Here is a 144,179-nt window from a genome sequence, read left to right as displayed (position 1 = left end):
GAGCTTTTCTTTTATTGCATTGAAGTAATTTACTGTACAGGTCATCCATCGTCTGCATCAGCTCCCACTTTGTTATCTGAAACCATTTCACATTTGTATATGTCTGTATGGCTGGACAACTGATGTGAACAATTCTCTGTTCTACTGAAAAATCTGTGCTCGTGTGATACATCGTCTAGTGATGCTTCTGATTCTGATGAGAAATAGTTGTATCTTTTCCCTCTACTCAGTTCTACTGACTGTTTGTTTCTTCCCAATTCTTCCAATTCTATTGATCTCTTCTTTCTTTTGTTAGTGTCCATGTTAGGGAAGTTGTCTATCTTCACACCCTTCTGTGGCAATATTAGTGCTGGCATATTGATGTGCACCAGTGAGCAAACTCCTCCCCAGTTGGGTGGTAGATTCTCATGCGCCTCGGATCTGCACGCCCAATAGTGATCCATTAATACTGCTGTGCCAACCTTCATTGCTGGATACTTTTCTGTGTACCTACATTCTGTGTTGTCTCCAACCTTTACTGTACTGTCATTCTGGTAGCATAATGCTGTTTTATACAGTGGTATTATGGGCATTTGTCCAGCATCATTGTCCACCCAGGTCAGTAACTTGGTACTTGCATCCCATTCTTTCAGGCACTTGTTATTTTCACCTTGTACTGTGTTTAACGGAGCTTGTACTAGGTGTGTGCCTGGCTTTCTACTACTCCCTTTTACCATCCATCTGCTGTGAATACTTGACCATACACAAGCATCTGTGGTCTTTCCCAACATCCTGGTTCTCCTCCCATTTCCTTGACCCCTCTCTTTCGGGCAGGGTAATTGCTTCAGCGTTATTGTTTTTGTATCTCCTTTCTGTGGGCCATCAGTTATGTATTGTATAGCCTGGTCTAATTGTCAGTAATTGTTCATCATGTCAAGGGTCTTTATATAACTGTCTTCACAGGGAAACATTACCTTGGACATCCATCTCAATGTTGCTGCTTGCCCTTGGAATCTTCCTCGGGTTGAAACCATGGATAGGTACATAAGGCATGGTGCTCTTGCTGCTGGTATTTCAGTTGCTATAAAAGTTCTGGAGAGACTCAGGGCATAGGGAATTAATGAGCAGACATAATAGCTATCTCCAGTTGGGTCCTTGCCTACTTTGGTCATGAGCTTGTACCACATGTTGTTAGACACTTGAGCAGTGCTGGTGAGATATAGGTCCACCCCACACATGTCTGTATCAGCACTGCACTTACCTCTCCTTATGGTGCTTCCAGTGCTCCCCTGTCCACCTGACATGGTCGTTCCACCTGCTGAAGTTGAGGTGATGTTAGTAGAGGATACAGCAGTATTTGTGAAACAATTAAAGCAAAAACACCACTTGTAATAAGAGAGAAAACAAGATGTACATTTTTTAATAACCATCTCCATTACCTGTGCTTCTTGAATCCTGGTGCAGCTTCAAGATATCAGTTGCCCGCTTGAAATGCGCAAAAATTAGCGTTATAGGATTAGTATTGTAATAATTCAAGCCCCGTGTACCATGTAGCCAGCCATGGCAAAAATTAATAGTTGTTCCCACACAGCTTTCATTCTAGGGTTGCAGAGTACTGCAAGGACAGAGGGATTTCCTCTTTCTAGTTGTTGGTAAACCTGGGCCAGATATGTTATGAAGACACAGACATACACATTAGGGTGACGTCTGAGTTCTGTTGGATCTTCTGACAAATTGGACAAATTGGCCTTGGAATGTTTCAGGATGTGGATCAGTGGGAAGCATGGAATAAATGCAATAAAAACAGTTGCACTTTAACGATGAATGTGTGTGGAAAGAAAAATAATGAATAGACCGTGTGCCCTCACTCTGGATGTGTAGACAGTCTAATCCCTAAGTCTGCTGCCCGTGAGTAAGTTACCATTGGGTGTCCTCTGCTCGCCAGTACTGATTCCAGACTATTGTTTTGCTCTTCTTGTTAAGGATCATTGGCTCTGTCGATGTCAGTGCTAGGAGAGGCTGCTGCTTTCTATGGCTTGATGTTGCTGAGGTTGTTCCACCAAGTGTCTTGTCTTCTCAACTAATTTTACTGCTCTCTCAGTCACAAGTTCTACTACACGTGGGCCTGTAAACTATGTGGCATCCCACTTGCGGGAAAGGTTTCTCAGTAGAACCCTATCACCTGGATACAAGGGTGGCTGCTTAAGTAAATCCTCTTTGAGGTCAGCGCTGTTCTCTTTTCCGGCTTCAGACCTTTCCTGTTGTCTTTGAAGCTGGCGAAAAATAAAAGAGGTACTAGCAATCAAGGAAGTTGTATACTCATACATTTCCTCACCCAATACATCAGACACATTTTCAGCATCCTGTATTGCCCTAGTGGGAGGAGCCAGGGGAAGTCGTATGCACTGTCCTGTCACCACCTCATGTGGGGTTAAATGGTGGTCTGACATGGGTTTATTGTGCAGTGCGAACAAGGCTAGAGGAAGGCAATGTAGCCAGATTTTATTCAGGATCTTCTTAATTTTGGCACTAGCCTCCTTGAGCAAGCTGTTGAGGGGTTCACACACTCGGTTTGCTTGTGGGTGATAGGCACAGGAGAATTTGTAGTGGATTCCCAGCAAGGTTGTAATATGCTGCAACATCTCATTGGCCAAGTGAGGGCCGTTGTCAGACCGCATGACCTCACAAATGCCCCATCATGGGAATATCTCCCGGACCAGGAATTTCGCCGCTCTAAGGCTGTCAGGATGGGAACAGGGACCGGGTTTGATCCAACGGGAAAATGGACACACAACCACTATCATGTAGCGGTACCCTTGGCAAACTTGGATCATGTGGACATAGTCGACGTGCAGGTATTGGAATTGACCCACTGGGTGAGGTATGGCTCCTCTCACTACCCTTAAAGTATGACCTGCAGTATTTTGTTTACACACTAGGCAATTAGTCAAGATTTCAACTGTGTTGTTCTGCTACCATGGGGCGTCTGTTGGAGACACTGTACATCTCCTCCTTCGCCACAGCCCCTTTTCTTCCCTGGGTGCAGCTCCATGCAGCTCCATAATTTGTGTTACTGGTAATGTGTTATACCCCCTCTTATCATAGTTCTTGCATACTCGCCTGCGTGAGACGAGGCCTCAATTTCTAAAATGACCCTAAACTAGGCTGCACGCTTTGCTTCCACATCTGCTGCTTTGTTTCCCCTGGAGATGGGATCCTCCCCTTTTGTGTGTGCTTTGCACTTTACTATTGCTATTTGGTCTGAGAGATTTATGGCCTCTATCAATCTGCCCAACAGGAGTGCGTGCTTCACCGGTGACCCCTCAGCATCCCTGAAGCCCCTCCTTCTCCACTTGACAGCCCAGAATACACTGTGGGTGCCACGTAGGCAGAATCCGAGTAAATTGTCACTTCTGCTGTGCTCAAATGCCAATATTAAGGCCAATATTAAGGCCACTAATTCTGCTGCTTGTGTTGAGTAGTGTGACGGCAGGTGTACGCTCGTCACTACCTCGCTTGTCCCATCCTCTCTCAGTCTCATGACTGCTGCCCCTGTGTCTTTCCCCAGTTGTTTGGTCAATTGTTGAAGACCCATCAACATAGAGCACATCTCCCACTCAAGTGCATCCTCCTGTACCTTGCGAGTGTCACTGAATTTTTCTGCGGTTGCTGTGCAGTTGTGTGCATAGTCACCCTTTTGTAGAACGTCGGCGAGAAAAGTCATGGGGTTGACAAGTCTGCATCCCACTATCTTGAGAGCTGGGTTAGATAGTAACACCTCGTATGCTGGAGCTCTCTGTGTTGTCAATGTGCTCTTTGATCTTTCCAGTATTGCAACGAGAGCATGCTCCACGTAGAGAGTGGTGCTGCATCCCATGGTAATACTCGCCAATTTGTCTACTGCGAATGCGGCTGCAGCCAATGCCTGTATGCATGTACAGTGTCCTCTTATCACTGGTTCTAATTTTCCACTGTAATAGGCTAGAGGCTTGTGCCCCATGCTTGTCTCTGTGTCAGTACTGCAGGCATAACCACTCCATCATAGTGTGAGAATAGAAAGAATTCCTTTTGATAATCTGGGATTCTCCCCTCTTTATGCTTCCTTCAGTGTGCTCAGTAAGGGCCTAGTGTAGGTATTGTAATCGAATACCCATGCCCTGCAGTAATCCTAAAAACTGCTGCATCTCTCTGACTGTTGTGGGCTTTGCTGTCTTGAATATTGCCTCTGCCCTCTCTGGCGTCACTCTTCTACATTATGGGATATCATCAGTGCAATGTATAACACCTCTGTCCGGCAATATTGTAGCTTGGCTTTGTCTACCTTGTACCCCTTTTCTGCGAGTACTGTCAACATGTATACTGAGTAATTTCTACACTGTTCTTCTTTCCTGCTGCAAATTAATATGTCATATAAGTAGTGTAGGACCATGATCGCCATCTGTACGTTGCCTAAGTCCATTTGGAGTACCTTGTTGAATATGGAAGGTGATTCACAGTACCCTTGAGGAAGTCTTGTATGTTTCAGCTTCTTATTGCTAGATAGAAATGAAATTAAGTCCTGTGAGTCTGGGTGCAATGGTATAGAGAAGAATACAGTCTTCCAATCTATGATCGTGAAGTAGGCAGTTTCTGTTGGGATTCTACAGAAAATTGTCACGGATTCGGAACTAAAGGATATCTGCTTCTACAATATGGTTAAGAGGGAGCCAGTCCTGTATAAAATGCCATGACCCCCATGTCGCCTTTTTGACAGGGTACACAGCCGTGTTGCATGGTGATTCTGACATCACTATGATGCCCTGATTCACTAGTGCTGCATGCCGTGCCCATCATCTTCTTGAATCCTTGCCTACATTTTATGTTCCCTGCAACATTATGTGTTTCTTTGACCTCTGCACTAGTATTTCCCTCTCCCCTCTGCTTCTATGTTGCTTTTCACTGTTTTTCTCTGTTCTCTCCTCCTCACCCTTATCCCTTCCCCCTCTCTCCTCCCTCCCTTATTACTTTTTTCTTTGCACTTACTCTGTCAGCATCATTCTTGGACCTAGTATAATAGCAACAATTGTATGTCTCCCCCCTCCCATACTTGTTCTCCCCCCCTTCCAGCACTATCTGAAATGTCGTCAGGCCTAGTACGATAGTTGCTTGTTTTCTTCCTCTCCCTCCTTTTTCCTCCCACATCCCTCACCTCTTGTAATATTCCGGCTCTACCAGAAATGTCGTCAGTCCTAGTACGGTAGACAACTGTCTTTTTCCCATTTCATTCCTATCTGTGTTGTAGCTCTTACACTATCTGAAATGTTGCTAGGCCAAGTACAATAGTTATTTCACATTCTTGTTTTTCATGGCCTGTAAGAATGTCACAGTTTTTTCCCTTGTGCCCTCCCTTGACTTGAAACGCTTTGAAACACATTGTGTATAGGCGCTCTAAAAATAAACGATCATATCATATCAATGGTCTCATAGATAGCTTTGTCTGCCTCTCTCGAAAGTGGATATTTCTGAACTCATGGTAAAATTGATCCTGGTTTCACTGCTCCTATCCCCTTCGGAAGCCACCATGTAATAGGGACTGGTGGTCCACAAGATGCTTGGGACCTTTGCCAAGTCCTCCCCGAGAAAGGTTGCTGGTGCTTTCAGCACCATCACCATTCTCTGTGGTATCTCTCTGTGATGTATCCTCAACCAATATGTAATGCTTATTTCAAACACCATCTCGTGATCTGATCTGTTGTCTTTAATAGTTCTTCATCTGTGACTGTAGTCAGCCTGCACCCTTCTGTCACAGCGATCAATGCTTACTGTGGTCGCCCTGTATCATCTGTCCCATGCACTGCTATCCAGTCGTCCCTTACTATTACTTCCTCTAATTCTAGTGGCACTATTGTCCTTTCCTTCTCGTCTAATGGTATCTCTGGTCTGAATAAGTACTCATTTGGAAGGTGCCACATTTTCTCCTCGATCCCTGGGAGTCATGCTATTATTATCTCAGTCCCATACTGGAACAGCTCCTCGTCTACTTTGCACCCTTTGTCCACAATAAGCTTGATTGATTTTCCTCATGTTTAGAAAGTGTATCTCTTGTGTGGAACACATTTTCCACTGGTCAGTGAATGAAATGATCATGTTAAGTTTGCTCATGATGTCTCTTACCAGTATGTTTACATGTGTCTGTGAGGAGTAAAGTAGGGGCAAAGTCATGCTCCCCTATAGAAAGTGAAATATCTTCTATAAAGAAAACTCTTTCCGTTGTCCCAGAGAACACCTGACATACTATATTTCCGTTCATGGATGCAGGATTTAGTCACCACTGTGTCTACAAGAGAGGAAAATGTTTTGTCACTTATAATCATCCCTATATGTGGTACCTCCACAGGGTTGGGTGTAATGGATAGGATGGAACACATCAAGTCAGTCTGTGAGCTGTCCTATTGAGGGTATAATGACATTGTGTTTCCAAAGAATGGGTTGACCCCCACTGCAGTGACCCCCCGTTTTCTAATGGAGTCGTTATCATGGAGTCAGTAAATGCAACTTTCCTGTCATTTGGTTGTGTGCTGTTCTGCATCTATGGTATTTGCTGTACTGTGTATGCGTGCTGTGTTACCCTGCATCTGTGGCATCTGTGGTGCCTGTGAATACTGCTGCATAGGCGCGTGCATTTTTGGCGCCTGTGACATGGGCTGGTGTGTATGTCCGTATGCTTTCGGTGTCTATCATTCCTGTTGTGTTTTGTCCTGGGCATAGAATTTGTTCTGTTCCCCTTGATATGCTGGCTGGTATTGCATTCCCCCATTTTGCTGCGTCCCTCCCTGCTTCTGCATACCATTGAGATGTGTCCTATCTGTGCACACACCCAGCACTGGGGTGGTTCACCTCCTTGCCTCTAACCCCCCCAGAAAACCCTTCTGGGCCCTGCTGCTTTTGTTGCCCATTTCCACAAACCCCCCTGTAAATCCCTCTTGGTTCTGCTGCATTTGATGACCGTACCCGCATCCTCTTGGTGGCCCCCCTCTTCCTCAGAACCCATGCTGCACATCTCTGCCCCGTGAACCCACCTCCCACGTGTGGTGATGCGTGCTGTGTCTGTGGTGCCTCTTGCCCTCCCGGGCTTGTTAATACTGCCCTTCCATGGCGTACTTCTTCTGTACTAACTTCTCCACCTCCTGCTTTCTTTCCTCATGCTTTTTACTCGCATTCTCTTGCATTCATCTGCAGTAATGCACTGTCATGGGTTGTATTTCTGACCATGGTTCTGCCTCCATCCTCACCAACTTATTCAGTTGCCTTTGCACCTGTTCTGGAAGCCCCTAGCATAGTATATGATAGAATAATGCCACTGTTTTGTCCCACGGTTCTCGCATTTCAAGGCACAAGAGCTCTTGAATAGTCTGAATTTAGTGTAAGGGGTCTTCGTCGTTTCTCTCATTTTGTACCCCATAATCGCACTAATGTCTGATGTGTCTGAGTACTGTATCCACAGAGCTTGTCATATGGCCGCTCAGCAGTTAGCAAATGGCGCGCCAACATGTGCTGTGTTCTGGGTAGTTAATCCTGGGTACCCCCCCTATTCCATACATCATCAGCTACTTACCTGAGGACTGCCACTAATAGCCCCTTCATGCCTCCCACTGCTAATTAATGTCCTGCTATCATCCTATCCATCTCATATATCCATTTCCCCGCAACCGTGGTTAACAAGGGTAGCCTACACCTCAAGTTTTCTTTGTCTATGTGCTTCCATGGTATGTATTGAGGTCACCCCTTCCCTTTTCCAATAGGGAAACTTGTGAAAACCCGATCTCCCCATTCATCCCCTGCATCAGCCTGATTGGCCTATCTGATCTCTCTGCATCTTTAATGCCCTTAAGTCAATAGTCTAGGTTATTCGGCAGAACCTTTTACTTCTAGACCAAATGTTCCCTAACCACAGAAATACATCTACCTCTGCTCCTTTCCCTACTATGCTACACAATACTCAACACTACTAGACAACACTCAACAATACTTCAGAGGCACTCTTACCATCCCGCACCCACCATTACTTTCCTACTCCCTTTAGTTGCTGTGTAGCTGAGTCAGTACTTACATTCTGTGATTCACTGACACTGTTCGGCTACCGGCTCCCCCAAAGCTGCCACGCCAACATTCTGGTCTGCTGGACTCCTCACAGACCATGGGCAGGATATTTACAAAATGGTTCCTGATGGCCTTTGCACAGGGGTGCACTTCCCCGTCGGCTCACTTTCCGTGAGGCACCCCATAGCCCTCCAGGCGCTGCGGCGGATGAGGCGGTTTATGCCAAAACCATACCTCTGCTACCAACTTATTGGCTTAGTATGCCAGAAGTCTGGGGTTACTACGAGCGTACTCGTGCAGCTCCCAGGGCCCAACAACCCTTCCACAGTAAGAAACGGAGGACTCATCTAAGGGCAAGTTAGAACCGTTGTTTATTACAAACACCGACAGGGATCATACAGGACATTCAAAAATGACCAGAATCACCGCTCCCAAGCCTGTGTCGGGACAGTTTGTTATCTCCTTGCATCACAACATGGTCCCTTCCCCAAAAAACCTATTAGTCCTTTTGGTTGGGTGATCGGAGTGGTATCCCTCATGGAAAACCCGTATAGATCTTCTTTGATTGGACCTCACATGTCAGGTGGCTGGCCTGCCCCTTCCCCTAGAAACTATCCATTACATTGTTGCAGGGTCACAGGATTACCATTGGCCTTTACCCTCTGCCATCCACCCCTGGATTTATGTTCCTTGATTGACTGGAGCTGGTCTACCCAGGCCTGGGTCCCAGCTCTGTTCTCAGCGCTCTGTGCACCTCTTCAAAGTGATGAGAATGACTATGCGACTGTTAGCAGTACCACTTTTGCCTGTGAGAGTGTACTCAACATTGCAACATTGTTAACAAGTCCATGTTTCACTTCATGTCTGTGTTGCTAGTAACCGCTCGTCTTCCCACCGCGAGTGAATAACCATTTTCTAGCTCGGCTGCATCACATGGTTGAGGACCACGAAATTGAGCTCTTCTGGTCTGCAATTTATGAGGATTTATTCTGTTTTTCTGCAGATGGCCCCTTGTCATTTTTGGTTTGGAATGTGTTGCTTGTCCCTGACCTTGGCTGCAAGCCCTGGCCTGCTGTTCTGTGTAGACTGGTTCTGCTTCCCCTCATCTCTCATCCTGCGGCTTGTGGCCTTATGTGATATTTATTAGGCTTATACTATGATTTCTACATCTCTATACTGTGCTATGTTTCCCATAGGTATTTCATATTTGGTCCTTCCAGGCTCCTTATGTGATCCTGTAGTTACATAGTGTTAGTTGCCATAAGCATCTGCAAAGTTGCTCTGCATCTCTTCGTTCGCCTTTGGTTGCCAAGTGGGCTGGGAAATGTGCAATTGAATGGAGCACTATATGAATCGCTCCAGCGTTCAGTATGTGGAAAACAAATCACGTTTTTGAGTTTTAACTCTTAACATGAGCACTAAGCGGCCACTACCGGGAAGCCTGATCTGCTGTACTTGCACGTTGCCATCCTCACATACTTGTTTCAAGCATCTAAAACCAGTTTTGCAGGTTTAATAATTTAGCATATCACCCACAGAAATGAACTATGCCAGCGCTTCAAGGGTGCGAATAAAACTCACAGGTGGAGCGTTTCCTTGCAAAGTGCACGGTTATACAAGAGCCTCGAGTATGTGCATGTGTAAGGAGGAACAGCTTACTTCACAGCATTGCCCAGCCATACAAACTGTGCTTGGGTACACTCTGCATTGCCCAGCCATCGCAATACAAAATGTGCTTGGGTACTCTCCACATTGCCCGCCACCCCAATACAAACTGTGCTTGGGTACACTCTGCATTGCCAGGCATCACACTACAAACTGTGCCTGGGTACACTCTGCATTGCCATCCTCACAATACAGACTATGCTTGTGTACACTATGCAAGTACATGGGCATCTAATACCAGTGCCTGGCAAATGCCTAATACTTGTAAACAAGACAAAACTGTTGGCTTTGCCAAGTCTTCTGTTGGGTATGATATAATATGATATGATATGGTATTTGTAACGTGCCGATACACAAGTGTTTCAAGGCGTGATGAGGCGAGGGGGGTGGGGAACAAGGGGGGACAGACAACGATCCTACTAGGCCAAGTGTCATTCAGATCGCTCAAGTGCAAGGGTAGAAGGGAAAGGAAAAGTGCAAGGGGAAAGGGAGATGGGTAAGTGCAGTACAGGGTTAGTAGAATACAAGATAAATAATAAGGGCCAGCTAGTGGCAAGTGCAAGGTAAGTGCCCGGAGAATGGGCTGTAGGGATACAGAGACAGTCCCGCAGTGCAGGGGTTGCCAGGGAGGCAGTGCAGGGAAGAGTGAGCTGGGGCAAGGACCGAGATCAGTGACTCGGCCAGTTGCAGATTTAGTGCAAGTTCAGTGATTTTAGCAGGGGAGAGAAAGCGGAGGCAAAGAGGAAGGTTTTGAGGTTCTTCCGGAACCGGAGATGGTTCTCCTCATGTTTCAGGGAGGCAGGAAGGCTGTTCCAGAGGGAGGCCCCTGCTGCGGAGAGAGATCTACCCCCAACTCGATGCTTGGAGAAGCGGCTGACCCTGAGGGAGTTGGAGGCGGAGGAGCGAAGAGCTCGGGAAGGAAGATATTTAGGAAGAGAGAGTTGAAGGTATTTTGGCCCAAGGCCCCAGAAGGCCTTGTGGACAATGCAGAGGGTTTTGAACTTAATCCTCGCAGCCACTGGGAGCCAGTGTAACGATTTCAGTCCTGGAGAGATACGGTCCCTGGGCTTGAGGCCAAGGACAAGTCTCGCAGTTCTGTTCTGGATGAGTTGCAAAGGGCGGAGGGTAGAGGCAGGCAGATTTAGGTAGAGGCTCTTACAGTAGTCCAGCTTCGAGAGAACCAGGGCTCTAGAGACAGTGAGCTTCTGGGGGAAGGAGAGGAAAGGAAGGATACCTCTGAGGAGGTGTAGCTGGTAGTGTGACTTCTTAGAGACGTCAGAGATGTGAGGAGAGAAAGAGAGTGTGGAGTCGAAGATGACCCCGAGGTTTTTTGTCGTGCAGGTCGGAGCAGGAAGAGGGCCAAGAAAGGCCGGCCAGAGAGCTGCAGGGAAGGTGGGAGTGGGTGTGCCGATGAGTAGAATCTCAGTCTTACTGGCGTTAAGGCAGAGGTCGTTGGCGGCACACTATTCATGGATAGCAGAAAGGCAGTCAGAGATGAGGGAAGGGGAAGAGGAGGCGGAGGGTAGCCTGTAAATGAGCTGGGTATCATCCGCATAGCACTGAAAGTTGGGACAGAGAGCGGCGATGCGGTGGGCGAGAAGTGCCAGATACTGGTTGAACAGCCAGGGGGAGGGATTAGAACCCTGGGGGACACCACAGGTAGAGAAAAAGATGTCGGAGAGGAATGTACCCAGTTGGACCTGGGAGGGTCGATTGGAGCGGAAAGAGGTCAGCCATGCCAGAGCCTGACCAGTGATACCCAGGTTATCACGGAGATGGTTGAGCAGGATGGTGTGGTTGACAGTATCAAAGGCAGAAGAGAGATCGAGCAAAATGAGAACACATGGGGTGTTAGAGTCAAGGTTCGAGAGCAGGTCCTCACGGATGTTCAGGAGAGCAGTTTCCGTGCTTCTGGCAGCTCTGAAGCCAGAATGATGGTCATGAAGTCTACCAACAGATTCAGCATGGAGATTAAGCTGGGAGATGGCCAGTTTCTCCAGGAGCCTGCCCAGGAAGGGAGTGGTAGAGATTGGGCGATAGTTAGCCAGGCAGAAGGGGTCGGAAGCGGGTTTCTTAAGAAGGGGGTGCACAAGGGAGTGCTTGAGGGGGGATGGGAAGACTCCAGAGGCGAAGGAGTGATTGCAGAAGTCAGCCAGGGCAGGAGCCAGGGAGTCGATGTGGTCCTTGATGAATTTGGAGGAACAGGGGTGGACCTGTTTTGACGAGACTTTCATAGATCGGACTTGTCTCGAAACCTTGTCAGCAGAAAAAAGGGGAAAGGCAGAGAAGGAGGGAGGAGGGGTGACAACAGAAGGGCCAGAGGAAGAGCAGGGAATAGAGGGGGAGAGGTGAAAGGAGGAGAGTGAGGACAGGATGTCCTGAGTTTTTGAGATGAAGTGAGAGGCCAGTGCCGTGCAGAGGGCCTGGGAGGGGACAGGAGAGGTAGAGACTGCAGCAGGGTTGGCCAGCTCCTTGCAGATTTAAAGAGTTCAGCCGAGTTATTAGATGCCGCAGAGATGCAGGCTTGGATAAGGGCTCTCTTCTTGATGAGAACGGAGTGCCGATATTGCCTTTGGAGCAGGCGGCAGGCCAGTTTGTCAGAGGATGAACATGAAGCATGCCATTTCCTCTCAGCCACCCTGCACTTGCGTTTAAGGGTGACGAGATCCGAGTCATACCAAGAGTTACATTTGGCTTTGGGCTTCAGGCGGATTCTCATGACAGGGGCAAGGATATCAAGAGTATCAGATATAGCAGAGTGGAGAGTGGAGAGGGCTGTGTCAGGGTGGGAGTCAGCCGAAGGGAGAGAGGGAGGCGAGAAGATGGCAGCAAAAGCCTCCACTGACACGCGCTTCATGGGTCGGATGACCGAGAAGGAGGGTGGCAGTGATGAGGGTGGTTTTGCCCGTGGGGTAGGGTGGGTGAGGTGAGTGGATAAGAGAAAGTGATCACTCCAGGAGAGAGGAGTGGAGAGAGGGACAGAGAGGGAAAGGTCAGAAGATATCAGAGCATCAAGAGTGTGCCCTGCAGAATGAGTCGGCCCAGACAGGAGAATAGAGAGTGAGAGAGAGTTGCAGAGGTCCCGAAAGGGTAGCAGCAAGTTGTTCCATAGAATGGGTCAAATTAATATGATGGACCTTCCACCATGTCAAAGCTGTGAATTTGCACGTACACAGTATGCTGTCAATCATCAGTCTGAGATTTCTAAAAGGGTTATAGTTTTTGATATCTTGGTATATGTATTTAGTTCTTTTTTCCCCAGAATGCAGAGTGTATTCAAATACTAGCTTATATGAAGCCGTAGGCGCTGTTTATCCCCCAGCATCCTGACACCCGAGGCTCAGCATAAGAGCCAACAATGGCATTCAGGCAGGGCTCACAGGCAGACCCAGTTAGTCTCTAAATCACGAAGGACAGCGCCCTAACAGTGAACCAACGTGTTCTCCTGTTTATGTTCATTAGCAGGTACCACACAAGTTCGTAATACAGGCAGTAAATCATAAACTGGCCCACCACACGTGGTCTCTTGGAGCTCACTCTGACTCGTTTGACCGTCTCGTGTTACAGGCTTCAGGAATGCAAAGAGGGGAAAGGAGCCGAAATGAAGATTAATGGAACGTCTACCATAAATGTTCGGACATTTAAGTTAAAACGAGCGATTGAGAAGTCAGAATCATCAGGAATTAAACTAAATGCGAGAAAGCCACATTTCTCAGCGCTCTTTAATATATAGCAATGATCTTAGTAACACAAGTAATGTTTTATGAAACGGAACAAAAACAGTAAGCTGGCTGTCATTTCAACAGGGGTCCGAATGAAACAAGACTTACAAATCTCCTAAAAATGCACACTATACACAACATTTGTAAATGTGAAGATTTGATGAAATTAGGAGATGGAGGATAAAATACAGTCTATTACAGCTGGGCCATCTCCTGTGTTTTTACAGTTGCTTCTTGCACCCGGGCTGGAACGACACAGCCCAGATGTGTTTCATTTTAGGCAGGATATCTTAGCCTCTGGCACATGTGTTTTGTTAGTTCGCGTGCAACAGTAACCACGAGGAAAGGGGAAGGCCTGCGGGGAGTACACTTCACCAGCTCATGTAACCAAAACCTTGGTTTACCTTGGAGTAGAAAAACACACTAGGGTGGTAAGTGCTAGAGCCGTCACAAGACAAAAACACGTGTTTCTCAATGCAATCTGATGTGTAACATTCTATAGCAATCTAGAGAATTGGAAAATGTACATCCCCAAAAGCTTGAAGAATGTAATAGTCCTTCTGCTAGAGTTGTCCCTGGGAGAATTTATTCTGAAATGGAATCTCCCCCTGTGAAATAAATTCTCCCCATGACAAGACATTCATTTCCTCTCCTTTTGAACACTTCTCCATCTGGCATGTTTTAAAACTGAGTCTGTACTCTTCTTGGGAGGGTCTTGGAAAAGTCCAGTCAGGCGAGGGAAGGCTTGGACTGGCCTATAGGGCAATGCCCAAATTTAAAATACAAAATGCTAGCGTGGGCCCGTTTTTTGGTTCAAAGTGGGCCAGTTTGATAAGTTGCTTCACCATTCGGCTAGTAGTTTTGACTAGTGTTACTGAATAAATATTCTTTAAAATGCACAATTTGCATCACATTTTATCAAAAGCGTTACCCTTGGTAACTACTCAAACAGTCTGTCAGAAAAGGAATGAATTGCCATTTGAAACTGTGGGCCACTTTTTCATTGGTGCCCGAGACAATTGTATGCCCCACTCTGACCATGGATGGTAGTCTCTGTTTTGAAATTTTGTTGAGCCTTCACCTTTATGGTGAGAGACTCTGTAGCAGAATAAACTCTCCCCCTTGAAAGTGTAGACTCTCTAGCAGAATAATCTCTCTCTCCCTTGAAGGGTGGATTCTGTAGCAGAATATAACTCTTTGCCTTGATACAGATATTCTGATGCAGGGTCTCCCCTTCAAGGGGGAGAGTTTATTCTGATACAAAGTCTCCCTTTCAAGGGTGAGAGTTTATTCTAATTTCTAGTAGCACCGGAGGCCGGCGAGCTCGAAAATCCTTATGGCTGCAAACTCCTAGATTTAAAAAGGGTTTAACTGTGAATGGGTCATTTACCAGAGTCGTCGTAGAAAAGTGGAAATCGCTTCCCTCTGAGATTCAAGCAATTGCTGATTATTTGAAATTTCAGAAAGTGTTTGAGGCATGGCTTTGGAAATTGGTTTTTAACTATTTTATGTAGTTAAACACCACCTGGAATAATATTTATGAGCATGCTTTTTATATTTTGCAGTGAGAAATTTTAGTCAGTCTGAGTATGATTGTGTTTTAATGTGATGACTATTGTTTTTAATAATTGAATTTTAAATTACAGTTAATGTTTTCAAAATATGTACAGTGCTCTGACACATGTTTGTTTAAGTTCACACTTTATAAAAACGATAGATCCTATCAATCTAGATGGATATTAGGGAGTGAGATGAGGAAATAGGAAGGCTGGGGCAAGACCATGGATAGTTTTGAGCATGATGAGGAGTTTATACGTCATCCTTTGTTTCATAGAAAGCCAGCGAATTTGGTGATGGGCAGTATGGGTAGATGAAAAGTGAAGAAGGTTGAAAAGGGTGTGGACAGCGAAGATGATGACATTGTCTAGAGGTGAAAATGCATAGTTTTGTAAGGCATAGAGGAGACTGGCACAGTAGTCAGATCTTGTGGAATATGGAAGGGATACGTTGTTGAGCAGTATTGAACAGAAGAAGAGGACAGATTTTTCTGATATTGACGAGGCCGAGTCTGGCAGCATGGCAGATTTAGAAATGAAGAGCGAGAAGTTCTGGAGTAGGTCGAATATGACACTAAGGTTAAAGGCAGAGCAGAGTAGGAAAGGTGGCAAAGGCCCATATTACCAAGATCTTTTAGTTGTGTGACCACCAAATGGGATATTACCATGTTCCCCTGCCCATTGGACCTTGACAAATACCCACTGGCTACTGGTTGCAGGCATTTAATACAAATGTTTTTATTCTGGCCAGGGGTAGCAAGGGAAACAGCAGGGGTCGCAGCTGCGACCAGTAGCGACCCCCAAATGACGTGCCTGTTGAGAATGCAAGTCTGCACACCGTCCCCTGACTAATGGAGTGCCCTAGAGGTTTATTATGTCATCTCTTTTCCATCACTCTTTATTTAGAGCCACTCATAGAATTAGTCACCAAAGTGGATATCCTCATACACCAATATGCGTATTATGTGTCTCCTGTTGTTTTAACAACATAAATGACTTTGCAGTACTGTACTTTGTTACAATTACTTCAAATTACTTTGAATTTTGTAGATGTATTTAAGGGTTAAGGGTTAAAAGGGGGTTGAGGGTTTGGGTATGGGTGGTAGTTAATGGAGAATGGGGGAATGGGTGAACCCCCATAAAAAGTGTAAACAAATTCAAAGTAATTGCAACCAAGTGAATTACCACAAGGTAATTTACTTCGCTATAATAATGTAGAACCCAATTATGTAGGCAGAGGATCCGTATTGCCCACAGATAAGAGGACCTGACAACTCACCACCACATAAAGGCATGGGACAATTGATCCTGCCCATGGAGGTTGAATAACAGAAGGGACACAACACACGTGCCCGTTTAAGGTAACTCTTTATGATTACTATCATGATGATTTTTGAGCACACTACGAGATAGGAGATTTACATTTTTTCGGTACTCCCAATACGTAGACGTACATTGGGAAGAAGAGTACCCGACCATATGCATTCCCCTCTCTCTCACTTTCCCTAGGGGAACTTTGGATGGAGTGGAGATCCATTTCCTCTGTCCCACCCACGGCCGCTACTCCAGCATTTGTAGCTCTGAGCAGCCACGTGGAACTTACATTTAAATGGTGTACTGATTTGCAAGCAGCCTTTATGTTGAGAGGCAGGGCCCTACAGAGAAAACCTATAGGAGATCCGTGGTGAGTTAACATATTTATGATATACGTCCACCACGGAAGGCCAGAGGTAGCATTTTTATCCCTGACCTCCTCTCTGCCTTTGAAACGATTAGTTCACATCTTAAAAATAATTATCCTTTTTGTCTTCATCAATGTATGTAATTATTACTAGATGCCTTGAAATCTCCAGGAAGGAAACACACAATATTAAAAGGGGAATTTATGATTTATTTATTTTTGTCCTCTCGGTTTATCTATAGGGGTTGTGTCTTTTCGCCCTGAAGAAGGCGACATCACGAACAGCTATGAGTAACATTGGCTCGGTTGAAATTATTTTGTAATTGCTGCCGAAACGCCTTTTCTTGCAAGGGGGAATATACAGAACAATATTAGGGTTGACAAACTGGTACTCTTAGAGATGTGGCCAACGTTTACTTGATGGTTGCATTTGAATTTCACCCCCTGCAGCGTCGGCATCTGTTTCTCAGAATCTTTATTATAACACACATATGTCAATTTGCAATGTGGCATATTTCTTTCAGAATTTCTATTACAACATATACATGTCAACGTGAAATGAATATAGGTCAATGTAACATGTACCTTGATTTCTAGACTGACTTTGTGTGATTTATGTGGCACTATTTTTTCATAATATAGGCTTTGTATTACCATGAATATATGTTAACTTGATGTATGCACCTACTGTTTTTTGTTTACTTTGAGAACTAATCTAGTTTAGGAGCCAATGTATTCCCTCCTCCCTTCTTTTTGTGACAACACATCTTTGTTCAAGCAAACTTTGTTATTTGTGCAAGTGTATATATTTTTCCCAATACAACGTTTTGAACTCAATATGCAGCCCATCTATGTGTGTTTCTTTCCGGACAGTGCTATGGGCTATACACTTTGGGATTCAATCCACTAGTAATATTAAGGGTCCCCAGTCAAAAACATTTTTAATACAATTAATATGGGAAGAACCCTGTAGTAACAGTACTTCTTTCTTTTTTGTTTGAAGTTGTGCTTACACTGTCAACCAAAAATGTGTCTCAAGAGTTTCAGCACATAAATGGTTTCGCACTTTCTCAAGCTTAACAGATCTAAAACAGAATTCTTTCTGTTCACTTATTCCTCTCCATTTACTCTCATTAATTCCACGCTGGATCAGCTCTAACATACATGTAATCTGTGTATCTTTATCCTTCAGCTAAAGCATTGGTCTTTGCTTTAAATCATCCAACTCTGTCTTTGCAACATCCCTTTGAGTCTGAAATCAAATCAGCCAGTTTTCAGCTGCATCCCCTCAGACCTAATATTACTTTTTTTATATTGTTGTTTTTGTCTACTCGTTGACCCCTTTTTCACATCTTCATCAATCTCTGTTTGCTCCACTGAAGACAGTGCTTCATACTGCAGCTGGTCTGTTTTCACGAAATGGCATGCCAGACCTATCTTAAGACAACCCCACTAATTTCCCCTGCGTGCCATGACCTTCTTTACCATCTCCTGCCTTTCCCCTAAAGAATCCAATGTCAATAGTCTAAGCAATTTCCAGATCTCAGGGTGGGGAATCTCCTGAGGCTCGATGGGTCATGAGCATCTTCCACTCGAAGTACCACATTTCCTTAAATTATTAACTCACTCCCACTCGTTTTTGACATTCTTGTCTCCTGCTCGCAAACCCCATGTTAATCTGCATTTTATCCTCAAAATGTGCTGTTCAGGAAATCATTTAAACCTGTCAATGGTGTTTGCCTTTTTGGGTAGCTCCTGCAATCTGTATCCATTGTTGTACAAACCATTGTGTCTCTCTGAGTCAATTGTTGTATAGTTGTTTTACTGTAGCCATGTCACCTGTCAGTGCTTTGTTCACCTCTTAGAGAAAGTGCGCTATAATTAAATCAATAAAATAGATAGGTAGTTTACATGCAGTTTCTCAAAGAATGGAAACAGGACCTTCGACAAGAAATGCTTAACGAGGACATATCAGAAGAACTTCTAACAATGCGCCCTCAACATGCCAAAATCAAACTCTTAGATAACAACTGGATAAAAACTATACAAACAAAAACAACTACCAACAGAATCTGAAGTGTACGTCAGACATTAGGAAAATATATGAGTTACCCAAGTACCTCGCGCTGTTCCCAAATGCATCTATAAGTCTAATTTTTCCTCAGAATACGTCTGAACATGCTCCCTACAAGATCACATCTCTCCATTACTAAACAGATTCCCTCTAAGGACCAATATTGCTGTTTCTGCGCTGTGCAAGAAACAACTGACTCTGTTCCATCTTGTAATGGAATTCCCTTCCCTCTCTCCTCAACGGAAACAATTTGGTGCTTTCTTTGAATTTTCAGAGCAGTAAATGGACACAGAAAAAAAATGGTCCACCTTCTTGAGCGGACAAAATAACAAATACACCTACACAATAGCCCTATTTCTTCAAACAATCTCCGACCTTAACAAATGAAGTGATGAACACTTTCTTAACTTTCATCCTTTTGAAACATTCTTGTATAATGTAAACATTTATAAATAAACTACACCATTTAAAAGAAAAACAAAAAAAACATGCAGTTTTTCAAGCAGTGTAGTTCCTGACACAGTTAACCTTCAAGTAAAGATGTGTGTCATCTACATTCGAATGGATCTTGATGTCAAGCAATGTGAGAACGGTGTTACCATAGTAGTTCCATCAAAATGACCGTGGGGATGATGGATTCTTTTGGAACTCTGCAAGTTGTTGGTTGTTGTTGGGCTCTGTGTGATGCCAGCTGCAAAGGCTGGTGTTTGTTAGTGAAGTGTGAGGTGAACCTCATCAGGGCAATGTGGTCATGCCCTATGCATTTGCGAAGATGTTGATTGGTGACTTGTGGCAATGGTATCAATTATAGAAATGGGGGTAAGGCAGGCCATTGAGGCATGGAGCCTATATATCTCTTTTGGGCATTATGATTGATTTGGAGGGTGGCTGTCTCAGTGCTGCCCTTATAGCAGAAGCAGGATTGCTAATCACTCAGGAGGCCTTATACATTGATTTTCTCATGGATGCAGATGATTTTTTGTATAAAAGGTAGTTGTGTGATGAGCTTCTAGTCTAGTGAGCGTGGGTTTTTAAATAAGGGCAGGATTTAGCCACACTTCAGATGGTTGCCTAATGTGCCTTGTGAAGGAGAGTTGTGAGTACTGGCTCCCATATTTGAGAAGGGTTCCTGCCATTGTGGTAACTGATCATGTGCATTCTGTTTCTGAGGTACTTGATGATGTTGTTGAATGTGTCTGTGTATTGTGGTATGGTGATATCTGGTGGTTGGATTGGCATAGTATTTGCTGGCCTAATAGAGGGCTCATATCTCTGTTGAAGGGCTCTGCAATGGTCCCTGTGTAGATGATTCGTTCTTACAGCAGCCGAGTTGTCTTCCATATATTGTTTTCTCTACGTATTGTCTGTGAGTTTGTGTACAAAGGTAAAAAGGAGCTCAGTTTGTTGTGCCGTAGGTTTCTTTTTTTTTACCATCGCCAAATGGACATTCACATAGAAAAAGCTATCAAGTTTAAGGAACGGATTTACAAAGCATTTTTCAATGGGAATTTCTGATTTAAAAATGCTTTTGTAAATCAGGCCCTGCGTGTTAACGGTAAAATGCAAAATTGTAGGACTCAAAACACACACTCCCCTTCTGAAGGTAGATTGGAGCCTGTGGGTCCCTGTAGTTCTGAAGTTAGTAATGTATCTGGGTACGCACGTGACAGAAGGCAACAGCATGACCTGGACATGCATGCGTAATGGTAAGTGCTTCATGCATAATCACGCCATTTCATTTTACCCATCTTACTGCATGGCCAGGGATCTGGTTCTCGCCACTGATTCTTGCAACTTTTTACTTTTTTTATCTGAATCTAATATGGTGTTTCCATCAATAGGTTGAAAAAGTACTACAGCGGATTGTAGAAAATTCTGCACTTTTTAATCAGATCAAACAAATCCTAGGGCCAGAGAGGGCATCACTTGGCTTATTTTCGAACCTGATGTATTAGCATTGCACTCGTTTTGGTGCCAATTACTGGACATTTCTTTAAAGCCTGTGCAACCTCTTGAGCTCTGTGCAATTCATTTCACTTCACAACCAGCGTTATATTGTTTCAGGAACCCAGCCTAGGACCTTAATGGCAATAAAGCTAACAAACGCAGGCGCACGTATGGTCCACCGCATATTACCTATGTATACAGGGATGTCATGATGAGGAACCTCTCTGAAATGTGAAGTGTTGTATAAAATGATCCAGGGGGCCAGTCTTCTATGTCCTAAAAGGTGCATGTACAAACAGAAGGCATATTCCCATAGGTGTGTCCAGGGAGTGGGTTGGAGTGACACCTGCTACCCCTACAATCTGATTGGCTACCCCAGCTGCCACCCCATTCTCCAGATGTGTGTGTATGCGTACACGCTCGTAATTCATGCCACCCCTGCATAAGTCAGTGCCCTACTTGGACCACCCCAGTCAAAAGAGTCTGGATGCGCCATTGCACGATCGTGCACTGCCCTAGCGAGACAGAAGGTCTCTGCGATTGATGTGTGGTTGTGGCCATACATAGCAGGCCATACATGGTTTATAACAGTTGCCCCCTGTGACCTACTCTGGAATGCTGAAGACAATGTAGTCAGTGAAACAACTGCGCATGCATGTCTTAAACCTTTGCGAAATAGGATCTATGTATATCAGAACAGTCGCTGGTCATTTTGTGTTTTCTAAAGTTAGACAACATGAAGAGATTGTGTCTGTTGTCAAATGTTCTAATTTCAGTGATTGAAGTGAGCGGGAACGTTCGGGAGCAGTGTTTCACTACTTTTGTTTTCTGTTTACCATTCCTCTGCTTTTCATGGCCATGTTCACCATTCTATACAGAGGATTTGTCCATTCATGTCCTTGTGCAAGTGGGAAGTTTTAATAGGAGCCTTAGTTACTAGTCACTTAGACTATTGCAATGCTCTGGCCGCAACTCCTTGTGACATATTTCCCTATCCTTCTGCCTACCCTCTCCCCTCCGACTAGTGAAACCGCCTCAGATGCTTTGGAAGGTTTTGGCACTCTTCACTCTCTGCTGTACCATCGGACCCCTGCTTTCTTCTATGACCGAGAAGGCCTGCCAAGGCGCTTTGCCCCTTTGGAGTAGTGGGAACAACTACTCTCGGCTCCCCCTGCTTACCCACCGAACAAGCCCCTTTGGAAGTGTTCCTGGGCCATCCAGTGTACTTTCCAGCTCTACCTCAGGGTATCCTGCAGAACCGCTGCCATCTCAAGTGCAAACCCTAGACTTGGGACTACGCTTGCTTGGCATCCTGTGCATTACCTCACCAAATTTCGTAGTCTAGATCCTCTGGTTCCCAAATTAGGAGAGTCTGTAATGCTGCCCGCATCTGTGATTCCTACGTCACTACATGTTGGTGACGTTCGCTGTAGATCGGTTGCTCTTCTGCTCTCTTGGTCCCTGAAGCAAGCCCCACTGGAATTTTCTTCATACCTCCTTCAAAAGCTAAGAAAAGGCCACTGTGCCATCATGGACGATTGTTCTCCCTCACTGCCGCTGAGAGACGGAGCACAGCAGAACTTCAGGGCTCGGACCTACTAGCGACCTCGACTAAACTGACAAAGTTTGGTCCAGACTGTGCTGATGGTTGATGAGTACTTGCATCACTTACCTGTGGCCCCTTGGCACAACAAATCACTTTTACGCACAAATATCCCATAAAGGTATTCGATCTTGACTGGGTTAGCCTGCACTCCCTAGCTATTCTCGCCTTTTGAACACTGCTCTGATGCCAAGGGCAGAGCCTACTCAAATAGTGGGAACCAATTCTTCATCGCCTCAAGCCCCTTCCTGCCTTGATACAGCCCTCCCATGAAGATCCGCCTTTTGCTTCACTTGCGCGATTGTGCCATTTTACGAGCACAAGGCTTCCCTCTTCTTAGGGATGAACTCGAAAGTTAGGGAATGACTCTGAAGAATTGCCTAATGCTATTAATGTGTTAACTGAACCCTCTCCAGGTTGTGGCTGTGCTTTACCACTGTATTGCATTAGGAAACATAATCTATATATATTGTATAGTACAACGATTTTTGTCGGATGACTGTTTTCGCATTACTAAAGTTACTTGTGTCTATTGGTCTGGCCGACAATAAATGTATTGAAGCTCATTGTGGGCTTCTGATCACTCTCCCCCTCCTGAGACTTATGGACCGATTCATAGAATCCAGCGCAGAAGCAGTGCCAGCCAGGGTGCAAAGCAGCATCTGCGCGCCATGCGTATTCATGGATTTCCCGAGCCATTACCAGCTGTGGCACAGTGAACATCCAGCTGCGCCAGTAACACACCCGCGAAATAGCGTAGCCCGATCGCGCCATCCAAATTGCGTGAAAATGCCCTCACGCAGCCCATTCGTGACCATACCCCGCAGGCAGCCCAAACCACAAGGGATCCCCCCATCACCGGTGACCATGCCCGCAGGCAGCCCACACCGCAAGGGACCCCCCATCACCCATGACCATACCCGCAGGCAGCCCACATCACAAGGGAAACCTCCCATCGCCCGTGACCATACCCCGCAGGCAGCCCACCCATGACCATACCCCGCAGGCAGCCCACACCACAAGGGATCCCCCCATCACCTGTGATCATACCCTCCGGCAGCCCGCACCACAAGGGGCCCCCCATCACCTGTGACCATACCCGCAGGCAGCCCACACCACATGGGACCCCCCATCACCCATCACCACACCCGCAGGCAGCCCACACCAAATGGGACCCCCATCACCTGTGACAATACCTGCAGGCAGCCCACACCACAAGGGATCCTCCCATCACCCGTGACCATACCCCATCACCCGTGACCATACCCGCAGGCAGCCCACACCACAAAGGACCCCCCATCACCCGTGACCATAACCCGCAGGCAGCCCACCCGTGACCATACCCCGCAGGCAGCCCATACCACAAGTGACCCCCCCATCACCCATGACCATACCTGCAGGCAGCCCACAATACAAGGGATCCCCTCATCACCCGTGACCATACCCGCAGGCAGCCCACACCACAAGGGATCCCCCCATCACCTGTGACCATACATGCAGGCAGCCCACACCACATGGGATCCCCCATCACCCGTGACCATACCCTCAGGCAGCCCACACCACAAGGGACCCCCCATCACCCGTGACCATACCCTGCAGGCAGCCGACACCACAAGGGACCCCCATCACCCATGACCATACCCCACAAGCAGCCCACACCACAAGGGACGCGCCATCACACATGGCCATACCCCACAGGCAGCCCACACCACATGGGACCCTCCCATCTCCCCTGACCATACCCCACAGGCAGGCTCTGACTCATATCCCCCACCCCCACCAGTGATGGCAATCTGCAGGCAGGCCCCGACTCATGTCCCCTGACCCCCACCAGTGGCGGCAACTTTCAGGCAGGCCCCGACTCATGTCCCCCCACATCTATACACCATGCAATCATGTAGTAAATGTCCACCTAAATGCCACCAGACGCTGCCACCTCCCACAGTGCAACTCAACACCCATCCATTGGTCCTACTCCCCAGTAGATGCCCCCTGGCATGTGAATCACAAATGCACACATGCATGTTTGCAAACACATGACAGAAAAAAGTGGTCCATGTCCAATGATTGTCCTCCAATTGCAAACCAATATCCTAAAAAATACATGACTCCATGGTGAACAAAAATCCAAATAAATTAAAATATGTCCAACTATGTACAGGGCTGAAGGGACCATGATCCTTAAATCCAAATATACATCCTAAAAAACCCTAATAGAAAACTATTCACAAGATGTGGAGCAAAGTTCATGAACTCCAAATCATGAAAAAATAAAGGAAACCAACCACAAAATAACTATTTACAAAGGCAGCGGGCTAGTCCTACGACTCACCATTTCCCACAAGAGTTCCGGCCAGGGCATCATCGAACTCTGTGTCTATTTCCCGGAGGCAGGCCTGTGCTCTACCCTTGAGGGCTCGCAGGGACTCCTCTGTGCTCTGCTCAAACTCCCTGAAAATCTGCTCGAGGAACTCCGCCCGCCTCTCTGCCCGACGCAGGGTGTTCTCTGCTCTGGCATGGTGAGTCGTGCCCCCTCTGCCCGCTGCCGCTCTGCTCCGATTTTCTGGCCAACTTGCTGCAACAATGACCTTGCTGTAACTTTCCCCCACTGGACTCTTTCGTGACCTCTGCGACTCTCTCTCACTCTCTATTCTCCCGTCTGGGCCTACTCATTCTGCAGGGCACACTCTTGATGCTCTGATCTCTTCTGACCTTCCCCTCTCTGTCCCTCTCTCCACTCCTCTCTCCTGGAGTGATCACTTTCTCCTAACCTCCCACCTCACCCTCCCTACCCCACAGGCAAAGCCACCCCCATCATTGCCACCCACCTTCTCGGTCATCCGACCCATGAAGCGCGTGTCAGTTGAGGCTTTCGATGTCACCTTCTCGCCCCCCCCTCCCCCTTCGGCTGACTCCCACCCTGACACAGCCCTCTCCATGCTCCACTCTGCTATATCTGATACTCTTGATATCCTTGCCTCTGTCATGAGAATCCGCCTGAAGCCCAAAGCCAAATGTAACTCCTGGTATGACTCGGATCTCGTCACCCTAAAACGCAAGTGCAGGGTGGCTGAGAGGAAATGGCGTGCTTCATGTTCATCCTCTCATAAACTGGCCTGCCGCCTGCTCCAAAGGCAATACCGTCTCTCCGTTCTCACCAAAAAGAGAGCCCTTATCCAAGCCCGCATCTCTGCGGCATCCAACAACTCGGCTGAACTCTTTAAAATCTGCAAGGAGCTTGCCAACCCTGCTGCAGTCTCTACCTCTCCTGTCCCCTCCCAGGCCCTCTGCACTGCACTGGCCTCTCACTTCATCTCAAAAACTCAGGACCTCCTGTCCTCACTCTCCTCCTATCACCTCCCTCCCTCTCTTCCCGACTCTTCCTCTGGCCCTTCTGCAGCCACCCCTCCTCCCTCCTCTGCCTTTCCACTTTTTTCTGCTGACGAGGTTTCCAGACAAGTCCGATCTATGAAAGTCTCGTCTAAACAGGTTCACCCCTGTTCCTCCAAAACTATCAAGGACCACATCGACTCCCTGGCTCCTGCCCTGGCTGACTTTTGCAACCACTCCTTCGCCTCTGGAGTCTTCCCATCCCCCCTCAAGCACTCCCTTGTGCACCCTCTTCTTAAGAAACCCTCCTCCGACCCCTCCTGCCCGGCTAACTATCGCCCAATCTCCATCACTCCCTTCCTGGGCAAGCTCCTGGAGAAACTGGCCATCTCCCAGCTTAACCTCCATGCTGAAACTGTTGGTAGTCTCCATGACCATCAATCTGGCTTCAGAGCGGCCAGAAGCACGGAAACTGCTCTCCTGAACATCCGTGAGGACCTGCTCTTGAACCTTGACTCCAACACTCCATGTGTTCTCATTCTGCTCGATCTCTCTTCTGCCTTTGACACTGTCAAACATGCCATCCTGCTCAACTGTCTCCGTGATGACCTGGGAATCACTGGTCAGGCTCTGGCGTGGCTGACCTCTTTCCTTTCCAATCGACCCTCCCAGGTCCAACTTGGGTCCTTCCTCTCTGACATCTTTTTCTCCACCTGTGGTGTTCCCCAGGGATCTAATCTCTCTCCCTGGCTGTTCAACCAGTATCTGGCACTCCTTGCCCACCGAATCGCCGCTCTCTGCCCCTACTTTCAGTGCTATGCGGACGACACCCAGCTCATTTTCAGGCTACCCTCGGCCTCCTCCTTTCCTTCCCTCATCTCTGACTGTCTGTCTGCCATCCAGGAATGGTGTGCCGCCAATGACCTCTGCCTTAATGCTAGTAAGACTGAGATTCTACTCATCGGCGCACCCACTCCCACCTTCCCTGTAGCTCTCTGGCCATCCTCGCTTGGCCCTCCTCCTGCTCCTACCTGCAAGGCAAAAAACCTCGGGGTCATCTTCGACTCCACACTCTCCTTCTCTCCTCATATATCTGACGTCTCTAAGAAGTCACACTACCAGCTGCACCTCCTCAGAGGTATTCTTCCCTTCCTCTCCTTCCCCCAGAAGCTCACTGTCTCCCGAGCCCTGGTTCTCTCGAAGCTGGACTACTGTAACAGCCTCTATCTTAATCTGCCTGCCTCCACTCTCCGCCCCCTGCAACTCGACCAGAACAGAACTGCGAGACGTGTCCTTGGCCTCAAGCCCAGGGACCGTATCTCTCCAGGACTGAAATCTCTACACTGGCTCCCAGTGGCTGCGAGGATTAAGTTCAAAACCCTCTGCATTGTCCACAAGGCCTTCTGGGGCCTGGGGCCTAAATACCTTCAACTCGCTGTTCCTAAATATCTTCCTTCCCGAGCCCTTCGCTCATCCATCTCCAACTCCCTCAGGGTCAGCCGCTTCTCAAAGCAACGAGTCGGGGGTCGATCTCTCGCCATGGCAGGGGCCTCCCTCTGGAACAGCCTTCCTGCCTCCCTGAAACTTGAGGACAACCATCTCCGGTTCCGGAAGCACCTCAAAACCTTCCTCTTTGCTTCTGCTTTCTCTCTCCCTCTCACCTGCTAAAGTCTCGACTGAATCTGCACCGAATCTGCAACTGGGCCACTCTCACCGACCTCGGTCCTGGTCCCAGCCACTCTCCTCTTGCACTGCCTCCCTGGCAACCCCTGCACTGAGGGACTGTCTCTGTATCCCTACAGCCCCCCCTTTCCCAGCACTTGTCTGCACTTACCTTGCACTTGCCACCAGCTGGCCCTATTTATTTACTTATTCTACTTACTTGTACTGCACTTCCCCCCTCCCCTTCCCCTTGCACTTTTCCCTTCCCCCTACCCCTGCACTTGCGCGGTCTGAATGACACCTGACCTAGTAGGATCGTTGTCTGTCTTTCCCCTTGTTCCCCCCTCCCTGCCTCGTCGCGCCTTGAAACACTTGTGTATAGGCGCGTTACAAATGCCATATCATATCATATATTATCATATCATAACACGGAAGACATCCTTGTTCCAAGGTCCACGTTACCCTCCTGCCCAATGGCCGATACCTGCCCCTGTGATGTTGAGGGCCATCCTGTTGTCTCTTACATCGAGCCTGCTGCCGCCGATAAGCCCTGTGCCTGCACCTCCGGGATGCCTCTGGGATGATGACAACCACCCAGGCAGTCGTGCATGTGCCCTGCTGCAAGGTTCCTGCACTACCTCCATTGCCACTGGTCCTGTTGCTGAGGTGACCAACTCTGCTGATCCTCCCACTCCCGAAAGAGGCAGGGATGTGGTCTCCACCAGACTGGCCCCCGTGGTTGGGACAGGTCCACCGTGAGCCCTGGTGTTATCTGGGCTGGAAGATGGCAGGCAGGACGACTGGCGCTCAGTGGAGGAAGGGGAGGCGGGAGTTGCATGAGTGGCCAGCACATGTAGCAAACTCCCGACAATGAGCTGAGCTAGCCAGTTCATGAGGCTACAGACCTCTTCGTGATGACATGCAAGCCCCCAATTGGAAGCTTGCACGTCAACTCAAATGTTGCCTGACCGCCTCGTGATCCCGGCTAGCATGGGCTCCACCCTATAACGAATTGCCTCGTCCGCAGGTAGTGGAAGATCAGTTGACGTGGATACATCCGCTACCTGCGGACGGGTCTGGCCTGAGGCATGCCCGCACGTGCATACTGATGCAGGTGCAGTTTCAGGGACAGGATTAGGCACAAGCCTCTCCATGGTAACCTGAACTGCCTCCTGCCCCTAATCCTGGACTGCATCAGTTGCACCTACCTCATCACCCCCGCCAGGACCCATGTGCTGGGCTGATGTGGCCTCCTCCTTGTCCACCACCAACCTGGCTGACTCCCCACCATCTTCCGCATTGGATTGCCCCTGTGGGGGCTCACCTGTCCCTCCCGCTGCTGAGGAGCCCACAACCAACTTCACTTTCTTGGGCCTCCCATCAGCAGCTGTGGCCGATGACACACAGAGCCACGGCCGCCCTCTTCCTCTGTCGTTGCTGTGGATAGGGAGACATTGAACACAAGCATCAGTGTACCGAACAGATGTCTGCTTGGAACAAAGCAAATGCACATGAGTGGCACTGTCAAACATCACAACCATCATCCCCCCAACACACAGGTCAGTGCAAGTTACAAACATGCACAATCATGCATGCCATGTGCAACAAACATTCACATCCATGTACAAGGCACTGCAAGCACATCAGAGGAGGGGTTGAACCTCACATGCATTATGGTACATGCACATCACATACACACACATCACCTGACAGTCATGCATCAGGCCATGTAGACCTCCCATCACAGTGCACTTGGGGACAACTGGGCCGCATGAGTCATGCACACATTGAGATGCTCATGTGTCATGCATCCATGGGGTTGGCCAGTCACACACTCACTACTCAGACACATGCACATGTACACCATGCATGTCCATGATGGTGACATGAGCACCCATGTCTCACACCTCTCGCATGCCCCAGTGCAGACACAGCTATGCAAACATGTGCACCTCGTTACATGCCGGTGCGTATCACGCATTGCAACACAGACACCATTGATGTGAGTGACGCTGGAATGGACTCACATGCAGCACTGTCAGGGACATGCACACAGACATCTGTACAGGAGGCATGCCAGACATGAGGCCAAGGTGCACACTCCAGCCACATGTCAACATACACATGCACTATGGTGGACAAGAACACATGAACACTTACCAGTGGATTCCAGAGGGAGCACCAACTCCAAGACCTGGGCATGCAGCGCTGGGTCGATGCACTCCAGGACCTGCATCTCATTGGTGGACAACCGGCCCCGGTGCGTTGTTCCATCATCAGCAGCCTTGAGGAGGCACCTGGCCTTGTTGAGGGTCCTGGACCTGAAGTCTTTCCAGCGCTTACAGACATGTCGGTAGTTGCGGTGTGCCACCCCCTCCACGTTGTTGATGGCACCCACGATGTCTGCCCAGATCTCACTCCATTCTTCCTTGTCGACGCGGGATGGTCCAGTGAAGAGGGCATCATAATGCCCAGGACTTGCTCCACCAGGATCCCAACTTCTGCGGAGAAGAAGCTGACAGCCCTCTGCCTCTCTGCCGGGGGGTTTGCCACTTGACTCAGATGGAGATGGATCAGACATGGCAATCCCCAAGGCAGGTGGTCCTTGGGTTGGGCTCTGGAGTGATGGAATGGCAGTCGGGAGTCTTCTGGGTCTCCAGAGGTGGTCTCAACAACAGCATCACTGGCAATGGCTTCAGAGCAGGCACCAAATTGCAGGGCACGTAGGCAGCAGGCACACAGAGTGTGGGAGGAGCCTGGGTCTTCTGGGTGCTTTCGCGTGGCCAGCCAGATGCAGAGTGACTCCGCACATGCGGAAATAACGCGTTAGCTTGTAATCCGAGGAAAGGCACTAAGCGCGTAAGTTACGCGACGCATGCTTGATGTTGGGTGCTGCCGTTCAGTACGGGTTAGAGGTCCGCGTAGGACAACAGTGCACTGTACATGCTTTTTGTGGAGACCGATGTGTGAGATTCTTCTTTTTGTGGGTTCGCACGCAAATTGATCACTACTGTGGCAGTGCGTACTTCTTGTTTTGGCAGGGGAGTTGCCTACGCGCGCACAGGCGTGTGTTTTTCTTAATTTCTCCAGGCAGACGGTGAGTCGCACATGCATTTTTCCCACTGTGGTTGCCCCTGTGTGTCGCGTACCCCATTTTCGAGATCATAGTAGCCTGCGTGTTCCCTGCATACGCATTTTGTGTGTTCCTGGGTGACACAGTGTACAGCGGGACATTTTTTCATTGCACGTGGGCTACCAAGGGGCCGCATGTACATTTGTTTTTGTTTTAGGGGTGCCTGAGCATTGCGTGACCTGTTACTTTTCCCCAGTGGTCACATATATCCTTGCAGGAGCACAGGGTTATGTTTTCCATCATGTACCCTGCCTCCTTCACCCCAATTGCCCAGGACAATTGTTGTCTGCACCTCCCATTATGCTAGTACATCAGTGCCATGACTGGGAGGGCAACAAGTGGTAAGGGAAGCAATGCAGGGCGACCTCCCAGAGGTGGCCATGGTGGGGGATGTGGCCAGGGTGTCCAGGGTGGCCAAGGTGGCCACGGTGGGGGACATGGCCAGGGTGGCCAAGGTGGCCACGGTGGGCGACGTGGCCAGGGTGGGTGACGAGGGCAGGGTGTCCAGGCACTTGCAGGGACAGCTATGCCACCCCCACAAGTGGGTCAGGGAGATGCAGCTGCTGCTGCCATCCCCAGCACCTGTCATGCCCGACAAGCAGTGCCATCTACTGTCACGAGCAGGCAGGGTGTTGAAGCTTCAGGGGCAGATGCAACTGACACCACCCCAGCTCAAGGTCAGCCAGCCCAGACTGGATTGGTCCTGGGACAGGCACAGGATGACTCACAGGCCGATTTCCATGTGGGGAAGGCCTAGGCACATGTGGTGAAGGTTGCTGTCACCAGGTAATGTGGATCTGGGGCAGCAGTGTCATCTGCTGCCCCGAGCAGCCAGGCTTTGGAAGCTGCAGCTGACACCACCCTGGCTCTGATTCACCTAGCCAGGACTGTTTTGGTCCCGGCCCTTGAAACCGAGGCAGGTGTGGTGCAGGGTCCTGGCAACACCACCCAGCTGCCGATACCTGCAGGCCGACCTTCGGTCGTCGTGTCATTGCCTGCTTCCATTGGCCAGTCCACCTGTGCTTCAGCCCCTACTGACCACAGCGGCACAAGCCACTCAGGGTCCGCACCACCTCCCAAGAGGAAGAAGCTTGCTCCAGCAGAACAGGCTGGCACCGCAGACACGGCTCAGGCCTCCAACACATCAAGAAAGCAGAGTTTATGTGATGAGGTACTGGACGCGGTTGTGGGCTACGTGTTGGAACACGGCCGTTACATGCTGGTGATGTCAGGGAGCAAACATACGCCTGCTCAGCGTAGGGCCCACTGGCAGTGCATCGCACACAATATTAGCGTCTTGGGATATGAGAGGCGCACAGCAGATGATGGCCAGAAGCATTGGAACGACCTCTGATGCCGAGCAAAAGGCAAGCTGGCTGCTAAATTCGCCTCTACTCTGGTGACTGGCAGTGTGACACCATCAAAGGACGAAGACTTCACTCCACACGAGGAGATTGCTGCTGATTTCTTGGCAGTGGAGCTGGTCCAAGGCATTGGAGACCTGCCAGAGTATGAGGCAATGTCCGGTGAGTGGTGATGCGTGTGTGTCCAAGCCATGTGTATGTTGCTTGGGTGATGTGTTATGATTGTCTGCCAGTTCAGGCTACATTGACATGACTGCCATGTGTAAACCGATGTGATGTTGGACTGATACGTGATTGTTGTCATGCAGGCTGCATACAAACCATGTCCTGCACACGGAGACAATCCTCATCACCAAACCTGCTCCCTCCTTCCATCACAATCTCTGTGCAGCCTCTCTTGGCCCTATTCTCGCTCTAACCTATGGTCGCGGATAGCCTGTGATTATCTTCCACTCAACACTCACCTTCTATTGTCGCATGAATGACGCCTCTGTGTGGTCACCTTGCGAGCTGTTCCTCCCCAGAGGCATTTTACCTTACCTCTCCATCCCCCAGCAGCTCACTGTCTCCATGGGACTGGTGATTCCGATGGCGGACTACTGTAACGGGCATTACCCGAATTTCTGTGAATATACACTTTTCCCTCTGCAACTCTGCGAGACCTGGACTGTGTGGAACGTCCTTTGGCCTTGGCGCAGGGTATCTCACTCGGACTGTGCGGATGGCACAGGCTCCCAGTGGCTATGAGTGTTCATTCCTGGACCCTGTGCATTCCCAGCAAGTCCATTTGGTTCCTGGGCAAGCAATTCATTCAACTCCATCTCCAGTATTTGTTTCCTTCTCATGGTATGTCATCATCCCTTTCCTACTCACTCAGATGCTCCTCATGGCCATTAGTATGGGGTTCTCGTCTGTGTCGAGCGTAAGCCTCCCTCTGTTACAGCCTCCCTGCCTCTATGCAACTGCTGTTGTTGCTTATCCAGGTCTGGGGGTACTTCTGATGCTTCCTCATGTGTTGTGCTTGCTGTCCTGCTCTCCCCTGCTGTAGTCCCAAATGACTGAAAGAATGCAATTGACACCCGCCCACACTGTCTGCTACGACACAGTACTCTGAGCAGCCATATTGAGCCATGCACTGCTTCCAAGCCATCCCCACCCTTGGGTGTGGGGGTTACTGTATCCCTACAACCCACTACCAACACTTTACACAGAATTACTGTATTTGCCATTACACTGCCATCAGTCCAGGACATTCACATTACTGCCTCTGTGTTCTCAATGATATTTGATGCTGTATACGTGTTCTGCACTGCACCCACACACTTCTGAGCCCGGTTCTCCCCTTCCACATGCCTATTCACTTGCGTCATGTCAAAGTGACCTGCCATTGATGAATCCATGTGCCTTCCTTCACTGTATTTCAACACCCAGGCGTCATTGCAGCCTTTGACACATGTGTGTTTTATCATAGTGATTTAAATGAAATGTCAACTGACATGCATTGTACATGGATCATAGACAGTAGATTTGAGCTTCCACCTGGGTCTGGTTGACAGTTCGGTCATGGCTATGCTATGTGCCATCTGTGTGTTGGCATCTGTCATGTTTGTGGAAGGACTATGCCTGTCACATGCGTGTGTGTGATGCAGGTGCTATGCACCATGCAGTACATGTCTTATTTTGCCATTTGACACACATACATGTCTGCTTTCAGGGTCCGGTTCCATTACATAGTTTGTGTCATGTGTCACATGGCTGCTTCATGTGTTAGCTGTCAACATTGTAATACCTATGTGTGTGGCCTATGCTGTTAACATGGGTGGTCATGTCTTCTTTTTATTTTGTGCAGGTGATGAGGCACTGGAAGCAGTGGAGGAGGAAGGGATGGCGGAGGGGGTGGAGTATTCAGAGCCCCAACGAGGCATCAGTTGAGGCTGTGGGGTGGTAGCCCATGAACATCCATTGGTGCTCCAGACCATCCTGGCCAGGGGTGTCTCTGAGTACACCTCTGAAGAACCCTATGCCTCTGGTGCGGAATCAGAAATTGACCCCTCATTGCTGTCGCAAGTGAGTGATTCTGCTGTGGATGCTATTCTGTCCAACACACCTGCAGTGGGGGTAACCCTCAAGGGGACAGTCAGTGTTGGTCTGTCCGTCTGTGGTGGTAACGGATGCAGGGACACATTCCACACTACTTGCTCCTGTTCCTGGGGCAGCTCAGCAAGGGAGGAATGCAGTCCTGCAGCCTCAGGCAGCACCAGCGCAGCAAGGGCCAGGTATCCTTGGGCCCGACCGGTGTGGTGTCTGGCAACGCGATGGCCGTGTGCCACCCGGGAATACTGTGTGGGAGAATTCCATGTATGCCATTGCACAGTAACAGGGGGCATCATGTGAGATGATGGATCAGGGCGTGGAAAGGGTGGCCAATTCCATTCTCTCCCCCGTGAAAGGCAGATGGAGCTCCAGCAGCAGGCACTTCGGTCCACATACCGCTCGCACAGGCTGGACATGTTGGCTGCCAACAGGGACCGACGGGCTTAACTAGGGACTCATGGCTGCCGATGCACAGGCCCACAGGGATTCCCTGAGGGAAGAGAACACCTCCCTCAGAACTACTCTGGCTGCACTTGAGATGGGCCGCAGTAGACAGGCTGAACAGCAGATGGAGCAGCGAACACACAACATCTCTGCTGAACAACATGCAACCCGGGAGGAGATCCGTGCGTCACGTGAGGCCTTGCATGCTGAACTCCATGCAACCCAGGAGGAGATTTTTGCATCACGTGAGGCCTTGCAGGCAGAACTCTGTGCAACACATGAGGTGCTGCATGGAGACCTCTGTACCGTAATCATGCAGAATCAGACTTTTCAGGCCTGCATGCTTGCTGTCATTGAGGAGCATACCAGGGCTTTGCATGGTCAACCTCTCTTGCCACGCTCACATTCTAATGTTACACCAGAGGGCGCCAACAGCAGCGAGAGCTCTACTACCATAGGCTAGCCGTGCAGGCCATGAACACATGGAGGTTTTTTTTTTCTGAATATCCACACATGTGGGTTTTGAGGTGCACCCTGAATCTCCTCTCTCCTGGTCCACCGTTGCCTTTTTTTTTGTCTATTGTGCATTCATGTAACAGTGTGTTGCTTTGTGTTGCACCCGTAGGCCTCCACTGTGTGTTCCGGCTGGGCCCATACAGGCTTGTCTAGTGTTTGTGTTTTTGGCTTGGGGTCCAGACACATATGCCACTCCTGCTTCCCCTTTCCATGGGCTTGCAAGGAGGGCAGTGTGTGACAGTAACTTGCACAGAGGCATTGGGCTTCCATCATTTCTGTGGCCAGTCTGTAGTCCAACCTATGTATACACCCCTTTGGGGATCCATGATTGTTTGACCAGTGCATGTTTAGCATGCATTTTGCTTTGGATATTGGTAAATGTGTATTTTATGATGTTACATCTTCATGTATTACCTTGCCTGTCTCCATCATTGATACCCTTCATGCGGTATGCGTTACCCTGCCCCCTTAAGCTAGCAGAGACCCACTCAAGATGGAAGGTGTGCATGTGGTGGCTTTGTCACGTTGAGGCACTTGTGCTATTGTGATTGGTCACTGTCTGACATTGTCACTGTCGGGTCCTGTGTTTATGATATGTTATGCTGGTGAGTGGATGTTCCTGTGTACGGTTTCATTTTGATGTGTCAGAGGGAACAGGTTCAGACATATTTCCATTTGTTAAAGTGCACTTTGGGACAGTTTTGTCATGTGTTGTGCATTTACTTTTGACTTTTTACATTGCATACCATGGTGTGGTGTGTCGGCCGGGTAACATGGGTTTTGGGAGGGTTTAGGTGACATACCAGTATTTGGACGTGCTGTTTTGCATGAGGGTAGTGCAGTGGTCTACAAACATTTTATGCCAAGGCCCCCTGAGCAAACAATACATTGTTAGGGACCCCCCTGCTCCGCCCCTCTGTGTTGATGTTCTTTTTTTTTTATATAGATAGCTGCGAAATGTGTGATGTCCATACATGAGCACACTGGATTGTTTTGTATATGAGACTCTGACGAGCATGCCAATCAAAGAAGTTGCCTCACATTGTAAATCCGCTAGGCCAGTGGTCTTCAAAAATGTTTAGCCTGGGCCCCCCTGAGCAAGATTTGGGCAGGCCGGGCCCCCAAAAAATACCAAATGGACCATATGTATTGCGCACCGTTTGTTTGTTTGTTTGTTTATTTATTTGGTAATGCGCTCCGAGCCCGTGGGCATCTGGGCGCAACAGTACAAGAGGACTCGAAACTTAGTTACAAAGCCTGACACAGGCTATTACAGAAAAACAGTGGTTGGTTACAGTAGGTGATACAATGCATATAAAATATCAAGTTTAAGCGCAAAAAGAGCAGCATTATAACAGGTTGTGCCGTTTCCACTAGGGTGAGGGACGTTGCATGTCGTTGTTGTGCAGCCATTTGAGAGCGTAGGATCTGAATCTTGTGTAGGGTAAGGGGCATCTAAGGTCGGGTGGGAGTGTGTTCCATGATTGTACCGTCACTGCACCCTACTCCCAGTATAGTCCCTGGGCTCCCCCACCTGCTCCATCACAGTGGCTGGGCTCCCTCATCCCACTCCTACCCAGTCCCTGGGCTCTCCCCACACCATCACACATCCTGGGCTCTCCCCACCATGCTCCCACCACTATCCCATGGTTCCCGCCCATCCTGCTTCCACCACAGTCCCTGGTCTTTCCATCCCGTTCCCAACACAGTCCGAGAGCCAGTGGCGGCTGGTGATTTTTTTAAGTAGAAGGGCATAACTAGTTCCCCCAAAAATGGCATAGCGACCGATCACAGTGAGGGAGTCCGAGAGAATCAAGGGGGGTTCAGGGGGTTTCCCCCCGTGATTTTTTAAAATAAAATAATGGGTTAAAATGTTGCATTGTAGAGCATTCTTAAAAACAAAATGGGTAAATATCCAAACAGTTTGCAATTGCTGCTGGGGGGCCCAGGGGGCAGGCATGACATGTTTTACTGGACATCTATGATAGATGTCCAGCAAAAATATACCATCCCTTTCCCCTGGGACCCACTAGGCCTAACACAATCAACATGGTTATGTGTGTATGCAAGGCGCTGGGGTGCCAAGGGGGAACGCATGGTATTTTGACTGGACATCTATGATAGAAATCGAGTAAAAAAATACCATCCCTGTCCCCTGGGCTCTACAGCACCTCAGAAATAGAGCTGATTTTGGTAGGTGGGTAGGGGGATTGTGCAACAAAGGCATTTAGGCATTTTTAAAATGCCTTTTTTGTACAACCCTCCTTGCCCCCTCTATCCACCATTTGCCAATCAAGCTCAACGGACCAAAACAAACTAACACACACATTCATACAGCAATCACTCTATCATTCACACGAGCATCCATCACCATACACTCACACATAACACAAGCATTCACGCATCCATACACATGATTCAATAAAATAAATTAACATAAACATACCTTCTGCATTGGCTTGCATGTGGGTGTTGAAACGCCCTGTTCTAGGCTGCTCTGTCGGTATGTGCGAGGAGGCGCAGGAGCTCCCCCTCGCACATACAGGGCCTCATTATGAGGCTGGCGGCAAGGGGTTAACAGCGCCGGTAGGGTGCTGGTGCCGTTAACCCCTTACCACCACATTACGAGTTCCCTTAGCGGAAGCCGCTAAGAGACCAGGGAGCTAATAACGGGCCTGTTATTAATGGGCCCATTATTAGCTCCCTCCCCATTCCCATTGAGCCCTATGGGGGCTCAAATGGGAATGGGGATGGCTTCCCTGAATGGGGATTTACCGGGTCCTTCAAGGTTGGAATGACCCTGTAAGTCCCCATTCAAGGAACCCAGACCCGGACACGAGTTTGAAGGCAGCCATGGTGCTAATAGCACCATGGCTAGCTCCAAACTCGTAATGACCCCCACAGACATGCAGTGCCCCAGCCAGCATTTCCAATGAGCTATGCAATGCTGGCGAAGCAAAACTCCCCAGCCTTGCATGGCTTGGTGAGCATGTACGGCTGGGGAATTAACTGAACTGTCAAAGGGAAATAGGGTTTCCCTTTGACAGTTCAGCCAGCCCAGGAGCACTTCCTCAGCTGGAAAAAGCAGCTGAGGGAGTGATCATTGTTTCGCTGGGCTGGCTCCTTAGCTCCTCCATAATGGGTGAGGGGGCCACTGGGTGGGCACCCCCTCGTCATTATGGATGAGCTGCCAGGCTCGGACTGGCCTACTGGCCTGTTCCCCTTCCCTTTGACTGGTCGCGCTCTGAAACACCTGTGTATTAGCGCAATACCAATAAAATATCATATATCATAGGGCAATGCCTGTACCAAATATACTAAATGCTAGTGTGGGCCAGTCAAAATGGGCCACCTTTTTGGCCAATATGTGCCAGTTTGATGTGTTACTCCCCTACGCAGTTAGTAATGTTGACAATTGTTGCTAAATAAATATTCTATAAATATCATAATGAACTTACATTTTAACACAAAGCACCACTTTGTGTACTATTCAGTCTGTTAATGAATATCCATGTACAACTGCGGGCCACTTTTTCATTGGTGCCTGAGACAGTGTCATGCTTCAGCCCGACCATGTGAGCCGCGCCTGCCCATTTCTTCCAATGTAAAAATATATATTACACGGCCACGATAGTGGCCGTGTAGTTATGGTTAAGTTGCTGTTTCCATAGGAAGAGCACTTTTTGGGCGGCTTATAACTTCGCTCCCCCTGGACGAATCCTCACCAAACTTTGCAAAAAAAGTATATGGGCCACTCTGAAGTTTTTTGCAAAGTTTGCTGATGTTTGGTCCAGGGGGGGAGGTATAGGGGGATCCCAAAACGTCTTTTTTCCCATAGACTCCTTTAAAACGACCAAAAAATATGTCTGAATAAATTAGTGATATCTATGTCCGCTCCGTGGTCACATTTCCCTGTTCGCTCCACGGACATGATACCGATTTGGCCAGGGGGGGTGGCGTCATCACCGCGGACACACAACGTCTGCGCCGATTGGCTACAGCGAGCCGTGATTTACGTCAGAATGTGTGGATGCGCCTGACATCTTGGATCCGAAGACAGCGCGCTACTTACCAGAGGCGAAATGCTGTTTTCGAAACTATTTTGCTCTCCTACAGTGCGTGGGGAGGATCACAGAGTAAGAGACGGATGAAATACTGTACTTGTTTGGCCGGCAAGTGTCTATTATATATTCTGCATTGGCGCCTTCTTCAGGATGTTTGTACGTGGAGAAAATGAGGGATCTAATAAGGCTACTATTTGAGTCTGTGCTGTGTACAGGCAACTTGAAAATGTTCGCAGGACACGCGTGGCGTTAGTGACCATTAATTTTGAGTGTATTTACCTATTATATTACATTTTCCTATGGGTGTGCTATTGCTTAGTACGCCACCATGGTCGTGACATGCTGCAGTGGTTGTGGGCAGGGCCTAGATAACCTGCATTGGCGCCTTCTTCCGGATGTTTGTACATGCAGAAAATGAGGGATCTAATAAGGCTACTATTTGAGTCCGTGCTGTGTACAGACACCTTAAAAATGTTCGCAGGAAACGCATGGCATTAGTGATCATTAATCTTGAGTGTATTTCCCGATTACATTACATTTTCCTATGGGTGTGTTATTCCTTGGTACGCCACCATGGTTGTGACATTCTGCAGTGGTTGTGAAGAGGGCCTAGAGTCTTGGATGCATGGCTGTAGGCCGTAGGCCGAAGGCCATACTTCCCAGACTGTAGGCCCTGCCCACAACCACCGCTGCATGTCACGACCATGGCTACACGTGTAGTATTGATTATCGCTTACATGGTTGAGGGGAGAGTGTACAGTGTTGGGTGCATGGCCTTTGGCCATGCACCCAACAACAAAGTTATAAGCACTGGAGTTATAAGCCAGTGCACATTAACACATTGCAATAATATCTATGTACAAACAGGTAGGAGTGCAGTGTCTGGCCAGAATAAGTGAAGCATAGCACACCTATCAATACACCCGTACTACTGTACATCACTGAGGTGATTGTAGGCAGGATGTAGAGTTTTGCTTCCATGGCTGCAGCACGTAGCCCATACATCATACTCGTAAAACCCTAGGCCCTGCCCAGAAACACCACTTCATATTACTGCAGTGCATACACTCGTCCTATAGGTTAGCATGTCAGATGGTTCTGGGGAGGGTGTACAGTCTTGGCTGCATGGCCGAAGCCCATGCATACAGTAACTACTTTGTTAGCGGTGGAGGTATAAGCCATTGTACACCTATACATTCAAAAGTACGTGGACATATATCTTAACCTCTAGGTCCTGCCGTCACCCACTGCAGCACAATCGAGAGCGACGTTAGTGACTGTGTTGCTTTGGTGGAGTGGTGTTTCCATAGAAAGAACTGTTTTTGGCTGCCTTATAACTGTCCTATCCTTGGACTAATCGTCGCCAAACTTTGGAAAAACAATATATCGCACACTCTGACTTTGGATGGAAAGTTTGGTCATGTTTGTGCAGGGGGGCAAAAGTTATACGGGGCAGGGGTTCTCAAAACGTCTTTTTTCCCCTTACACTGAACGGGGGGAAAAGGTTGTGCTCAGGACCATGTGGCTCTTTCACAGATTGTTTGCAAAATAGCCTGCAGTAAGGTAGCTTTGTTTGGTGGCCCCCTCTCTTCTAATGTTTTCGTGTGCGCGGATACTGCCAGAAACAGCTCCAAAACAAGAGAGCATTAGACTTCTCACACTCAAGTAATAGTATTTCACAAGGTGACCTTTGAGGGGACCCAATGAGCTGTGGAAGCACAAAGTGAAAAAGTGCAGTTTTCTTGTCTGCAAAATGATACGTTTAAATGGAAGTTTGTGCTCACTGCACCACGGCCAATTACAGTGTGTGGATTAAAATGTGTTTTGCACTAATATTTCCCTCAGATTGGCCTTTTCAGTTTTGAGAACTAAGGCCATCATCTGCACTGTTTGCTTGAAACAGCGCTTCTGAAGCTGTATGGGAGTACAGGTTCTGATAATTAGATTTCATTATGTTGCTTCAAAACAAGAATATATTTGCCTTCTGAGTGAAGGGCACACAAGTTGCTTTTTTGATTGACCGCTCAGTACGCCCGCGCATCTGAGTGAATGTAAAGGGGCAATTGTTTTTTGACCTTGAGCCCAAGAGAAACTTGCGCGTTATTCACGAAATGAAAGGGTAAAAAAAATGCAATTGATAAGGTTATGTTTTAAAAAGTTTGTAAGTGACATGCATATCAGTCAACGAAGATTCTTTGCTTCAAACACATTTGTGAATGATTTGCCGAAAAAGAATGGAGGCTGTAAATATTTTGTTTACTTTGGCCCACTGTACAGCAAACCGTGCTTTATTTTTACATAACTGCATATCTAATTGTGCTAATATAATTGACGTATTATTTTTCTGCCCTTTTACAATTTTCCTGTAATGTTGCAGAGTGCACACGTTGCTCATTTGCAGGGTATGACTGCACTCAACCTTTTTTACTATTTATATTTCTAATTTGAAACGCTTACTTTGTCCGCATAGCTTTGTATATAACTTTGCACGTTTTTTTGGTCTTCTTTGAAATGACGAGACGTAATTTTTTTTTATTTGTCCACTCTTTTTTGTTTCATACCTAAATTATCATCTTTCTGTGTACTTGCCATTTTGTTTTCTCTTACGGCGCATGCAAAATCTCGCCGTTTCTAACCTCCACCTATAGGTACACTTGGACATTAGTAACATATTACTAAAATGTCAACTTTGAGCACGTATTTTTGTGTACCACTTTGCACATTTTCTATTTGATCTTTTAAAAAATGTTGGTACAGGTTGGTTACTGACACTTATTTTTTGTAACTTTTCCCGACTAGGTATATTTTGCTGTACTGTGCGTGCCATGGTTTCCAAATCCCGAGTGAGGGCTTCTTTGGACAGCAAATACAACTACTGGTGAGCGGTTGCCTGTCCACAACAATAATGTGGAATGACACTGTAAGCCCGCTTTGTCCGTTTACTGAACTCGTTATTCGGAGCAACGTGTCATAACATGTCTGCCTCACTTATTTTGGTGCATTGCAAAATCTAGGCCAGGTGGTTTTATTCACTGACAATCACAATATAAAAATTGAAAAGGTGCTGTATATCAAAATGGTAACCTTGTCTTGTGTTCTTAAAGTACTTTCCTTAGGGTCTGGTCTAAGCTCATGATGCATATGCATGGGGCAATAGCAGGCCTCAAACTCACAATTAATTTGTATGCAGGAAGATAAACTTTCTGATGATGCTGTTTCTTTCTTCCTTACTTGAGATTCCCTGTATGTGCCTTTGATTTGTATGCATTGGGTCTTCATATGTATTGTTTGTACTAGTACAAGTGTGTATTAAGTCTTGAATTGTTAGCTAGTTATTAAATATTTAACATTACACAATCACCCCTGACATCTTGCTACCAACATAATAGAAAGAACCCCTTGTAGGTAGGGACTTTTCGTCATCATTATTTTCACATGTGATGTCATCAGTGATGTCATCAATGATATTTGTGATGTCATATTTGATGTCCTGGGTGTTAGTCTTAGCAATGCACGTAGATTGCTCAGCTTACCATAATGGGGGGAATGTGCAGTGTTTTTTGGTTTCACTATGAAGTCTAACATTCCTTTAGTTCTTTTTTTTTACTGAATGTACATATGTATGTATGGCAGGGAAGGAAAAGAAAGAGGCTAAACAAGTGATGTCATCATTGATGTCATCATTGACATTTGAGATGACAGCTTTCATGGTCTGGGTGTTAGTGTTAGCAGTGCACAGGGGCGGTGGCAGAGTTGGGGGCTTAGTTTACCATAACTGTCGAATTTCAGGGGTTTTTCGGTTTTAATTTGAAGCATAAAGGGGAGGTGGAAAGTATTATTGTAGTGAAGTGTACAGGTTTTTGTTAGGGAAACTTAACCATAACGTCCCCTCAACAACGTTTTTTTTAGTGATACATATATATTTTTTACATTTCATGATGGGCTCTCGCGGCCCCCCACGGATGCGGCTGCGGCCCCTCACGGGGCCGCGCCCCACAGTTTGAATACTGCTGGGTTAGTGGCATACTGCATCTTGAATGTGTGCCTTTTGGTCACACAGGATTGTGTTGGTTTAAGTAGCTACGGATGCACACAATGTAGCACTTCCAAGGACACATCCTCAGGGTGGTAAGGTAGTGACAGTTGATTGTCCCTTTGTCATCATCGATTGTCACCTGGAATGTGCAAGGCCTGCGTGCAGTCCGCAGAGGTGGGATTTTAGGTGAAAAATTGTGCCACAAGCTGGGTACAGGCAGCTTCGCCACGTGCCCTTTCCCCTCCCATGCACAGCGGGCGTGCATGTGGTTGGGGATGTGGGGGCGCCACCATGTCCACCGGTACGCCCCACCGTGTTGCAACATTGTGCAAGACACATGCTGCCACAATGATCCTGCACACTACTGGTGGTGCATATAGTAGCTGTCCACCGGAGTGGTGAAGTGAGCGGAAGCGTGACCTTAGCACTCCGAATGTGCGCTCCACTATGGCCCTGGTTGCAATATGGGCTGCGTTGTATCTTACCTGGGGTGGTGTGGTGGGGTTCTGTATTGGCGTCATCATGTAGGTGTTCAGAGGGTAGGCACTGTCCCCTGGGGAGGTGATAATGGTCGTCATTTGTTGGGTTTGTCTATTTGTCTGTGTGTGACATGCATGCATGTGCACAGGCATTTGTACTCACCAATGAGCCATGTGTTGGCATGCCTTCCAGCTTCCAGGTCCCGGTTTAGGGGTGACATTCTGAATATGAAACTACCATGGTTGGACCCTGGATAGTTGGCATAGACAGAGGTAATGATTCCTTGGCATTGCATGCAACCTGCACGTTGATGGAATGCCAGTGCTTGCGATTGCGATAGATGTGCTCAGTGGCCCTAGGTGGACGCAGGGCCACATGGGTGCAATCAATGGCACCAAGCACTTCGGGGAAGTGTACAACTCTGTAAAAGTCCTGGACCACGGCCTGCCTTTCTGCAGGTGTTCTGGGCATGTATATGTGCCTGTGGACTGAGGGGCGTGCTGTCATGATTGCCAACACCTGGTGTAGGCAGCGTGACTGCGTGGGCTGTGAGACGAAGTATGGCAGTTGTCCACTGAAATGACCCAGTGGCCAAAAAATGCAGTACATTGAGCACCTTTTCCAAGGGGCTCAGTGCTTGGGAGCACAGCGTGGGTGATATGAGATCATCCTCCCACTCAGTGACCAGGTCTAGGATGATATGAGGTGGAAACCTATACCTGCCATAGACCTGGTCATCAGGCATCCCAAAAAGGCTGGTCCTGGGTAAAAAAAATGCGGGGCCTGGCTATCCTCCTTCTCCTCCTGCGGTGTCCCACGATCACTGCTGTGTGGAATGGTACATTCATCGTAGCTGTATACGCGCATTTGTTGTTTGTGCACACTTTATGCATTGGCTTGGGTGTGCTGGGGCGCTTCTGCCTGCTTTCGCCTGGCGTACGTGTTTCCGGGTTTGCGTGTCTTTTGCCACGCGCTGCGGAGCCTTGTTCGATTCCATGAATACGTGTTGTTAGCGCGCGCGTGGGCGTTGCAAGGATTTTACTGCAGTGCTTCCCCATAACGCCCACATTTTCGCATGTTGTTTTCCATTTCACATGTTTCGCCCCCTTTTTAGGTGTGTGCGCTGGATGGTGTGTGCCTTTGATGGCCGTATCGCGCAAGGTGTTCGTGGTGTCTCAGTGACATCTTGGACCCACGCGGATTCAATGCAGGTCTCAGGTAAGCCACGCGGAATGTGTTCCATGAATACAGAAACGGGTGCTTGCACGCGAAAAAACGCGCGCATGCGCCCGTTTCAGGCGTACATTTATTCCATGAATTACCCTGTTAGTCTTGACCACCTGCTAAGCTACCTAGATTGGTCTGTCTTGTCCAGAAGGTTCCCCTGTTTCACTAAACCAAGGGTGGCCTCCTAAACCTATGCCCACCAGGTCAGAGTTTAGAAATCCATCTTAACACTTACCACCTTCTCAGTCACTTGCACAGTAGGATTGTCTCAAGGCCAATACAAACGTTTTTAGTTTTGTTGTTATTCCCCTGTTCCCCCCATTTTGTCTTTTGCCCACATGGAAATACTTGTGTATGAGCGCCATATAAATGTCCAATAAATAAAATAAATAAATGAAGGAGTGTGTGTAGGGAGTCGTTTGATCTGTCACTGGAGGAGGGACAATGAAAGAAGTGTTTGATGTGCACAAGATGATTCTTTTACGTCATCTGGGTTTCGATGACATGGCCAAACGAGACCCAATGGAAGATGGAAAGTATGACCGGTGCAGGCTTCTAGGTCATGCTGTTGGCGCTGGAGACATTCAGGCAGTAGAATGAAAAAAGTGTTCCACACCCACAAGATGGCTCTTGCACCTCTTTGTTGTAGGGCGTGACCCAATGGTTGTGTGAGTGCACAGGCTTCTGAGCACGCTGTGGGTGCTGGAACAAACAGGACTGCCAACAAAAGGACAATTTGTCTAGGACTGATCATTGTCCCTTTCTTTGCCATCCATTTTCCAAGCAAAGGCCAGAGTAACATTAGATGTGTTAACACTTTGTTCCTTGGGGCAATCTTCTAGTGTGGAAGGAAACTTATGTAAGAGCATACACTCCTCTGCTACATCATGAGTCCTATGGCATTGGCAGGGCTCAAGTCGAGGGTACACGCAGGGACGGAGTCCACCCACTTAAGAGGGTGGACTCAGTCCCCCCTAGCTAAAAAGCAGAACCTTGAAAGTCTTCTTTGAATTTATGAATTAAAGGCGACTTCGGATATCGATTCGTCAGGTTTGCAGGTCAGACACTTCACCACTGCACTATGCCACCATCAGTAACCTGACAAAAAAATAACAAACAACTAAAGGTGAAATGTCCCATTTTGGTTCTGCATGTATCAGGGAAAACATTTGTATTGGTTCGTGGAGTTCCTCATCACCTGCACACCTTTTAATGGTTTCGAAAACACTTTTAGAAGAAAATATTCTCTTAGTTGTGTGTGTTGATTTTATGAAGGGGAAATGCCATTCGTACTGTGCAATTTGGGTGGTTAGGCAAAGCCAATCTAATGAAATGTGCGTATTTCACCGTGATATGCTAATTTCTGACGACGACACATCCCATTTCGTTTTTTGATGAGTCCCCCCACTTATATTTTTTGGACTTGCCCCCTGGGCATTGGGCAAATAAAGAATAGAGACACAAACGTGTTCTCTGAGTAACAAAGTTTGCATCATTTCGCTTCATGTCTTTGAGGCTCTTAGAAGAAAGATTATTTCATAATTCACGAGGTGTGGCATGTGGGTGTATCTACTCAGTTACCGCCCAGTGCTTTCATAAAAATAATCACATAAAAAAAGATAAAAACATGAACTATTATGGGTTTCATTCAATGTTGTGAGTTTTGAAACACAGATGGATGGATACATAAAGTTAAAAACAAGTAGCACCTTTGAAATGTGAATTCATAAAACTTTAAAACATGAGTTCCTTCTTTCTGTGCCCATTAGGTAATACGGTCCTTCAGCATTCAGAAATATGTTCTCTCAGCTACAAATGTATAGACATGACAATTGTCTAGTCTAAATGTATTCCAAACCAAGATGCGCGCTCTAATGTTAAATGAAGCAGTTCTCCATCTGCACGGTGAGTAATCCCAGCAACTCCCGATTGGTGCTTTTGGGAGCAGGGAGACCAAGCTGCGGGCCAGTGAGAGGAAGGGGAAGGAAGCCGAGCAGACAGACTTCGCCTTTCTTGCCAGCAGCACTTCCTCGAGCGGCTCGGTGACAGGACAGCGGGGCGGGCAGCGTGGAGAGGAGAAGACAGCATGCCACCCGCGGGGAGTTCTGTGTGCAGAGCCGGCGTCCTGTTGCTGTTCATAGGGGCGCTGTGCCATGGCGTTTGCGGGGGTCGCTCCAAGGCGTCCCGAGGAGTTGCTGTCCCCTTTGTCTTTGACCCCCAGGCAGTCTGTAACCCCCCATGCCAGCATGTTGGCCTCTGCATTAGGAACAACACCTGCTTCTGCTCCACGGGCTACGAGGGAGAGCTCTGCCAGTATGGTAATGTCCATTTAATTAATTTTAAATCGGAGCACCACTCCATTTCATGTTATGGCTAAATAGTCCTCTTATCTTTAGGCATTTAAAAGCGGAGCAAAGCTGTACCACAGCGTAAACCCTAGCCAGTGGAGTAACTGTGCTGAAAATCTTGTGGGGGACATGACATCTGAAGAAAAGTTGCCCAAGCCAAATGAATGGGGACAAAATGGTGTGCCATGAAAGTTGGGGGGGGGACAAACACCCCTGCCCCCCCCCCCTAAAATTACGCCCTTGGCCCCAACAGCGCTCAGATCCACTTGTTTGCATAGCGTTCCATTCATTCCCCGTGGAGCGTCCAGAGGGAGGGCAGGAGGGGGCAGTCAGCGTAGGTTTTGAATTAATGAGTTTCACAGAGCTTTGTCCTTTTTTGCCGGGGTCATTTGTAAGTTGGCACTGTCGATTTGTGTGTAATTTTTGTCGGATAACTTAAATGATTTCAAATGAGAGCGATGGCAAGTGAACCATGGAATTCAACCCGTTCTTGCAGCTGTTGAAAGGACATAACCTGTCTAAACAATCATCCCAATGTCTTGCTTTTTTGCTGAAAATAACCTGCCAAGTATGCCACGTTTTCACTGCTGGAACACAAAAGCACTTTCACCGGGGAATGCACGCTCGAGACAAAGAGCAAACGTGCCGGAGTCAGGAAGGACTATTGCAGGCAGGGGGAGGGGACAGGGAGGCGCCGTGAGGCAATCTTGACCAAATGCCTGCAGAGTTTTCAATGTAGCCATTTCTGTTTTTTTCAGTGTATTCTAGGATTTGTAATCCAGCATAGACAAGATGGAGAGGAACATGTCAGTTACCAGAATGCAAAGGAAACAACAGGTCTAGATAAACTTCTAAGATGTGAGATGAGACAACTCAAAGTTCTGTATAATTAATATAGCCTTATAGACCGAGGGATGGGTTATTATCATGGGATAATGGCCCAACACCAAGTTGGGGAAGGGTCATTATCCCAAGTTACAGTAACCCATCCCGAGGTCCATACGGCTCTTAGCACATACTGGTAATGCAAATATAGGTTTTGGAGTTGTGGTTGCAAAGTTAAAAAACAACGTTTACTAGTGAGTACAATACATACTCAAACCATGCTAATAAATTAAACTAGCTTTTAATTTCTAATATTTAATAAAACAGGTGTTTTTATTAGTTAAGCATTTTAATTGCAAACTTGGCTGATCTGGAAATATTTTAACACGGGCATGCATTAGGTGAAATGTGAAATGTCCTGGGAGGATAGCTGAACGGCAATGTGCTCACCTTGGAAGCAAGATGACACAAAACAACACAGGTTCAATCCCCGGGTCCGCACTTAGAAACCTCGGGGTATTTAAGCGCGTTATAAATACTCAACTAAGACAAAAACAATTACACAACTAAAAAAACAAACAATTCCTGTAACAGCGCATTGATGCCTGCAGGCTGTGTGAGCGCTTTAAAAATGCAAAATAAACAAATAAATAAAAATAAACCGTTTCTCTGTAAGAAAGTGAAAGCTTTTCAGGTTTTTTAGCTTTCTATTTAGTGTGGTAAATTGTCGGCTGCAGTGGGAAAAAAAGATCCTCCCAGAGATGGCGTGTTTTGTTAAAACAAAATCATACATGGGAGGTGCTTTGCTGTTTACCTCTCTGTTTTTGAAGTCAGAATATTCAGAATGCAGTCAATACTAGCAGTAATTGACTGCAATCCAAACACTGTGATTGGCTTGAGAGGATGTGAATAATGACTTCCATGATATAATATAACATAGTATAGCCTTATGGACCGAGGGAGGGGTCGTTAATGGGATAATGACCCTTAGTGAGGTCTGTAAGGCTATTACCACTGCATGGTAGTAGCAGTATATGGTTTAGAGTTTTGGTGGTGATATAAAAAATGTTAATTTAAGAGTGAGTAAAGCAAATTGACAAACTGCCTTAGTAAAATAAAAGTGGTTTTATTTTGTAGTTTTTAAATAACATGACTGTCTTTATAAGTTAAGCATTTTAATTACAATTTAGTGGAAATGGAACAGGTTTAACATGAGCATGCACTGGATGTAATGTAAAAGTAAACTGTTTCACAAGGAAGTGAAAGCATTTTCCAGTGTTTTAGCTTTCTTGTTCCTGAGTTAAGTGGCATGTTGCAGGCAAAAAAGGTCCCGCCAGATTGTTTTGTTGAAAAAAATCTTGCTTGGAAATTGCATTGCTGTTTCCCTATTTGCTTCTGAAGACAGAATGTTATCATGCCCGGAATGCAGACAATATGAGTAGTTATTGACTGAACACTAAACCTTCTTATTGGCTGAGTGGAGGTCAATAACTTTCTTTCTAAACCATGAGGTATCTAGTTTACATTAGGGCTCTACAACCTTTGACTCTCCAGATGTGATGAGTCATGAGAGTTGTAGTCACAAACAGCTGCAGAGCCACTGGCAGCAGGACCGGGAGATCACAGTGAGAGAGTCCTATAAAAGATCTCTATGTGCATGCAGAGAATCATCGCTTTTCCTCCACCATTCAGCCATTGGGCACATCAGGGAGAAAAAAAAGGCAAAGCCCCGTGCCATTACCTGCACTCATAGCGAATACAATAGTAATAATAATTATAATACTAATAATAATGCCAATATTAATATTGGAAATCATATGTTTTTATATAGGGCTTCTGGCCAGATTGCTCCCACTTCCCCGTTGCCATTCAGGAACACTATTTATGAGGTCAAGCATGCCCTCACAAGTGTTTGTCCATGGGAGGGCGATGTCCCACTTATCATAATGGTTCCACTATCAAGAGAACTCTCCTTATTGTCCAGTGTGTTCCCTCTGACTGCAGCAAATCTACACATTACAAGCCTGGGGACACTCGCAACTAGGATAACTGAAACATATAAGTAAACCAAAATGCACATAAAGGAGCTGTTTCACAAACAAGCTGATACGAGTAACTGATGTGCTCCTGACTTAATCAAAGGTTCTTATAGAAACTTATTTATACATCAAATAGCTTTCTGCAGATATAATTTGAGAGTGACTCAGAGAATTACCCCAAGGCCGTTTTCATGTACTTACTTCTATGAGCCAAACTGTTGTGGACTCAATAAAGTCAGTCCCCCTTAAAACCAGGGATTACCTTAAGGAGGAGCGAATGGACATGGGCACGGGGATTGAGGGAGGAAGAGGTGGGGCTACTAGAGCTCGGGAAAATGGCAATCTGTAAAGGGGAATAAAAGAGGTCACACCTATCCGTGGCTCTTTGTGGTTTTGGAAGTGTCAATACGAGGGACCGAGGGTGCGGAGAAGACAGTATCCCGCTCCCACACAAGTTACAACATCTGTCGATGAGGGGAGATGTCCGCGCCGTTCCTGACTCCCAGAATCCGAACAGGGCAATCCGCCCGTGGTGAAATGGCCAGTCCACCCATAGAGAAAGGGGGCAGTTTTCCCAGTTTAGGACGGCCGATCCCGGCCACAGCAGGAGGAAAGGACAATTCACCCAGAACAAGAGTGGGCAGTTCACCCAACCGAGAAGACTAGTCCCGGTTGTGGCAAAGGAGGATGAGAGCTACACGAAAGAGGAGATAGCAGCAGTGGGAAGCCCACTGCAGCTGCAGAAGGAGGGCGCTGCGCCCGATGCTCGGGGGGAATAGGCCCACAGTGAAGGTAGGGGGCAATCTGCCCGTGGAGGAAGGGCACGCTGCCCAACGCTAATGAGCAATCCGCTCATGAGGGAAACACTGAAGGAAGGGTAATCCGCCCGGCCCAAGGAAACCACCTGTGTGCCACAAAGGTGGGGTATAAGGCCGTCCACCCAGCAGTAGTGCCGATCCCAGCATCATCCAGAGGGTGAAAGGCGCGGTGCGTCTAGCTGAGCTTCACCAAAGGGCAGTCCATCCACAAGGTGGGGAAAGGGCAATCCTCCCGTAGAGTGAGTGCACTCCCCCTGCCATTGAAGAGCAATCTGCCCACAAAGAAGAGAATGGGTAGTCCGCCCATGGTGCTAGGGCACTCCGCCCCAACATTAAAAGGAGATCCACCCACAAGAAAGGGAAAGGGCAATCTGCCTGTGGTGTGGAGGCACTCCGTCACACTTGGCTGGCAAAAGGGGCAATCCGCCCATGAGTACAAAGGAGGGCAAAGGAAGGAGGGCCATCTGCCCAGAGGACAAATGGCAGGGAGTGTTGCACCAGGAGGAGACACAGAGGATCCCGTGCTGAGGGGGAGGTGAACAGGTACCAAAAGAGAAGCAACAGGGAGGATCTGCATAGACAAGGTGCTGCCAACAGCATGAAATGGGGGAAGAACAGGGAACCTCAAGAATGGGTAGCACAGCAAGTACGGCGAGAGCGGCATTTCTGAGAATACCAATGGCATTCCAATTGCAGCCACAACAAGACCAGGGGGCCAGATGCGAAGAGTGGCTGCAAGAATTCACTGACAACATTAAAGCACTGGGGGAGGATGATCCCACGACGCTCCTGGGAGTATTGTGGCAATAAGCCACATAATGTGGCAATAAGCCATGAGACGGCGGGCCAATACCACACGTGGTAATGCCCTCAGGGGCATTACCTGGGGCAGTATTGGCCCGCCGTCTCGTGGCTTATTGCCACATTACGAGACTCAATGCAAAACTGGCATGAAAATAGAAAACCAGCTTTCTTTTTCCGTAAACTAGCCTACTTAAAGACCACCCTGGTCACAATGAGGAATACCTCAATGCCCCTGCAGGTCAGGCTGGAATGAAAGACACTGCTCTTCAGGGAGAACCTAGGGTACATTTTGGAACTGATACTTCTAGGTAGTTACCACCACCTATTACAGGATATCTAAGCAAGAATAACCTATAACATCCCCTTACACTGCCCTGAGGTGACCCCAAATTACTTGTACTGTGCTTTGTTGCTTCCTAGCTAGGTTTACACAGTATACACCCAAATACAAATGCAAATACAGTTGAAACTCTAAGTTGGAGCATATTATTTGGTGCTCAATGAAAATCGGTGGTATAAAGTGTTATATACAACAAATACTGGCAAAGTTAACATGTTTGGCTTTAGCGTAGGTGCATAATAGTGCTATCTGGCCATTAGATTGCAACAGCTGGAACATGGTGTGAGTATCTGGGCATATGAAACCAGTGTCTGGTAAATGCCAAATACCTATGCACAGTCCAGAATTTTCCAATTAATGTCTGTTACAGAACTTCAGTGCAAGACAAATATGCAGGGATGCAAACAATACTTATAATTCAGGTACATGAATTCACACTTGGTTAAGGCATTTTTATTACACATTTACATCTGCAACTAAGCCAGTACATCTCACAAGAAAGCTTAGAAATAGGACTCGCAGACCCTATACAATACAAAGTTTTGTTTTGTTGAGCTGGCTCAATGAGATCCCAGGAGGACATGCTTTTGTTGGAGAGGGGCAGTTAGTTGATGGAAATAGCCATAAAGAATGGCAAGACCATGGACATACAATTGGTGAGTAAATATTACACTAGTATTACAATAGCACTGTCCTTTAGGCAACTATTCGCCTGGGCGTCCAGAGCAAAGGAAAGACAGAGCTAAGGGATACTACTATATCCTTCCCTATTTCATTCTGTGTTCCCTGTTAGCCCCTGTTTGCCCCAGGTTGCCTCAAAAATGCACTCTATACAGCAAACAAACAGTCAAATCAAACTCAAACACTCCACTAAAACAACTATTTGCATACACCTGCACCTGTGAGTAACCATAGCTTCCTAATTACTGTACTGTATGTCCAGAGTGTGCTACTCACCTATAATGCATTCACTCGTGCTGCTCCTACTACTCACCTCTCCCTATGCTTTCTCCAATCATGCTACAACTTCCTCCTTTCCTATCCCTATTATAAACATCACCACTCGAAACTCCCACTACTCCATCTCTCATCCACCCCTTAGCACAAACATAGCCGACAAGTAAATCATACCGCCTCTAACATCTATCCACCTCACCTCTCTTCCTCTGATACTCAACTTCTGTACTCTTCTTTAGCTCATCAACTGAACATTGCACTCTGGAATGCTCAGTCTGAATGCAACAACACTTCCTTCTTTACTGACTACTTTCACTCCAGTTCTCCTGCCCTAGACCTTCTTGCTATCACTGAAACCTGGATTTCTCCATCTGACACAGCCACTCTGGTGGCCTACACAACTCCAAACTATCTTTCATTCACTCTCCTTGACTGACTGACATATTTGTAGGCATTGGACACATATCTCTTCCTGTCTCAATGCCTCAAAAATCTCCAATTCCACGTCCTCTCCTAGCCCTTTTGAATTCACCATCCCTGCTATTGCTCTAACGTACTTGGTGCGCATCATCTACATCTATCACCCTCATGATCCCACTGGACCATTATTTGATGATCTTGGGAAACTCCTTGGTTCTCTTTCGACTTAACATCACCTCATTCTTTTAGGTGACTTTGCCCCTTCCCTCTCCAACCACTTCTCATAAATCTGAACTTCAGTCTTTTCTTGGTGGCCATGCTCTCCACTCTATCCATAACCTTCCTACTCACACAGTGGGTAACTCTTTGGATCTCTTATTCTTTTCCATCTCTCTCTCAGCCACTAATACTACTGAAACACGATCCATATCTGATCACTCAGCTGTTTCCACCACCATCTCCATTCCACTCTACTGACCTTTCCTCATTGCTTGCTTCACCTGTTACTAAAAGGAAATGGCCATCCCCCCTTTCTTTCTGACCCCCAATTTTCACTCTCCTCCTTCACACCCAACGCCTCTCCCACCAACACTGCCTTCTCCCACGCCCCTACTATATGACTCATTGTCCTCTCACTTCACACTGCTTGCTTTCACCACTATGTCTCAGCATCCTTAGCCCAGGGTACGCCATTCATATGCTCTCTCTGCACAGTTATGCATTGGCAGCTGTGCAATGGAGGTGTACCCACTCGCATGAAGACCTGCGGTTCTTCCTCTCTGCCCTGAACTCTCTTCAGTCCCCTCTTTATAGTGCGAAAAGCGAATTCTACCTAACTCTCATTTGTTCTCACCCCAAACATTCCCTGCTGGTGACAGGGCACTCTAAACTCTCTCCTCACTCCTCCTAAGTCTATGGCCATCAACTCCAATCTCACAGTTAACAACCTAGCTGAATACTTCATTGCAATAATATCCCAATTTAGAGACTCCCTCCTTACCTTCCTCACACCCACTCCTCCTACCTTTTCCACTCTGGCATCATCTTCTGCCTCTATCTCCCACTTTAGTCGCACTAATACTGATGAAGTGCTATTTCTACTGATGAAGGCTAACGCCTCTTGTGCCCCATCAGACCATCTTGCTCTTCAGCTATTCAAACGTAGTGCCCCTTTAGTGACCTCCCACCTCGCTGAACGGTTCAACCTGTATTTCAATTCCACTTGATTTCCCTTTGTTTTCAAAACAGCCATGGTCATCCCTCTCTTAAAAAAGAACGGTGCTGACCTGAACCTAATGGGTAACTTTCGCCATGTGTGTCTCCTTCCGCACTACTCTAAATTGCTCAAAAGGATTCTGTTAAACCGTCTTATCAATGTCTTAGGCATCCACAACCTTCGAGACCCTCTGCAAGCAGGTTTCCGCTCTTGTCACTCCACAGAAACTGCTCTCATTAATGTGGCCAGCTTCATCGCCTCTGTTAAGCACTGAAGCCTATCCTCTATTCTAATTCTCCTTGACCTGTCTGCTGCGAACACTTTGATCGCATGAATACTGGCATTTTCTTGAGATTTGTGATCATGCCTGGATTAAATCCAACCTGCACCTCGACAATTCCCTGCCTCCTGGAGCAACAAAGCCTCTCTACTCACTCCTCTAACTATTGATGTTCCACAAGGCTCTGTCTTCGGTCTCCTCCTCTTTACACTCTTCACCTCTGCTTTTGGGGCACTAATATCCTCATTTGGGTTCTCGTACCAACTCTTTGCAGATGACACCCAAATCTTCTTCTCATTTCCTGAACTCCCCTCTGATCTCCCTATCAAACTTTCCACTGTCTCTACGCCATTAAATATTGGATGACTTCACACTCTCTGATGTTAAACTGTCCCAAAACAGAGATGCCCCAACCTATCCAGTTCCCACCTGACACTCACCCCTTCTCTTCTTCAGCTAGAAATCTCAGCGTCATATAAGACCCTTTTCACACCTTCTCTACTTTCATCTCCAAAACTGGAACAGCAGATCGCCTCAACCTCCGAAATATTAGGAAAATAAGACACCTTCTACCTTTCATCACAGCCAGGCATCTCTTCACCACTCTTGTCTTCTTTAAACTGAACTACTGTGCCAGAATCCTCTTTAGTCTCCCCAACTATACTTTCTGTCCTCTCAACAAGATCATTAACTTTGCTACCAGGACTCTCTTTGAACTCCCTCGCTTCACACCTATTTCCGCAGACCATCACCAGGCTGAATGTCTGATGATGCAAAACAGGCCTAGATTAAAATGTCTTTTCCTGGTTCAAAAATCTATCCATGGTGAGGCACCACTGTATCCATCCTCCACTATCCAACTCTACAAGCCTTCTTGTAATCTCTGCTCTGCCTCCTCGACTACCCTTGTGGCTCCTCTCCCTCCTTGTGCTTCCTCTTGCATCTGCTCCTTCTCTATTCTTGCTTCACTTGCATGGAATTCTCTTTGCCCTGGATATCCGAGCAGCAGTGCACACAGATTTTATCAAAACCAAACTAAAAGCCTACCTCTTTGCCTCTGAGTTACCCTTATAACCTACCTCCTCATCTTCCTGCTAGTTAACATTTTCCCTAGCCTTTAACCTGCCTCTGTCCTTCACTTCCTCTGCGTCCACTCTAGCACTTCATTTATCATGGTCACATCCCGAGCACAGCTGGCAGTACGGTTTACCTGCACTTAAAAATGTCCAATGTTCATTGTCCTTAATCTGTGTGTGTCTACTTATCTATTGTCCCCGGTGACTGTTCCATTAACTCCCCTCCACAACCTCTTCAGACTGTCCCTCAAACTCACCCCATTGCAAGAAGCTCACTGCTTCTCGTCAAATCTGATTTCTTATCTATTGTACGTTCTTGTGTGAGAAAAAGAGTATTGTTTCTAATGTATATAAATACACTAAATAAAGAAATACATAAAATAACCAAACAGCAGCCATAAACTCTACTCCCCCTTCACAGCCCAACATCCTCCTACTTGCACTTCATTGCAATAGTTTCAGCTCATAGGTTGTGTTTAAGTTAAAGTTCATGAGACTGAACATTTGTTGTTGGAGTGGCAACAATGCAAAACAATCTGCCAATAAACCAGGGACCGAAACACGAATTTGCTGAGTATGCGTTAAAAGCAGTACCAACACCTAGTAGGCAGGTGCTGCCTTTGGGGAATGAGGAGCAGGTACATAGTAAAATGCAAATCTAACTTCCACAGGAGATGCAAACTATAACACTGTGACCATTGTATAGGGCCCATTATGGTTTAAGTGTCTTCTAGTTGTGTACCCAGACACATTCTCAAACACCTAGAGATGATGCTATACATGTACGTGTTTATGGGCTCAAGTCGACCTGGTGAGTCACAAGTAGCTCCAGGTGTCAAGCTAATAAGCTCTTCTAGCCACAAGCAGGGGACACACATTTCTCAGTTCCTGGAAATGTCCTACCCTACACTGATGATTAATAAAAAGGACCATTTATTTTTCAGGCAATTTAGTGAAAATGAGGATGAATGCCATGTCTTTCATCCCAAGGAGGAAAATATCTTTACTGAAAATGTGTTCCAAATCATGCCATAGTATTGCTGAGAAGGGTTTATCATTAGTCCTCTAGTCTTCTCTGCCCTACCAGTGTTCTAATTGACCCTGCTCTTTAGGGAATGCCTAGGGGTCAATAGAAACTGCTGTTCAAGGCATAACCGCCCACATTATGGGAAGCTACTATGAACTATAACATTGGTGCTTTATGTCAACAACAATAACTGTGTGGCTAGTGCGACCTGCTACTTTGGCTTCCCAAGAAAACGTTGCTTGGTCGGTGTTACATTTGTGGGAAATGTTTTCTAACATTTACGTCAGTGGGGCTCATTACAACCCCAGTGTTCCGGAAAATCAGGCGCTGGTAAATTGTAAGTCCCCATTCTCATGGAGTCTCATAGGAGAATGGGGACCACGGAAGCCGGTGCTTCCATGATGGTCTGCCTACCATGGCTGCTGTGTCCGACAGGGTCTGCCCTGTCGGGCACAGTGTCTCCGGCAGGCAGACTCGTAGTATGCCGGTCCGGAAACAACGGTGCCGGTAAGCTTAAGATTACCGGCACCGTTGTTTCCAGACCGGCATACTTAGAATGAGCCCCAGTATCTCCATTTCATCCATGCCAAACAGCTACTTCTGGTGCAATTGTTACTTCTGGCATTGACCACCCGTCATCAGGCAAATTGTTAGGGATTCACATGGTGGTGTCTCACTTCTGAGTCCTGTCCTTATTGTGTTAGTATGTTTAATTAGGGACCTCCACCTGAATATCCCTGAGATTTATGAATCGTAAATAGAAACGTTTTGTGGATATTATTTCAACTCACCTTAGTCCTTCAATACATTATTATATTATTATTTATTTTTATTAATATTGGTAATTAATATCAGACTCAATAAAGTCTCCTTTAACATTTAAGTGCAGGATCAGAGATCAAATCCATGTTGCATGGCATCGTCTTGGACCCCAGGCAAGTGTGTTGCCTTTGAGCTATTATGATCTTTTTCGCAAAACACTCATCAATATTTAAAATTACACAGATGCTGTAGGCTATGTCGAAGTTGGCGTTGCCTGAAAACGTAAACACGTTTTTCTTTGGACAACTTCTTTATAATTTCATTTTGTGATGCTTGGTCTACTGAACATGTCAACAGGGTGTACTGTTGAGAACAGAGGTTTGTGTATTTTGGGTTTTAATACTGAGCCTGCACAACCATCTGTGAGAGACCCATTGGCTGGGATTGGTGTTGTTGATATTCTTCACACACCACATCTATGCATGACTTATTTTTCAGCAATCTACATGACTTGGACATGGCATAGAACACCTTTATTGTACACTGGCCCTACAACCCCAGATTACGATTACCTACTGGTATCAGTGTCGAACAGATTTCAGAAATTGCAACGGTTTGAGGTGAATTTCCGGTTATCTTTAAATGGAACTCCACAGAGAATCTTCATAGCCATTAATGAGATCAAACAGTCTCCTATTCTGGCCTTTTCACTTCATGCTGAACAACATGGCCTGCTCAACGTTAAGGGCAACATTCAACCACCTCAATCGCGCGATTCAAGCGCTCACAAACATTGAATCTTTACTGTAATTCAGCCTAAAAACTTGAAGCAGACAGTGCCCTGCAGGGTAGCAGAGGCGACAGTCTGCACAGCCCTAGGCAATGCCCACAGCCCTGCCAAGACTATATAGGTCCCTGTAGGGCAGCGAGGCTTGTTGTCCAGCATCCCAGCCCCTATGTTAGAAATAAAAGTTTAACTATAAAACGTAAAAAAAGAATATTTCAACTGCAATAAACGGTTGTTTACCAGCAAGGGCATGTTTTGCTAAGAGGTGTATTGTTAGATAGTTAGCCATAGTAGATATACTGTTTACAAAACAGAGAGGACCGAATTTGCGGGAATCTAGCCATTCATTGCATTGATATAGTATATCTTGGGCAAAGATTTTTCCAATCACATCCAGAAGTGTAATTAGCCAGTAATTAGGGGGGCTGAGGGGCTCGTTGCTCAATTCCCTCATAAATGGCACTCACTTTTTTTTTACCGACCAATAACCAGGTATTTGGCCTACATGCACAATAACATTAATCAGTTAAAAGAAAATGTGAGCCCAGATTTTGGATGGAGCTGCACTTGGATTTAAATTGCTTAGACCATTTGGGACGGGTGCCCATGAAGGATTAGAAGTTACAATAATTTCCATTACTCCCCTTGTTAAAATCCTTAACAATTAATACCACACATGCTTCAGCTATTCTGATGATACACAAATCATATGCAAATTTAGCAACGTTTCTATGTCCAATAAATCAAAGAAGCAACAGTTGGATCTTAAAGCAATGTCAGAATTCAATGGATAGACCAATAGTGAGTAATTTCTGTTTTGCTGAGCAAAAGAATGACCAATGACTCAATTTAAAATAGGTATGCAATAGATCTAAGAGAGAGCTAAAACTCAGTTTAAATGACCTAAAAATGATTCAATTAATCTAACAAGATGCATTCTAAATAGCTAAGCAACAATGGCTCATTCAGTTGTGTTTATTAGTTTTTAGTCTTCTTCTGCTCCGCATAGTGTTTTGGGTTCCCTAGATATAGAATGTGGTGTATAGTAAGTCTACAACAATATTGATTGATTGAGTTATTTGTATAGCGCTACTAGACAAACCGAATCGTATCAAGACGCAGTTGTTGGTATAAACAGGAATAGCTCTATTGTGAATCATCAGGTCATCAAAATTGCTCTCCCCCCCTTAGTACTGTGTTCTCATGCTTATTTGAACAGACAAGGTTTTCTTTTTTTATTCAGAATAAGGACATGGATTCCAATTTCCTTATCTCCAATGGAAAACTATTCCATGGTTTGGGTCCAAATACTGAAAATATGCAATCTCTGCTGGACACACAACGCATTGGAGGGATAGTCAGCAGGTACTTGTCCTTTGATCTTAGGGACTGTAATGGTTGATAATAATTTAGCTTGTCCACCAAATACATAGAAGCCAGATTATTCAAGCATTGTTGCTGCCCCCCTGCCCCCAGATGCCATATCTGCTTAAATGTCTATTATAAGCCATCATCGTAATCCCTTTTTGAAGGGCCTCGTTCCCCCTCGGGGCATCCTTTGGGATACCCTAGGGGGCCCAGCCCCACAGTTTGAAGACCTCTGCCTTAGTGGTATACTTCGATTCTGTGCCCAGAAACAAAGTTGACAGGCTTCATCTGTTCTCACCTATGAGGTGCTTTGGGCCCTACAAAATTACCTCTGTCTTGCTTGGATTATGGTGCAGACAATTGGTGGACATCCACCCTCCTACTTCTTTCAAACAACTGGTGACCGTGAGAGGGATTGCTCTACATCATTTAACCTAAGGAAAACATGGGTGTCATCTGCATATGACTGAAGACTAACCCTGGGGCATAGATAAAGGTTAAATAGCAACGGTGAGAGAGAGGACCCTTGTGGGACTCTACAGTGCTACGGCAGGGTATCTGAAAGGAAACCCCCCAACTTCACTCATTGTTGTCGCCCTGACTAAAAGGAGGTAAACCATTTAAGGCGGCTTACTGAAACATTCCCTATTTTCCTTAGTCACTCAGTGAGAATATGGTGGTCCACTGTGTCAAAAGCAGCAGCAAGGTCTAACAATATGAGTGTGGACCATTCTCCTTGGTCTCCCATTTGCAATAGTTCATCCCAGACCTCAACCAATGCAGTTTCTGTTCCAAACCTTGGACAGAGCCCCAATTGTAAAGCGTCCAGTAAGCATTCTCTTTCAACATGTTCCTGAAACCGCATTGTGACCACTTTCTCCAAGATATTTCCAGACCAGGGAAGACCTGCAACTGGACAATAATTCTGCAATTTATCGGGATCTAAATTGGACTTTTTCAGCAATGGGGAAATAATGGATAGCTTCAATTCATCAGGAACTACCCCCTGATTCAATGACACATTTACAAATCTGGTCATATAAGGGGTTGTATCTGATGCTAGACATTTAGCCACACAAGCAGGAAGAGGGAAAAGTGAATCATGTGTAGGTTTGAGAGCCTTTAATAAGGTATATGTGGTCTCTTCCGACACTGTGTTAAAACATAACGGGGTGCAATTGAAACTCCATCATATTTCCCATATCGGGGTGGTATGAGGCTCCCTTACCTCGGTTTCCCTTTCCTGTGTTATTTTCTCTTGACATGATTTAATCTTGTCTAGAAAAAAGTTATTGAGTGCGTTAGCCTGTTCTACTGATGATTCACTCCCGAGGAGGGCATTTATTGTATGAAGAAAATTGGAAATAATCAAAAATAGTTCTGAATTTGCACCGTCTTCTCTCCAATCCTCTATAGGATTTCCTCTGATCTGATATATTAGAGGTGAACCAAGATTTAGACATTTTCTTTGGTATTTTTGATCTCAGAGGAGTATTGAGGGTTCAGATGTTATCCATAATAGAGGCCCCTTGTTTAAAAAATACATCAAATTCAAGTGTTATATCAATGGAGCCCAATTCTTTCCTCAATTCAGTGCCCAAAATGTTCTCCAGTTCTTTTGGCTCATGGACTTGTTCCAGATATCTTGCACTGAATGACTGCTGTCTGTGTATGAAGATTCACTTAGAAAAGCCTAAAATAGTGGTCTGTCCAAGAGATTGGTAAAGTGTCCTTCATCACTATTACCTTCCCTCTTACCAGTAGTACATCTAGGCAATGTCCAGTTTTTTGGGAAGCACAGACTACTAGGGGTGTAAGGTTGTGCACATTCATTACATCCCATGGTCGATTAGAAATTCTCCCCGATTGATCCTCCAGCCATATGTTACAATCACCCAAACAGAGGATTTCTTTTATATTTAATTCCTGTTTTTACGAGAGACTGGTGCAGTACCTCCAGCCCAATTCTTTCCAGAAAAAACACTGACCGAACCTGGTGGTCTATAAGCCCGCAATATTCTGATAGAACTGTTTGGGGAGGTCGATAGAACTAGGTGTCCAATCTCAGCAGAGTAATCCCACTGTATGGATTCAAAGTGGGACATTTTTATCTGGGATATGGAAATTACCTCTATCCCTCCTCCTTTCTTTCTAATACTGTCAATAAGTTGAATTGAGTATCCCACTGGTATGATGTTCTGCAACATTGCATGTGAAGTGTCACTAACCCAGGTTTCTGTTAAAAAAAGTATATCCAGTTTATATTCTTCTGTAATATCCTTTATTTCTGCTGGACGAGCCACTGCTGAACTAGCGTTTAGCAGTACAGCATTAAGAAGTGCACCCCCCAGAGATCCCGTGTCTGCAGGGATGGGCTCCTTCTTGATTTCAATGTCCTATCTACGAATTCTATTTAGAACACAGAGTGAGAGGGCTCCTTTAAGGTTCCTCATAGTTTGCAGCAAGTTGCCAGCATATTTACTAACCTTCCTCCTACCCTATGCTATCAAGACCAATATGTTAGCAACTCATAAACCCAGGATACGCACCTGGGATAGTCCCTGTAATTCAAAAATCCAGATGGCAACAGCAATGAACAGCGTTCCCCGCTGAACACCGAAATCAGGCCCCAAATGCTGACGCAAGCCAGTTATGTCCTGTGTCATGTATGTAAAGTGCATCACAGACACTGCGCGGGTGCACGTTTTTAAGGGACATGGAGTTTGTTATTCCCTCTTCCCGCTTCTACCCCTCCGATCAAGCGTTTATCGATTTTAGCTACAATGTGGCACAATTTTCTCAAAGAACCCACAATTCCCACTGATGTTAAAACCCCAAGAGGATATAAAACACAATAGGCCTCATTACTAATCCAGTGGTAGCCCTGGCAGTGCTTCCGGCGGGTTGCCGCCAGACTCACAACACTTTACTTGCATGACTTCCCGGTGCCACTGGGACATTACAAGTCCTGGTGGATTGGTAGGTCAGGCACCAGCAATTTGTAATCCTCATTCCCACGGAGTGCCACAGGACTCGATGGGCGTGGGGAGACGGAAGCACTGGCACTGTTGCTAATGGTGCTCATGCTTCTGTGAAAACTCTGCAGGTGCGTGCTAGTGCGCCCGGCAGGTCCGACCTGCTGGGCGCAGTGGCCCCTGCCCGCAGACTTGAAGTGTGGTGTTCCAGAATGGGTGCCGGTACGTTGCTACCAGCACCCTTAATTCTGGCCTGTCACACTCACAATGAGGACCAATTTGTTAAAAAAAGAACTAGAACATTTTTAAAAGTCTGTTAAAATGTACATACACAATTTAGCTGTTATTTTGAACAAATACATTATGCTTCTCTACATTTCTGCAAACACTTAGTTTCACAAAACCAAGAATCATATTAAATGTGTCAAGACATTTAAAAAGTTAGCTTTTAGTACATAAATTATTTTGAAACCAGATTTAACAGATTAATATTTATAATTTCGGGATTTGACTAGAGTGGAAAGGTTTTTCTACAAGTGACAGCACTTTGAATAGTGAACCTATAATGTAGCCGGTCCGATAGCACAGCGAGTAGAGCGCTAGCTCTGACATCTGTGCAGAGCCTGCTGACGCAGTTTCGAATCCGAGGTAGATAAATGAGCACCACACACCGTGGGTAATAATAATAAGCAGTGCTCAGATACCTGAGGGTTCGTAGTGCTATGTAAATGCTAAATTATTATTATGAAACTTGATGTCTCATAATTGGCAGTCAGTGGAGCACAGAATGACTTGCCCTGATGATGTAAGTCAATTTACAGCTCATATAAATGTAGATAGTCCCTTGATTCACAAGATAGGCATTTTGAACAAAAGAAATACAAGCTTTTCTTGCCTGTTTGTTGTGCATGCCATGAACTGTCCTAGACAGTTGTGTGGACTAAACATACATGCTTGTTGCCTCCTGTGCCTTTTTTAAAATCTTTATTTACATGTGTTCTACAGCAAATTGTTATCCAAAATGCAAAAACGGTGGGGAGTGTCTTCGACCCGGAAAATGTCGATGCCCACCTGGCTATGGAGGAAGATACTGCCACAAAGGTAAGAATAGGAGTGCATGTGAGTTAGCAGAATAAGACTATTGCTAATGGCGGGGGTTTATATGGGGGCAGTGGTAGGGGGATTATAGACACATGAGATGGTAGTGAAAAGGAGGCATGGTGCATTGCAAGGGGCGGTCATAATGAACATTTGCCCGTTCCCATGGGGTAAAAAGGTCACTTAAGCTTGTGAGGTTTCATGTTAGTAGCAAAATATGTACACATCACTGAGTAAATGTTTCTTCCAGTCAATCTCTTTTCTAACAGATGTCATGCCTTGAGGATAAGGAGACATTGGGCCTCATTACACGTTTGCCGGTCCGGTAATGACGGTACCGGTAAGCTTGCTAGTACCGCTGTTACCAGACCGGCAAACTCTGAGTTCTGCTCGCGGGTGCCTTCCCGCCCGCCAGGTCTGACATCTGCATCCGACCTCCCCATTCCCATTCCTATGGGGCTCAAATGTGAATGGGGAGCATTTCATTCCGGTGCCTACGAATGGGCAATTGCTGGGTCCGGCAGGGCCATAATGACCTGGTAATTGGCAATTTGCGGGCGCCGGAAAAAATTGATACTGGCGGCAGCCGTGCCGGTTTTACCGGCACGGCTGCCGCCAGTCTCATAATGAGGCCCACTGTCAAATACAGATGGGTCTTCAAAAACATAGCATGGGTCACTACGTGTCCAATTTCCTTATACAGGGCATACGAACAGAGAATGTATCACAGACATCCAGAGCTGAAGCACAAAGTTATCTTATGCTTCAGGCCGTCGCTTATTATGCATCTGTATTTGGAGATGTTACGTATATTGATTACCGTAAAGAGCCTACTGCTGCTATGACTCAAATGTAAAACCTTGTACCTGCTGATTAGGGATTGCCTTTAAAAAAAAATCTTCGTATCGCTTCTTATTAAAATGCCTGGGTTATGCTATTCCTCTGCCACTCCAACATGGCACATTCATGCAAAGAAAGGCATAGGCTGCAATGCCTGCAGGTTGTGGATCGGATGCATTCATAATTCCTCTCAGGTCGTGACTTTAAAAACAGATATTTGTGACAGCGGTTATTGTGGTTAAAGGTTGTAACTCAAAGGAATTCCTGCCACAATGGGAGATTCGTCATACATTTGTAAACCATGTATGGCCCGTAAAATGTTTGGAAACAGTTAAAACAAGCATTGGAAAAGCCAATAGGTTTGGCTTTTCAAATGTTGAGGGTAGGACACAAAATGCTTTTTCACTTGGCTCAAATGGATAAGTCTACTCAGTACACGTGTAAGGTCAGGGCAACTGCCGTTGCCAACCCTTGCTGTGGTAGATTTGCCTTTGGAGAAGATTCCCAATGATTCTCAATTAACAGTCTCCCCATTTGTCTTTTTGTTTGCCTAACAAGCACCTATAGTGTGGGCTCCAGATATCACCCAGGACTCATGTGCATACCCATAACGCCCTGTTGCTTGGATTGGACACACCCACATTCTGCAGAAGTATTGGGGTATTCCTGCCAATAGATACCGCATTAACAAATGTGATGCACACACAGACCCATCCCTACTCACAGGTGTATTAAACTTAATAGTAACAACTGCACATTCTTGCAAAACCACTGAAATATAAGCCAAATTATGTCATGTTGCAGTGTTTTGATTCATTCCCTTTAGTGTATGGTTACATTACACATCACCTTGCAGAATTGTCACACTCAAGGAAAAATACATACTGAAAAGAACATCATGCTGGAGCTGGCACACACAAGCAACCACTAACATTGTCAGGCATGGCATACCCTTCCATGAGGATTCCTATGATAATACTCCTTTATATGATTATTATAACACGCTTAATACCGAAGAGGTACTAAGGGCAGACCCGGGATTGGATCCTGTGTTGCTCTGTGTTGTCTTGCTTCCAAAAGCAGCGTGCTTCCCCTGAGCTATCCTCCCGGAACCTATAAGATGCACTTAACCAATGAAAGACAAACTGCTCCTCAGCAGCCTTATTTTTATATTATCTACCCACACTAACAGTGGAAGCCATAGACATAAAATGCAAGTTGTAAATAGCAAACAATTACAAGGATCATACATAATAATACCTAAACAAATGTAATGCAGCACACATATTGTTAAGAACATTAATGTGCCAAGAAGCATGAACACAGCACACACTCTTAAAAGTCACATGCGACCACTCTCTCCCCAAGTTGAACACTTACACTAGCTTTAACAAAATAGTCCATAAATATGCAGAACTTTCACCATGATCCACTCTTTCAGCATCTTGTAGCAAGATTGATACTAGCCGGGACTATACGGCAGTAAGAGTTCTGGCAGAGAGCTAAATCTTTCTCCAGACAGTCCTAAAAAGACATACATTGCCAGCTGGAGGCGTTTTCCTCCAGATCTGTGCTCTTGTGAAAGTTTGTCATTGAGTCGATATTCATTTTAAGTAGTCTGTTTAAATAGGGGGTCCTTTTCAAATGTCTTAAGTAAAATTAAGTGTGTGCATGGTTGTGTATTTGCTATTCTTGAAAATGTGTGAAATGTTAATTCTAGGAATAAAACAATACCTAAGGTTCATGAAGTAACATTGAACCGAGTTGTGCATAACACTAGAATGATGAGCGTTGTACTGCCACAAAGCGCGAGCATTCTGACTGTGAGGTCCACCTTTGGGGGAGATTGAGGGGTATCTTTAGGTCTTCAAAAAATGCAGCGTTACATGCACACTTCTTTGATCCTGGGTTCAAACATGAACATCCTTTTGGTAAAACAACCTAAACAAACAAACATGTGTATGTGTCTGATTCCCGAGGGCAGCCAGGCATGTTATTTTTGTCCTCTCATTTTCAGTTTCTTTATGCTAACATATTTATGAAGGCAAGCTTATCCATATTTGGCCTGATCACCACAATTAAACATTACTTTTGACTGTTCGCCTGCTTTCTATTTTTCACAGTAACCGGATCAAGGCAATGTTGCATTTGAAGACAATTCTTGTGCAACAATTCTATGTGTAATGTAAATGAAGAATTTACACCTGCAAAACTGTGAAATGTATAGCAGAATGGGTCACAAAGGTATAAACTGCCTTGTGTGCAAGTGTTCCCAAAAGGTTCTTTATGCCTTCACACACATCATACTGACTTCCCCATCCAAAGAAAGAGACTGAGAATTTTTCAGTTCCCTTCCTTCTGGCACATCTGCTGAACATGAACGTCCCATGTTCTGAAGTGGTTTGAGTCTTACCTTCTAACTGCTCGTATTCTGCCTTTTGGGCTGGCCAAGTCTTTTCTTACTTCCCGCTTCTCTATGGCATTCCACAGGATTCTGTTCTCTGCTCCCTCCTTTTCTCCCTCTACCCCATTCCTCTCTCTGCCCTCATCAGCTCTTTCAATCTACCTTGTCATTTTTAGGCTGATGAGACACACATTTTCCTTTCTTTTTCTACCTTCACACCATCTCTTCATGCTAATGTTCCCTCTCTTCTGTCGTCAGTCAAAACCTGGATGGCCTCTCACTTTCTCCATGTTTACCAGTCAAAAATGGAGGTTCTTTACTCTCGCTCTGCCTCCCTCTCTCATTGATTGCCTCCTTCTGATCTAATTTTCCCACCTTTTATTCTTCCCTTCTCTTCTTCCCCCTGAAAGCTTGGAGTTATCTTGGACCCTTCTCATTCCTTTTCCTTCATATCTCTAACACTGCCCATTCTCACCTCTACAATCTCTGCCGCGCCCATCCTTTCCTCTCTTTTCAGGCTATGAAACTGTTGATATACTCACTCATCCTTTCTCAGTTCATCTATTGCTCAAATCCTCACTTGGTCTTCCTGCCTCTCATCTAACTCCGTTCCCCTCTGTATGTTTTCACTACCCCCTCATTTCTCCATTACTCCCTTACTTACGCCTGCCTCCCTTCTCTCTTTTGACCTTCACCATCATTCTCACTTTCTTTAATTTGTCTATACAGCCCGGCAGGGTCTCATCCCCACTTATCTTTTCTCTCTTGTGTCTTTTTATACTCCTACTTGTCTTCATTCCCAATCTCCCTTTCTTCTCTGTCCCTAAACCTCCAGGTGCCTCTTCACGCTTTTGCTCCTTTTCGCTCCTTGCCCTTAAGCAATGGAATGCCCTACCCTTACCCATCTGTGCTTCACCATCTTTTCATATCTTTCACACTCGGCTAAGAAAACGCCTTCTGTCATCTCTCTCTCCGTCTTAAATTCTGATGTATTACAGTTTCATCTTTGTTCATAAATATTTTGTACCTTATTGAATATATTATCTGTTCTCAAGCGCTTTTGCGAAAGCGCTCTACAAATTTCATTCATACAAATAAATGTAATGGTTGGCATGCAAACTCCTCCTGCCAAACCCTGCAAATGTTTATAACTCCAAATCACATTCCATCCTCAAAAAGGCACTGAACTGAAGTGTGTAATAATGAACGAAACACAATTATAATTGCCAAAGCCAATAGATCTGGCTTTGTATAAGTCCATAAGTTTTGTGGTGCATAAAAGCATGTATGGGTGGAGAGTCAAATCAGCTGAAAGAAGCAGCCACTGTTCTCAGGGCAGGAGTGTGGGAGCCCCTCTACTGAGAACAAACATGGTGTACATAAACTGTTGTATGGAATAATTCCCACTCAGGAGGGTCTACAAACACGTTTTAGCTCACTGCACCTTTCACAGAGGAGAAATACTCATTTGCATATCAGTCTGGTCCCACCCACAATGTCAGTCCAGCACCGACATGCAAGGCATTCTCCTCTGAACAAGAGTACCATCAGCAACCCCAGACGCGTGTTTTGGCCTAGTCCGGCCTCATCATTGAGGTGAAGCTGAGCATCTCTAAGACATAGTGAGCAAGGGGGTCCATGTCTGGATTACCCTTGGTTATTTAGGGTGAAACCCCAAGTTTAAAATAGATAACAGCAGTGTGGGAGCCCCTCTACTGAGAATAAACTGTTCTGTGCAATTTCTTCCACTCAGAAGGGTCTACAACCACATCGTAGCTCACTGCACCCTTCACAAATGAAGCATATCCATTTGCATATCAGTCTGGTCCCACCAACAAGAGCAGTCCAGCACCCCATCTAAATCAAAGAGCAGGACATGTTCCCTCAGAGAGGCCATGGGTCTCTCTGGAATCGTGTTTCCATGCTGTGGCAGAGTGCACACACAAGGGGTGAAGCCAGATCCAGTGGGAATGGCCAGAGAAACAGGTCAAGAGTGAGAGGTTACTAAGGTGCCAGAGATCTAGAAAGGGGCAGTGAGAGGGAAGACCAACCCACAGAGGGGCAGGGTAAATGTCTGGAGGTAGGATTATGGTCCGTCATGTATTGGATTGTAACCAACCAAAAGAGAGCAGATCACACTTGGTAGTTTTTAAGTGCAGATTGACTGTGTTGAATACTTTGTTATTGGTCCCGTAGGGGTGGCGCCTGGTGTAGCTGTGGGCACATGTGATACAGCTTAGTTGCGGTTCACCAATCACCATGCAGGTATCTCAGTGAGCCCTCATAATTTAGTGGTCCTGCTCCTCTCCAAAATATGAAAAAAACAAGAACCAGGGAAACATGAAATAGAAATGGAAACAGGTTGTGAGCAGAAGAAAACCTGTGTCTGTGGTACTGCACCTCTCAAATGACCTTTAACTTAAAGATGTCCTCACAACTTATTTTATTGGAGCGGTGCAGTACCATTGACAACATACAGATGTCATAACAACAATTCACACTGAAGTGCGGTACCGCTGACAAGATACAGATGTCCTCATGAGAAAACTCTTATGAGGACATCTGTGTTGTCAGTGGTAATGCGCCTTCCAAACAAATAATCGCTTCTTTGATAACAGTATCCAGAAAGGGATGTCTAGATGTAGGGCAGCAGGGCCAGGAAAGTAGCCCAAATAAATATCAAGTCCCTTTGGCTGCAAAAAGAAAGCACTACACCATCCCAGCTTTGAAAGTGACTCAGTCATATGACACGGAAGGGAACATCTGATTGGAGAAAATCCACTATTGGATTACAACGTGTAATGGAGTAGGAATTAACATTAAAGGTGTTGGCTGATTATGCCACAGTATTTCCAGTTGTCATGCCAACGACCTCTTGCAGTAGATCTGAGCAGACTACTCGATTTATGGCCTGCCCCAGGGACTAGGCACCATGGCAGGCATCTGAGGGTGTGCTGCAAGTATGGTGGTGCTTCATTTTACAGTTCAGGAAGAGGAAAAACTGCATATACCACTTTACACCAGCACAACGAGAATATGTTTGATAGGTAAGACAACTGGAAACCAAGGGATGGAGATTCTCTCTAAAAGATTCTGAAACACGGGCCATTGTGATATTATTATGTGCTCACAGACTATAGCAACCGAGTGCTATTATTAAGCTACCCTCACATGGAATTTCCTCAGTTTTAGCAAAGGGATGGCATGCTATTCCAGTAGCGAATTAGACCAAATACATCCCACAATACACGTTTATCCCGGCTTGCAGTGTGCACTATCTCAGTAATGAAATACTACACTCACTGAGGAGTTGAAGCTCAACCATGCTTCTGGTATTCTATTTCAGAAGGTCATCGCCCGTGAAACAGGCAGACAACATTTCATTCTCTTGCGGTGGATACAATGAGTTTCATTGCGCTGGGTTCTTCTACCAGTAAATTAGCACTTCAGGGACATTTAGTGTAAGTGTGCTCCATGCAAATGCTATGTATGTTGCCTGAGAATCCCAAATCCTCACTGCGTAACCTTAAGGTTGTATATTCCAAGCTGAAAGAATCTCCTGGGCATGAGCACCTGCTGTGGAGATCAGCATGAGACCAGCAGGTCACAAGTCCCAATCAAGGGAGACAGCTGAGTGAGCTGGTGGTGTTGCTCTAAATACGTGTATTTAACTTGAAGGTCATAGGCCTAAATGGTAGCAATTGCAAGCATGGCTTTGCCGGCCTTCTGGGAAGCTGTGTGAACAACTTTATGATGGGCAAGGGCAGTGGGCAGTGTCATTGCCTGGGCCTACTGAACTTTAAAAAGAACGCAAGGACAGGTTGTAAACAACATTCATGCTCACAGTCAGTCTGCAAACAAATCAAATGTACAAAATACATTCCCTCCACCCTCATCCACGTAAACTTCTATTCAAAATCACTGAAAACTTCTCGTACCAGGGGCTCCGTTATCTCAAAACACATGTGTATGGACAAGTGCTTAAATGAGCAAACAGCAGGGAGAGGTGCTTACTCTTGAAATTTAAGCAACAACCTGTTTGAATCCGGAGTGGGGCAGCTTTGCCAAAATGTGTTGCAAACAAAGGATTTTGAAGCCCATCACAAAAATGGCAAGGCAACTAGCTAGTTTGATTTCGAAAAAGCCCAGGGAATCAGTGCCTCTGTTAAATACAATGCAACAAATTAATGACCGTTGGGGCCTCTGATAAATACAGTATAGCACAGCAATACTCCGTCTTCCCCAGCCAAGCATGGTGGGCTCACAAAATATGCAACAAAAGCAAAAGACATAAAAGAGGGACATAGTGGAGGCTGGTGAATGTTTTAAATGATGGGCGTATATAGTTCTCATAAATGTGCCGGAGCAAAAACTCATAATGAGGGAGCCCCAACAAACCAAGGCAGGCTCGGGGGAGGGCGTTCCCCCTGAGAACATTCTTTGAATACATCTCTGGGAAAACTTGAATATACATCCAGAGAGTTTGCATTCGGTTTTGTTGGGTAACTGCAATTTAAAAATGCAAAAGATTCAAGTCACTGACAATGCACAGGAGCATTTCCCAATGCATTTTCATTCATGATGCCTTTGCCTACAACATATGCTTTATAAAAACACGTTCACGCCGGCTGTGTCCATATATTTCCATGCTGGCTGCACCAATATATGCCAGTATTCCTATAGAAGGACATGGTCCGGTTTGAATTGTGCATAGCACTAGTAATTATAACATAAGAATACATGTCAACTCTGGTTCTGCCAATATTTGGCAGTATCCCCACATAAGACATACTCATGTTGTCTTTGCATGTAGAAATGCCATGACACAATATGTAAACATGTCCAAATTGGCTGCACATTGTAGGGGCTAGTCTACATGCAATAACAGTGATTGTGGTTGCTTTACCCTTGATGCCAAATATCAAATGCCATGCACAGTAAGAAAAAGCTAGACTGGCTGCACCAAAAATCCAGTCCAGCAATGTAATAACACTTATCATGCTTACTTCATCATAAATGCTGCAACTAAAATACCATGCCACAGTAAGGAATAGCTAGACTGGTGGAACAAAAATGCTAGTCTAACCACACAATACATTCTGCATACATTTATTTTTAATGAACAGAATCTTCTACTGGGCATCTCTTATAGATGCACAGCAAAAAATGTTGTTGTCAAACCCCACTCCCTCTGTCATGGGATTTAGTGTCTAATGAGCAAGAGAGACTCCAATAGGTTTATTTGATTTGTAGTTAAAAGAATGTAGACAGATTAATGATGTTTCCTAATGTTTTATTTAAAACTCTGAAGGATCTGTTTCTGTGCTATGATTCATCTAACCATTCATCTTATTGAAGGTAGTGAGGTGCTAAGCAGATCAGCATGCCACATATACATGCATTTTAGTTGTTGCCAAAATCAGCTTCACGACCCAGCACAAAACACACATTCACACACACACACATTCACACAACATTAACGTGCTCATTCACACTCAACATTCACTCTCGCATTCACCCGTGCACACATAAATCATACACTCATTCACACAAACACGTGTGCAAAATCAGTGCATAGAAATTTTCACAGTACAAAATGACTTCCATGTATCGGGCCCTTAGACCTGGCATGTTGGAGGACCATGCTCTGTCTACATCATGATGATCTTTGTACATGTGTCCTAAACTTTTGCCTTTCGTTACATTAGATGACTTTCTAGGGACTTGGCATTCATCACAGAGACGCAGATAAAACCCACAATTCTGGATTCGGGTGTTAAGATTTTTATTTCTGTGTTTTGTTTCTTTATTTATTTAAAATGCGCGCCAGACCCGAGGGTATTAGGGCGCAGAAGGTACAAGAAGTCTTTCAGCTTGGGTTACAAAGGGCAAATATATACAGGTTATGAGAATACATAATATAGTGGATGCAAGGTGGGTACATAGATGCATCTACTGCAAGAAGACATTGTACAAGCAGGAACATAATTAGACATAAGCATACAAGTCATGAAATATACAAGATAGTAGGTACTTAGTGAGTATACAGATACAAGTAATACAGGGAGAGCTCTGATGCAAGCATGAGCATAAATTAGAGGCGGTCAAGATCTATTTACAGACAGGAAGGGTAAAGATAGACTGTTTGCTTTTGTGCAAAGGGTTGGCATACATGATTTGGCCATAGTGTGGAAATGGAAATATGCACATACATATATGGAGAGGGAATCACACATGAACACTTCAGCACAGATTGGGCGTTATTTACCTTGCAGTAATTTGGTACCAAGAGCTATTGTGAGGGACCAGGAACGTCACACACTTTCTTAGCGTGGGATGGACATATGACAGCGAAAAAGGGAAACAAAACAACAGGACACAGATTTACAGAAATATTAGTGTAATGTTTGCTTACAGTAGGCCTAGTATTCCAATGGGTAAGCAATACAGTTGGTGATGAACATCCACCTACCTTTGCAGCGGGAGAATTTGGAAATATGTTCACTTTGGACAGACACCCTGTCTTCCTATTGGTGTTGGAATCCCTCTTCAGAGTTAAGGTGCTTTCTGGGCTGGAAAGTGTGTTCTGCTGAACAGGACCACTTTCCACATGCACTGTATGTATAAAGGGTGGTGTCGGTGGTTACACCTGAGCGCACTTCAAGCACAAAGAGCTTGTCATATAATCACAGCCATCTGAATAGTGGCTACAGGTATGCCTCTGCAATGAATAGTCCAAACACACATTAGGGGCCAGATTACAGAAACGTTGCACTGGTGCAAGTGCGAAGTTGCACAGTTTTAGGACTAGGGCAAACTTTGCCTAAAATACTAGGAAATATTAGAAAACCATTGCACCATGACAATTGCTCTTTGGTCTGGTGTAAGCACCGGGCAGGAATTCCCCTGTTGCAAAAAAGATACATTTTCATTGCATTTTTGCAGCAGGGCATAGTATGCCCTAGTGCTAATTCCATTCTGTGTTAGCACTATAACAGACTTTCCCTGGTGCAAAAACACAGTGAAATGTATCTGTTTTGCACTAGGGAATCATGTATGCTTATAACATGCCAAACTGCACTAGTCATGGTGCGATAGCGCTCTAATACTTCCAAGTGTTTTTATTAATGGGGAAACCTTTGCCCTAGTGCTAATACCATGCAAACCTTGCAATTGTACTGAAGCACAGCTTCTGTAATCTGGCCCCAGAAGTTTAATTGTGAACTGGTTGGTAAGGATGACATTAGTTCAGCAATGTGGTTTCTAAAGAAGCCACTAGAAACTATTACAGGGTGCCGGAGTTCATGAGGGGTAGGAGGAAATGGCGTTCTTCTTTGTAGTGCTGTTTGCATTATGCAAGAGGCAAGTGATGACCGAATGCTTTGACCAGGAGGCGTGTGCGACCAGGCCATCATTACAGATCACAATGATATGATATGAAATGGCATTTATAATGCACCTAGACACAAGTGTTTCAAGGCGCGACGAGGCAAGGGAGGGGGAACAAGGCGAAGACAGACAACGATCATACTAGGCCAGGTGTCATTCAGATCGTGCAAGTGCATGGGATGGGGGAAGAGGGAAAGTGCAGGGGTGAGGGGGAAAGGGACAGTGCAGTACATGGGAATAGAATAATAACAATATGTAAAAGTAACGGCCAGCAGAAGGCAAGTGCAGAGGTAAGTGTCAAATGCTGGTAGTGGGACTGAAGGGGTACAGAAACAGTCCACAAGTGCGGGGGATGCCAGGGAGGCAGTGCAGGTGTGTGTGAGTGGTGGGGGAGGGACCTGGGCCCGGGATCAGAGGGTGCCCAGGTAACCAGTGCAGATTCTGTTTCAGCCAGGAGGTCAGCAGGGGAGAGGAGGAGAAAAGGTAGAAGCAAAGAGAAAGGTTTTGAGTTGCTTCCGGAACCGGAGATAGTTCTCCTCAAGTTTCAGGGAGGCTGTTCCAGAGGGAAGCCCCAGCCGAAGAAAGAGATCTACCACCAACTCATTGCTTGAAGATGTGACTAACCCTGAGGGAGTTGGAGGCGGATTATCGAATAGCTCGAGAAGGAAGATAATTAGTAAGAGAGAGTTGAAGGTATTGAGGACCCAGGCCCCAGGAGGCCTTGTGGACAATGCAGAGGGTTTTGAACTTGATCCTCACAGCCACTGGGACCAGTGCCGAGATTTCAGTCCTGGAGAGATACAATCTCTGGGCTTGAGGCAAAGGACCAGTCTTGCAGTCCTGTTCTGGATGAGTTGCAGAGGGCGGAGAGTAGAGGAAGGCAGATTTAGAAAGAGGCTGTTGCAGTAGTCCAGCCTTGAGAGAACCAGAGCTCTGAAGACAGTAAGCTTCTGGGGGAAGGAGAAGAAACGTAGAATACCTCTGAGGAGGTGCAGCTGGTAGTGTGACAATAATGCAGGTATTATGGCAGTGCAAGCACCTTCTCTACGGGGTAGGATGTAAGGCACAGACACTTGGCAATCACCCGACTGTCCCTCTGTTACGTGGAATCACGTGAGTAAACCCACTGGGTCTGATAGATTTCCTTTGCTAAGTAAAATGAGGCACACGCGCTCTGAATTTATCACTTAGAACAATTACAACTCAAAGGGGACACAATTTGCCCACAGTTACATTGATATGCCTGGAGAGGCACTTTGAATTACAAGAATGTGCAATGGAAAATGCCAGGTAGCAGACGAAGTGATCACTTATTTTGTAAATCTTCTACTTTCCATTTTTTGAAACGAATGCAGAGGTTCAAGAGTCAACTAAAAGGGTTCGCATGTGATCCTATGTTTCTCTGTCTACTCGCACCATTGACGGACCATGACGAGCTAAGAATGTCAGAACGTATATATAAACGTGTTTCAAATGGTGCTGTTCCCTTTTTGCCACTAATACAGACGTCTTCCTCCCCATCTGGCCGCGCCGTTTCGCATATCAATCATGCCATGGCCTGTACTAATCTCCCCTGTTAACTTCCTCCAGCTGTAACAGCGCACGCTAATGACGCGATGACACGTACATGACACGAGTGTGCAGCGATGCTAAGCATGTGCCTCCATTTTACAGTGAGCTGCGAAGGAGGCTGTCAGAATGGCGGGGAATGCCTGTCTGTCAATGGCGTGGTGACGTGCATCTGCGCTTCCGGCTGGACTGGGGCGAGATGTCAAGACGGTAAGGAAGCCTGTTTACAGTTCATTTGCACCCGTGGGGAGGTACATGTTAGCCATGGCTGAGGGCGGTCCTCCTAAAAGCCCCGGAAGAAGGCGCTGGACTTCTACCACATGGGGAGACGCCATGTCCTTAAACAAACCAGTTGCTGGGTCATTTGCTTGTTATTCTTTGAAAAACAAGCTTCTTTACAATCGTCTAGAGTATAGCACTGCCATCAATCTAAATGTACCACAGCATACTCTAGTAATGACATGTATGCAACCTGGTACCACTAAGCAGAATGTATTCTCTCTGTATTAAAAGCTGACTGTGAATATAGATACATTTGCTATTTCATTGATTGACAATCCTATATCCATATTGTAAAAGAGCCGTTCTTTCACACAATGCAACATAGGCTTGAAAATAAAGGGATGCCATAACACAATGATCCATGTTGCCGTAAGCATTTCATCATTGCAGGCTGGAATTGCCATGTCCAGGAAGCAGCTGCCAAAGAGCCAAACACCAAATAACCCCTTCTTTGTTAATGTGGGTCTGGTTTCCATAAAACCGAAACCTGGGATAATCCATAGGATTTTAAAAAAAAAAGAATCCCATCCTGTACCTAAACCCTCTAGCTCCCTCAATCATTCCAATCCTTCCTCGTGAAGGAGTAAGGGCCTAAAAGAGCATCTTTCCTTGTAACGCAAAACATCTTCAAGCCGCAGCCCGGCAGCGAGTAGCTTGCATCCCCACAGATGGCCCATAGTCTGCAATTTGCCGTGGGCCATCATCGAGCAAGCTCTGCATGGTCCCCATGGAGTTTGTGGCTGCAGTTATGTTACAAATTCTTGTAAAGCGCGCAGTCGCCAGAGGCATCATGACGCATGGGAAAGTCAGGCCTGAGCAGTCTGAAAAAGATGAGTTTGTAGTGCGCCTTGAAACGAGAAGTGGTCTTCAGTAACACAGAGCGAGTGAGGGAGGGCGTTCCACAGATTAGCTGCTGCAATGGAAAAGGAGCTGCCGCCCATCCTGCTTAGTCGGTACCAGGGAAGCACCAAGAGAAAAGCAGCAGAGGAGCGCAGAGGGTGGTTAGGCATGCATCCTTGACATTTCTCTTATAAGTACTCTGCCCCCAATACATAAAAAGCCTGGTGGACTAAACAGTGCACTTCCCCACCCTAGTCCAATAAACTCACTTTTCTTTGTAGTACAGCTACATTTTTGAAGCACCGGCAAACTCATAATGAGGCCCATATGTTGCTTGCATTTTCCCATAACGTTTTCCAAAATGTTTGCCAATATTTTAGTCAATGACGTGTTTGATGCTTCCTTGAAAAAATGATGTTAGATTACAAATAAAATGTAAAGATTGCATTGATAAAAGGTGTTGTCATATGTTCCAGGTCATGCAAGTTTGCTTTGTCAGTGGCCAAATGTCTGATAGTTTCTTGACTGGGCATGTTGGGGAAGTAGTTCATCCTGCCTGCAAATCTGGCTCACAGTTCTTTGCCAAGCTTGTTCTCGAAAACTGAGTTACGTTTACCAAAGTCCAAGAGTTTCCTTGTTGACTCTTCCAGGTTGGTCTAAGAACTTGAACGTCAGTTCCCAATGCACATCCTTCAAGGGTTTAGTCTCCAAAAGTTTTCTTGAAACATGGTCTTTGGTTCCTTGGCTGCTGTCCTGAAGGGTTCAGTTTCCTCTTTACTGTGATTTGGAAGGTTCACTTCCATTCCACATTTTATTTTAGCTCGTTAATTTTCCTCTCAATGTCTTCTTCAGAGGTATCCATTCTCTCAAATTCAATTCCCACAATGCAGTGCCTATCACCTTAATTCACTCTCCACTTTGCCTCTTTCAAATGGGTAATGGGAACATGGATCTCACTTTCCACATATTAACATGTTTCTACTTGATTGGTTCCCCAGGCAACCTCTTTCTCTGAATTATTAGGAAATAGACACCCATTCCCACAAAGGAATTGTTTTCCACCTGGTTGATTTCCCACTTCCTTAGAGGTCTTCAGAATATGAAATTGAAATCCAACAGTATAACACTAGTCCACCTAGTTTGTTCTCCACTCAGCCATTTCCTCACAGGTAAGGGATTGCCATCTCAACTGCTCTTGCTCCCATTGCAAAATTATTCTCTCCTCACCACACAGTTTTAGCTCTTTGACATGGGGATATTTGTACTCTCATTTTTCTTTTAAAACCCTGGTGGGCACATCCTCAATTTCACAACCTGCTCATCCTGCCACCCTCCCGCACTGCATCAGGGCCACCCCTTGCACTGGGGTCTGTATCTGTATCAATACAGCCCCCCCTTTTTCTTCCTGCACTTATCAGACCTACCCTGTCTGCTGCCTTAAACCTAGCACTTGCAAATTGCTGGCTGCATTACCTGTTTGTTTCCTTTATTATTTATTGTTATTTATCTGTTTCTCTTCTGCTTCGCACTTTCCACCTCTCCCCCTTCCATGCAGTTTTCCCCTCCCCCTCTCCCATGCACTTGTGCGTTCTCAATGTCACTGTGCCTAGTAAGATCGCTGTTTTGTTCTCCCCTGTTCCCCTCCCTTGCCTTGTGACGCTCTGAAACACTTGTGTACGTGCGCGATAGAAATAAAATATCAATCAATAAAAAAAACTGCTTCCTGCTTCCACCTGTGAGATTAGCAAGATTTCAGCTTCTCTCACTCTGCCAATTTCAGGAGTTTTGTAAAGCATTGCATGTCTTGTTACTGTCAATTCAGAGTGCTGTATTTCACATTTCTATTTAATGTTCTTGTACAGTTGGAATGCAACTAGATTGACGATTCAGAAAAAGTTATCAGTTTTAGCTAAAAGTTACTCTTGTGGAGAGTGTACGTTATTGACTATGAAGCTGCTAGTAGTAGGACTGACTTAATCTGGACTGACTCTTCCCTTTCCAGAGGGAAGTCAGGAGTTGGTTAGAATTACTCATAGTAAAGTTTGAGGGAATATCAAAGTCTCGCTCAAGCAGATGTGAGAGATTGTTTGTGAGTCAGCCTCTGAGAGCACAAGAAAGCCCATGCGTGCAGAATTGCGTTCAGGTTCTTGGCTTGTAATAACTTTGTGAAGTGTATACAGGGCATGGATCTGGCATTAGATAACAGAGATCAATGCAAGGTTGTTTGAACCGGTGATTGAACCCTCTTCTTGCAACACTGTGTTTTCCTTCATATAATGTGTTGATATGGTAAAACGTTTGCAAAACACAACCGTATGTTCTTGTCTTTCAGCTCTTTGCCCTCAGGGATGTCGAAATGGTGGGGTCTGTGTAGCTCCTGGTGTCTGCAGCTGTCCAGCCGGGTGGGTCGGTGGAGCCTGTCATTTAGGTAAAATCCAGCCACTTCCAGCTATGGAACGTCATGATATGATTAGTAGCTGCAGGCCACGGGTGATGCATCCGGCCTTGTGTTTGCATGACAGATTAACCACTCTGCCGCATTTGTTTTAATTGGTTGAACTAGCAAGTAATCCTACAATGTACTTTCTTTTAGTAGGTAGAAAAGTAATCTGACATTGTATTTGCATTATCTCCAAGTTTCATTCTTCAATTAAGGCACAAGAACACACACTTTTTCAAATAATAAGGGGCACTTTGAATATCTGGTATAAAACATTTTGACCTCAATTCACGTAGTTTTCCCAAGTGTATCGATGACGTGAAGGAAAAGTAATAACTAACACATGCATGCATTGCACACTGTTTCCACTTGATGTCCAAAAGGAGTTACTCCGTTTATCAGGCGGGATCTTTTGTACACTTTCGGCAAATGGATGTATTGCACGCATTCATAGCCTATTGCTAGGTGAGAGCGTTGTTGATAAAAACACACCAAGTTGTCCATTCCGTCGTTATTCACAAGTATGTATAGAGCGTGTCCCGTACAGGCAGGAGTGGAGAGCTCTACACGTAGCGTGTGTGTCTCAGAAGGGGAGGAGCTGCTGCTCAGTCGAGTGTTCTTCCTCCTGTGTGCCGATGCTCGACTGCATCCCTACAAGGTTACGAACTGACTATTACAAAGTCACACCTGTTAGAAAGTCAGTGGTCGAAGTGAGCTGGAGCGGCTGGCGGTGCCCTCTACTTTTTTAAAAATACATTTCACTGCTCCTACACTTTTATTTTTAAAAATAAACTGTTCCAGAATGGTTTTGTTTTAAAATAAAAGTGTAGGGAGCACTGAGCAGTTGAGACTTGCACTTCAGTGCACTACACTGAACCTTCGCTTAAACAGCAGGCGCATTTGTTTAGGGGTTTGTATTGTGCTTGGGCGGGGGCGTGGCGATGGGGATTGTGGGGAGCTGGGCAAGGCAGCAGGGAACATAGTGCCACTACTTCTTTTCATGCACTTCGATCACGGTAGAAAGTGCTCTGAAACTGGAGTTTCTTTAATGCATCACTATAAAAAATATCACATGCTATCACATGCTATTATTTTTGTTATCCATATTTTTGATTGATCTTGGCTGTTCAGAAGGTGTGCAAAGTGCACGCATTGCTATCAAATTGGTAGCACGTGAATGGGGAGTGATACAAATCAATGGCAGACTGGGGATTAAAGAAAGAAGTTTGATCTTTTAAAACCACCCTTGTTTGTTTATGCCATGAGTAGGTTACTATATTGTTTATGTATTGTGTTCACTGCACGCACATAAGCCCGCATGTCCACTCCAATGCGTGTCAATTCTGGTAGGTTCACGTTACACGTGTGTTAGAAATGCTTTTTTCACTATACCATGTTTGTCAGTATATCATACAACACACAGCCATAACATAATCCATCCAGATTTAAACATTCACTTTTTGAATTCGACACTCAGGTCCTGATTCATGGAATTATTTGCGCGGGAACTAGGGGACTTGCACGCCAAACTGCATGCAAATCCGCGTTTGTTGATTCATGGAACCGACTGCACTGGAGTTTCTTTGAACTTGCGTGGAGTACGCGCAAGTCCAGGAAGTCTGTGCGAGCCGTCAAGCTCCTTGGGCGAGACACCCCGTAGAGCGTGGGCGTGGCTTGCGCAGAGGGCTGGGAAGGGGGCAGAACACAGAAAATGAGGAAGTACATGCGAAAAAGTGGGATTTATGAGGGATGACCCGTAGGCAGTCCCTCGCATGCCTACATTTGCGCCAAACGACATGTATTCATGGAAACACCCGCACAGCCTCTCAGCTTAGAAATGGCCAGACAATCACTACATTGCCTGAAGGCAGGCGTAATGACACTTGCGACACTTGCGCATAGGATTTGCAGCACAGAAGTGGGTTTGCATGTCAGATTTAGGGTGCGTGTATGCAACCGGGGTTCCGATCTAACTTAGGGGTGCATGTACGCAGTGTTGCGGGGTGCAGGAACGGTTTCCGGGGGTTTGCATGTAGTTTTTCAGAGTTTAGACTGAGTTATGATTTTTCATATGCATGCTGTTGGGGTGCCAGCAGTTGTTATGGGGGACCCTTTAAAGGATCCCCGAGATGCAGACCTGCTTGCAGGGGACCCCATGCACTGTTTGATGGGTACATGTATTCATGCCCGGGGAAGCATGCAAAGGTAGCTGTTCTGGCTGTTTATGCTTTGTATATTGGTGTGTTGGCGGCTTTCTAGCCGTGACTTGAGAATACGGTTACTTTGCAAAGTAAATTGCATCAATACGCGGGACGCACATTTTTTATTCTGCATTTAGTCTCGCGCAGTGTCATCTCGGCCCGTGGTCCTTGTGGGATTTCTGCACACATTTCCTTGAATCAGCCCCTCTGTATTTGAAGCAAAACACTTATTCTATAAGCCTTTCTAGTAAATAATGTATTGTGTATGTGTTTAGTGAGTGTAGAGTTCATTCGCTAACATAGCATAGCTTTGTACACCTTGCTTTCTGTATAGTTGGAGAAGTTGTCATCTTGTTGGGCACAACGTCTCCTCCTTCCAGATCCTGCTCTTCTTATGATGGTGGCATGGCTTCCCAATTGTACAGGGGTTTTCATTTTCATAAACTAGTTCACCAGCTTCACCAGGGCTGTGGGGTCCTTCCTCAGATGGTAGAAGAGCACCTCTGCAATCATGCCGCAGTGATTGTGAGGCTCACTGGATATGGTTGCCCTTGTGATTGGGGGAGATCACAGTAGAAATAAGACAAATGTGACATGGTCATCCTAGGTCAATCCCCTTTCATCTAAGGAATACGTATCAACAAAGACAGGCGGCTTAAAGAGGGTAGTTACTACTTGGTGGATGCAATCAGTGCATTCTAAAAGATGCTAAATATAGAGGCTGATGTAGATTTCAAGCACAGTCAATGCATTATGACCATTTTAATATGCAATGGATATGTCTTCTACCAAGGACAATACACTTCTCTGAGGTGTACCAACATGAGTCAAGAAGTAGAAAATAATGTTGCTTTATTTCGAGTTCAGTTGCAAGAATCCATGTACTCGTAATGCAGAGGCGTTGATAGGTGGGGATGGGGTCGGAGGAGGGGTTATAGCCCCGGGTCTTTTGGTTTAATCCCCGGATAGAACACAGGGGCTTCAACCAAAAGGCTAGCTAGCCCCGAGTCCCAACAGTCCCTACATTAGCCTAGCTCCTGTTCTTTTACAAACCTAGCAACACCCCTGTCTTGATGTAAGATGTACCACCGGGACACACACTTGTCCAGACAGTCCCAAAATCATACATGCATCACACTTACCCAACATTCATCATCATTCATCAACATTCTACTACATGTAAGAAGGACCAGCGACACAAAAACAACATCTGCCATGCACACTAATCTCACTCAAAGCGAGAGGTAACAACATGCTAAACTGGTGTGCATCTTAAAGGGACACATATATAGGTTCAATACCATAGCATATAATAAAACTTGGTAGTGGACACCATCACTAAAAAACACCTATACAAAATGTATACATATGATCCATCCAAGCTAGGTTATATGCAAACCTAAAGGATAAAGTACAATAACAAAGCCTGACCAACCCTGATTTAAATTCAACAATAGCCAGAAAGGTTTGTGTCTGCTCCTTCAGCGAAACATCTCAGGAGGATAGCTCAGGGGCAACATGCAGAGCAACACAGGTTTGATCCCTGGGTCTGCCCTTAGAAACTTCTGGGTATTAAGCGCTTTATAAATAAACTATCATATCATACGTGCATTAACCTCATGTCATTTATTAACTTTAATTAGCAACCAGGGCGGGGGAGCCAACCAATCAGATTGCTTGGATCTACGGCTGAATCGTAAGATTTCAGCCTTCATTCCAAGCAACCTAATTTCAGCTCCCTGCACCACAATCTTGCCCCACCCTCCCTTCCTCTCTGGCCACTTCCCACCCTCCAGATCCACTTACATGCTTCGTTCCGCGGGGAAGCCCTCGCCGCTGCAGCCCCTCTGTGTCCCTTACAACTGCCAAGGAAATAGAAGAGGGGCTCTGCATGGAACCCAGCCTTCCAGCTCCATGGAGGCTATCTTAAGTATTTTGTTTGAGTGAACAGGACAGCTTGCTGCGTCGCATTCATTCAAATGAAACTTATTGCTGTTAGCCTCCTGGGTCTCCAGATTTAAAACCTGGGGTGCTAATAGCAATAACACCTGATCCGGTGGGCCAGATTGGGTGATGAAGGCACTGGGGCCATTGTTAAGGTCCTCATGCCATAACCTGGGCTCTGGGCGGTTAACACCCGATATGGCCCGCCGGATTGGGTGTTATTGCTATAATAATTCCTACACATCCACCAAAACTGCAATGATTTCTACTTGTTGAAATTAACTAACCTTAAGGAGGCTAAGGAGTTATGGGTGTCTGCAGAGTGGGTTTCAACAGGATGAATTGATAACCCTGCCTTGAAACATGAACATGCTCTCCACTGCAACTTTCCAATATATTCTAAAGACTCATGTCCTGTGAATAAAGCATAAGCAACAAGCTTGCTCATCCATGATGACCATCAAAAAGCAACTGTCTGCCTCCGGTAGCTGCAAACGAATCTTTAAAAAATAACATTATGAAAAAAGGTGTTCTGTAACTTTTTGTCACGACCCTCTTCTCCTATATCAAATTACCTTTCCTCACTGAATTACCTGCTAGAAAAGCGTTTTACATTAATCTTAAGTTCACAAATATATCAAAGTTCACCATCAACATTTTGCAGAATATTAAAATTAATGATCATGAGTCACTGTCATAATTTGAAATGTCTTTGACCACATCTTTGATTCACTCCAGTGCTCCATCAACAGGGGTATCCATTCTCCACATCCTCTTTCCAGTCACATAAGCAAAACTGTCACAATTCCAAATACAGCCTACTCTTTGCTTGTCTACAGACAATCCACAAATACTGCTAATCAGACCAACCAATCTGCCACATGTAATCTCTACTCCACCCGCCTGCCATTCCTGACCAATCCCTATTTCCTGTCCAACCTTTGCCTTCAGGTACAACACATCCACACATTTTCTATGTCTCGATCTACTCTGAATCCTTTGAATGCACACTGATTTTTACAACCTTCATCAACTTGTGCATCATGATCTGAATAATGCAAAATCCACAAATAACATCCAGGTACTTGCTCATTCACAAACAAATTAAATATCATGCTGTACATTTGATCGCCATTACTTAAATATGGCACACCTCTGCTGCACACCTGCGGCAGAAAGCACTGTTCTTTTCATTTAGTTACAAGTGGTGGTGTGGCACTGATCGAAACTAAGCATCTACTCTGCAAGGAAACCCCAAAACTAGTTTCAACTCAATTGAGCTTATACTTGTGAAGTGTTTCAATTGACCTGCCCCCCATCATCACTACAGCAGTGTACCACCATTCCCCAGATGTCTGACCACATTCCTGACCTGGTGCAAAGTATATTGTCATTATCTAATTGCCCTTGTATTTTAGGCACATTTAACATGGGTTGATGACCTTGCCAATAAGCACTCATGGTTTTATTGTGGAATTACACTATCTTTGCTGTTTTTCCAAAATCCTTCACATGTTGTTGGTCATATCTGCAAAAATGTGAGAACCTCTCCACTGAGAACAAAAAAGGCAAGGCTGAATTACTGTCTCATGCAATGGTGCACATCTGAACAGAGGAGAATTACCCATCTGCATATCTGTCTGGTACTTCCCACAAAGAGAGTTCTGTGCCAAAATATAGGCAATTCCTCTCTGGAACAAAATAGTGGCAGCAGTCACACTAGAGACACATTTCTGCCTTGATGGGAGTCAACAGTGTGAGGTGGCTAAGGTGCTGTGCCCCGACAAGGCACAGAGAGCAAGCGATTCATGCCAGGATTGCCTTCACTAACTTAGTGTGATACCCAAACTGTTTCATTTGCCAAAAATGTGATATCCCCTCTACTGACAATGAACAAAGCTATATAACCTGTTCCGTGGAATGGTGCCAACCCAGAATTATCTACCTCTGCTGAGAACAAACCAGCACACATTGTATTGATTAACATTTCGATTGATATCTCTTTCATAGTCTGATCTCTTAACTGTTGCTTTTGACTTGGTTGATGATTTCATTCACCCAACTCCTCCAGCAGGCCCCCCGTCCTTTCTGATCAAAATACCCCAATAGCATCTTGTCAGATTCATTTGAAGGGTTTCTGAGGAATCAGATACAAATGCGAATCTCACTAGTTGCGCTCACAAGCTACCTAGAAATATTCTTGGTGCAAACATTAGAAGAGATCACACCCTGTAAAATTCTGACAACCAAATACATTAAATCCCAAAGGAGCAAGTGATTCATTATTGACCTTATTGACTGCTTACTAAAATAACTCGCTAGACACTGTGACAAAGTTCAAACTTTTTGGTTAGTTGATGGTACTGGGAAGCCATTAACCACTAACCCAAAATATGCTGTCAGCCACTATGTGTTGTATGGTCTGTAGAAGGAATTGATAGGGTGTCCCAGGTGCCCCATCTCTTCTATAAACTGTGATATCCCCCTTATTATCCTGAACTTTCCTTTAAAGACCATCATCGATTAATTAGTACAAAATCCCTGATTGCCCAAAACCCAGTTGTGTGTTAAAGATTGCAGATGTTATAGTACATTTTTCCCAACAAATTCTTGAGGCACAATCTCCCTACCTTAGACATCAGTGGTCTTCAGGTGGTAGCCACAAGTGTTAATCATCAAACAGCCAACGTGCAGCAGGGTTACCAGTCAATTGGTCGAAAACATTTGGTCGATAGGACAATTGGTCGACACCATTTGGTCGAATGCCAAATGGTCGAATTTTTTTTTTTTTTTTACCCCTTTTTTTTTTTGGGGGGGGGGGGTCCCCCCCAACCCCCTTTTTTTTCTTTTTTTTTCTTTCCCCACACGAAAACCCACAAAAAAAATATATAAAAAAAAAAAAAATTCGACCATTTGGCATTCGACCAAATGGTGTCGACCAAATTGCAGTCGACCAAATTGCAGTCGACCAATTGACAGGACACCGTGCAGCAGCAGAACCTGCAAGAGAATAATCAAAGTGGGGTCCCACTGTCACAGACAACAGATACTCAACATTGCTTTTATGTAAGAAAGACTACAGCTTACTTCCCTCAGATGGATGATAGAGCTGGAGGAACGTTGCCTGCATGACCAGGAAGATTCCACATTGACCTGCAGTGTTTCAAGGAACAGAGTCATAGCTATGCTGGTAGCCAATACAATATTTAAAGCAAGATGGTGGTTGGCCCACTTCACTGAGGTCATCAAGGAGCCACACTATCAATGGTCTTACCAATTAGCAATGCTGGAGGCTTATATGTAATTGTAATCACCAATCTCTGTGCAACATGAACTATGCAGTACAGCTCTCAGAATAAGAGACTGACAGGGCCAGGAGGCAGGTTTAGTAGGAGAATGGGAAGACAATGTAGGTGGATCAATGTGTTGGTGTTGAAAGAAGCAATGATTTAACAGTACTGAAGGAGAATGGTCGGTCAGCAGGAGTCATAACAACTTTGAGACAGAGGAAGAGGTTTGTAGCATGAGGAGAAGCAGCAGTACAGGAGGAGGACAAATAGGCAGAAGAGAGCTGGAGAAGAGACAAAAAGCACCACATAGAAGAAATACAGCTTGAGTAAAGAGTGAGTGGAATAGGTGGTATATAGCTGGATGGGAGAGCAGAGAAGGCAGAAAGGAGCAAAAAGAGGAGGAGAGTGAAAAAGATAAACGAATATGAAGCAGAGTAGAAGATATACACAAACAAGACCTACAAGGCAAGGCAATGAGTGGAGTAGAGGCCACAGAAGAGATATATCTAGAAGAGGAGAACACAAGGAGTCTAAGACAGAACTAACATGCCTGAGAATCAAGGAGAGAATAGAGAAGGGTGGACATCCGTAATTACTTATGGAAGAGTTGGAGATGCTAGAAGATGAGGTGAAGAGGGCCCATCTATTGCCGCACATGAGAAGAAAATAGAGAGGCAGTAGACCAGGGGGTTGAGGCAGATGAAGCACATTTCTATCCATACTGGCAATGACAGTGGTAGAGTTGGGACCCAGTACTGAGGGGCTCATACTCAAATGTTGATGGACCCAGTGAGATTTGGAGACCTGTAACCCAAATGTAGCAAGAACTGAGACAAGCTCAGGCAAGCCAAATTTGCAGGGCAGGATGACCCACTAAGGAGAACTCTGGAGCCTGACTGCGGTGTCGACCATGAAAGAACCACTTGAAGCACGAAAGAAGTGCCAGTGGCACCTGAAACTCCATTGACTATGAGTTACTTTTGTTTGACAGCCACAAGGCAAATACCTAGTGTATTGAGGGACAAACCTATAGATTGTTTTAAAAGCAAGCTGACTCCCCAGATCATCATCAGCACCGATCCTATTTCAGATGTGAAAATAAATCTGTTTGAATCACATTTCTCGAGTCCTGAGTTGGCTTTTGATTCCTTGGCCATGACAACATGCAGAAAGATGTTGTAAGAACACCAACTCCATTTTGATTGTAAATTGTACAAAATTGACCACAGAATCTTTACAAATGTGAACCACGTAATCAAAGTTCCATATATTTCAAAGCAGAATTAACACTGCCACAAATCATTGAAGAAATGTTATGCACCTTCAAAGATGTAAACAATCACACCTACCTATCTGCCTCCTCAGATCTCTCTAAACCATCGCTATGTAAGATTTTCATTTCAATGATAAATCTTGCTGACCTGATGTTGTGATTATTTGTCCCTCATTCCTATGTCAGTGGTAATATTTTTCCCATCTCACCTAGTCTTTTACTCTTTTATGGGTTGCCAAAGGGTAAAGTGGGATTTCCATCCCCTTTACATTTTATATAGTGAGCCAGTACACCCCACCATTTGTGGAGTGCTGGGGAGATACCGTGTATCCCCTTGCTTACTTACCTGGCAACATTTTTGTTACAATTGCAAGTTTACTTGAATGGCTGGTGGCAGTGAAACAATTGTTTAGACTTTAAGTAAATATTACTCGCAGGCTGTGAAATCAGTCTTGGTAATGCACAAGAGGGTCACCATTCTGCTAGAATAGTGGGCTCCTTCTTTTTTCGCCATTTCTCATTTGCTTGTTGTTTCCTTTGTCTTCTTCTGCCGTTTTAGTTGGGAATGACCTTGGTTGAAGTTTTGGCTTCGGCGGGAGTTTTTTCAGAGTGTCTGAGAAGACAGGCAGCGAGGAAGGAATCCAAACCTCTGCAGCTCTTTGTCTTTCACCTTGACTGAAAGGAACCAGTTCCCACTGGGGGGCTGGCTGCCCTGATTGGACAGCCAGACCACCCTTTTCTGTAAACGGCAGGGATAGTTTGCAGAACTTGTGCTGTAGTGCCTGATAAAGACTCTGATTCTGGCAGCTTCTGATAAGTCCACCACTGGAGCTGAATCCAAAGTGGAAGATGATGAAAAGATGTATGTATTCATTTTCAGTGACCGGAGAGCCTGCTGTGTAACCAGAGCCTGATGCAAACTTTCCTTCCAATCAACTCAGGGATCCCGAATACAATGACTCCTACCCAGAGACTAGTTTGATCCACTCCTCTTAGAAAGACCTGTAAAACAAGCTATCCCTCAACATGCTGTCACTTTCATGGACTGCTCAATGCCAATACTAGGGGAACTCAAGCCTGAGTGCAATGCATGATCTTCCAAGGTCTGAATCATGCTGAAACATTGTTGGACACCTGTTGGACCTCCAGAGATATGACTTAAATCCCTGAATACCCCTCACCAGAGTGCAGGACCAAGAGAGTGAAGAGAATCGGACCAGTGATATTCGTCGTTCATCTGGTTCCTGTCAGAAGTAGCCAAATACACAGAGCCATGAGAAACCCAGAATAATCCTTTGCTGAAAGCCTCCTCTGGTGACTGCTGCTGCAAGTTCCCATCCAGTATCCATTTCTTCAGTCTACAGGCCAAGAATCCAGGGACCAGGTCTGTGATTCTGCATCTTGAAGGCATCCGCCCAGAAGCTCTTTCTCCTAAGGTAGTGTCTTCGTTTGGGTAATTCGTACCATAAGCCTTGTGTGAATCCTGTGAGGATGATTGGGTGATTCGTGTGGTTGGGAGTTTATCTTGGGCTTCTTGTATTTAAATAAACCACTTATTCAGCTGACACACCGCGGAGCGGTGAGCGGAGCATGAGCAGAGGGGGAGCAGTCGTCCGCAGACTGCAGTCTTTCTACCATGCTACCTGTGGGAGGACTCTTATTCAGCTGACATACTGCAGAGCGGTGAGCGGAGCGTGAGCAGAGGGTGAGCAGTCGTCTGCAGTCTGCCGCAGGAGCAGCATGGAGCCTGCCTCTGTGACTGCGGCTCTGCCCTCGCAACTCCTGCACTCTGTGAATTCGTCAGAACCCCCGTTAGAAGCCTTGTCATCCCCATCGGAAACCTGTATATTACGGAGTACCAGTAAAACACTTGATTCCAAGAAATCAATACCAGCACCTACTCTTAAAAAATCGAAGGAGGTAAGGCCACCTTCCAAGACCATCATTTCCACCCCTTCGAGTATTTTGAGGCTAGTGAGTCCTAAGACCAAGTCGAAGCACAGAATGGGACAGAGTACTTTGGACCCTGCTACTGCTGAGAACCAGTCACCAACGGGCCCTCCAAACTCATCTTTAAACACCTTTCTAAATGTCTTGGACAAGGCCAAGACAGCATACGAGACAGAGACCAATTTTGAGAAAGAGCCTGCCGCGACCACGCTCCCTGCCTTACCCGCATTTCCTGTTTCACCGGCGCTGTGGGTTTGTGGCGTGTGGTCTCTGACGTCTTCGTGCAACCATCGGTGTCCCAGCAGTTTTCCTCATCTTCCTCGCCAGCGGCCCGCTCCTCCTCGCCCAGCAGCCCGTACCTCGCCCGGCCGTTTCAGCCTTCCCGTCACGTTATCGCAACGATGGGTGCCTTAGCTTCGGCCGTCGGAGGACGGTTGGCTCATGCCCCTGTGCTGATGGTCTCGGGCAGTGGTTTGACGGCCTGTATGGCCGGGAGTGAGCCTGCCTTGGCTGAGGCGCAGAGGTTTATCGAGCGGCACCCCAGTCCGCCTCGGACTCTCGAGGCAACAATTTCTACATGCACCACCGGGGTGCAAGACATTTTTCCTCATTCAACACGGCACACAAAGGGGATGCTGCCAGAGCGGCGCGGGTCCCTTGGATGTTATTCCAACGGCTGCAATTTCAACTTCAACTTCAACGACAATTCTGGTGGCAGCTCAATTTCATGCGGCACTGGAATCTCCCAGCACAAGGATCAAACATGTGCTTCCTCAATCGTTAACCCCGAGAATTCGGGGAAACGCTCTTTCGCCAGAGAACACCCAAACAGCAGCTTCAGTGCCTTATGTAACCCCCAAGGCCCCACTGCAAGCCCCGCTCATGCATCACTGACAAAGCAGCAAGAGTTTAGCATACTTTTACCTGAACAAGGTATTGTGGATCAGTTGGCAATTCAAGAAAGCCAAGGTTTCTCTAAGTACAACAAAAAAACAACAAAAAAAAACAAATACAAAGCAAAAAACACTCAGATTAAAGAAAGTAGGGAATTCCACTTTACCGGCGCCACTTCTCTCTAGTGCACTTAAAAGATTTTATTAACAAGCATTACAAAAGAAATCTGGATCAAACAAAAGAACTTTTAGATGCAGAAATCCTGGAGCCTATTCAGGATCTTCTCCCAGTCAGTAAAGCAAGGAAATTAACATCCGGGATTTTGAACCAGGCCCAGATCCAATCAGCAATCCAAAAGCAATTAACTGGAACAAAAGATGCGTCTACCGCGCCCATAAATGACTCACCGACTCGAATGTCTCCAGCTAAATCAAACAACGGGCGCCTCTTGACAAAGAATCAAATAAAGAGCTAGAACCTCCAGTAGCGATAATCAATCTGGACGATCCCAACACAACCAGGACACAAAACAAACCAATAATGGATGAGAGTCCATTTGAATCAAGAAACCCGATCAGCCCTAAAGAATTTGGGTCTACACATGGAAAACAAACACCTTCAACGCCCACATGTGACCCCGAAGCTCAAGCTTCTAGACCATTGATTCAACCCGTAATGCTTCCTTCGCCTGACCAATCGACCCTTGACGATGGTCAGACTCAAACAGACGACCATTCTAGTGAGCCATACTTGTCGATTTTGAATACTCCACGACCCCGATCTGCTCCCAAAAACAGAAGACTAAGTGAAATAACCACTTCAGGAAACAAGGAATCGCCTAAAAAAAAATCGACATTACAACAATCATGTCGGCAATTACAATAGCTCTATCACCGTTTGGGAAGCTGTATGAAGCCATCAATGACTCGTTGAAAGACAGCACTGTCATTACAGCAATGATGCACAGCAAACTGATTTTTGTCGAAGGTTATATCACGGCTTTGGATCAAAAAAGTAAGGAACATAGAGATCTTTGGGAATCGAAGCTGACTCTATTAGAAGATAAATTACTCTGCCTTAAATCAGCTATGCCGGTTACCCTGGAAAAGGAAACCCAGACCGAAGTGCCACCTAATCCACTTGAATTGGCCCCTGTATTCAAAAGGCAAATGGAAAAGTCATCGCAACCTGCTCCATCATCGGCCAAACACCAGAGAGCAGTGGAAAATCAACAAAAAACAGCACAGGGCTCTAAAAGTAAACCATTGCTGAAAGTTGTAACGTCCAGTGAATCAGATACTAGTGCCTCACAAGCAGTGTCGGCCTTTGACCCCCTGATGTCTTCGGGAACTAAACGTAAAGAATCAACGAAAGAAAGGCCATCATCTCTACAACAAAGACACAAAGTCCCAACAATTCAGTGATCTGCATTTCCACTTCTCCTAAGACGACGGAAGAATGCATAGCTCAAAGTTCATTGATAGACATAACCCAACACTGGGATTCAACTGATACACGAGCCTCGCAACCAGAAATTCTAAACAAATTGTCTGAACAAACACCGACTCTGCCAAATTGTGCCTCAGTTGGGGAAAGTTTCTTATCTCCTTCAACCAGCCAAAACGATCATAAAGACATCAAACTGACACCGGATACGTCGGAACGTAGTGAAAAGAACTTTCCTCCAGTCTCAACTAATCGAACAAACTGAAGACTTAGTCCTTCGAGACGCCTGATAGATGACCATGGCAAATCAAGAGATCTGTCACTACGATTGACTCGTCTCTTCAAAACTGACCAAAAACATCAAACGATCACTACATGATCTTAAATAGAAACACGGTTCTCAGAACACTAAAAAGGGTGAAAACTCTGCAGAACTTAAAAACAGATGATTTCATCTTGATTGAACCCTATCATAGAAAGAACAAAGCGAAGGCCTATCTACATATTAAAAAACAAGCACTTCAAGAAATACTGCAAGAAATATACGTGGATCTAGCCCACTTGGGCTTCAATCTCTACGAGATCCCAATTACTAATTCGAAAGACACGCCACGAAACAAACACAGAACATCGCCTAATAAAAATTACAGATTAAAATCGCGAACATAAGACCTCTATAGACCGGCAAGACAGGAAAGAAGCCCATAAAAATTGACCAAAAATACCCAGCGATACAACGGATCAACAAAAGGACATCCTACAACTAACCACCCAAGGCATAACCTAATCAATAATGACAGATCAGATCAAATAAGCGACCTCAGTAAAAAGTATGGATACGAACGGCAACAGCCTCATTCATCTGCTTATCCCACCTGCAACCAAGCCCAGAGAGCTTCCCCGCAAAACGAAAGGAACACAAGAAAATCCTCGGAGCAGACTACAATATGCTCTGACAAATCTCCTAAAAAAGCAAATGGACTTGGTTCCGGAACACCTTAACACCAGGGCTCAAAAGATAGCAGTCACCTAGGGGTGTTGAGTCGCTGTCACTGCCGCCCCAACCAACCCTGCAATCAGACGCAAAAAAGAAACCCTAAGTATAGCGTCCTGGAATACTAGAGGCCACGTCCACCTTACTAAGCCTGACAGCCACTCCTACGATGTTATATGCCTTCAGGAAACGTGGCTGCGGGATAAACCGGCTCTAGATGGCTACTGCATTGAAATATCTCCGGCCATCAAAGGTCCACTGGGACGCCCTTCTTCTGGCCTATTGATAGCAAACTGCACAGGATATGGAATATCCATCACAAAGGTTATAGCCCGTAGCTACGAAATTTTGGCTGTACTGAATTTCCCATCGTCCGATTTGGTAGCTATCATCAACGTCTACTGGAATCCTTAAAAGACAGCAACAGAGAATTTCTGTGACAAAGTTCTTCATTGTTCTTCGATCCCCTGCAAACAGGATTTCAGCAGCGGCCAACACTATTGATGAGATTGCAATCGAATATAAATCTCCTAACATCTTGATCTGCGGGGACCTCAACGCAAACTGTATTTTAATATGTAGATAGGCCTTCGCTTTGTTCTTTCTATGATAGGGTTCAATCAAGATGAAATCATCTGTTTTTAAGTTCTGCAGAGTTTTCACCCTTTTTAGTGTTCTGAGAACCCAACACATTCAAAACAAAACAACCTATCAACTCATCTGCAACAATTAGGGGACTTGCTTGGAGTACCACTATGAAATCCAGTAATCTTCTTAACAAAGCGACCACTACTGATACAGACTCTCTAATACCGGCCTGGGAGAACTAAGGACAGTGACCATAACTTGCTGAATCTTATATACAGAAGTAAACCACGTCAATTGCAATCCTACGACTCGTTAATTGAGACGAACTAACAGCAAACCCGTCTACGTATGATTGCCTCAAATGTCCGCAGGCTTACTGATCAATTTAACAATTTAAACGTCTGACCCTGCATCGCAAGAAATCGCTGCCAGATCCAGTTACATTCCCCTCCTTCTGGCTTTCAAAAGGCCTAAGAAGATTTCCAATAACCTCAGTAATCATTATAGCAACGAGTACAACACGACTCTGTTCTCCAAATGCAGACTTTTGGGAAAGCTAAAAAGACAGGCTGTAACCATGAATTGAACCAAACTTTGGGAAAATCTCCATTCTGAAACAAGAAAATACAAGCAATGGCTGAGAAATTCCAGATGTCTCTTATACAGTCTGACGCCGAGGCAATGTTGACGGCTCGGTCCAACAAAAAATCTCGCGATTTTTGGTCGCTTATCAATAAACCAAACAATCACCTAAACTCGCATATGATCAATCCAGTCTCAGAAGAAAAGTGGACCGCCCATTTCTCGAAGCTGTTTGAACCATTAAAAGGAAACCATCACGTAATCAAGCAACCGAACGATCCATTTTGGGTGGACGAGACAGATAGCGATGAGATAAAAAAATGATCTTAAATCTGAAGTCGACGAGAGCCCCGGGGCCCGATGGACTCACAAACTGTGATCTGAAACAATACCCGGACGACTGGTCAAACCTAATCAGTTCAATCTTCAAAGTCTCTAGAGAAAGAAAAACAATCCCTGACTCTTGGACCCAAGCCTTGATTGTTCCTATTTTTAAAAAGGGCTCCAGAGAAGACCCTATGAACTATCAGCCAATAGCCCTTTTCGATGTTATTGGGAAGGTTTTCGTTACAACTTTGCTGACCCATTTTCGAAAGTGGTCCCATACTTCATTGTTCTTCGATCCACTGCAAACAGGATTTCAGAAAAACGCCAGCACCAGTGCCAACATAATGTGCTTGAACACACTTAAGGAAAGAGACCTGATAGGAGCACCACACATTTTTCTAGCGTTGTCGATCTGTCCCAAGCTTTCGACAGAGTGGACAGACAGAAACTGTGGTCCAAATTAAGGACCTGGCATTGTCCAGAAGGAATCTTGGAACCTATAATCAACCTGCATTCACACACCAGCATCACAGTTCTCCTAAAACCAAGGCCTAATCTCGAACCCAATACCAACATTCCGTGGAGTGAAGCAAGGCTGCCCCCTGGCACCGGCCTTGTTCATATCGTTTCTCGTGACTTTAAAGATAGCCAAAACAAGATCAGGTCATTTGCACCCAAAATAGGAAATACAGCGGTCCCGAGACTTTTATAAGCTGATGACCTGATATTACTTGATCTTACTCAGGTCGGCCTGCAACGACAGCTCGACAACCTGCCGATTTACATTACAGAAAATAATCTTGAGATCAATAAATCAAAAACTAAAATCATGATTTTTTAAAAATCCAGGAACCAAAAAGTAGAGCCTACAGTGGTATCTACATGAGACGAAAATTTAAGTGGTTAAAGCTTTCAAGTACCTCAGAGTTCAAATCAACAGCTCCAAGAAATATGCAAGAAGTACTGTGGTCAAAGGCAAAGAATTTAGCCGCTTAATTAAGAGCAGTCGATAGAAAGTACGGCAAATTCTCACTCCAACCTGCTATCAATTTTTATAAGGCCAAGATTATTCCATCATTGGCGTACGGTATGGATGCCACACCTACAATCCCCCCTCTACTATGGCAAAAACTCGAAGGTTTTATCTGGAGATCGGTGCTGGGGTTACTGAACTCTACATCAGCAGCAGCGATAAGACGGGAACTTGGTCTTGTCTCCCTGAAAGCAGTAGTGGACCATAGTTCCTTACAGCTATACAGGAAAATCATACACCCTGAGAGTCTCGAAATCTACCGCATGATAGCAGAAGAAATTGCCAGAGGCAACAACTGCTTTATGAATGACTGGGCCAAGACCCAAAATCAAAAATTACAGGAAATTGCTTGCACTGAGGAAGAACTAAAGAATAACCCGGTAAGGATAAAAACAAAACTGGAGTGTCTGGACTGGATCACCACTAACGAAAAAGCAACATCTAACAAACTACTAGCCCATCTCCGCATGACGGTAAATAAATTGAAAGAACCTATGACGTATTGCAAAAAATACCCAAGCAAATCACTAATGAGAACTCTATTGAAAGGACGTCTCAACGTCCTACCGACTCAGGAAATCCTAGCTATCAGAACAGGATCGAAGGAAAAAGCCTGCAGACTCTGCAAACATTCTGAAAAGACAGAATCTGTCAGACATTTGCTGATGATGTGCCCTGCTCTGCATCAAGCCAGGATAGCCTTTTTCAGTCCCCTGCTGGTAAACTCATTCGCCAGTAATGAAGCGACATGGTGGAATCGCCTTATTACAGGCGACAAGATTAGATGGCATACGGCATCCGCAAAGCTTCTGAACATTGCAATGGAAAAGACAAAAGTTACCATCGCTCCCAAAACAATCTCTACTCAAAAGATTGATTGACTTAAATACAGATCGTCGTTCTGTTTCCTCATGTAGCTCCTTGAATGAAAATCCTCTCGTAAAAATCTTAATGATTATGAACAAGTAAATAAAAAAAAATAACTAGAGTAAAAGTACTTTTAAATGAGTTAGTGTTGTAATTGTATCTCTGAAATAGAATAAGTTACACAATGTTGAAAAAGTAATTACCTTTGGGTTGCTGGTTGCTCCTTAAGAACGTATATAAGTTACTTTGGATAGTGGTCCAATCTTCTTAAAAGTGTTTGTGTTGGTACTGTTTTATTATTCTTAACTGAATGAGTGTAAAAGCGCACCAATAGGGTTACCTACACTGAATAACTAATTGTCGTTCTTAAAGTGTATTATTGGGTTTTGCTTTCCCTGATCTGCCTAGTGCATTTCTAAAACAGTCTTGCAGTTAATACGTACCTATGAATTGCTGAATGCCCTTCTTAAAAGTATACTAGGCTACCTGCTTACCTTGAAATCCATTGTGTCTTTCTAAAAGTGTATAACTGGGTTATGCTTTCGCTGAAATGCTCTAGAGCACTTCTAAAATAGTCATAAGAGTTCTTACTGGCCTTAGAATTGTATAACACACTTATGAAAAATATAATTGGTAAACTTCCTATGCCTCGAAATAGTGTAATTGTTTAAATACCCACGGGTTATACTGACCTTGCATAGCTGCTGCTCTTCTAAAACTGCAATACTGGGGGGTGCATTTCCGAACTGCTCTAGGGCCCTTCTAAAATAATGTACTGTATTCATACCTATTCTTGAGTAGCTATTCTTGAGTAGCTTTAGGCCTCTAGGTAGTATATAGGTTAAGTTACTCCCTTTGAACTGTGTTCTTTAAAGTGGCATTGGTCTGGTAACATTATGCATTTTTCATAGCAGACAGGTTACATGGGTTGCAAGAGATACTTGTAACTAGTGTTGGCATAACTAAGTGACTCTGAAAGTGAATACCACTGTATGTTATAACCCATGATGTCTACTGCCATTGATTTACTGAATGCAATCTAAAAGTAACTAACTGTGGTTTTAATCCCAAAGAATAGCTGAATGCCATTCTGAATGTGTTGTAGGTTTGACTCACCTTGAACTGCTGATTGCTATTTTTAATACGGTTATACTTTGGTTTGTATACCAAAAGTATTGAGTTGGTTTTTATAATTGTGTTTATATGATATTTGATAGTACTTTCCCAAGATTTATCTTGGGCGTCTTGTATTTAAATAAACCATTTATCCTTTACAGTATATAGTGTTTCAGTGTTTCTTTGGACCATATGTATGATACCATTTCTTTGTACCAAGCTACAGCTCTCTCTCACTCCTAAAATAAGCCTGGCTGCTCTGTCTATGCTACCAAATGTTCTCAGGTTGTACAGCCTTATACTACGAACAGAGTTGTCTACTGCCTCAGATATGCTTTCATTAAGCCCTTAGTTGGACTTTAGAAAAACTGTCCTAACGGCCACACTGATAATGTGATGAATTTCTTTCAAGCAAATATAGAATTTTGACTGATATCTTGATCTCTGTGAACATCACTCGCACACACAAAAACTCGGATAGCTCATTCATAACCATCTTGGCATGAGTTTTCTCTTAGAAAATGCTGATTTGGTCACCAACCATTAATTGTCAATTAAACAATTTTCTGAAAATGTAAGCTTCTCTAATGTCCAAATCTAAATATTCCATCCATTGTCAATTTGATCAATGAATCCTGAGTAGTTCCTAATTGGTCATGGTCATGTGATGCAGCAACCAGCACTACAGAACAGAAAATTCAAACAGGGTAATTTCATAAAAAATGTTAATGCGCTGCTGGAGATCCTCTCCACTTGCACTTCTATGCAAATTGTACCCTTTATGGAATGTGCATCTTCTCCACCAGAAAGTGGAAAAGTGTAAAACACTGACAAAATTCCCTTTATGCTTTACATTTCCACTATGTCTGTGAAAACGTTTCCTGCAAAAAACAATTACAAGAGCCATTTAGAGTGGTTGTCTGTGGAATATACTTGTTTTTCCCAGGTGTAAAGTTCAAGTGGGCTCCATAGGAATCCACTGGTTTAATGCCAACATGAAAACGGTGCTGCTTTTGAAAGGGGCTTTATTTTTTAGTCCTGTCCATTCAGTAACACCACTCCATGTCAAATGAAAATAAAGACCCGACAGATCATTAAATAAGGCGTTAAGGCAGCCTGTGTTAAAGCCTTCTTTAATGACGTGGGATTTGCAAAATTAATTCCACTGATACCAGTGAGACAGGAGTTATGAAGGAGCTCCAGTGCCCAGTATGCAGAGATGCTGCTGCAGGAGGCCAGACCAAGAAATGCAGAGTTGACGGATGTTGGCCCGAGAGACGTGAGCAGCAGCAGCGATGAGATGACTGACACAGGATGATGAAGACTACTGCCTGACACTTGCTGTAAAGGATGGAGGAGTGATGATGGTCAGGTCCTATCACCCACCAAGCAATGCTGTGCCTGGGGTGGTGTGTGGAAGATTCCCTGGTTTACCCCACCATGCCTGGGTGAGTTGGCAGGGGTTCAACCCAGAAAACAAAGGTGTAATCCTGTCCCTTTATAGTGTGGATAAGCCCTTTAATCCATTACAACTCCTTTAGTGGAGTGAGATCCAATATGTGCTCCATACAAAGTTAGTTAAACCCCAGCATCCACAAGAGGTTCGGAAAAGACACTCTTAGTCTATGATTACACCGAATCAGCACTGCATGTGGAACCGGGACAACTGTGCCCTACTTACAAAGTGAGAATTCCTTTACAGCGAAAGACAAGGGAGAAAACATAATGCTAAGTACTACAACCAAACTACTTATGAGATCGACCTTGTCGGTGGAAATCATCATGTTTTGAAGCAATACAGGTGGCTGATTAATTTTGAAGCAGAGATCTGATGGACTGAGACCGTTCTGTACATTTACAGGAAAGCCTTCCAATATGGCAGCCAGCTTATATAAAGCCTGAGGCTTTGTTGCGGATAGAGATGGGGTGTGGCTCCAGGAGTGATAAGGAAGCCTGGCAAGATTGCGGAGGCTTAAACAATCACATTGTTAGTTGTGCCACTCAGAACATCTGAGTAGAATTGATCACAGGGTTAGGCCTGGTTCACTATACAAGCTGCAGGATGTTGAATGAATGATGGACTTGTGGAGACAGATGAGAAGGATGTTCGGAGCAAGTTGGAGGCATAAGAAAGGAAAGGTGGTGACGATGCTGGATGGGACCACAGGACATTAGATAGTGGAAGCCAGGGGAAACAAGGGGATGTTAGAGGTGGTGAACACTAAGGAGACAAATCTAATTAAGTGTTGATGAGGAGGTGTTGAAAGTTCGAAGAGGTGGACATGATGATCAAGGAGGAGGTGGTAACAAACTATAAATCATAGGGCATCTGGCGGGGTCCTGATTTCCCCAGGTGGGTATACGTATCATAAACAAATAATCAGGATGAGGAGATCCAATACAGAGACACAAAAGTGATGTGTGTGTGTGTTTATTATGTAATCACACAGGAAGTAGTTAGTGGCTCAACAATTTACTTTATATTTCTTCCGATAAGCACGAAAGATGGTTGTAACAAACGAACGGACAAAGTTAGTTATACAGTAGTAACACAAATAGGTGTCGGCCTCTGGAGTGTAGAGGTCAAAACTATATTGGGATACATGTTTCCTTACAGATTGAGGGGGTACAAGAACCCGCTGGTACAGGAAAAACACAAGCCTGAGACTGGGGATGGTCTGAGGCATGGTAAACAAAAAGTGCACACAACAATCTTTGAATATGACAAATACAAGGTAGTGATACAGTTGTGTCACGTAGTTCGACACAGGGTGTGACACAGGATGTGTTTCGGCCAAAGAAAGTGGCTTAGTTGGAGACTGTCTTTATGCTGGCCTTCGTCAGGAAAAGGCACCGGTGGCGGTGCTGTCCGTGATGTCTGTGGGTGAAACAGAACTGTTAGGATCTTGAGTGGTTGTTCATTAAGTACTAAAGGTATTTAATACAGGCCAATTGGTGCCCAGGTGATACATCACATGGTGTATCCAAAGGACAGCTTACCTACTGCTGAGGTAGCAGAGGGATGCTGTCGGGAAATCCAAAATGAATGCAAGATAACCGGTGCAATACTGGCACTGGGTGGGTCGGCTGTAGTTTCCTAGAGGCCGAAGTGGTTCAGAGTCTCACGGTACCGGAGTGGGCCGATATTGGACCCAGGTCTGGAAGGAGAGTAGAAAAACAGGTGTGTAGTAACCCATAATCGTGGGGATTCGAGAGTGCTGGATGGTGTTCGTGACCAGCACTAAGTCGGAGGCAATTGGTGGCTATTTTGTCAACCGTGTCGAAATACCCTGTGCGCTTACGGGTCATGAGGAAGATCAAAAGTGACCCTGGGTATGGTGGACAAACGAGGAGGTGCTGTTTTTGCTCTAAAGACACTGAGTACTAATGTGAGCTCAGTGGTGGTGCCTGCAGTACAGTGTTGGTGGTGTAAATAATAACTCGAGTGTGGTGCACAAGTGGTGCATCTCGAAGGCTTAACTTGTAGTGCATCTCAAAAAAGCTTACCCAGCGCGGGGGTAAGTGCAAAGGTTACCGAACTGAGAGGAACGCCACTGGCTCCTGGGACACACAGTGTTCCAAATATAAATACAGTTTGCCCTTTTGAAGGACCAGATCATGGCGGCTACTTGAAAACAGGAGCGAAGCCCTGGTGAGCTGGTGGATGGGTGCCTCAAGTGAGACTGATCACTGCGTTACGAGTGGGCAGGACGTGCTAGTGATATGACCCGGTGCATGCTGCACGGCGTTCGAGTCGAGGAAAACTTACCGCGGTCGTGATGATAGGCTGCCGTGATGCGCGGGGACTGCTGAGAGCCGTGTTAGTCGGTGGCCAAGTAAGCCCTGGCTGTCTGTCTAAAACACTGCCTGTTGCTAAAAACAGGCCAATGGGTGCCCGCGGTCAAACAGAGGCTGCCCGCGGGAGCCAATCAGATGGCTATGCGTGGTATCCCCATCGAAGTGCGATGATGGGTGATGTAGTCCAGTGGGGCGTGACATAGTCTCTGCTATTGGTGGACACATACAGAAAGTGTCACGTGTGAGTGACACATGGACTAAGAGTATGTCTAGGTGGAGTGGACTCCTGTTGAGGCCCGTGAGGAATCGGCTATTGCTCTAGATACAGAAAAATGTATGCAACACCTAAATCAACACAGTTTTGGACTGAGGATTTCTGCCGGAGGCACATGCAGATTGTAGACATGGTTGGCATTAGTGTACAATTGTGCATAAAAGACAACACAACATAGCGGGCAACAATAAGGTTGAAAACATTGCTGCCAAAGGTGTACAGTATTAGTGGTTGTTGCACATTTCAATTTATTGAGCGTTTTAGACACTGGTGATAATAGGTTCTAGTGTAACCATTTGAGAGAAAAACTGGTTTGTGGGGATGGCCAATCCTCTGTGGTAGAGTGTGGGTTGGACACCAGGCGGGCACCAGGCCAAAGTGACATAATTGAAATCAATTACTATTGCTGTAGTCTCGGTGATGTGGCTGAAAATCCATGAATGATGTATTGATGAACCCAATGCTGAAGGTGGTATCTGTAGTGCTCCCTCCGAGAGGAGGCAGGACCCATGATGGGTGAGCTAGAGTGTCTTTAGGTGTTACTTGAGGGTCAGACACCTGGGGAGGGTGTTGACGGCCATGATGGTGCCATGTTTACGGAGCACTGGTTGTTTTCTAGAAGTGTTTCCATTCAACGGTTATATTTAAACCGTTTTTAACCGAGTCTAATTTGTGAACCCATTTTTGCTCAAGTCTGGTGAGGGCAAGGTTGATATCTCCTCCCCGTCTTTGCAGCAGGCGTTGCTGAACCACGGTCCATGTGAATTGTTCGTGGGTGTGTTTCTTCTTGGTAAAGTGTTCGACCAAAGGCTTGTCCTTGATTTGGTTCTTAATGCACGATCTGTGCTCATTAATCCTTTGTTTGACAGGTCTAATGGTTTTGCCAATATAGACCAAGTCACAGGGACACTTGATGGCGTAGATCATGAACTTACTATCGCAGTTAGTGTGGCTGTTCTGTTTCCAGACAAGGTTCTTGTGAGTGAAAGTTTTGCTGTTACTTGTGTCAAGGGTTTTGACCCATGTTGAATCCTTAGACTGGGTATATGTGGGGATGAGCTGGCGCCGCCCATTATTCTATCCCAGAACAAACTAAATCAATAGACTGGGTGGATGTGGGGATGAGCTGTCGCCGCCCACATTCACGCCAGAATCCAGGAGAACTGCGCAGTTGGCATAAGACCACGCCAAAGATACAACCTTCTTGTGGGGGGTTCCACATCACCACTCTAATGTAAGGATGCCTATCAAAATAATAGCAAAAATCTCCTTTAAAATTCAAGACAACTCAAAAATGGATGCAGTACCGACAAATTCCCCAAGGCGGCGCTAGCGGTCTAAACTCTGACAGGGAAACTGTATTTAGGAGTTGCAAGAGGGGCAGGGACTTCAAAGCTTGTTGGTTAATTGAAAATATTAGCCACCTGCTGTTCCCAGAGGCCAAGAGGCTGAGAACTCTTAACACCCCAGAGACTCACCACAGGAGGCAGGATATCACATGGCCCTTCTGAGTGAGAGGGAGGGGGTTTCCCCTTCAGCCTGGAGGAGAGAGACAATAGCCCCTTTCAGTTGAATGGGGTATGTTAATTTTGAGTGTTTCCTGTCAACAGCCCTCTGCCAGCAAGGAGAGACATGTGATCACTGACCCACCCAGACTTCTGGAGGCGGACCCAAACACTTTGGGGAGTTGAATTGCAACAAATGTATATTTTATAGAAACTGTGATAACTTATTGTAACCAAATGACAGGAATGTACAACTTTGAGAGTCTTAGTATGAAAATACCCTCACGATTTGAGTCCAAACTCCGATTTGTACCATGTTCTGGGGCAAAACCCTGCTAATTATGAATATTGTAGACACTGTATTTAAGCTAGAGACATGGAAAGTTACTGGGATATATGTGGAAGGGAAATGTACCTTTTGTATTATTTTTGATGAAAAACCAATGTTGCAAAATGCACTAAAATCGAAAAAAAATAAGTTGCCATTTTTTAATGCAAGCTCCTAGAAACGCCAGAGTCGGGACAGGGACTATCTTTAGTAATATATGATGTGTGTATGTGATGTCAAACAACTTTGTACCTGGGAAATATGTATTTGGATCAGGAATAGATTTGTGTGCACATTGACCAGGGGAGTGTCATTTCTGCAGGTCATAAAAATGACATCACTCTGACACACTATCCCTTCCCAAATCAGGGACCAAAGAATCTATTGACCTATCAAATCAAGAGAGGGGCAGGCTTAGTGATGCTAGCCTCTCCACCCACTTTTTAAAACACATAAAAAGAGACTGCTGGGACAGGTAGAGACATTCAATTCCATTTACTGCAGAGCGTGCTGACCGACGACTTCACATCCAGGTATCCAACACTTAGACTTCCCAGCTAAACAGAGACTACAGAACTTTGAACCAAGAAGGCCCACTGCAAGCAAAAGTATTTGTCAGCAGGCCTCAAAATCTTTTGCAAACTATTCAACAGCCGGGCGAGCTGTTTGAATACTTTGCCAAGAACTTTTGCCGGAACCGCAGACCAGACCCAGACCGCTGTGAGCAGAACCAGAGATCCGGATCGCTGTGAGCAGAACCGGTGCCTGATTGACCCGCCGAGCAGAGGGAACTGCCGCTGAACGTGTTGACCAGATCCGTGACGAGGCCCATTCATTTCAAAATTATGAGTGAGTATCCGCCAGAACTGTGCAGAACCCAATCTCTTAGTTAAAATAATCTAATCCAAACTATTTTAACCTAAGTAGAACTGCCTCCTAGAAATCGTGTCATCTGTCATTCTACAGCTGCGAGCTGTCATCTGTCATTCTAAAGCTGCAAACTGTCACCTGTCATTCTGAGTTTACTTTAAATTCGAAAAACTACCTTTATTAAATCGTCCGTATCTCTGGAACCATTTGTCCTTATACTTTTACCGCAATCGCGATTTAAGCACTCGCAAAATTTACCGCGATTTGCGATTTGGCTCGATTTCTCCACTTGTCAAAATAGCATCTCCATTCCTTCCTTTGTTAAAATCCGTTTGCAACCTGGTAATAACTCATAGAGCATTGCTAAAGTGAGCCTGAACTAATACCAACAAGCATCTCTCACTCACCCTGAATCTCTAGAGGGAATTAAAATCAGTTAGCACATTTTCCCATCCATTGCCATCACATTTAAAAGCATTTTGGGCCTGTGTTTCAAACTTCTACCTGTTTCCTCTAAGCTTGCTGGTGGGGAACTGAATTCCGTATTGTATTTGATTGTATTCCTGAAGACTGTGTGTGTTACTTCCATCTCCTTGCATTGCATATAGGGGGGGTGAATTGCCACCAGGGGAAAAGTGAACATATTATCTCTTGTGAAACCATATCAGTTTATTTTCTGTACTGCATTTATTCCACCTTGCATTTCCTTGAAACCATAAAGCATTTCAGCTACCTCATCCTCTATACTACTTCTAAGTAACCAAATCAGTTTACCAGTAGAACATTATCCATTGTTGATCACTGTCATATTTTAAGTGTGATATCCAATATTAATTTATTATAAAAGTGTGATAGATATATATTGTTATTTTTCTCAAATAAACCTTTTAAATTTGCAAAACAGACCAACTTCTTGGCTCAGTGGGGTCAGGGGGATTCTAAGAGAGGGGTGTTATATAAGGGTTGTCATCCAGAGTGCATGAACTGGACCTAAAGATATATCAATAAGGGTTTCCCTAAGCATCCCAGACTAGGCATTGACTTAGCTGTAGTGTTGAAGTGAAGCCGCTTAATAAAGTGGGGGCTCGTAGCTGGAGATTCTTGGTTAGATCTATCACTTGTGCAGATTAATACAGTGTGCTAACTGACAGGAGACATACATCCGGTCGGATCACCACGCTGTTTTACGCTGTAAAGCACTCCTCAAAGGAACGCTCTAAGGAAACAGTCTGTTTTGCAAAAATAAAATACAAACTTCTGTAAGTCAGGAAGGAACTCAAATTCCAGAATGACGACACTGGTAGACATCAAAATAGCCAGAGAGCACTTCTTACATAAGTTATTTGTGAGAGGTGAGTGGACTCATCAGGACCAAACAGTCTGGTTGCAGGCAATCGCGCAACAGGTCACTGAAACAGGGTCAGATACATGGAGAGATCAGGGTCCCCTACATGTGGCCCTGAGTGAACTATATATGGCCCCTAAAGCCAAAGATGAACATAATAAGATTGCCAGGATAGCGGCATATTTGTACCTATATATGGGAGCCATGCAAGACAAATATGCTGAAGGCCAAGATCTGGCAAATAGGCAACAGATGGCGTTAGAGAAGGCCCAATCTGATCTGGGCTCTTCTGAGCAGAGGCTGCTCAGGAGCCCGGAGTCAGAAAAGGACAGCAGGCAGTGCACCACTAAAATAAAGGAGGATATGGATGTGCGCAACAGGAAAAGGCTGACCAGGATATCAGATTTCTGGCCTTGCAGAAGGAGTACCAAGAAGGTTTGGACTCCCTACTGCAGAGCCAGAAAAAGCTGGAGCAACAGTTAGACTTCAATAGGGCATGTGCTGAGCAGGTAGTCAACCTGCAAAGCCACCTAGATAGGGAGAAGGCAGAGAGCAATAAACTGATTTTGAAAGAGAGTTTGACCAGGAGCGCCAGAAAGCTGGTGCCTTCCAAAGGCAAAGGGACAACCTGGCGGCAGGCTCTTAGTCAGGAAAGAGATACCTTAGGCCAGGAAGTCTGCCACTTAAAAAGGAAAATTGAAGAAAATCACCTGGCCCTCCAGGGTCTGGGTGACCTCCAAAAAGAACACCAGAACTTGTTAGAGCACACCAGGAGGATGGAGGAGGCTCTGCCAAGAAAGGAGCAGGCCAGTAGGGATGGGACTCAGGAGGTAACCCTCCTGCAGCAGAGACTGGCCCAGTACTACAGGACCAATCAGGAGGCACAGAGAGAGAATGAGGCTCTCTGCCAGCACAATGATAGGCTTCAGCAACAGGTAGCGATGCAGGAGAGACTGATAGAGTCTAGTAAGGCCTTAACTGAGGAACTGAAAGCGCAGGCTCTTGCATTGCAACAGGGAACAGGGGCGGATAGAGATGAGGTTCGCTGGGAAAGAGAAACTCCTGAGCATAACCTCAGGAGCCCTAGTACCAGAGGCCTTCATCTCTCCCAGTCCCTGGACTCTGCCACCCCCATGTCCCCTCGCGCACATGAGCCCAGGGCCACGGGGATGGCAGATTACTATCCAGCTAGAAGTATGTGGCTCATAGGCCAGTACCTCCCAGGAATGGATGGGCGGGCATCCAGGTATGGGCACCCAAGAACAGTGCAAATTAGTGGGGAACCCCAAGAGAGTAGGCCCATTAAAGGCATCCTGAAAACCTCTGCCCAGTTAGGTCAGTGGGGGGGTACCCATCAAATCCTGGCAGCAAGGAGGGATCTGAAGACTCCTCTGAGCGTCACAGGACACAGGAGACCAGGTCCCCACATTCTGCCAGCCATTCCCAGGCTTGCAGAATCCGGGAAAACCTGGAAGATCAGACGGGCACCTCTGGGAGCAGCGCTTCTGAGTCGGAGGATGAATGGACCAGGGTTACCCGAACCAAAAAGGCCAATAAGGCAAAAAGGGCCTTGCTTAAGGACCCATTGAAACAAATAAAGGCAATAAGGAGTGTCATCACGCCTTATCATAAGAACGCCAAGTATTCGGTTTGGATGGAGACTTTCCATTCGAAGGACAGCAGTAGCTGCATCCAGTACGTCAAATGGACATTCTCCCCAGAATACTCCAGTTTCTTTGCAGGGCTGGAGGATCAAAACCATTCAAGGTGGTCCACATACAGGGCGGCCATCTTGAAACATTTTTCTGTGCACAGAAATCCTCAAGAGGCTCGCAAGGCAGCCTACAATTTGCAATGTGGGGAGGATCAGGCCCCACAAGAATTCGTACAAGAATTGAAGCGTGCCTTTGCGCAGACCACCAGAAGGGTGCGCACTGACAGCAGAGAATTTGTCAATACTTTTTTCCATGCCTTGCCCAAATACATCATGACCAAGCTCGTGAGAGATTTTCATGAGAAAAGATCTTTAGACAGGGTCATTGAGCAGGCTACCCGGATCTATGAGGTACAGAAGCCCATAGAAAATAAAAATAATGCGCAGAAAAACCCCAAAACCAACAGCACCCCTGCTGCTGCCAAGGTGGCGGAGGTAAAGGTTGCCCCCGTTTTAGATTTGGAGATGGGGGGGCCTAAAAACCTGCCTGCACCAAATAATTCCCAGCCCAGAAGGCCCTTGTGCTAGTCACAGACAGGGAGTCGGGGAGGTAGTCCCACAAATGGGGTCCACCACTCCCCTGATTACGTAAGTCCCCGCTACAAGGGAAACCGACCCATCCTGGGTTATGTGTGGACTCTTCCAGCCCAAGGGGGGGGAGCCAGCCAAGCACCTAACCCAGGGAACTTCCCTCCCAACTTCCCACAGGAGGGCAGAAATTCTCCAAATCCTGGGCAGAACTTTTTCCCCAGGTATCTGCGCAATTTCCAGCCCCAAAATCATCCATCCTTCTTTCCCCAATTCCATGAGCCCAGACAACCTAATCCGGGAGAGGGGAGGCCAAGGGTGGAGGGGTACCCAAATCTTCCCAATCCGGGGTATTACCAGAGAAGGGATAGCTACCCTTCCCGGGATCAGCCCAGGGGAGAAAATAGAGCCCCGTATCAGCTTGAGCGGGTTTCACAACTTGAGCGCCAGGTCCAAAATATGGTACGAGATCTGGGTCACATAATGAGGGCTCAACAGAACCCTCAGATGAGCATGCCACCGCAGAATGCCCCAAACTCTGGACCTGGTGCTCCAGAACAATGACAGGGGCAGCACCCCGATAACCCACCGGTTCCTAGGGAGGAGGCACAAGGGGAAGAGGGGTGTAAAGCCTTGGAGGAATCTTCCTTCCCAACATGTAAACAGCCACTGGAAAACCAGGAACCGGAAACAAAATCTCCTACCCCTGAAAGTCTGCCACCCAAGGAGCAGAGAGGAGGTAGGAGAAACAAAGTACCCAAACAGGCCCAGTTTGTGGAGGAGGTACAGATCTCCCAATTTGAGGGAGAGGGATCCTCAGAGGATCCTGGGGAAAGGATCTTCTCCTTTAGAGATGGGGGAAATCCTCCCAAAGAAAAATGTGTCCCAAGGGATTCCAATCCAGACTGGGGAGATATGGAGATTGAGCTACCGCCGCCCATCATCTCACCCCAGAACCCACAATACCGAAATCCCCTGGTTCCAACCCATCCTGGTGACTGCCTCCAAAAAGAGGGGGGGGGCGGCCCAGAACCGGAACCAGGGGAACCCACAATGGCTCTGATCTCCAGTTGCCAACTTTTTCTTTTAGATTCCCAAGGCTCTCTACAGAATTCTGCCCAAATCTCTTCTCTTGCAATGTCCAAAACCAGAAAATTGGCCCACCAGTTGTCCAAAAATGTGCATTATCTGTGCCCCCTTGGGGAGAAGGAGGGAAGATATTATGCCCCGGTACAAGTACAGGGGCAGGGTACAATTTCAGCGCTGGTGGACACTGGATCTCAAGCTACCCTTCTGTCCAGAAGCGCCTTTGATGAACTCAATTTAGGAAGGGGAGAGAATTATCGTATTCCTCTCACCTCTCTTCCTGGACAACTCCAGAACTTTGACAGGAAGGAAATTCCCGTCAAGGGGACGGCAGATTTGGACATTAAAATTGGGCGTCCCAGGTTGAAACACCCGGTCATAGTAGTGACTCCAGAGGGCACCCCTTGTTTACTAGGGAACGACCTCCTGAGAAGGTTGTCACTCCTAATAGATTATGTAAACAAGATCCTCTGGACCCAGACTAGCCGACCAATAAAATTAAAACAGAGTGTCAACCATGTTAGTTTAAATGGCACCTGCCACATGGTTGAACAAAAATCTGACCAAGTAGAATTTCACTTCCAGAACAACCAAATTCCAGACGTGACAGTAATAGCAGTAGGACAACAGACTGGTGATGGGGGGGTCCTCTCTATTTCTGAAAATCAACCTTCCTTCCAGTTTAAGGTGTTATTCCACACTGGAAGGAAACACTCTGAAATTCTTTACAAATCCACAATCAGACACTCCCACTCCTATAGTCCAGAAAGATATGAAATCAGCTCAGAGCCTGGCTGACATTCAGCAAATTGGAGAGCAGTGGTTCATCCCTGTTCAGTTAAATGAGGGGAAGGACTCGAGTGTGTGTGAACAACGGTAAGAGCTTCATCAGCGAAGCCATGTTCCGCCAACTCCCAAAAGATCCAGCCATTCCCACATTCAAACTGATAGACAAATGGGAAATGGATCTGGAAACACCCAATTCCAAACATCTCCTGCCAAGCAGGTGTATGCTCAAAATCTTCATTGGCAACAAGAGCATAGTCCATAATTTTTGGGTCATGCGAGACGTTGCTGCCGCCTTTTACTTAGGCAGTGACATTCTCAATCGCTTTGCCATTAGTTTGGACCTAATGAACTTCAAAGCTTGGTCCCGATTAGCGGATTAGCGGATAATCCCATGGGCTTTGATGATCAAGAAAAAGCATTTAGGTCAGCTCAATTGTTACCTTATGCAGTTGAAATTCAGCTTAAAGAGGAAGTCACCATCCCAGAAAGGACCCGACAATTCTCCCTGGAAGTGAAAGTTAAAAGAGGACAAAAATTGAAAAACCCTGATGCTTACATACATCTAAATGCATCTCTCCAACAGCAAGGGTTGGGGGTAAACCCAACTCCATTAGTCAGCATAGAACATGACACCATTCCAATAGAGGTGGATAACAGTGACTTAAACAGTATTATTCTAGCCGCAGGCACCATTATCGGAATGGCGGTTGATGACCGACATTTCTCCATTGATTTAGGAAATTAACTGTTAGGACGATCCCCAAGGACTGTTTTGACAGTGACAGTGATGACAACACAACACCAGACAGGATTTTCACCCGGCATGGGGGGAACGTCCTGGTGTACACTTCTTGCCCTTATGGTAAGGAAGATGTGACTTGTGACTTCAGGAGGGATGAGGTGATTTTCCATGTCCATTAGGGCTGCCTTTCCCACCTGAAGTCTCCAGTCCAAATCAGCACTATGCCCAGGGACTTCTCCACCCAGCTGGAGGAGGCTGCTGAGATAGCAAAACCAGAAGTCTTTCCAGGCTTCAGGCAGATTGTGGAAGAGAGAGTCAACCTAGCTGATGACTGTGTGACTCTGGAACAGAAGCAAAAGTTGAAACAAGTTTTCTTGGATTTCCAAGATCTCTTTGCAGTAGACTCATATGACTGTGGTCGCACACCACAACAATTCCTACGGACCCTGGAATGACTCCAGTGTTTGTGAAGCAATATTGTTTGCCTCTCGCATCCATGGAGTCCCTTACTGAAATAATTAAGAACCTTGAGTCCCGGGGAATAATCCGTCCAGTACACAGCACCTTCAATAATCCGGTGCTGGGAATATTGAAGCCAAACGGCCAGTAGAGACTCTGCGCCGACCTTAGGGAGCTCAACAAACGGGTCCATACTTCCCGATGGCCTCTGCCCTACATTGACCAAGGGCTGGCCCAGATTCAGGGGTCACAGGTATTCACTGCAATAGACCTGACCAATGGATACCGGACCGTGCATGTCAGTAGGGAGGACCAATACAAACTGGCTTTTACCTTTTGGGGCCAGCAGTACACATGGACCCGGAATCCCTTCGGATACCTCAACTCCGGCAATGAATTAAACATTTTCCTACATAAGGCCATGCCCGACCTGGGTGCGAGGGGTAACCTGGCTTATGTAGATGATGTCCTCATCAAAAGTTCATCTGTGGAGGAACACATAGCGGAGATCCGTTATGTTCTGACGCAGTTGAGGGCCGCCGGAGCAAAACTTTCCTTTCAGAAAGCACAGTGGTGTAGAACCCGTGTTAATTTCTTGGGGCATGAGATTACTCCTCAGCGTCTCTGTCCCCAGGAAAAGAAAGTGGAAGCACTTCAGAAACTGAAAGACCCCATGACTCTGCGGGAACTAAGGAGCCTCCTTGGACTGACTAATTACAGCAGAAAGTTCATTGAAGTCTACGCAGAGATCACTAGACCCCTGATTCATCTCTTGAAGGGGGGGGTCAAGTGGGAATGGGGTCCAGAACAATCCGAGGCAGTAAGACAACTCAAAAGAAGCCTCTCACAAGCGCCTTGCCTAGCTTACCCTGTCAGAAACAAGGAGTTCTTCCTGGAGACCGGGTTCTCTAATACGTGCTTGACAGCAGTATTATACCAAAAGCATGACAAGGTCAATAAAGTAATCTCCTATGAGAGCAAAACTTTATCCTCTGTGGAGGAAACATTCAACGATTGTGAGAAGGCACTCCTGGCAACGGTGTGGGCATTGAAGAATTACCGCCCGTTTATCCAGGGGGAACACATCATAGGGGAGACTCCACACCAGCCTCTGCAATATCTCCAAAGTGACAGAATCCGGGCCGGAAATGTGAGTAATTCCCAAATTACTTCCTGGATTCTGTCAATGCAAGGCTTTCCTGTGGAGGTCAGATATGGCCAAAACAAGAAGAGTCCCCTCGCGCAAGGTCTGGCTGACTTGCATGATTGTGCCAGAGAAAACTGTCTCGAGGATTAAAATCTAAAAATCAAGGACAACATGGAGGCATACCTTAATTCCCCACACCAAGTTTTTAATGAAGACAAGTGTGAGGGAATGCCCACTGTCAATGTGGATGGATGCTCTTACCATGTTGACAACAACGGGGAGAAAGAACTGGTGGCCGGCGTAGGGAACGCATGGGTGAAAGAGTCCCCAGAACCCTCTACTGGATACAAAATTGGTCCCCGAAGTAGTCAGGTGGCAGAGTTGATGGCTGTGCACCAGGCCATCCTCACTGCTGTCCAACATCAACTCCACGAACTGGTCATAATCACAGATTCGGATTATGTACGGAACGGGTTCGTGGAGCACCTGGTCAATTGGAAAACCAGAGGCATGTTATGTGCTAATAACAAACCCCTGAAACATGGGAAGCTAATCCAAAATATTGATGATCTGGTCACATCGAATGGGATGACCATCTACTGGAAAAAGATCAAGGGTCATTCCAAAGTAGAGGGACCAGACAAAACTGGAAATGACTTAGCTGATCAGCTGGCCAAAACTGGGGCCATCAAAGGGGATCTAATAGAAATAGAGTCCCTGTTGAGGAACATCCAGGTCACTGCTATCACTAGGTCCCAGACAAATGCTCACAATGATCTTTCAACTGCACAATGGAGTAAGGAGACCCCTGTTGCTGATTTGATTACAGCTCAGAAGGGGGATCCAATAATTGGTAAGTTTTACCAACACATTGAGGACCCTGAGAACTTTCCCCTGACGGATACCGATTACATTGGGAAAGAGGACTTAAGAGTGTTGATGGAATGTCCAAAAAGGTTCCGAATCCAAGACGGTTTGTTGGTAAGGAAATCCCAAGATGGCCATGATCAGTGGGTGGTCCCTACCTCATTCCGAAGACTGATGTTAAGTCACGCCCATGAAGCGGCCACCGCCGGTCATAGGGGGTTTCACACAACACTGGAAATCTTAAGAGAGGTTGCCTACTGGCCACACATGGGGCAGGACCTCGACCAATACTTGAAGGGGTGTCTTGTGTGTGCACAATTTCAGCCAGCATCCCTCACACACTGTGCGCCTCTCCAAAAGAGGGGGATGACACTGCCATGGTCAGATTTGCAAATCGACTTTGTAGGCCCTGTAATTCGCTCGTCTAGAGGAAACAAGTACATGTTGACCGTTACATGCTTGTTTACCAAGTGGGTGGAATGTCTCCCAGTCCCAAATTGCAAGGCAGAAACAGCAGCTGCCCTGATGATTAACCACATCTTTTCCCGTTTTGGTCTACCTCAAAGGATTGAGTCAGACAGGGGTAGCCACTTCACCAGTGAAGTAATGACAAAGATGTGGGAGATACTGGGGGTCAAAAGGAAGCTACATATTGTTTACAGGCCAGCTTCTTCTGGAGCAGTGGAGAGATACAACCAAACCATTGTGAGCATCTTAAAAAAGTTTGTGGCAGATTCTGGGCCAAGTTGGGATATCCGACTACCTCTGGTCCTAATGGCCATCAGATCGACCCCTTCATCTGCAACTAAAATGTCACCATTTGAGTTGATGACTGGACGCAAGATGGTGCTTCCTCAGCATTTGCTCTACAGGACCCAAGAGCAGACACTGATAAATGCGTCCACAACTCATGAGTATGTGGAGAATTTAAGGAAACACCTTCAGCATGCTTTTGCATATGCTCAGCGGAATCTAGAAAGATCAGCTGAGAGTATGAAAACGCACTATGATTTGAAAACCACCAGGAAGGAATATGATGTGGGAGACCGGGTCTATCTATACAATTTCCAAAGGAACCAGGCCAAACGGCGAACATTTTTTGCCTACATGGAAGGGACCCTTTGAAATTATAGACAAGATCTCCCCTGTAGCGTACAAGATCCGCATCCCCAAAGGCAGTTCGGCAGAGGGGGAAGACAAGTAGGTACATATAAATCAGCTAAAGTGTTGCCATCCCAGGCACACCCTGCAGCAACTGGAGGAGACCTCTGCAATACCAGAGGGGGCCGCTCCAGAGTAAGTCAGTTCAAACTCTAAAATATTCCACATATCAAAAATATAGTAACTTAATGTTATATATTGTTTTTAAAATCAGACTGCAAAATGCATTCGGATGTATAAAATGTACATGTTCGCCACACCATTAATAGTGGTGGAAAAATGTCTAGGAATGTGTATTGCCGCTTTTTCTTTATCATCCTAGGAGAGAGGAAACCATGGAGACTGACCAAGGAGGACGACCGGGGACCGGGAGCAGAGACCTGAGGGGCCTAGGGTACCGCCCAATATTCCCATCAGGACCGGCGAGGAGAACTGATCGATCCAACTGGGTGGAGGAAAAGATGCTGAACTGTGCCATCTTCAGAATTGGAAGAAGATAATGCGGACATACCAGCACAGGGCTCAAAACATCCTTGGCACCCGACTTCCCCACGACTCGAATCAAAGCGAAGTCGGGCGGGGGGGATTTGTCAAGGGTTTTGACCCATGTTGAATCCTTAGACTGGGTAGATGTGGGGATGAGCTGGCGCCGCCCATTATTCTATCCCAGAACAAACTAAATCAATAGACTGGGTGGATGTGGGGATGAGCTGTCGCCACCCACATTCACGCCAGAATCCAGGAGAACTGTGCAGTTGGCACAAGACCACTCCAAAGATACAACCTTCTTGTGGGGGGTTCCACATCACCACTCTAATGTAAGGATGCCTATCAAAATAATAGCAAAAATCTCCTTTCAAATTCAAGACAACTCAAAAATGGATGCAGTACCGACAAATTCCCCAAGGCGGCGCTAGCGGTCTAAACTCTGACAGGGAAACTGTATTTAGGAGTTGCAAGAGGGGCAGGGACTTCAAAGCCTGTTGGTTAATTGAAAATCTTAGCCACCTGCTGTTCCCAGAGGCCAAGAGGCTGAGAACTCTTAACACCCCAGAGACTCACCACAGGAGGCAGGATATCACATGGCCCTTCTGAGTGAGAGGGAGGCGGTTTCCCCTTCAGCCTGGAGGAGAGAGACAATAGCCCCTTTCAGTTGAATGGGGTATGTTAATTTTGAGTGTTTCCTGTCAACAGCCCTCTGCCAGCAAGGAGAGACATGTGATCACTGACCCACCCAGACTTCTGGAGGCGGACCCAAACACTTTGGCGAGTTGAATTGCAACAAATATATATTTTTTCAAATTGAGACTTTTGATGAAACGTGATGAAAACGATCACCGATGGAATTAAACAGAAAAACCTTTACCAAGACAACCTGCTACCAACAGAGAGACAGTCCCTCAAGGACCTAAACCTGGACACTACCATCACCATTAAACCGGCAGACAAGGGAGGCGGCATTGTGATCATGAACACCATAGATTACAACCAGGAATGCCAGCGACTCCTTAACGACAAAACCTCCTACAAGATTCTGAACAAAGACCCGACACTACGGCTGCAAGAAGAGATTATCAATTTAACCAAGCATGCGGAAGAGGAAGGGTGGATCTGCCAAGAGGAACAGGTCTTCTTAAACAAAATACACCCGAGGATCCCGGCCTTCTACATTTTACCTAAAATACATAAGCACCCCACCAAACCACCAGGCAGACCAATCGTCTCCGCGTGTGATTCACTGTTAGAACCCCTCTCTTTATACACAGATTTTTTCATGAAGCCCTTCGTGGGGAAGATGGCCTCCTACCTGAAGGACAGTACAGAAACTATCAAGATTTTGGACTCCATACATCTTACCACCCAGTCTATATTGGTCACCATGGACGTCGAGGCATTGTACACCTCCATTCCACAAGTAGAGGGCCTACAGGCGTTGGCAACATGCCTTGATAAACGAGCCGACACTTCAACTGTACCTACTAACTTCCTGCTTGAGTGCATCCGATCGCTGTGGGAGAAAATTTCTTTTTGTTTGGCCAACAGATGTATCAGCAAATAAAAGGTGTCAGCATGGGCGCCACTTTTGCCCCAGACGTCGCCAACCTGTACATGGCACAATACGAAGAGGACCAAATCTACCACAACGACAATCCCCACAGACCACACATCAAGGTCTGGCGTCGATACATCGACGACGTATTACTTATTTGGGAAGGAAGCATTGAAGGACTACTAGCCTTCCACCAATGACTCAACGCACAAAACAACTACATCAAGTTCACCATTGAATGGAACTATCAAGCTATCAATTTTCTCGACTTGCACATCTATCGGTCCATAGAGATGTTGAAGACAGAACCCTTTAGAAAACCCACCGATAGGAATACCCTACTTCACTTCATGAGTTACCATCCGCAAGGGTTGAAGTACAATCTCCCCTATGGTCAATTTCTCAGCATCTGGAGAAACTGTTCTGACAAAGAGAAATTTAATCTCCATGCACAACAACTGCAAACACGCCTTGGACAAAGAGGCTATCCGAGGAAGTCAATCAAGACAGCCAAAAAAAGAGCAGCAAACACCGATCGCTCCCTTTGCTTAATGACCAAAGAGAAAGACCCTATCAACAGAACCGTTTGTGTGACCACGTACAATCCCGTCAGTAACCTCATAAAAAACACCATCAACAAGCACTGGCATCTGGTTAAGAATGAAGGCACTCTTGCGAAGAAACCACTGTTCACATTCAAGAAGAACAGAAACCTAAGAGACTCTCTGGTCCATACCTTCCTGGAACCTACTAAACCAGCAACAACTCTGTGGAACCTTCCGCCAGTGGAAGGCCATTTTAGTTGCGGGCAATGCGTCGCTTGCCGTTTTACAACCAACAGCAAAACTTTCACTCACAAGAACCTTGTCTGGAAACAGAACAGCCACACTAACTGCGAGAGTAAGTTCGTGATCTACGCCATCAAGTGTCCCTGTGACTTGGTCTATATTGGCAAAACCATTAGACCTGTCAAACAAAGGATTAATGAGCACAGATCGTGCATTAAGAACCAAATCGAGGACAAGCCTTTGGTCGAATACTTTACCAAGAAGAAACACACCCACGAACAATTCACATGGACCGTGGTTCAGCAACTCCTGCCGCAAAGACGGGGAGGAGATATCAACCTTGCCTTCACCAGACTTGAGCAAAAATGGGTTCACAAATTAGACTCGGTTAAAAACGGTTTAAATATAACCGTTGAATGGAAACACTTCTAGAAAACAACCAGTGCTCCGTAAACATGGCACCATCATGGCCGTCAACACCCTCCCCAGGTGTCTGACCCTCAAGTAACACCTAAAGACACTCTAGCTCACCCATCATGGGTCCTGCCTCCTCTCGGAGGGAGCACTGCAGATACCACCTTCAACATTGGGTTCATCAATACATCATTCATGGATTTTCAGCCACAGCACCGAGACTACAGCAATAGTAATTGATTTCAATTATGTCACTTTGGCCTGGTGCCCGCCTGGTGTCCAACCCACACTCTACCACAGAGGACTGGCCATCCCCACACAGCAGTTTTTCTCTCAAATGGTTACACTAGAACCTATTATCACCAGTGTCTACAACGCTCAATACATTGAAATGTGCAACAACCACTAATACTGTACACCTTTGGCAGCAATGTTTTCAACCTTATTGTTGCCCGCTATGTTGTGTTGTCTTTTATGCACAATTGTACACTAATCTCAACCATGTCTACAATCTGCATGTGCCTCCGGCAGGCAGAAATCCTCAGTCCAAAACTGTGTTGATTTAGGTGTTGTATAAATTTTTCTGTATCTAGAGCAATAGCCGATGCCTCACCGGCCTCAACAGGAGTCCACTCCACATAGACATACTCTTAGTTCTTGTGTCACACACACCGTGACGCTTTCTGTATGTATCCACCAATAGCAGAGACTATGTCACGCCCCACTGGACTACATCACCCATCATCCCCTGCGTCGTCTCGCACTTTGATGGGGATACCACGCATAGCCATCTGATTGGCTCCCGCGGGCAGCCTCTGTTTCACCGCGGGCTCCCATTGGCCTGTTTTTAGCAACAGGCAGTGTTTTAGACAGACAACCACGGCTTCCTCGGCCACCGACTAACACGGCTCTCAGCAGTCCCCGCGCATCACGGCAGCATATCATCACGATGGCGGTAAGTTTTCCTCGACTCGAACGCCGTGCAGCATGCACCGGGTCATATCACTAGCATGTCCTGCCCACTCGTAACGCAGTGATCAGTCTCACTTGGGGCACCCATCCACCAGCTCACCAGGGCTTCGCTCCTGTTTTCAAGTAGCCGCCATTAACTGGTCCTTCAAAAGGGCAAACTGTATTTATGTTTGGAACACTGTGTGTCCCAGGAGCCAGTGGCGTTCCTCTCAGTTCGGTAACCTTTGCACTTACCCCCGCGCTGGGTAAGCTTTTTTGAGATGCACTACAAGTTAAGCCTTCGAGATGCACCACTTGTGCACCACACTCGAGTTATTATTTACACCACCAACGCTGTACTCCAGGCACCACCACTGAGCTCCCATTAGTACTCAGTGTCTTTAGAGCAAAAACAGCACCTCCACGTTTGTCCACCATACCCAGGGTCACTTTTGATCTTCCTCATGACCCGTGAGCGCACAGGGTATTTCGACACGGTTGACAAAATAGCCACCAATTGCCTCCGACTTAGTGCCGGTCACGAACACCATCCAGCACTCTCGAATCCCCACGATTATGGGTTACTACACACCTGTTTTTCTACTCTCCTTCCAGACCTGGGTCCAATATCGGCCTACTCCGGTACCGTGAGACTCTGAACCACGTCGGCCTCTAGGAAACTACAGCCGACCCACCCAGTGCCAGTATTGTACCGGTTATCCTGCATTCATTTTGGATTTCCCGACAGCATCCCTCTGCTACCTCAGCAGTAGGTAAGCTGTCCTTTGGATACACCATGTGATGTATCACCTGGGCACCAATTGGCCTGTATTAAATACCTTTAGTACTTAATGAACAACCACTCGAGATCCTAACAGTTCTGTTTCACCCACAGACATCACGGACAGCACCGCCATCGGTGCCTTTTCCTGACGAAGGCCAGCATAAAGACAGGCTCCAAATAAGCCACTTTCTTTGGCCGTAACACACCCTGTGTCACACCTTGTGTTGAACTATGTGACACAACTGTATCACTACCTTGTATTTGTCATATTCAAAGATTGTTGTGCGCACTTTTTGTTTACCACGCCTCAGACCATCCCCAGTCTCAGGCTCGTGTTTTTCCTGTACCAGCGGGTTCTTGTACCCCCTCGATCTGTAAGGAAACATGTATCCCAATGTAGTTTTGACCTCTACACTCCAGAGGCCGACACCTATTTGTGTTACTACTGTATAACTAACTTTGTCCGTTCGTTTGTTTCAACCATCTTTTGTGCTTATCGGAAGAAATGTAAAGTAAATTGTTGAGCCACTAACTACTTCCTGTGTGATTACATAATAAACACACACACACAGCACTTTTGTGTCTCTGTATTGGATCTCCTCATCCTGATTATTTGTTTAGGAGGTGGTAACAAGTCAGGAGAAGTCTGATGTAGAGGAGGTGATAACATTGAGGTGGTGGTGATGGTGAAGATTAAAGTGGATATAGTGATGATTTAAGTAGCATTGAAAGAGGTACTGGGGAGTGAGGGGGGTGAGTACTGGAACAGAGAAAAACTAATTCCACAACGTTTGAGGTAACTAGAAAGACATTGGCAGCAGGAGAGGAGGGGGAAAGAAACATAGCGGAAGCTAGCGAAGGATTGAAGAAGGAGAAAGAGAGGTGAGAAAACCAAGGGAAGGCTGAAGGAGTAAGCGTTATAGTGCCACAAGCCTGACAGAGTTGAAGAGGGCTGATGGTACGAGTGTGTGGCAGAGAATTCAGTAGGTGAATGAGGAGATAAAAGAAAAGAACAGCTGAGAAGTAAGGATGTGAGAAGCAGCAGAGATCCTGTAGACATGATTGCTTTGACCCATTGAGTTGGTAGACAAGAACAGTGTGTCGTGAATTAGAGACAGGTTCCCAAAGAGGAAAGCATAGAACGAGGACCTTACTCAGTATGTAGACCAGCACAGGTGGCCAGATTCATGGTCAAAGCTCTGGGGGTTAGTTTGACATTATGTATCCCTACCTTCAGCTAATACATGTGCCTGTCATGTGCATGCATGGCCCTGAGACCAAAGTGGGAGTATTTCTACGGAGCCCAGGATGCGAAGCAGATGACCAAACCAACAAAAACCAGAATCAATAGGAGTCAAGTGACTGTGAAACAAAGACACATTTCAGAAGTTGATTACCAGTTTGAGCAGAGCCCAGAGACTTCTGTGATTTCAGAATCTTTTTTATTTTTTTATTTTTTATTGAAACACCAGTCTGACATGCATCAATGCGAACATTGTGACATCAGACTTTTATTACAATGTATCCATATATGTCAACAAGTTATCTGAAGCAATGTTCTGTAAAACTATAACCATCGCTTCAAGCCACTATAGATAATCCTGGATGAAACATTTCTATTGAAATTTGTTGAGTCGTAAAGAGTCCATGTAATCAACTATGGCACAGCTTAATTTTGTACAGTGTCCGGCTGCCGCATATGACCACCAGTCTTGACTGCTACAGTCCACTGGAATATAGCCTCCCAAATGCATCATCTGTTTGACGATGGTTCCTTTGCATCTAGTTAGGAGATGTTGAGAGGTTTGGATTTCACAATGACAGAAGCGGCATATGTTATACGGATCCACATCATTTCTTTTGTTTTTACGGCATTTAAACTAAACCTTAAAAACTGCTCACAATGGTGTCGAGACGGGCACTTTTTTAAATAGTTGCTTGTAACATTTAACTTGTGTGCCCCAATTCCAGCATCTAAGGTGGTCGGCTTCAAAAGACGTAGATCATTGTTCGAAATCCAGCACCATTGTTCGAACTTTTTTTTTGCTAGTTGTGGTCTCATCAGCAAATCATTCAGGTTGAGATCAGCAGTGGCTAGAATTGAAAGCATGATTTGTTTCCACTCATCAAGAAGTTTCAAGTTCCCTGTTTTGCTTGTTACGGAGAAAATTTGGAATGCAGGGGCTAGAGGAGACAGATTCATCTTTCGCATTACTGTTAAAGATTTCCACATTACATGCGAGTGTAGGGAATTTAGTGAAAGTTCATATCTGATTTGGGTCATTGATATATAGGTAGGAAGCTTCAAAACTCGCCGCCAAAAGATTCCTTCCAACTTTTGCCAAAACGAAACATCTATGTTCCAGCCGGATTCTGATCCAAAAGTGATTGCAGGAACTACCTTTTGTGTATAGAAAATCAAGACAAGTGCTAGAGTGAATTTGCCAAAACTTCTGTTCAACAACTGTCCCTGAATAGCAAATTGAGTCATTCGATTGACCATGTCAACCTTCCAGTGATGTTCGTGGACTGAGTTGTTAAAGATGATTCCCAAATATCTAATTGAGTTGACTGTATCAAGACACTTGTCGTCAATTTTCCACTTGAAAGTTTTTGTCTTTTTGGACGACTTTGGCCACTGATAACGATCTTAGTTTTCCCAATATTTAGCTACAGATCGTTTTTGTGCAGATAGTCATGAAGGTTTGTTAGTTGGCGTTGCAAACCAATCTGGGTCCTATCCAATAGAACCACATCGTCAGCGTATATTATACATCCTATTTCGATGTTGTTCAGTTTTGGTGGAAAACATCGCACGTGTTTGCGGTGAGCAGGGATGTCGGCGATAAACAATTTAAAGAGTTCCGTAGCTAAAGGGCATCCCTGTTTCACACCTATGCTTGTTGGTATCCGGTTCGATAGGGTGCCTTGATTGTTTAATCTTATGCTGACGGTGGTTTGCGTATGTAGTGCTCTGATTGGCTCGACGAGGTTTCTTGGGCAATTCCAATTTAACAGTTTTTGCCAGAGTTTGCTACGATTAACACTGTCGAAAATTCCCCTCAGATCTATGAAAGCGAATAATAATCTCGTCTTTGCCTTTAGACTTTCCAATTTAAGAATATTTAGAAGCACCAGGTTCACCTCCACCCCCACTCCTTTTGTAAAACCTGTTTGCCGGATGTCAAAGATTTTCTCTGACATAGACCACGTCGCTAGCCTATGACGTAAGAAAGAGGCAAGGATTTTTCCTATAGTGTCCAACAGGGCAATCGGACGATAGTTGGTGGGATCCGCCCGATTGCCCATTTTATAGATTGGCAGAATGATCGCGTCACGCCAGGAGTCAGGTATCGTTGCTGATATAAGCACACGGGCGAACAGAAGTTCAATGAAAATAGCCCATTGCTCCTCGTTCTTTTTCAACATCATATTTGATATTAAATCTGGGCCTGCTGCGTGAGAATTTTTCAGAGATCGTATGGCGTGTCTTATATCTTCCCCTGTAATTTGAAATTTCCAAGATGTCATCTCTTGTACAGGTTTTCTAGTATCCCCTTTGGATGCTTTGAAGAAGATGTTGCCATAATGCTGTTCCCATGAGTCAGCATCAATCTCATTAGATGGTAATGACTGGTGCTTTGAGTTTCCTGCATTCAAACTTGCCCAGATTTCTCGGGAATTCTTTTGGACTAAATGCCTCATCAGGTACTCAGCTTTGTCTTGCTCGATTATCGCTTTTTGCGATTTCAACCAGTTAGGGTATTTTTGGCGACGTATGGATATTGCATTTTTGATTGTAATTGCGTCGCTGGCAGATTTGCAAGACTTCTTTAAGGCTCTTATATCTTGCCTCATCACCTGTTTTGCATGTGTTAGAATTGAAGATGAAAGGTGTTTGTGTTTAGAGCCCACTATGCGATCAGCAGCTTTGGCTGTGATGAAATCAAAGAGTAAGGGTGCATAGTTTACAGACAGTTCTGTGTTCCGCTGTAATTTCTGGCTTATTTTCTCTATTGTTGGTCTGTCGATCTTCAGCCGGTTTCCACCACTGTTTACGGAAATTACGAGGTTGTGTGTTCTTTGCTCAATTGTCCAGTCCACCGTACAGGACAACCAAAGAAGGTTGTGGTCACTACTTGACATAGGGCTTATTGATAATCTCAAATTACTTTCAAAGAGACTTTGTGATACCCAAAAGTAGTCAATTATTGATTGAATATTTGGGGATGACCAGGTTTTTTGGGGTGGTTGGCCGCCTGGAACTTGTCCATTTACCATATTGCAGTTTCTATTGCATAGCGCCTGCCTCCATTTAGACTCCCGACTTTTCACTTCATCGTATTTTAGTAATTTAAACTGCTTGGTTACATGATGGTATTTGAACCAAGAGCAGTTCAAATCACCTGCACAGATTATTGATAGATACTTGTAGTTTAACAGTGCCTGATCAATGCAAGTGGTTATTGAATCTATGAATTTTTTAGTGCTTATTTTAGCCGGGTTCCAGTAGCTATTTAGAATAAACAGGTGTTTCCTTGTTCCCTGTTCTTTGTTGGTAGTTTGGAGTAGTGCACTTTGCACAAATGGATTGTGACTGAGAGAATCAACAAGGCGCAACCTGGTATTTATTTTGATCATGATTACCAAGCCAGATGAAGGTCGCCCCTTTGCGTTTTTTATTGCAGGATTTAATAAAGTCAGAAATCCATCCCTCGATGGTGGCTCGCACAACCATGTCTCCTGAAGACAAATGACAAAGACCTTTTCCAGGTCAGCCTCGAATTTATTGAATAAGTGTGTGAAGCCTCTGGTGTTCCATGAGATGAATTCACGAATGCACTTGTTGCCGTTGACTGATGGCTAACGTCGAGCAGAGATATCAGTATGTCTGCCATTTTTCACTGGTTGATTGGAGTTTGTGCATGAGGTTTCTGTGATTGCCATTTCTCTGCAAAGCTCAGCACGCCGCTGTTCTTGCGTCCATTGAAAGGTGTCCTTTGAGTTGGACGCCTGCATGTCGGACCTGAAGCTCGTCGATTCCACCGATATGTCGAACCCAATCATTAACAATTCCTCTGATGCATTCAGAATTGTATTTCGGACTGATACTGAGGAGATATGTAGCAGAACCTGGTCGCAACACTTTTCAGTCGCGTACTCTACAATTCGTATATCCTCAGACAGAATTGTTCTGAGGGATGGAATGCAGGAGAATAATTTCAATATGTTTTTACAGTTCAGGTTCAGATCATGATCTTCTCTATGTAAATTTTGCAATTTCAATTTGCAGTTTGGAGAACTTGCTCCAGATCTCAGAGATGAGGTGGCATTTGAAGAGTATCGAAACTGCTTTTTTCCATGGTGTCGGGGCTTTTTTGGGTTTAGCCATGTAGGAAAATTTGAACAGTCCTCAGGTTTTGTCGACCTGTTCTGGTGGTTTGTCTCCTGCCCCACTCTTAGAATTAACCTGTGTGGGGATTCGCACTGGATGTCGTCGATGGCCGCGTTAGATGGGATCGTAAAATGGTGGGTTGTGACTTCATCTGAGTAAGTAGAAAAATTGCATATGTCAATTACTGATCCCAATGACTTACTCATGAGACTTTCCCGGTCTGAGTCGACTCTTTGGGCCTCATTGCAACTCAGGCGGTAAGGGGTTTACGGCGCCGTAAACAGCGCCGACCCTTACCGCCTGAGTACGAGGTCCCTTAGCGCCATGGCGGATTTAACACCTGCTTTTAGCAGGTGTTAAAATCCATGGCGCTAAGGGACCATGTTGTTAATTACGCCACCGTAATTTACGGTGGCGTAATTAACGCCTTCCCCACTCCCATTATGCCCTATGGGGCAAAAATGGGAATGGGGAAGGGTAAATGGGGATTGGGGACTTACCGCCCCGCCGACCTCAGAATGGGGCGGTAAGTCCGCCAACCACCATGGCGTAAACATAGTTTACGCCATGGTGGTAAAGGTACGACCCAGGCGGTAACTTACCGCCTGGGTCGTAATGAGGCCCTTTGTCTCTTATTTGCTGGTGCGACAAGACGGCATGCTCCACTGAGATTATTAACTTCTTGAACAATTTTTTGGCCATTGGATTTTGGCTGTTCTGTTCTTCCAAATAAGCCAGCTCTGATGTCAGGAGTCACGTTTCTGATAAATTTCTGTGTCTTTGATCGCTGAAAACGTTTTTTAGGGTCTGACAGTTTTTTCCCAGGCACTGACTGCCTACCTTTTGGTTGCTGTGTTGTTTGAACTTGCCTCGTGGGGATCTTTAACGATTTTGCCGGTCCTTCAAAGATTCCAAATGAGGCCGCAGATAATTCAGAGGTCATTTTTGGATTAAAGCAGTTTGCTTGTTCGATCGATTTCAGAATTTACATAAATGAAGCCTTCCCCTTAAGATGCCATAATTGTAAAGACTGGAGGGGGTATATGTACTCTGGACTTCTATATGGCAGAGTAGAAGCACAGAGCACCCCAGCCAAGGTTCTCTGTAGGGTAGCAATGGATGAGAACCAAGGCTTAAGCTCTCAGGAGGTGATGCAGGCTGCTTCTTAAGTACAGTGTAGTCCACAAGCACCCCACAAAGGAATGTCCACAAACTATATGTGCTAACACAGTTCTTTATAAAGAAGGTTCAAGATATATACATTGTAAAGACCAGAGGGGGGGGTCTGCACTTCCGCTCTCTATATGGTAGAGGGGAGGCACAGAGACCCCTGCCAAGATTCTCTATTACGGTAGCAATGGACGAGCAATCAAGGCCTAGCTTCTCGGGAGGTGTTGCGAGCTGGTTCTTAAGTACATTGTAGTCCCCAAGTACCCAAAAAGGAATGTCCACACACTGTATCGGCTACAACACAGTCTTTATATAATTAATATTCAAGGTCATATACACAATAACTCACTTTGTACTTCAAAAATCAACAATGGTAAATATGTACAATTCTAAAGTGGTACCACTAACGTTATTTGATCTCCTTAAAGTGCATACGGTCAGAATGACACACAGATCAAAATAAAGAGGAAACCAGCAGTAGAGAGAGGAAGGAAAGCAAGATGGTTGAGCAATAGGCAGAATACTGGTAACTACTGTTAAACACAGCTCTGTGTGGAGATCCCCCCACCTGGGCAACCTGTAGGGGAAAGATACAAGCCCAGTCCATATATTGTTCCCACTAGACTTTCCAATAGTTCTGCAACCCCAAAGTACCTGGCGTTGTATCGTTCCTCGTCGGGGAAATCGACAACCCTTCTTGAGTGTCCTCCCTTTCAGGCAGGAGTCACGGGTCGTCGAACGTCCGACGGAGAACAGGTCGAGCTACGATAGTGAAGTGGCCGTGTCGTTCCTAGCGGTGCTCGTTGACTGGGAAGTGTAAACATCCTGCCAGGAAGAGGCGTGCTGGGCACCTTGGTGTCGATAGTTCTGGACCGCAAAGAGTTGAAGAACTGTGGCCCAGCAAGGGCGTCGAGTCATCGGCATCTCTGTGGTCTTTGGGTGGCAGGAAACCCACCGGTGGATGCTCCTTGGCGCGTCAACGGTCAGGCCTTCTCCAGCAGGATACAGCAGCGATGATGCGGACGAGAGCGTCCTTGGATCAATGAAGTTCTTAGGCAACGGGAGCACAGCGGCTCCAGTCGGTGACGGCGGTCGTCGACAGTGCGGACAACAGTCCGGGCGCTTCTACTTGGAGTTCCCCAGCAGTCCCCGTATTGGGTCATCAGCCTGTCGAAGGTCTGTCTACCAGGGAGTTTAGGCAAAGATCAGCTGTGCACGATGGTCCCTCGTAGCTCGGGAAGAGGGCGCCTTACCAGGTCCTCTCTGGGTCAGTTCTTGAAGCACAGCAGCTTTCAGATTGCGAAGGAGAGCAACACCAATTCTTCTCGTCCAGCAGGGCTTCAGGATCAAGCTTCATTTACTCCAGTTACTCGTCGTAGTGGACTTCAGCTTCTGAACACGATTCCTAGCAGTGAGAGGTCCCCAGATATACTGTTGATCTCCCATTCATTCCGCTGGGTCACACTTAAGCATCCAATCATGACTACGGGAATTCATGCAGGCAGGCAGCCAATCAGGCACACGAGGTATTCAGGCAATTCACTTCTCTCCAGACACTCACAACAAGTTATGTGTATTGGGACAAGTACCGAGCCATTCAACACTCCAAGCTGCATTCATACCGGTTTCGGGCAGGGCTGTCTCAACCCTTGTGTCAAACACCAGATATTAGACAGCCACAACGTAGAATGTATATTCGTCACACACTCCATTCACCCAGGTCCCACCCACAGGCGTACCCACAACATACGGTCATTGAGAAGGCTCCAGCCAGTCTGGTTGGCACTTCCCCACACTACCATATACGGAACTTCTACCTGACAGCCAGTCAGGGAGAAGGGACAGAGGCAGGGCTTCCCGGGACTTCGGGAAGATCAAGGTAACAGGTGATGGAAGGCAAGAGGCCATGTGGGGCCATTTTGTCTCCATCATGAATCTACCGATTCCAATGACAGGGCCTGGGCATCCCAAAATGGAGGACGGTCAGGGCACCAGTCATTTCAGCATGGAGCTGCCACCAGCTCGTACCCTGCTCTGTGGGTCACACACAGGTGCCCAAAAACATACACTAGGAGAACGGGGTTGTACCCCTACCCATGGGTGCCATAAGGGTATCCCATGGGTCTGTTCACCAAACCAAAAGCGAGAGAGCTGCACCGCCAGGAGTCCCACATGAACTCCTGTGTGGAAAACATGACAGAACACACGATAAAAAACAGTAAAGGACAAGGACACGGAGGCCCTGTCCCTCCGATGCATTTCCAGCATCACAAACATCACAAACATTATTAACACACTTTGTACTCTGGAAATTCTAATATGGAAAATATCTACAATGTCTATGTGGTACCACACTTAGCTATTGACTCCTTTAATATACATCATCTGCTGACAGTTATAATGGCATACAAATCATATAACAATGTGTATCATCATAGATCACAGGAAGGCAAGTTGGGTTAAACAATTGTAGAATGGTTCTCTTGCTACTAAAACACAGTTCTGAGTGACGATGCCCCCACCTGGGCAACCTGTAATAAAGAGGGTTAAAAAGCACAGTCTATTAATGTTTAAACAGTCTTATTTCCTGGTTAAGATGTTCAACCACCCCGATGTACCTGAGTTAGAATAGCTTCTTCAACGAATCATTGACAGATCCCTCGAGAGTGGACTCCCTTTAAAGCAGGAGCCACAGGACATTGAGATTCCTCGAAGAAATGTGAATACTGGTGTCGAGACAGCAGCTTCGATCTTCATGGTGCTCTTCGACGATCGTTTGAGGAAGTCCTGGGAAGATAAGGCATGGGGTCCACCTTGGTGCAAAGCGTTCAGTGCCGCAAAGGAGACTCGGCGAAGAACAGAGGCCCAGCAGCGTGTGTCGGGATAACTTTGGCGATTGGGACTGGGCCGAGGGCTGTATTTTGGATCTTCACTGGTCGGCGTCTTTGTGGACTTCGGGTGGCAGGAAACCCACTGATGGACTTTCCTCAATCGTCAACGACCTCGGCTTTCTCCAGCAGGACAAAGGGGTCGACGGTGATTGCAAGGGAGCCCTTCTTTCAATGTTCTTAGGCAAAGGTGGACCGTTGCGGATCTGGTCGCCGAGCAGCATGGCGTAAAGCTGTCCCCGCTTCTGGGCAAAATGACTCGACTGGCTTCCAGTGGTTATGGAAATCCTCCAAACCATGGTCGACGGCAATGGACTTCGACAGCCTCAAGGTGCTTTACTTCAAGATTTCTCGGCAGACCCCATCTCCGGTTGATAACCTTTTGCGACAGGCTTCCAGGGTGCCTCGATGAAGATCAGCCTCTGCACGATAGTCCCTCGTAGCTCGGGGAGAGGTTTCCTACCCAGGTCCTCTTTTGGATCAGTCTTCGACAGACTCGAAAGCTTTCAGATTTCATCGATGGTAAGCAGCAGCAAACCTCTTCTTCCAGCTGGGCTTCAAGGATAACGAGCTTCAAGTTTCAACTTCAGCTTCTGAACAAATAGGGAAGTGAGAGGTTCACAGATATACACATCTGTCTCTCATTCACACTGCTGAGTCACGCTCAGTCAGCCAATCAGACAGAAGGGCATTCATGCAGGCAGGCAGCCAATCAGGCTCACAGTGCATTCAGGCGATTCACTTCCACCCAGACACACATAACAAGGAATGTGGATTGGGGTAAGCACCCAATCTTTCAGCACACCATACTGAATTCATGTCAGTTTCAGGCAGGGCTATCACATTCATTGTGTCATCCACACAGAAACCAGACACCCATAACATAGAATGTATATTGGGCACACACTCTATTCACACAGGTCCCACCCCAAGGGTGTACCCACAACATACAGTCACTGGGAAGGCTCCAGTCAGTCTGGACTGGACTTCCCCACAATACCATATATGGTTCTTGCACCCAACAGCCAGCCAGGGAAAGGGACCGAGTCAGGGCTTGCCAGGACTTTGGGAAAGCAAGGTAACAGGTACTAGAAACCAAGAGGCCACAGGTGCCATTGTGCTTCCTATCAGGAATCCACTGAATCCTATGGCAGGGCCTGGGTATCCCAAAATGCAGGATATTTATAGGTCCTGTCAAATTCAGCCTGGAGCTGCCACCAGCCCATGCCCTGCTCTGTGGGCCACACACAGGTAAACATGCACTGGGGGCACAGTGTGGTTTTACCCCCACACCTGGGTGCCATAAACATATCCCAAAGGTCTCTTTTCACCAAAAGAGGAAGAGCTGTACTGCCACAAGCCCCAACTGGACTCCTATGCAGAAAACAGCACAGAACAACCATGATAAGGGAGTACAACTATCTTTACCTTGTGTTGATTCTGCTTAGCTTCAGGACACCACCCAAACAGCAATAGCATAAGAAGCCGCTGAGAGGCAGAAGATGCATGCCAGAAGCTGGGGCCACACAGAGCCACCAGAGGTTTTCCTGTACAAGAAACCCAAACTCGGAGACATGAAGTAGAACCAAAACTTGAGAGGTTTGCAGATGCCTGCTGGTGTGAAGAATTCAAACTTTGGGAGAAAACCACATAATGAAGGTGAGACATCTGAGGTGAATAGCAGGAGACCAAAGTGTGAAAGCATTGAAAAGGTGAATGAAAGGCAAAACACTAAATGCTGGGCAGTGGAGGAAAGGGAGTGAAAAGAGAAGCAGTGCACGCTGCAACTTGTAGAAAACATTCATGGAGAGAATGATAAAATTATTGAAAGGAGAAATGCTGCCACCAGCAAAATGGAGCAAAAATTCCTAAAGCCCTTAGAGGAAGTGATTTAATGATCAAGTGCTGATAGCTGCAAGCTAGAAGTTAAAGTTTCTAACATAAAAGGCTTACAAGGTGCATTCTACAACTTCAATACAAAGGTCCCTAAATACGGATTAAGTGAAAGAAAGGAGAAATATGTCATGCCCCATGTACTTCCACTAAGCTTCAACCTTATGTATATTCCCTGGCACCTCCTCTCTCAAGTCAAGAATGCAAAAGTATACACCAACATGTTATTGTGGGGCCATAGCTATGGACACACCCCTACTATGTGTTGATCTCCTGGATGAGTGGAAGATGGATGTCTCTCCAAAATGTGGGCTTTAAAAGTGATAAGTAATGCCCCCTTTCAGGCTATTTTTGTTTTTGCCGTGACATTTTTGGGAAGGCTCTTGAAGTATAGATGGTCTTGTCTGTTTAACGGACTGCACTCCAGAACCCTACATGAACGTATTGTTCATGTCTAAGCTATTCTGCAGAGAGTAAGGGTAAATAGGTTATTTGCCAAATTGAAGGAATCTGCATTTTATTTGCAGTAGGCTGAATTCCTTAACTTACTCCTGAAACCAAAAGCGTACACTATATATACTAAGAGGATCCAAGCAGTACTACAGTGGACCACTCCTGCATCTATCAAGGAAATGCCAATCTTTCTACGTTATGCTTTGACTCACCAATATCATGCATATGGACTGATGTTCAGGTGCGGAAGGCAAGAGGGCCGGGACTGTCTGGTGCAGGACAGGAGCAAATGGCTTCTCTCAGGTGTGTGAAATGGAGGCGAGAGAGAAGTTTCACTACTCTGTTGGGACTGGAGCTTGGAAGATGCTGGAGACTTTGAGAACTGGAGAAGAGCCTATGGCAGGCTCAAGCAAAGAAGGTTGACACTTGGCTGTGGGTAATAATTGCTGCATTCTGAAAAACATGAATCAAAGGGGGTTATACCTGCTAGTACCTGGTTAAGGTGTCTCATAGGGTTAGAGGACGACATCTCAAGCTCTTGCACCAGGATATGCGTACTACAGCTGTGAATCACAGCAGCCTGACTCATCTCCTGCAGCAATTGCCAAGGCCAAGTAAGTAGTCTGATGAGTTGTATTACATAGAATGAGGAAGGGAGTAAACTGAAGGAGAATATCCCAGTAACAATTGTGGCTACAAAATGAAACTGGCCATTGGATTAAGGACCTTAGTTCATCTTAGATGAGACCCTTGATACTATGTTTATGTACTCCTCCATACTGTCACTGCTAGCAAAAATTGTCCCTCTTCATTTGTTGGCTGAGATGCCCAGACTCTGTAAGATGTTTGCTCACCCTAATACTGATCTTGAGCCCAAGGGGCAGAGCTAACTCTAGGGATATAATTAAGGACTCCTCCATAAGGGAGGTGTTCCAGGCCCAGATTGACCATGAGATAGAAAAGGGGTGACACTTATCATTGTGTTTATTATTTCCTGGTGGTGGCTTTGAAACACTAAAATACGTAGTTATCATACCACTACACAAAAACCATATCCCTGATCTGGGAAAACTAGCACAATTTGGAGTTCTGAGGGTATCCTTTGTAGCTGTAATCTTAGAAAATGGAGTTACTACACAATCATCTATCTAGCTCGAATCACATGATTGACTTGATCATTCTCACCTGAATTTCTCCCCCACTGAGGCACAGAAACCACCCCCATGAATGTCAGCGAGGAACTACTGCAGGCTATAAATAAAAACCTGTCACATTTCTCAATCTGTCTGTCGCATTGGATATGGTTGATCATCCTTACTTACTTAGAAGAATGAAGGATAACAATGGTGAGGATGGTACAGAGTTCACCTGATTCACATTCTTCTCATAGATCACACCCATCAGGTTAAGCTGGGTCATATCTAGTCACTGATCAGTACTATCAGGAGGGCCTCATCCATTAAGCCTTTCGTAGATCCTTTTTGCCATTTGCACAACCTCAATCGCATTGAGTTTAAATCAGCATCGGTTTCCACTTGTACGCTGATGATACAAAGGTCCATCTTAAATTCACTGAGGGGCATTGGGATCGCAGTTCCATCTGTGACTGCCTATTTCATATTCAATATTGGATGAGGGCAAACCACCTAATTGGATCGTGGCAAATCTGAGATGTCATTGCTGGGCTTGTCGACAAAGTCTGTATACCTGTCTTTTAGCCTGAGACTCTAGGAACTCTGCCTACAACCACATCAAAAGGTATACAATATTGGTGTGGATTTCGACATGTAATTAACATTATTTCTGCAAGGTAATGCTGGTACAGAGTATGCAAGCTATTATTTGAAATTGTTGGGAGGGGTCGTTCCTTTCCTAATGGTTGCTCAAATATTTGCCCTTGAGCTGGCTGTAACAATATCTGATGCTTCAATACTGTAATGATATCAACTATTGGCCGTCTTGCTAAAACATGTCTTAAAATGATTGTCAGATCTACAACATTTGACCTCACCTGTCCCGCCAGGTCTCTCCAAATTTATTTTAAAAAGTAATATTTATTTTTTAAGAAAGATTCACGTCTCACAAAAACAAACATCAGAGGAATGCATGATGAGAGGTACAGTCGAACAATATGGCAGGGTACATCAATGTCACACTTCAGACCAATCACAAAACAGAAAGAAAGAAACAGATATTAACAATGCCACTTTCTAATTTGCCGCCCCAAGTCTTGCCTCTCTAGCCGGGCATTGAGCCATGAGGTAAGACACTAGGGGGCCCCACATGCTCTTGTGTCTGGTCTGTAGCCCACAAAGAGCCCCATATTCCCTGTCCATGTCCTTCACTCAGACCAAATCTAACTAACTAACTAACTAAATACATTGTTATATTGTGCACATTCACCCAAAGGCCTCAAGGCGCTCACAGAGACAAAAACAAACAGAAAAATAACAAATAGGATCAGTACAGGGGAAAGTGAATCATTAAAAATGATTAGCGGAATCCTTAAGAGAGAGGAAGTGGGTTATCATATACCAATTAGGGATTTAAGCATCAAAGAGAAATGTCTTAAGACGTTTCCTAAACTGTTGTAATGTCATACATTGTTTAAGATAAAGTGGGATCATATTCCAATTTTTTGGAGCCCATCCAGCCAAGCCTGAACAGTAGGGGGGGTCAAGCTGGTACATCGCATCAATATACATCTCCAAGCCACTACCATGCTAGTGGTCAGTAACCTTTGGCCCAGGCCAGGTGCACCAGGAAGCCAGCCAAATATCAACATAACAATTTGCAGGGTATGTCATACTCCAGCATACAGGAAAGAATAACCACCACCCCTGCCCAGAAATCTTGCAGCTGGGAGCATGACCACACCATGTGAAGGAAGTCAGCCGTGCTTGTAGGGCCTCTCGGGCACATATCGCTCTTGGCGGGGTCGAAAAGGCACAGCCGGGCACATGCAAGGTACACCCTGTGAAGGGTCTTAAGCTGCATCAACTGAAGGTGGGTATTGAACGCCCCATTTTGGACCAGCTCAAATAACATCGCCCACTGCTTGTCTGTAAAGGTGGACCCAACCTCAAACTCCCAGTCCTGTATACATTACAAGACCACCCGGGGACGTTCACGCTGCACCCGACCATATAGAGTCAAGCCGCCTGGCCGAGGCTGAATTATGGAAAACTGCAATATCGGGAGCGACGGGGGAGCATTCGGGAATGCAGGAGACCATGCTCTGAGGCCCATTGGCGTGTGGTACTTTCGAAAAATGAAAATAAATAAATGCTTTAAAGGGTAGCCGCACACAAAAGTACTGCAACCACCTACGGAGGTCATCCCCCATTTTAGCTGTGAGCAACTCCTGAGATACAAACACCCCCCTCTGGATACAAGTCAGCCACAGTGCCTATCCCCACCCCTCTCTAATCCAGGACCAAGGCTGCATCACAGGTAGGTGAGAGGCAATCAATGTTCCAAAGCTGAAGCCCCGGATCGTAAGGAATATCCACTCCCAGTCTCTAAAGGATCCTATTCTATGCATGCACCATGCATTCCACTGGGTCAAATTTACACTCATCAGTAACCTTCCTTGACACTAGCACACCCTGACCCCCAAAAGGGCACACCAAGCATTTTTCAATCCTCACATGTGAGTATGCCAGGGACCCCGGCATCCAATGAGATACTAAGTGCACTTGTGCTGCCAGGAAGTATAACTCCATATCGGGCGCCCCTATACCAGCGCGGTCCCACGGGAGGACCAGAGTGTCCAAACAAATTCAAGGGGATTTCGGGTGCCACGCCAATCTCAGCAGCAAAGCCTTCAAGTCGGTGAAAAACACTGTTCCTGGCCAAACAGGGATATTTTGAAACATGTATAACAATTTAGGGACCACTATCATTTTGGCAATAGCTACTGGCCTAAAAGGGTCAAAGGTAACGTACACCACGTTTCCACCTTGTTTCTCAGGACCTGCAGGTACTTCAAGTGATTATGTTCTTCCTCCAACATCCGCTTGCTTAACCATAGTCACGTTGTGGGGAAACAAAATGGACTTGGACCAGTTCACACAGAAACTTGAAAACCGGCCAAAAACAGCGACTTCTTGCGACAAAGGATGCAGTTTCCCATCCGGGTCCTTGAAATACAAAATTGCATCATCCACATATAAAGACACCAACTCTTTGGTCCCTCCCATTGGTAATCCACGCACCAGGTTGAACTTCCATAACCTAGCCACCAGGGGCTCTATCACAAGCACAAAAAGCAACTGAGATAACGGACATCTCTGACGAGTGCCACAACCCATTTTGAAGGCCCCAGAATGCTTACGAAACAAGATGATCCTAGCATTCGGGCCAGCATATAGCAATGTCACTGCTGCAAGAAAAGATGCCAGAACCCCCACTGCTTTCAGGACCTCCAAGAGATAGCCCCATTCAACTGAATCAAACACCTTCTGCATGACGAGTAGAGCTTCAACTGCCTGAAACTTAGGATTTATTTGAGCTAATATGGCAAACAGCCGGCAGAGGTTTAGTGAGGTCGACCTCCTCAGGATAAACCCGGACTGGTCTGGGTGAACCACACCTCAGATGAAAGGAAGCAATTTATCCACTGGGATCTTAGCAAAGATCTTGGTATACAAATTAATAAGGGATATCGGACGGTACAAGCCACATTCTAAGGGGTCCTTCTCATCCTTTAGAATTAAAGTAATCACAGTCTCATGCATTATAGGGGCAGCTGCCCCGAGCCCAATGCTTCCTCCCAAACTTCCACCATGTGCTTAACGACCTTTGGTCCCAGCGCCTTATAAAATTCTGATGTTATGCTATCAGACCATGGGCCTTAGCCTTGGGGAGAGCTCAGGCAGCCGCTATATCATCTACCGAAATCGGCTTAGCCAGCACCTCGGCCGCATCAGAGGCCAGCCCCTGGAAGTGCTGCCACCTCTGATTAATTCAGCTCGGCCGCCTTAGGCTGGGGTCACCGCGACTCGCATATCTACAGGAAATACGACCTAAAATTATCAAGGCTAGCGTCTGAATCCACCACCACACGCTCATCTGGCCGATGTTTTGCCACAATATTGGAGGCTCCTCGCTCCTGCGGCAGCATCGCCGCCAATAAACAAAGCTGTGTACCCACCTCACCATACCGGTGTGCCATCACCGGGCATGCCAGATATTTGACCTTGCGGTCAGCTAACTCGGTAAATCGATCTAAAGACCCTCTCAACCCCGCCCTGGCCTCTGTATCATCTGCCGACGCCACTGTAGTTTCCGCCACCTTGATCTCATCCCCAAGCTCCTGCAACTCTCGTCTGATTGGCCTAAACACAGCAAGTTCTATAGGCATGCAGCCACCATGGAGGCCCACCTGGAACAACTCGCTTAAAGAAGCCATTTCGCGCATTGAGCCTCTGTTATTCTTGAAGTGTGTTTGCACAATACTGACCACCTCACTTTGGTTCACTATGTCTAATATGGCCGTGGCCTTAAATCACCAATGAGGCCTGGGCACCCCTTCACTGACTATGTCCATTGACCATAAAACAGGAGAGTGGTCTGACGGGCTTCTCTGCAGCAACAAGGAGTCAAGCATCATACGCAGCAAAGGCAGGCTTTCAAGAACAAAATCTAGGTGCGAAGACGTGCCATGCAGCAATGAATAGAAAGAGTATTCTTTTACCCCAAGTCGAAGTATCCACCAAACATCCTGTATCCCCATCATGACATAAACCTCTACATCACAATAGCTTCTTGGGAGAGGGGACGAGCCGCACCAGAGGATCTATCTATTGCTGTCTCTAAAGCAGCATAGAGATCACCCGCCCAAACAATGTTAGTATGCATATATGTATAGCCTCTGGTGAGATGCGATTCATAAAACCCGGGGTCATCCCCATTGGAACCATAAATATTCACAAATCGTTATCGGGATATGACCCCAAATGCCTGACACAATTACAAATCTGCCCTGCAGATCATTGTCCTTCTCAACAAGATGTAATCAGAGTGGCTTGTGGATTAGCGTCATGACCCCAACCAGTACGTGGAGTATGATGTGTAATATCTACTGTATCCCCAGAACCTGGCCACCCCCTCGTTCGCTGCTCCAACAAAGTGGGTCTCTGACAGCAGGAGTACCTTGGCGCAATGCCGCTCACAGTGATTAATTACCTTGTGGGATTTGCGCGGGTTATTCAACCCTCTTACATTCCAACTTATAACTTTACAACCAGCAATAACTCCATAAGATCAGACTCTCGTACAGCTTGTTCACTTCCGGGGCCTGGCCCCCACCTTACACCAGCACTGTTCGACTATGCATCACTGCACCACAGGAAGACTTGAATCAATAAAAAAAATCCCTGAACCACTAGCCCCCCAGCTCCCTCCCCAAACCCCCCATCGCCAACCGCACACTTCCCACTCCCACCCACACTGCCCAACCCCAACTAACAGTGAACTTTCACCTCCCCATTTTTACCCCAACCCCTGATCAAAACCCCCCAACGTCTTCTCTCCAGGGAGCCTACCTGGGGGCTTCGGATGCAGCAACTTCATCGGACCAACCACTTTGAGCATCCCCCAGGGAGGAGGAGGCCCCATACACCAAGATAAAGAGCAACTGACCCAATTCTTTAGATAATCAAACATCCAATGCAAGTCCATGAGCTCTATTCCATGTGCCTTATTTACCCACTGTGCACCCACTGACAGTCTCGGTAATTCAGGGACTGATTTAGTCCTTCATTTTATGAAGGTCATTCGCGAAGACAGGGCGTGGATTCTGCCCTGGTCTGGGTTTCTGCACTGATATCCGGTGTGCCCTCTCGACCAGTAATTGCGAGGACAGAAGGGGGTCGCACAGACGTTTTTTAGAAATCTTTCCATAATCAATTCCATATTTTATGTCGGCACCAACTCAGGGATCCCCCCCACTCTAATGTTATTACGCCAAGATCGCGGTTCCAGATCTTCATTCTTATCCCGTATTTCTCTCACTTCCCTCTGCAACCCGCAAATTGCCTGGGTCACTTTTTGCTCGTGTCTTCAAGCATCCCCATTCTGTGCTGAGGCAACTACTCTCCTTTTCTACTGCGGTCCAGGCACTCCCAAGCCTCCCAGCTCCTTAGCATACATCTCACCTTATTGCTCCAGCAGGGGCTCCCAGGGAGACCAGGATGCCACAGTCTCTGCTCTCATTGCAGAGTTGATGGTGCCTGGGCAATGGTCAAGCTGCTCTGTCAGTCACCAGCTTGCCTTCGCCCTTCGTAGCCCTGTGATCACGCCACAGCCCCGGTCTGCCAGAGCCCAGGACTGTTGCTGGGCCTCAGCCTGCTCCCATTCTCAGAATCGGCCCCTAGTGATGCACCAGGCAGGTCACAGTCCCTCACTCCCGGCCCAGCGAGTGCTCCAGGAACAGCAGAGCCAATGTGCAGCAGCGGTGTGGGGGGCTAGCGGGCTAGCTGGTGCACCTCCAGCTGTTCTTATCCCTGCTTAGGGTCCAGCCCAGTCTGGCCAAGCCGCCCTCCGGGGGAGCGTCTCAGCCCAACACGGTTTATCCAACTGCACCAGACAGGGTGTGAGGAACGGCACCACAGCCGCTCGTCAACGGCCTTGGGGCCCGGCCCGCAGTACGCCCACAGCTCTGCCTTAGGTAGCGTACATCTCCTCTCCATGGATCACTGGCTCTCTGTGCTGAATCTAGACAAGGGTGCAGTCATTAGCATTCATACTCGCGCCACAGCAGCACCACTATCTTCCATGCTTTTTCTGCAATTTACAGCACCCACGGGTGGGTCATAACGGACTCTGGCCTCCCTCTCTTGGAATTTAGCTCCGGAGCTCAATGAGCAGTGGCCATCTTGGTCACGAGCTCGCGAGTGCCCGCCTCTCCAATGATTTCTAACAGAAGTAACACTTGGTATTTAATCCACTCTGTGTTGCGCAAAAAGCCATCTATGATCAGGCATGTTAGTATCTATGTAAATGTATGTATGTATGTATAGTATTTATAGAGTGCAAACCTAGCTGGTAATCAATGGAGCACTGTACAAAAGCAGTTATACATAAGGATGACTGTTGTCATGGTTTGCCATGAGGTATGTCTGAATAGACATGATTGTTAGGTGCCCAATGGTTCACAATGCTTACAGAGGAATTCCCTGAACAGCAATGCTTTTAGTTATTTTTGCAACTGCAAGAATGTTGGTGACATACATGTGTTTTGTGTAACGTTTCATAGTATCAACGTGCAACAGAAAAATGCCTGCTCAGCCCGTCACAGTTACTGAAACTAGCACATTGCAGAGGCAAATATCTTTTAAAACCCAGCATCATTAAAGCACAAAGTGGATTAAATACAAAGGCCCTCATTACGACCCAGGCGGTAAGTTACCTATGTTTAAACTATGTTTACACCATGGTGGATGGCGGATTTACCGCCCCATTCCAAGGTGAGTGGGGCGGTAAATCCCCATTTCCCATTTACCCTTCCCCATTCCCATTTTTGCCCCTTAGGGCATAATGGGAGTGGGGAAGGCGCTAATTACGCCACCGTAAATTACGGTGGCGTAATTAGCACCATGGTCCCTTAGCGCCATGGATTTTAACGCCTGCAAAAAGCAGGTGTTAAACTCACCATGGCGCAAAGGGACCTCGGAATCAGGCGTTAAGGGTCGGCGCCGTTTACGGTGCCGTTAACCCCTTAACGCCTGACTCGTAATGAGGCCCAAAGTGTTACTTCTGTGTCCGGTGTCGTGGTGTGTCATTGAGTGTCAATTTCTGACGTTTGGCCTCGCTCTCGGTGGTGGCATTCCTGTGACCTGGCGCTGGCGGACCCATGTAGGAGTTCTGTTTCTGTTTGGGTAGTTTAAGTTTGTAGTGTCGGTTGCCACATTGGTTGTGGTGGGCCTTTGCTTAGTCATGGCAGGACCAAGGCCCAGAGGTGGCAGCTCTGGGTAGAAGGTGTTTTACTCAGTTTGAGATTGTAGGGTTGTTATTCGGGTATGCTGGGATCTGTTGGTGATGGGCGCTGAGGAGGAGTGTGTAGTCGCTTCAGCTTTCTGTTTTTGTTAGTAAAAAGAGGGAGGTCTGTTATATCTTGTGGTGTCACGTTGAGAATGTTATGTGTTGGTTGGAATGTTTGGATTGGGAGAGTGTGTTCCAGCTCTGACAGTCAGTCAGATCCAGCTTCGGTGTTGGGTGCCAGTGTTTCTCCTCTTGGACTCTACTCCCTATCTGTGCTTTCCATCTGTAAAATCTTAATAAATGGAACTGAAGGAAATGTAAAAAACAAAAACAGCATCTTTCCTCTGAAATTCCCGACTAGGGCATCTGTTCCTCTGATCATCTGAGGTTTTGACAAGCTCATAATTTGCACTTGTTCCATAACCTCTTTATCGCTCATATGCTCACTTGGCATTATATCCCCTAATCATTCCATTGTGACCTAGTATTTTGGAGTTATAATCTAATGATGTTTAGCACTACAAAAAATCATCATACATTTAACAAAAATATATATATCAATCTCAGGCAGATGAAGTTGGGTTTGTCATGTCAGGATTCAAACCGTAACACCCGGTATACCAATGATCACTAAAGAAAGCACTTAAATGACTAAGCTATGTTACCCATTGTGCATGCAAGCTTTAGGCTGAACTCAGCAGCATGTCTGCAGAATCTGCCCCTACAACCAAAAAAGTATTTAAGAATTTCAATTTGCATTAAAGGAATGATTTTGATGTAAGAAATTAGTTGTTGCAAGCATCAATACACCTTAGAAGCTATACACTTTCCATGGTTAAGTTAAATGGTTAGTAATGGCCTCAATGCTTTGCAAGTTCATGTAATAATAGCAGAAATGGAATGGGTTTATACAATACAGGGATTTGACTGGTATGCTGCCATGGATGTGAGCTTATTAGGGCTGTTTCTTTTGATGGTAGATAGCTCACAAGATAATCACGTGCCTATGGGATGGTGAAAACCGTAACCATGTTTGAATCTGGTTGAATCTCAGCAGGACTGATTTAGTCCTTCATTTTATGAAGGTCATTTAATAGACACACAGTGGGTGCTAATGAGAGATATTACATGGTTTCGAAGCAGGAAGAATTTCTCAAGAAAGACTACATGGAAACATGTTATTACGGGTCTAAGGAAGAGCGGCCCGATCGAAAAACATTCAAAACAATCAACTGCTCATGTCCCCATTTAATGAATCAGTTCAGATTCATTTTGGTTATGGCTTGCACCTTTGAAAGCAGTGTGAGTGCACTCATCTTATTATACTTAGTTGGTTTGTTGCAAATGTTTATTTCAAGTCAAAATTAATCATGAAATGTCTTTATTAGTAGTAAACAAACTTTGCTTGTCCTATGGGCCCTACATGTCTCAGGTTTAATATTAGCCTTTCTTAAGTGCTGCAAGAAGCAAAGCACTGAGCCTCAAATGCAGTTTGGTTGGTTGTTTATCATTTACTGTTATTGTCACTCGGTCCCATGTATTTACCACATGATTAAGAATGCCAGCATGAGTTGAGTTGCCATATTTGGCATCCATAGGACTCCTTAATGCGTGCTAGTGGATTTACAGTGAGTGATACATCTGTGCAATAAATCCACTGGCTTAGGGCAGTAAGGTTGATTTACCTCCACCTGTAGTAAAGTGGGGTAGAAATGTGGCGCCAATTTACTGCCATTTTTACCCTAACTTCATACTCCTAGTGAGGCCCACAATATTTCAAATTTTGACACTAGCTACTAAACAAACAAATCCCAAGGTAAGTTCATGGGACCGAGTCACAGTAACCGGTAAAGAAGTTTGTCAGTAAATCAGCATATTTATTGCCAAACTTATAATGAGGTTTTCTGGTTCTGGTATATACATGAAAGACATCCTATGAAGATCGGTGTGACCTATAGAAACAAAAGACAGACTCTAATGTCTACAAACACATGTGACAAAACCTTTGATCATTCTTTCTATCTGGGACCTCTGATTTAAATAAAAAATCCACACCATATATCATGTCAGTAATGGTACATTTTGAAACCTTGTAACTCGGATGATCTTTCATAATTATGAGAACTTGTACTTGCAGTTAACTGAATTGTTGTTGGTGTGCCAAATAATGCATGCTACCCTACATTTTAAATGAACATTCTTTATCTCACTTTTATGTTCTATAATTCGATCTTTTAATTTCCTGTCTATTTGTCATTTGTACATTTTGCCACAAAGGCATCTCAGTGACTAAATACCATGATCCGTAAAACACATAAACTGTTTTTTCTACAATAATATTTGACTTGTTGTCAAATGGAATAAATGTTCACCCTTAATGACCTTGTTTTAGCACGGGTATTGTGAGCATAGATAAGGCCTTTATACCAAAGAAAACAAATAGTGTTGTCTATTTTTGTAGGAAATTGGATTAGCCCGGGTAAGACGCTTTGATACATTGATCATTCGTTAATGTGCAAAAAGCCATGTAGAGTATACTAATATTGCACAGTCTTGATCTATAGTGATTAATTGTCACATTATTTTGAGAATATCTTGAGTATTTCATCTGAATGTCATGATAAAATTAACATGCTTTGTCATAGCAGATTTCTTTTGTGCTCTTGAATGTGAGTTATCCCTTCCTCTTTGTGTATTGCTTTGATGTGATTTTCCTAGTCCAACCCTGAATTGTAGTCAATATTAAGATCATATTCTCATTGCCTCAATTCACCAATAGATGCTTTATAAAAACGAATATCTATAGCACATGCTGCATTTGAACCTCGAAACAAACTATTCATTTATTGAAGACTATTCTTTGATTGCAATCTTACCTCGTAGACTAACACACTTTTTCATCATTTCAGCTATTTGCAAACTGCCTTGTGAACATGGCGGGAAGTGTATCTCTCCGGATGAATGCCGATGTCGAGCACCGTATTCTGGTCTGCAGTGCACCAAGAAATGGAACCAATGAAGCGTATTCAAATGGATGCTATTAGTCTCTTCACAATACCAATTATCTAAAGCCCAATCTATGTTTTGTTTTCCACCTTTACGTATGTTCTGCAATATTATTGTTACTATTTCTTTTTTATACGGTTGAGTCTTTCTGAAACCACATTCATTATGATGTCTGATAAAGATATGTTTTGGTCTGGATCCGTATATATTTTTCTATTTTTAATATGACTGAATTTAAATTTTTATGATTGATGAGGTTCATAGTATTACTAATTTAGTGACAGTCATTGACCTTTTGACATACAGAATGTGATCTGAATGTCAATTAGCAGTGTACTCATGCCGCTTCTTTTATCAATTACGTTGCAGATCAGTATGAACATCCTGTTTCTTTTACTATTAAAATGTTAAGCATGAAACAGATGGTTATTGATAAGCCAATTTGATAGGGAAATTATGAACATGCATTATGACTGCTTGGTCTTTTTGTAATTAAATGTTTTTCAATATGTCTCTGCGTATATTTGTCTGTACATATGTGTGTGTACAAATACAACAATAATAATAATACTGATAATAATAATACTAATAATTTGGTGATTTCTACAGTGCTTCACACCGGATCCTTCTAGTTTTTAAATGTTGCAATTTCAGTTTTGCCATTATTGATCTATTGTAGCACTGACTTTGTCGACATCAGGGGGATAACCGGCTGGGGAGGCCT

The 144,179-nt window shown here is 45.6% G+C and overlaps 1 protein-coding gene across 1 annotated transcript; it reads left to right on the top strand.

The window, feature by feature from the left end:
- The first annotated feature begins 46,623 nt into the window (after positions 1-46,623).
- LOC138570059 (wnt inhibitory factor 1-like) lies at positions 46,624-143,966 on the top strand. The gene is made up of 5 exons (XM_069648625.1): positions 46,624-46,974; positions 63,704-63,799; positions 76,104-76,208; positions 79,453-79,548; positions 143,359-143,966. Exons 1-5 carry the CDS (start codon positions 46,743-46,745, stop codon positions 143,466-143,468), a joined length of 639 nt encoding a protein of 212 aa, XP_069504726.1. The 5' UTR covers positions 46,624-46,742; the 3' UTR covers positions 143,469-143,966.
- The last annotated feature ends 213 nt before the right edge of the window (positions 143,967-144,179 follow it).

Source organism: Ambystoma mexicanum, chromosome 2q (assembly GCF_040938575.1).
Source record: "Ambystoma mexicanum isolate Mex_15411 chromosome 2q, UKY_AmexF1_1, whole genome shotgun sequence".
Lineage (NCBI taxonomy): Eukaryota > Metazoa > Chordata > Amphibia > Caudata > Ambystomatidae > Ambystoma > Ambystoma mexicanum.
The sequence above is the reverse complement of the archived record's forward strand: the minus strand, read 5'-3'. Positions and strand labels throughout refer to the sequence as shown.

Bases quoted from the DNA above. Each gene is read 5' to 3' on its own strand.
- LOC138570059 (XM_069648625.1), top strand. From the start codon at position 46,743: ATGCCACCCGCGGGGAGTTCTGTGTGCAGAGCCGGCGTCCTGTTGCTG. The intron at 63,800-76,103 runs GTAAGAATAGGA...TCCATTTTACAG, and splicing joins AGGAAGATACTGCCACAAAG to TGAGCTGCGAAGGAGGCTGT. The intron at 76,209-79,452 runs GTAAGGAAGCCT...CTTGTCTTTCAG, and splicing joins TGGGGCGAGATGTCAAGACG to CTCTTTGCCCTCAGGGATGT.